Source organism: Hippopotamus amphibius, chromosome 15 (genome assembly GCF_030028045.1).
Source record: "Hippopotamus amphibius kiboko isolate mHipAmp2 chromosome 15, mHipAmp2.hap2, whole genome shotgun sequence".
In the NCBI taxonomy this organism is placed as follows: Eukaryota; Metazoa; Chordata; class Mammalia; order Artiodactyla; family Hippopotamidae; genus Hippopotamus; species Hippopotamus amphibius.
Window position 1 is genome coordinate 36,408,602 of NC_080200.1, and position 128,112 is coordinate 36,536,713.

General features: G+C 36.5%; 2 protein-coding genes and 1 non-coding gene across 5 annotated transcripts; all 3 read right to left on the reverse strand.

Annotated features, from left to right (window-relative positions):
* Positions 1 to 6,221: 6,221 nt before the first annotated feature.
* On the reverse strand, positions 6,222 to 102,314 carry FBXO4 (F-box protein 4). Of its 3 annotated transcripts, XR_009049178.1 has the most exons (9): positions 102,004 to 102,254; positions 100,171 to 100,406; positions 97,823 to 98,043; positions 94,527 to 94,602; positions 94,241 to 94,416; positions 90,283 to 90,458; positions 89,693 to 89,884; positions 59,474 to 59,603; positions 6,222 to 6,236 (listed from the first exon to the last, which is right to left on the reverse strand). XR_009049178.1 is itself a non-coding variant. In XM_057708795.1 (7 exons), the coding sequence occupies exons 1-7, from the start codon at positions 102,190 to 102,192 to the stop codon at positions 89,795 to 89,797; spliced, it is 1,164 nt and encodes a 387-aa protein (XP_057564778.1). In that variant the 5' UTR covers positions 102,193 to 102,314; the 3' UTR covers positions 89,522 to 89,794. The 3 variants fall into 3 exon arrangements, 2 of the variants coding, with proteins under 2 accessions (XP_057564778.1, XP_057564777.1); XM_057708795.1 differs by lacking the exons at positions 6,222 to 6,236; positions 59,474 to 59,603 and having other exon boundaries at positions 89,522 to 89,884; positions 102,004 to 102,314; XM_057708794.1 differs by lacking the exons at positions 6,222 to 6,236; positions 59,474 to 59,603; positions 90,283 to 90,458 and having other exon boundaries at positions 89,522 to 89,884; positions 102,004 to 102,261.
* On the reverse strand, positions 58,197 to 58,326 carry LOC130837616 (small nucleolar RNA SNORA19). Its single transcript, XR_009049381.1, has one exon. It is a non-coding gene; the product is annotated as a small nucleolar RNA SNORA19 (small nucleolar RNA).
* Positions 102,315 to 109,585: 7,271 nt separating the features above from the next.
* On the reverse strand, positions 109,586 to 121,605 carry RIMOC1 (RAB7A interacting MON1-CCZ1 complex subunit 1). Its single transcript, XM_057708796.1, has 6 exons — positions 121,309 to 121,605; positions 117,940 to 118,046; positions 115,950 to 116,093; positions 114,676 to 114,807; positions 113,683 to 113,797; positions 109,586 to 111,471 (listed from the first exon to the last, which is right to left on the reverse strand). Exons 1-6 carry the CDS (start codon positions 121,406 to 121,408, stop codon positions 111,188 to 111,190), a joined length of 882 nt encoding a protein of 293 aa, XP_057564779.1. The 5' UTR covers positions 121,409 to 121,605; the 3' UTR covers positions 109,586 to 111,187.
* Positions 121,606 to 128,112: the final 6,507 nt, after the last annotated feature.

Here is a 128,112-nt window from a genome sequence, read left to right on the forward strand (position 1 = left end):
AAATATATTTGAAAGCAAAAAAAGTAATAATCATTTGGGTGATTGATTTATGATGAAATTGGAAAATGTCTAATGCCTTTCTAGAAAGAATTTCTAACCTAAAGGAAAGAAGTATATTCTGTTGGTGGACTTTTGGGCCTCAGAAACTGAATCATGAGAAGGAAATCCTTTTTCAAAGCATCCTTTAAATTACCTTCATAGAAGAGTGAATGTCCTAAAGGAAATTATACATTTCACCTGACATAGTATCTGAGATTTGGGGCAAGTTTGATGCGGAATTTGTTAATTACTGCCTCTTCCCCATCCTCTCTCATTGGGTGTTCCCATTAACATGTAATATCCTAAAAAGTGTTACGTTATGCTCTGCCTCCCTGCCTTTTTTGTTTGTTTTCAGTCTTGTGCTATATGGTCCATATATTCTTTGATATCTTTTGGCTCCAGTAACTTCGAAGGTAAACACGCTGTTTTACTTGTCTTACAATCAAACCACTAGTCTCTAATTATCAATGTCAAGAATGAAACAGCCTTTATTTGCTCTTTCAATTGGCAAAATAATTACCATATCTGTACCTTCCTTAACACCCATATCCTCTCTTTGGTGTTGTTTTTTGTGTGTATGTGTTTATACTGTGGAATGTTTTTATTACTATCTGGGATTATTTTTGAGTGTTATCAATTTCAAAAAGTATGTTTCATTTTGTAAACATACAACAGTTATTTATACTTTGTATATTGAAATAGTTTCAGCACCCAACATCAGTCCTTTCCTATCAAGATATAGATGATGAGTTTTTATTTAATTGTATCTCTTGTTTGAGTTTGTCTTCAAGTGATACTTATGGTTGGAGTACCTAGAGGAATGGTCCCTGTCTTTCCCTTGCTCATCATTGCCACCAACTAACTCTAATCCCTCCAGAATAGGAAGTCTTAAAGGGGTAGGCCAGCATTTCCTCATTTCCTGCAAAGGCTGTAACACTTCACTACCTTCTTAGGAAGTTTAAGAGTCTTTGGTGGCTTCTTTAATCTGATCTCATCCATCCTCTATCTACTAGAAATCCACCAACATTACATTGATGGCATATCATTGTTACTGTTCCCTACTCATTTTTCAATTATTATTTCAATAAGTTTTGGGAAAAGAGCAGGTTTGGGGAAAGGAAGATTTGATCACATCACTACTTTGTTTCAAATGTCCTAGCTAACTCCTCACCTATGCTGTGACATTCATATTCCAAAAGAGAAAGATCCTTCATTCTCTAGCCCAGCCCACCTGAATCTTATACCTGAGCAAGTGCCCCATTCACCTCACCCTAGTCCTGGCCCTGCTCCTTTGTATAGATAAAAACAGAGCAAGGCTTTTTGTTCTTAAACTGGTTTAGTCGGAGTCCAAAATTAAAGCCATCCCTTATTTTATTTTGGTTTTGGTATTTTATTTAGTGCTAAAAATCTGAATGAAAAATCAACTCAGAGCCAGTAAACACATCAATAGCAAGCAAACATGGAAAGATGTGTAAATAAATACAGAACAATTATCTATGAAATAGCTGTCTTTGCATTTCGACAACTATCAGGGAACAAGCCTCCTAAGCAAAGCCATCTATAGTACGAGCCAACAAACACCTTGGAAAAAATTTACCAGTGCTTTTGGCTACGGCTATTACTCCTCAAATGTTAATAAACATGCAGAACTATCCAAGTCGACCAAGAATATCATTCACTAGCAGTCATCAGGGATCTCTCAGCAACTCCTCAGTCACTCACAACTGTTTGACTATGTTGACTGCCAAGTCAAATATTTTTCTAGCTTGAAAATCTAATGAAGAACATCTTTTTATAATTTATTCTTAAGTCTCCTCTGGATATTGCTTATTACAAACAGTCTCATGAGTTCCTATGACATTTATACATAGAATAACTGTTAAAGCTAAATTAAATTTCTCAAAACATCTTACTGTGTCTAATGAGGTCAAGCTTCTCTGATCTTTGTTAGGCTGTCTTCCAAACTAACTTCACATTACACTCAACCTGCTAGGAACATTCTATCATGAGTTGCTTCACAGCAAACAGTAGATATGTTTATTTGGTCTAATTAACTAGGATAAAAGGATCAGCCTGTAGTACCTTGGGATATTTGCTGTAGACTTCTAAAAATATGTATAGAAATTGCCCTACACACACACACACACACACATACACAAAGCTGTTTGATTGAAGCAATATGCAAGCTTTTTAAAATCTGGACAAATAAATCAAGAAAAATTAAGATAATATTTTCTCTTTTGGGCAATGGTAAATCAAGATAATTTCCATTATCTAGTTTATACTAATCATTTGAAATAGCTCTTATTAGCAGTGAGCTGAATACTTCTGTCTGTAATTAATCTAAGCTTTTGATACTTAGTGCAATAAAATGACTGGATTTGCATTTATACACACCTTAGCCATTTCCATTTAAAAGGCATCTAAATACAAATTATTAGCAACTTTTACCAATAGATGAAATTGAGTTACTACTAATTTTATGTTTCTATTAAGCATAAAGGAAGTGGTCAGCGTACATTTCTAACTAATTTAACACAGTCGTTACATGACAAATGCCTTTTTTTCATTAGAATATGAGAACTAAAAAATACATTAGCTGCCACAGCTGTGCTATTACTAAAATTATTAGAAATTAGATTACGGCTTTAAAAATAAGAAAAGTGGGTTTTTCAGATATAGAACTCTGAAGATAGTATCCCTAGGATAATAATTAACAGATATTTCTAACTTTGATACACTTTTTGAGAGCAAGATTTTCTTTTTTGGCCAGAGTCCCATAATTTCTATTGCCTCCTACAGGGGAGGAGATAACTTTTGTTAGATAGAGTAATTACTGTTTGAAACTCACCAACAGAAGCCAATTTTGACAATGGGAAGAAGAAAGTAACTGTGTGTCCCCTTCACTCAGCGAACCTCTCCCCCATCTCATTGGCTTGTTTTCCACAGTCTCCCCAACCTCCTAGTTTTAAAGCATTTCGGAAGAGCCTCAGACTTCTTTAGCTACAGTGACTCCCTTGGTGATTTCATTCAGGCCTGAGGTTTGATCCACCCTCTCTATGATGATGATGCTCCCAAATTCCAGACTCACATATCCAACTCCTGCTTTGACATCTCTATTTGGATGTCCAATAGCATGCCAAACTCAGCATGTTCAAAACTGAACTCCTCCTCTTCCTCCACAGAGGCCTTTGCTCTAGCTGTTCCTTTTACTAGAAAACCCTTCCCTCCCCCACAGAGCTGTATGGATAACCTCCTCACCCCCTACAGTCTTTGTTTAAATATTGCCATCTTGCAGGCATCCTGCCCTGCCCTGCCCTGACTGCTGTTTAACGTTGCAACCTGATCCCTTCTCTGATCCTAGATACCCTGATCCTCCTTACCCTCCTCTACCTTTTTTGCCCACAGCACTTTAACCTACTATTTGTTTTCCTTATTCATTTTATATTCCCCCACTAAGATAGAAGACCCTTGAGGGCACCATCTTTTCCTCTTTGGTTCATGGTGGAAATACACACATAATAGCGCCTGACACATAGTTGTGGCTCAGTAATTATTTATTGAATGAATTAATGGCAATGAACAAGCATATCCCTGAATCCCCAGTGCATAGGGTTAGTCATGTATGAATTGATAACATATTAAAAAATCTGTCTCATTGCCCCTCCACACTGCACCATCTTTTCCTGTCTGCATACCTCATTCTTTCATTTATTGACTTCTCCCTTCTCCTTTCTTCCCTTCCCTTGTCAAGTCCCAGGGCTCTTTTGCTGCCCCTTGGTTTCTAATCAGGAAACTCTACCAAGAAAAGCAGAATAACAGAGGTGAAGGGCCCTGTTTGAATCTCTGTTTCTCTAATTACTCTTTCTGTGCATTCGCTGTCATTACTATTGTGCAGGAAATTCAGAAAACATCACCTGGATGTTAACTGATATCAGCAAAACTGTATCCCCAACTTGTCCAGACCGAATTGTATTGCTGATGAACACATAAAGAAGCTTGAAAATAAGGGTCGCTCTGTGTGTGTGGGTGTGGGTGTGTGTTATAACACACAATGTTATACAGGAATGACAGATTATTCACTGTGAGGTATATCCTAACAAGTTCTTAGAGTTACAGAAAATGTACTCATTTGGATTTTATAATCCAGGATACTATGATTGTACAATGTTGGATTTCCCAAGTCAGAGTTTGAAAGGTATAAATCCTATGAGTTAAGGTATAACAGAACCAACCGATTTTGTCAGATTAAGAACATTACTGCACAGTATCCTGGATCCAAGGCACCTCTTAAAATAAATGAAACCTCGATGATGGATGATGCCTTGGAGGACTGGGACGGGGAGGGTGGGGGGAGTCAAGGGAGGGAGGGGATATGGGGATGTGTGTATAAATACAGATGATTGACCTTGGTGTACCTCAAAAACTGGTACAAGAGTGTAAAGCAATTATATTCCAATAAAAAAATAAAAATAAAAATAAAATAAATGAAACCTCAACTTGTGCCCCATTTCTTGCTGCTAGCGTGTGAATGAGAGTTTCTGGTTTGCTGTCTCATCCCCCTCCTCAGCCAGGACTAGGAAGATCACAAGTTCAAATGCTATTCTAGATTCATGTTGAATTCAGCTGAAATTACTTGAGTGGTCAAAGCTTTCCCATTATTTCATAAAATCTAAAGGAGGACTGATCAGTCCAGTCAATACCAGACAATATTAGACTTCTTTTGTTTGTTTTCCCTTGTATATCAGCTTTTGATGGTGTGATACCGGTGGGGTGAGAATAGAGTGGAGGTTTGTAAATGTTCCAGTTAGGCATGTCCTCTCAGCCTCATGGCATCTTTAATTGTATTGAGGAATCCACATATAGGAGGGCCGAAGTGGGTATTCTAAAGCATGAGGCCCCAGGTTGCCCTAGGCTGAGGACAATGCTGCCTGTATGACCCTAATATAAAATTAGCACAACCCTGGATTGCTCTGTCACCTTGAACAAGTTTAGTCATTGAGCCATGAAACTGAATAGCAGGTCCAAAAATATTCACTCACTAATTGCTGTATTATGTTTTCCACCTGTTGCCAATATGCATTCATCCGATAGGCCCACTGACTAGAAAAACCTGAAGCCAGGGCAAGAGTTCATCAGCAGAGATCATAACTGTACCTAACATGGTACCTATTTCTACTCTTTCCTCATCTCCCTTCACCACCCATCATCTTAGATCCACACATCATGTATCTTAGATAAATACCTTTGATTAGTTACTGATATCCCCACACACCAATTCTTATGATATTTTCCAGATATGCCTCTTAGAATACCTAAAGGAAAACCAGTCGTTAACTTCTTCATGCATTAAACTTGCTAAAAGCATAAGCAATTAATTTCACATTTGTGTAAGAAATTACTTAACTGTTCATTCTGGGAAAAGCATTAAAAAATTGAAACTGTAGAGTTTATTCACTCATTCTTTTTTCTTTAAAAATTAATTATTCTGTGCATATGTAGTAATTAACCTGACAATCTCATTCTTATGTCCTGTCCTTTGGGAAGTGAGATTATTTGTGAACCTCCATCTTTGAGAAATTGACTGCCATATTTTTCTCCTTTGCTGAGAGGTAAGTTCCTCTTAAGATAGAAGTGGAAGAGATAAAAGTTTTGCTTTGGGAAACTCAGAAATATGGAAGTCAGTTGAATCAAAACAAGAATAAAGAAATCAGAAGAACATTCATTGAACAAATACATATTTTTATTGTGTTCCAGGTTCTCTTCTAAATACCGGCTACAGAACAGTAAACAAAAGAGACTAAAATATCAGCACTTACACTTCAGTGGGAGAAACTGATGATAAAAACACACTCACAGCAAGTTATTTATAATTCAAAATGTGTATAGGTAATGGAGGAAAACAAAGCAGGGATAGAGGACAGAGAGTGTAGTTGGAGTACATTTTATCTTAGGGAGGTATATTAGTGTTCTACTGCTGCATAACAAATTATCACAAACTTAGGAGCTTGAAACAACGTCCATCATCCAGGCACAGCTTAGGAGGGTCCTCTGCTCAGGATCTCACAAAGCTACAGTGAAGGCATTGGCCAGGGTTGAGGTCTCATCTGAGACTCGGGGTCCTCTTTAAGCTCAGAATTCTCCCAGGTTGGCAGAATTCAGTTCCTTGCAGCTGGAGAACTCAGGGTAGGTTGCTTCTTCACAGTCAGCAGAATCAAATGACAATGGAGGTGTGAGATTAACTTTTCTTTATTACCCTCTTCCTCTCAAATATTCCCCAGACCCAAGACGTATCAGACCACCACTCTGGAAAGAAGTTCTTTACTCAAGAATCAGGATACCTCAAAAAGAATTACAATATGGAAAGAAAAACATTCTTGTAACTTTATCTACCTGTGAAAGAAGTAGCTTACTGGCCTGTATTTTAGTTTTCTTGCTTATATTTCTGTCTCCTCTCTATCCCTTCCAGTCCCTTTTTCCTGTTATCCAGTCTAGTATCTCACTTCTATCCTGTGCAAACTTCAACTTTCCCCACCCAAGAAGTTCTGACCCCTCCTTGAGCCCTTTTGTATGTTATAACGTGAGTGCTTCATGTCAGGGTGAGATGCAAATAGAGGCTTCTCAAAGGATGCTGGTGAATGAATACATTTCTATTCATTTTTCCCACAATAAATTATTGTGGCTGATTTTCTCCCTGTTTCAGTTAAGAAGTAAGCACACTTATCTAAGCCAGGAATCAGTGAACCACTGTTCTTTCAAGGGCCAGATGGTAAACATTTTTGTCTGTACAGGCTATATGGTTTCTGCACTGTGTTCCAATAAATTTTATTTACTAAAATAGGTGACAGACAAGTATAGTTTACGGATCCCTCGTCAAAGCATTATTTTTTTCTCCGTAACATAGACTGATCTCATATTCTAATGTCCTCTTTCTCCTGTAGACATAACTTTGCTCTTATCCTTTGCCCCTACATACCCACCAAAAGACAAGCAAAGAAAACATGAGATAGTATCCTTATACCAAAGAGAACTTGGTTATTTCACAGGTCTGGCTCTCGTCCCAAAGCCTCCGTTTAGAGTTATTTGTTATATGGCACTGTTCCACTTTATTCTGCCACACAGACAACAAATATTTGCCAAGTTCTTATGATGTGTCTATCATTATGGAGAACTTTGAGAAAGAAAAAGGTAATATATGTCTCCTCAATAAGCTTATAAATTCATTGGTGAGGCACACACACAAATTATAGTATGAACTGTAATTCAAGAAGTATGATAAGGTGATATTGGATTAAATGTCCATCTAGTGGCACAAAAAATAAGTGCAAAGAGTTTAGATGAAGGCTGTGTAGGCTCTCAGTGAAGACTGAGGGAGAAAGGATTTTACCCCAGATATAAAGAATTAATAGAATTTAGATAAATAGATTGTGGGGTTTTCCAATAAATTTGAGGAAACAGGAAGGTCATAACATAAGCAAAGAATGTATGTACATATTCAAACAACAGTAAGCAAACCCAGTCGAACAAAAGGGTTTGTGCGTGTAGCACAGCAGCTTTTGTCACAATTCTTTTGATTTCAAGGGACACATAACCCAACTCAAATGGGGGACTGATGAATTCTGTTAACTATAAACTCAGTGGTAGAAGTTGCTTCTTTAGGCACTATTTGGAATACAGGCTGGTATTATTATTTCAGGGCTCTCTGTCACTCTCTGTCTCTCCACTTTGCACCTCTCTGTGGTCTGACTTCAATCTGCAAATTGGCTGTCTGTGCCTGATGGCAAAAATGGTCACTGACATTACCATCTTCATATACACTTAGCTTAGAAAGTCCATGGAAAGAAAATACTTCTTTCTCACAGCACCTGAATGTCAATTCAGGGAAGAAGAATGATTTGCTTAATATAGATCATTTACCCAAGTGAACTACTGTAGCCAGAGGAATGAGGCTGTTATAATTTCTTCTGCCCTCAGCATGTGCCCACATCCTGTGATGGTTGTGGGGAAGAGGTGCATAGGAATTGGAGGGGGGTGTTCCTCAAAAGTAACAGAAATGCTATAAAGGCAAAAATAGAAAATTCCCTTATAAAAATTGATCTCAGGGACTTCCTAGGTGGAGCAGTGGTTAAGAATCCACCTGCCAATGCCCTGGTCCGGGAAGATCACACATGCTTTGGAGCAACTAAGCCCATGCGCCACAACTATTGAGCCTGTACTCTAGAGCCCATGAGTCGCAACTACTGAGCCCACGTGCCACAACTACTGAAGCCCGTGCACCTAGAGCCTGTACTCCGCAACAAGAGAAGCCACCAAAATGGAGGAGCCCGTGCACCACAATGAAGAGTAGCCCCCGCTCGCCACAACTAGAGAAAGCCCATGTGCAGCAATGAAGACCCAATGCAGCCAATAAATTAATTTAAAAAAATAAAAATAAAACATTAAAAAAATTTATCTCAACCTTTTCCATGGGTTTATTACAACAAAATATTTGAGCAGTATACTACATCTAATACTATACATCCCATCTATGAACTATGAAACTCAATCCTAATATGACAATTTATAGGAAGATGACTGAAACTCTGAAAAGTTGCTTAAGATATTCAGCTATGTGGTTCTACAAGGTGGGTCCACTCTCTCCTCCTCTCACCACAGCCCCAAATCACAATTATAGGAGAGTAAAGCTGGAAAGACATTCAAATTCAGACAATGGATCTGAAAGTACAGTAAGTCACCTATATACAAACAAGTTTCATTCCGAGAGCATGTTCATAAGTCCAACAAAGTTAGCCTAGGTACCCAACTAATACAATCGGCTGTATAGTACTCTACTGTAATAGGTTTATAATACTTTTGCATAAATAATACATAAAAAACAAACACAGAAAATTAACATTTTTGATCTTCCAGTATAGTACCTTGAAAAGTATAGTAGTACAGCACAACAGCTGGCATAGAGGGGCTGGCATCAAGTGAACAGGCAAGAAGAGTTATGGACTGCAAGAGGGAGAGGAGGTGGGAGATAGAGCTGAAGGATCATCAGCAACAGGAGACAGAGGGCAAGCTGCAATTCCACTCATGACTGACGTTAATGGCCCAGGTTCTGGTTCCTTGCTGAATTCAATTCTATCTACCCTCTTGAAAAACTGATCCAGTGATGTATGGGTAGTAGCTCTTTTTTTCTCATCATAGGTGACACGGTAGCACTGTATTGCATTCTGAACGGCTGCTGCAACCTTCATGTACCATTCTGTGTTTGGGTCCTGTGCCTCAAAAACTAACAGTTTCTCCTCAAAAAAAGAAAATCCTCTGCCATTTCCTGCATTGTGAATCTCTTTGGTTCTTCATTTACTTCTTCCTCTTGTCTTCCTTTGTCCTTTCTCTGGGCTGCTGCTTTTTTCTCATCAGCGCTGCTTTTACACTTGCTTCTGGACATCCTGGGCTTGCAATAAAGATACTGTAATGTGCTCTTATGGCACTGCACAGTAAAGTACACAAAAGCACAACCACCTGTAGAGGATGCAACACACATGACAATGTAGGCCAGACACATGAACTAACTTACGTGATTGGACACGGGAATACACATTTGCATCTTTGAAAGTTCGCAACTCGAAGCTTCCTATGTAGGGGACTTTATAGATAAGAAGATTGAAGTTTATTATATTTATACTTGATATTGGCAGTTACTTGGATGCCACTGTGGAAATTGACATTTATATTTCTTTTTTAAAATCTTGTATTTGTTTTTAATTATCTACTTGCAAAATATTCTAAGTCTTGCTTACTTGCTTATGTTCTTTTCATGGAGAAACTAAAAGTAGAATACCCAAATAACCTGAGTTTCTCTCTCCTCCCTCATCCACACACTCCCATACCTTTCACAATTTAGCTATCCTATACCAATGACCCAAAACGTTCTACGGGTGTTAGAAGACTGTGCGGTTTTATTCCCCAACTACCCCCATGCTCTTCGGTGTGGGTAAAGAGAACAACCTAACCTCACTGAGGGATACTAAAGGATGTGACTAATCATATGTGTAAGATTTGCTGTCAGGGACAACCGTAGGAGGTACTGATGAAGAATTATGAAAAACAGGATGTCAGAGAAAATCTGATAAAGAATTATGAAAAAAACAATGTCAAAGTAAACTGTAGGAGGTACTAATAAAGAATTAAGAAGCACAGGATGTCAGAGTAAACTCAATGCAGCTGCTGATGCAAATTGAATACTAACTGATTATTACTAAAAGTAGGATAATGTATAAAAGCTATAGCTTTAATTCCTTATAAACAGAGTTAAAAAATCCTCTACCGCTTTGTAACTGTTTTCTGGCTACCTGCAATCATTCTATGTATCTGCTTTGCTCAATAATAAAATCAACTAATTCCATATTTATAATGGAGGTATTCCTTCAGATACCAATTTTCTTCTTTACCAAAAGACTACAACCAATTACTTAGAAGTTACAGCGGGTTTTTGGGAGTCACTTTAATAAGATAAAGGAAGGGCATGTAAGGAGAGTGAATTGAGACAGTCTGAAGCATACAGTGGACGCAAGGCCCCCAAAGAATTCATTTAAACACTTTGTGTTACTGAGATCATTTAAAAGCTAAACCAAAATTTCTTGTTCAGAAAGATGCAGCCAAAGAGTTTCCAAAATTAACCCAGACTGTGAAAGAAACCAAATTGCTAATTGTAGGGTACTGAATACTAAAACATCTATGAGTTTTCTTTAACTTTTGTTAAAACCAAGTATTCTAGTTTGTCCTCCTGAAATAACTGGCTCCCACCACCAGCATGACTATTTAGATCAACATAGGAAAAGTGTGAAATGAATACACCAAAACATACATTTTTTCCTGATTTTTGTGTCCCATTTTATTCTTTCTCAATCACTATTCTTTCACATTCTATTTCTTTTAAAAATATATGTATGAAATTAAAATACACACAAAAAATTACACAGTACCAAATAACAAGTTAAAGTGTCCCACCCATCCCACAAACCCCGATCTCTTTTCCTGGATAAAATAATTTTTTACTAATTCTGCTTTTAATTTTGTGGTGGTTATCACCACAATTCTAAGTGGTCTGCTTAATCTGTGGCTTGGAAAACTATCTTTATGTTGATGACTCCAAATTTTTTTACTCTAATTATGACTTCTTGACTGAGCTCTGGTCTCATTAAGGCAGCTTCCAGCTTGCACGTGTAAAGAGCATTACAAACTTAACACCTCTAAAATAGAATTCTAGACTCCTCTCTATTTCCTACCCTAAACTAAATGATGTCACTTAGTCTCTCCAACTTCTGTAAATGGCACCATGATCTACTTGGGTGCTCATATTAAAAATCATCCCTAATTCTTCCTTTTTCATCTTCCTTTCTATTTAGTCAATCAAAAAAGAAAGCTCTCTGGTCAAAACATCTCTTGAATATTGCCTCTTCTATACATCTCTGCTCCTCTTACTCCAAGCCACCATTGTTTCCTAGCTGAACCACTAGAACAGACACTAATTGGTCTCCTTGCTTCAATTCTCGCCCCATTTCAATCCAATTTCTTTATAGCAGCCAGATAAGTCTTTAAAATGTTAAGTCAGATCCTACTACTCTTCTGTTTAAAACTCTCCTACTACATTTAGAATGAAACTGAAATGCTAATTGTGACCTAGAAGCCCCTGTGTGATCTGATTCTTCTCTGCTCTTCTAAACTCACCACCTACCACACTCCAATTCATCCTACACCTCAGTTGCCCTGGTCTCTGTTCCTGTCCTTGGGCACACCTACAGACAACTGCCTGGCTTCCTTCTCATCCTGGAGGTCTGTTTAAATGTCACTTCCTAAACAATCCTGGGCTAACCCATTCCAACTTCCTTTCCCCTCACTTTTTTCATGTAGATGTTGCAAAGATAAAGACTTCATTTCTTAGCCTCCTTGTAGCTAGGGGAGGCCATACTACTCAGTTATGCCAATGAGACATAAACCAGCTCATCTATTTTATTCTTCCTTCCTGGAATGCAGACAGGAAACTAGTTGTGCAGCAATCCCTACTAAGGAAGGCAGAGCAGAGAGAAAGGAGAAGCCTTGTTCCTTAATAGCATTGTTGAGATACCATATCAGCTGTGAACTAAAAATCCAGACTTCTTATTTCATGAGAAAAATAACTTTATTATTTAAGCCACTATTTATGAAGTTTCTGGTAATCACAGATAAACATAATTTCAAAATAAAACATCTATACTGGTTTCTTTCTATCATGTCACCTTCTTAAAATAATTTTATAACATTTATCTGGATCAGAATTTTTTGTTTACCAATTTTACTAGCTTATTATGTGTTTATTTCAGCCAAGAAACAATTGTGAAATGTTAAATAAAGGAATCTCAACTGTCACTTGATTCATATCAGATAATTTCTTTTTACTCCTTGCTATGAAGGATGAAAATTTAGCTTATTAACCCCCAAATACTTATGTTGTTTTATTACATTCAGTTCCTTCTGACAAACTTTTGAATTTGAATAGTATTTAAATGATAATTTTTTAGATACTATCTGTTGTCTCTCCATTATCTGAGATAAGGAAATCAGCAATTCTGCATTCTTCCCCCAATATCTCCAAATTTCATTACTTTTACATTGGCAGGATTTGTAATATTCATAATCTTTCCTATACACAAAATTAAGTCTTTCATACTTTGCCTAGAGCTTGATTCTACAAATCAGCAATCATTTGAAAATTATGATTTTTATAGCCACTATTCATTCTAAAACAGAGTTGCATAGATCAAGTAGTAAAGAAATTTTGTCCTATGTCACTATCCATGTCACTTAATTATTTTTTAACTTTTAACACATGCTTTTTGAACATGCAAAGACTATAGAAATCTATAGAAAATAGTGAAAATATGTATACTCTTTTTATAGAGTTTTAATTATTTACTAGAAATAGGGTTTCATTATATATATCGTTTCATGGCCTTTTTCTTCTTGAGGTACTATGGCCATCTTTCCATCTCTCTGTGTATATCTGTATTTTATTTTCTTTAATTGATGGTTAGCATTCTGTATGTGTTGGAAACAACATTTATTTAATCCTAGTGAAAGACCATTGAGATTGTTTCCTATCATTTGCCATAACATTAGTAAAATAAATACCCAGTATAATTGTAAAGGTACATAAGTAAGTTTTTCTGTAGGATAAAAATTCTCTAGTCAAAATGTAAGTGCATTATACATCTTAAAAGATATAGTAGAAACTCTCCAGCTAAACTTCTGAATCAATGCTCTCCAAAAAAATATAATTACATCCAAATATACAATTTAAAATTTTCTTGTAGCCACATCAAAAAATTAAAAGAAACAGATAAAATTAATTTTTCAGCATCTATTTTATTTACCCCATTATGTCCCAAATATTACCATGTAAGCATGTAACCAACATAAAAATTATTAATGAGATATTTTTGTATTTATGTTTTTATCATACTAAATTTCAAATTTTAGTATGTATTTTACACTTATGGTACATCTCAGTTCAGATGCTAAATTTTTTTATACAATTTTTAAAGGTTACACTCCATTTACAGTTATTACAAAATATTGGCTGTATTCCCTAGGCTGTACAGTACATGTTTATAGCCTATCTTACCCCCAGTAGTTTGTACCACCCACTCCTCCACCTCTCTGTTGCCCCTCCCTCCCCCTCCCTGCTGGGAACCACTAGTTTTTTTTCTATATCTGTGAATCTGCCTATTTTTGTTATATTCACTAGTTTGTTGTATTTTTTAGATTCCATGTGTAAGCGATCTCTGTCTAACTTATTTCACTTAGCATAATAGCTTCCAAGTCCATCCATCTTGCTGCAAATGGCAAAATTTCATTCTTTTTTATGGCTGAGTAGTATTCCATTGTATATATACACACCACATCTTCTTTATCCATTCGTCTGTCTGTGGACATTTAGGTTGCTTCCATGTCTTGACAATTGTAAATAATGCTGTTGTGAACATTAGGGTGCATGTATCTTTTCGAATTAGTGTTTTGAGGGTTTTTTGGATATATACCCAGGAGTGGAATTGCTAGGTCATATGGTAGCTCCATTTTTAGTTTTTTGAGAAACCTCCATACTGTTTTCCACAGTGACTGCACCAGTTTACAGTCACACCATGTATGAGGGCTCTTTTTTCTCCACATCCTTGCCAACATTTGTTATTTGTGTTCTTTTTGATGATAGCCCTTCTAACAGGTGTGAGGTGATATCTTATTGAGGTTTTGCTTTGGATTTCCCTGATGATTGGTGATGTTGAGCATCTTTTCTTGTGCCTGTTGGCCATCTGCATTTCCTCTTTGGAAAAATATCTGTTCAGTTCTTCTGTCCATATTTTAACTAGGTTGTTTGTTTTTTGATATTGAGTTGTATGAGTTGTTTATATACGTTGGATATTAATCCCTTACCAGTCATATCATTTGCAAATGACAACCCAAAACCTACAGATGCAGCAAAAGCATTTCTAAGAGGGAAGTTTATAGCAATACACGTTTACCTCAGGAAATGAAAATCTCAAACAATATAACCCTATACCTAAAGGATCTAGAGAAAGAAGAACAAACAAAACTCTAAGTTAGTAGAAGGAAAGAAATCTTAAAGATCAGAGCAGAAATAAATGAAATAAAGACTAAAAAAATAGAAAAGATCAATGAAATTAAAAGCTGGTTCTTTGAGAAAATAAATAAAATTGATAAACCTTTAGCCACACTCATTAAAAAAATGGGAGAGGGCCCAAATCAATAAAATCAAAAATGAAAAAGGAGAAATTACAACTGATACCACAGAAATACAAAGGATTATAAAAGACTACTACAAACAAGTATAAACCAATAAAATGGACAACCTAGAAGAAATAGACAAATTCTTAGAAAGATACAATCTCCCAAGACTGAACCAGGAAGAAATAGAAAATATGAAAGACTAATTACCAGGAATGAAATTGAATCAGTACTTTAAAAACTCCCAACAAACAAAAGTCTGGGACCAGATAGCTTCACAGGTGAATTCTACCAAATGTTTAGAGAAGACTTAACACCTATCCTTCTGAAACTATTCCAGAAAACTGCAGAGGAAGGAACACTTCTGAACACATTTATGAGGCCAGCATCACCCTGATATCAAAACCAGACAAAGATATTACACACAAAAAAAAATTACAGGCAATATCACTGATGAACATAGATGCAAAAATCCTCAAAAAAAACATTAGCAATTTCTACACTACATTAAAAGGATCATATATCATAATCAATTGGGGATCATGGGATGCAAGGATTTTTCAATATCCACAAATCAATCAAAGTGATATACCACATTAACAAATTGAAGAATAACCATCTCAATAAATGCAGAAAAGTCTTTTGATAAAATTCTACATCCATTTATAATAAAAACTCTTCAGAAAGTGGGAATAAAGGGAACAAACCTCAACATAATAAAGGCCATAAATGATAAACCCTCAGCTAACATCATACTGAATGGTGACAAGCTGAACACATTTCCTCTAAGATCAGGAACAAGGCAAGGATGCCCATTCTCCCCACTTTTATTCAATGTAGTTCTGGAAGTCCTAGCCACAGCAATCAGAGAAGAGAAACAAAAGGTATCCAAACTGCAAAGGAAGAAGTAAAACTGTCACTGTTGGAAGATGACATGGATATTACAGATTGAAAATCCTAAAGATGCTACCAGAAAACTACTAGAGCTCATCAATGAATTTGGTAAATTGCAGGATACAAAATTGCAGGATATGTACAGAAATCTGTTGCATTTCTATACACTGACAACAACGTATCAGAAAGAGAAATTAAGAAATTGGTCCCACTTACCACCACATCAAAAAAAATTAAATATCTAGGAATAAACCTACCTAAGGAGGCAAAAGACCTATACTCCAAAAACTACAAGACATGGATGAAAGATGTTGAAGATGACACAAAGAGATGGAAAGATATACCATACTCTTGGATTGGAAGAATCAATGTGGTCAAAATGACTATACTACCCAAGGCAATCTACAGATTCAGTGCAATCCCTATCAAAATACCAATGGCATTTTTTACAGAACTAGAACAAATCATTTTAAAATTTGTATGGAAACACAGAAGACCCTGAATAGATATTAAATTTGTGTTGAAAATACTTGATCTCTATTTAAAGTTCATATATTTATGGTTGTAAAAGTAGATTGACATATCCAACTTGCTCCAAATATACTTAAAAGTTTTTTAATGATTGAATCAGGTATTACTTTTCGAATATAACTTTATTTATATTAAATTACATAAGAAATTCAGTTCCTCTGTTACACTAACCTCATTTCAAATGCTCTATAGCCACATTTGGCTAAAAGCTTTGGTTTTGGACGTCATAGCTATAAATTAATGAGATTCACCAAAGCTTTCTATTTTCTCTATTCACCATAGTGACTGATAAGTTGAATACAGCTAAAAAGCTACCTTTCAGTAGCAGTAGCAGCATTTTCCCCACCAGTTGAGGCTTATATTTACAAAGATGAAGTTGCATTTTTACAAAACCTGTTTGATCTCTGTTTTTGTTATTGTAATTGGGCAATTCAATCAAGATTACAAAATAATAATGAAAAATAAACATGAAAATGTCCATTGTTTTGGAAAAACTTAAAAAGGAAAATCGCTTTAAAAAAACCTATTGATTTAGAGGTGGGGAAGATGACTATAAATGTTTGGGAAAATACTATTAAAATATAAAAGAATTCTGTACTTCTTTGCCTGGTAAATTTCTTTAAATTCTATTAAGATAATCATACAATTTTCCCCTTTTTAACTGTTAACCTAGTTAATTGCATAGAGAGTTTTACTAATATGTTACTTATATTCCTTTATGTTATTTGTTAATAGAGTTTACTTTGCTAATATCTTACCAGTATTTTCACACTTATTTGTATTTTTATTTTTCTGTGTCACCCATGCTTTGTTTTTAACATCTGATGCCTGTCCTGACCCCATTTGCAGACTTTTAAGAATTGCATGGTCTGAAGTCCTATGCCAGGTGGAAGTATGGTGACAAATGCGTTCTAGGGTGATTGCTTCTACTTCCCTTAGGCATAATGGCACTGCTATTTTCAGTCTCTAGTGGACATAAATAAATTAGAATAAATTAGAATAAACTCTCTCTCTTATTTTCTTTTTTTGTGAATGGAACAATCCTAAATTGTTTTCTTCATGTCTCCCAGTATGAACTAGAGATAAAAGACACATTTCCTGGGACTTCCCTGGTGGCACAGTGGTTAAGAATCCACCTGCCAATGCAGGGGACACAGGTTCAATCCTTGAGCCAGGAAGTTCCCACATGGCACCAAGCAACTAAGCCCGTGCACCACAACTACTGAGCCTGCACTCTAGAACCTGTGAGCCACAACTACTGAGACCCATGCACTGCAACTACTGAAGGCTGCATGCCTAGAGCATGTGCTCCACAACAACAGAAGCCACCGTGCTGAGAAGCCTGCACACCAAAACGAAGAGTAGCCCTCGCTCGCCGCAACTAGAGAAAAGACCTTGCACAGCAATGCAGCCAAAATTAAAAAAAAAAAAAAAAAAAGACACATTTCCTCTTGGTCTTTCTATTGCTTGGAGTGTAGAGCAAAAGAAAAGTACCATTTGAAACACTGTGTAAATATTGCTGCTTAATAAATTTCCTGCTTTGATTTTTTATGTCTTGTTAGCAGTTAGAATACTTTTGGCTGCAAGTGACAAATTATCTAACATTCCTGAAATATAAAGACTTATTTCAGTGAAGAAGGTTGAATAAAAAAGAAAAAGTTTGCACCATTGGTAGATAGAATTTAAAAATGAGTGTTATTATTCAGTAACTAAAGCCAACTGTACAGTTCTTCCATTGTTATCCTTTTGAAATATAACAGCTATTACAACAAAATATTAAAATAATAGGACTGTAAGGCCAGACATTATAAAACTCCTAGAGGGAAACATAGGCAGAACACTCCATAACATACATCAAAGCAAGATCCTTTTTGACATACCTCTTAGAATAATGGAAATAAAATCAAGAATAAACACAGGGGACCTAATGAAACTTAAAAGCTTTTGCACAGCGAAAGAAACCATAAACAAGACTAGAAGACAACCCTCAGAATGGGAGAAAATATTGGCCAACAAAGCAACTGACAAGGGATTAATCTCCAAAATATACAAGCAGCTTAATATCAAAAAAGCAAATAACCCAATCCACAAATGGGTGGAAGAAGATATGCAGATGGCTAACAAACACATGAAAACAGGCTCAACATCATTAATCATCAGAGAAATGCAAGTCAAAGCCACAATGAGGTATCACCTCATACCAGTCAGAATGGCCATCATCAAAAAATCTAGAAACAATAAATGCTGGAGAGGGTGTGGAGAAAAGAGAACCCTCCTGCACGGTTGGTGGGGATGTAAGTTGGTACAGCCACTATGGAAAACAATTTGGAGGTTCCTTAAAAAATTTAAAATGGAACTACCATATGACCCAGCAACCCCATTACTGGGCATATACCCAGAGAAAACCATAATCCAAAAAGACACATGTACCACAGTGTTCACTGCAGCACTGTTTACAATAGCCAGGACGTGGAAGCAACCTAAATGCCCATCAACAGATGAATGGATAAAGAAGATGTGGCACATATATACAATGGAATATTACTCAGCCATAAAAAAGAATGAAATTGAATTATTTATAATGAGGTGGATAGATCTAGAGACTGTCATACAGAGCGAAGTAAGCCAGAAAGAGGAAAACAAATACCCTCTGCTAACTCATATATATGGAATCTAAAAAAAAAAAAAAAAAAAGGTACTGATAAACCCAGTGACAGGGCAAGAATAAGATGCAGATGTAGAGAACGGACTTGAGGACACAGGGGTGGGGGGAGTAGGGGGGCAAAGGGGAAGCTGGGACAAAGTGAGAGAGTAGCATTGACATATATACAACACCAAATGTAAAATAGATAGCTCTTGGGAAGTTCCTGCATAACATAAGGAGATAAACTCAATGATGGGTGACGACTTAGAGGGCCAGGATAGGGAGGATGGGAGGGAGTTGCGGGAAGGTAGGGATATGTGTATAAATACAGCTGATTCAGTTTGGTGTACCTCAAAAATTGGCACAGCAGTGTAAAGCAACTGTATTCCAATAAAGAGCTTTAAAAATAAATAAATAAAATAAAATATTAAGGAAAATATTACATATTGAAGTCATACAGAATCTTCAAATAAAATATTTTAACAATTAAAAAATAAAATAAAATAAATAAAATTAAATAAAATAGGACTTTACAACCAGACCATTAAATTTTTGCATCATAAAATGTTTAAAAGTTTCAAAAAAAGTTGCATGTTCAATTTTTATTTCTTAAAACATTTCATGTTAATAACATTTTAATGTATTAGTGAAAATGTTTCTGTATCACTAATAAACAAAAGAAAATAAAAATATTTTTATCTAAAAATATTTTTTAAAAAGTCCCTATGTAGGTGATAACAATGTTGGTCTGTGGTTTGATTATGCCAAGCAGGATCCAGATTTTTTAGTTTTCTACTCTGCTACCCTTTGATGCTTCAACTATGTCTCTTCTCATGGGTACAAGATGGCTATTGATGTTCTAAGCATCATGCAAACCTATAACAGCATACCAGCGAGAAAGGATAAAGATGAGGGGGGAAATAGAGGTTTCCTCCTAGATCTCTCTCTCTCCTTTCAGCAGAGAGGATTAACTTTTTCAGTACCCCCAACATATTTCTATTTGTATCCCATTACTCAGAACTGGGTTATATGCCACCTTTAGCTGCAAGAAAGGTGAAGAAAGTATCTTTTTTAGCATCTATAGTTGGAGGTGGGCAATGGAAAGGGGATTGGGAATGGCTAATAGATTGGAAACTAACACTTCCCTGGCTCACTGTTCTATATTTATTGTAATTGATTAATGTATTTGCTTTTTTCCATCTTTCCTTTGTGCTCCCAAAGATGACATCAGTTCTTCCTTAAGGGACTTAATATTTCTATCCAAACACAATTTTAATGTTTTTCCTGATTCACTGAGTGCATCCTAGCCATTAACTTTTAACTTGCTTGGCTTTGTTTCATGCCATCACTTTGAGAACAAGTTAGTCTCTGTTTCTAATATAAATACTAGGTGGTCACCACATTCCAAATGGTTTATCACATTTGAGATGTTTTCAGTCACTTGCTTCAAAAGAGAATCTCATGAGATCAGACTCTCCATTCACCTATTATTTCCAAAAACACACTTTAGTCCTATGTTTCCATGGCATACTTTTCCCTCTGGCAATATCAGTTTAGTCATAGTCCTTCTGACCATTAGCCTGCCAGAGTAGAGAGAGTCAAGAACTGAATCTTCTTCCCAGCCTCTGACTGTAGTAGAATTGACATTTGGAGAGCATCATTTTAGCACATTTATGCTGAAATAAGAGATTCAGATAAATATGGGTGTATCTAATAAACTGGGAGCATGATCAGCTGAAGGAATGGGTTAATTTGAGTATGAAGAAGGCAAAGGCTACTTCATTGTAAAATCACTCTCAATATGAACAACTGTAACATCATCTGTATGTCTCAAGGACCAACTCTTCTCTGAATTAACTTCCATGTAGAATACAATTTTTTTTAAAACTGTAATAAAACATGCCAGTTTGAAGTCTACACACACAAAATTAATCTCAACAGTATTCTCAACAATTGTTTAGAACTCAGACTGACAAAAGATTTTTTTCAGAGGAATATTTATTGATGACTGCATCACATTGTTTAGTGTTGCTGTGTATATTGACGATAATAAAAGGAAAACCACTTTTAGGACTTCCTAGGTGGCACAGTGGTTAAGAATCCACCTGCCAATGCAGGGGACACAGGTTCGAGCCCTGCTCTGGGAAGATTCCACGTGCCACGGAGCAAGTAAGCCCGTGTGCCACAACTATTGAGCCCGTGTGCTGCAACTATTGAAGCCCATGCACCTAGAGCCCATGCTCCACAACAAGAGAAGCCACTACAATGAGGAGCCCACACACCAAAATGAAGAGTAGCCCCCGCTCGCAGCAACTAGAGAAAGCCCGTGTGCAGCAATGAAGACCCAACACAGCCAATAAATAAATAAAATTAATTAATTAATTTAAAAAAAAAACATTTTTAGTTGGCTTTATTCCCATTTCTAAATCCTCTACAAATAATACTCCTCGACCTCTTATTGTCTGTACCTGGAGCACATCATGCCTACTGCCCCATCCTTGGTATGCCACTGGGGAAAACTAGGACTTTTTGAAATTTGTATGTTCCCATTGTGCCAAGAATTATCTCAATGCTTTTTACATAACGTATCAGAGGAGATATTTTATTCCTGATTTTTTTTTTGGGGGGGGGTACAGCAAGTTCAATCATCTGTTTTTATACACATATCCCCGTATTCCCTCCCTCCCTCGAGTCCCCCCCCACCCTCCCCATCCCAGTCCTCTAAGGCATCTTCCATTCTCAAGTTGAACTCCCTTTGTTATACAACAACTTCCCACTGGCTATCTATTTTACAGTTGGTAGTATATATATGTCTGTGCTACTCTCTTGCTTTGTCTCAGCTTCCCCTTCACCCCCTACCCCCCCAAACCTCAAGTTCTCCAGTCCATTCTCTGCATCTGCGTCCTTGTTCTTGTCACTGAGTTCATCAGTACCATTTTTAGATTCCATATATGTGAGTTAGCATACAATATTTGTCTTTCTCTTTCTGGCTTACTTCACTCTGTATGACAGTCTCTAGGTCTATCCACCTCACAACATATAGCTCCATCTCATCCCTTTATATAGCTGAGTAATATTCCATTGTATATATATGCCACAACTTCTTTATCCATTCATTTGTTGATGGGCATTTAGGTTGCTTCCATGTCCCGGCTATTGTAAATAGTGCTGCAATAAACATTACGGTACATGTTTCTTTGGGGATTATGGTTTTCTTTGGGTATATGCTCAGTAGCGGGATTGCTGGGTCATATGGTAGTTCCATTTTAAATTTTTTAAGGAACCTCCAAATTGTTTTCCATAGTGGCTGTACCAACTTACATTCCCACCAACAGTGCAGGAGACTTCCCTTTTCTCCACACCCTCTCCAACATTTGTTGTTTCCAGATTTTGTGATGATGGCCATTCTGATTGGTGTGAGGTGATACCTCACTGTGGCTTTGACTTGCATTTCTCTGATGATAAGTGATGTTGAGCATCTTTTCACGTGTTTGTTGGCCATCTGTATGTCTTCTTTGGAGAAATGTCTATTTAGGTCTTCCACCCATTTGTGGATTGGGTTATTTGCTTTTTTGGTATTAAGCTTCATGAGCTGCTTGTATATTTTGGAGGTTAATCCTTTGTCTGTTGTTTCATAGGCAACTATTTTTTCCCATTCTGAGGGTTGCCTTCTAGTCTTGTTTATGGTTTCTTTTGCTGTGCAAAAGCTTTTAAGTTTCATGAGGTCCCATTTGTTTATTCTTGATTTTATTTACATGATTCTAGGAGGTGAGTCAAAAAGGATCTTGCTTTGATGTATGTCATAGAGTGTTCTGCCTATGTTTTCCTCTAGATATTCCTGATTTATTGATGAAAGAACTAAGGCTGAGAAAAGTTAAAGTTAGTGAGGTGATCAGGAAAATCCAGAATTAAACTCAGACCCTTCAGTTTCCAAAACCATGCTCTCTGATGAATACCAACTAGCTTGCAGGGAGTCATGAGATGGGTTCTAGTCCCAAACTTCATTTTCCTCATCTGAAAAAGGACAGGCTTAGATGAACTGATAACTAAGATCCAGTTTAGCTAAAACATGGAACTTTCTTTTTGGGGTGCTCTTTATGTGCTAGGCATTGAGCTAAAGCATTTTACATATGTTATTTGTTTAACAACAACAAAGGAAAAAACCCCTAATGAAGTAGGGGAGAAAACAGATGCAGAGAGGTTAAATAACATGCTGAAGGAACTCTAGAGCTGGCAAATTGTGGAGCTGGGATTTTAATTCAGACCTATTTGAACCTAAAATGCCTACATGCTTTAAAGAAAGTGTTCTCAGTTAGAGATGTACGTCAGAATACACAGAATGAAAGGGTGGACTTTTTTTAAAGCATATTCAACAATATAAAATTATTTTATATTCACATTTCACAAATATACTTGTTTTTATAGGGCAAATTACTGAAAATGATTCTCAAATATTATATCCACAGATAAGGAGAATGTCAGTGTATGCGGGGTCAGAAACTACAGGAAGTAATAAGTTTAGTTTTCACTAGAATGTTAAAAATCACAATGAATAAATCAGAAGTCCTAGACCCTAGCATGGAGAAGTGAGGGTACAGAAGCAGGGTGAGGGTGACGTGGGGAAGTCTCCTCAAGTCTCCTTAACAAAGAAAACACACTTGCCTCAGCCAAGTCAAATATCTGTCTTTCTAAAGACATTGACAGTCTTGCCAATTGCCAATATTTTTGTCTTTCTTGAAATTCCATCTGGTTATCCTATAATGTGAATAGGCTACAGTGGTAAAATAAAAATAGCTATATAGTCTTTCTTCGTGGAGAATATGGTCTTAAGAGGGAAGCTTTTAGACAAATCTCAGATTCTTGCCTTATTTCTGCAGCTGAGTGGGAAGTCATTAGCTAGCATTGAATTCATGGAGAATTTCCTTGCTGATGTGCAGTACTGGCCAGAAGCCACGTCAGCTTTCTTCACCTCTGGGGAAAGGCTGGCAAAGAGTGAGGTGCCAAAGCCAAACTTTACCTACTTCACGTTTTGCCAGGGTACAGCCCTGTTTGCTCCCAACTCAACACAAGCTCATAAAACCTATTTCTGTCCTGTGGCACTTGAGCATATGCAGCTTATTGGGAATCTGTCTGGACTAGTTGGACAAATAAAGGTGGGAATGGAGAGGAAAGGACAGATTCAAGGATCATTATGAAGGAAAAATTGCGAGTGTATGGGGACTGACTGGGTGGATGCCAAGGAGGAAAAAGGACTTAAAGCGAGATCTAGATTTTTTAGCCTGAGTGGTTTGGGAATGCTTATTATTGCCTGAAAGAAATATCAGCCAACAAGACAATTTGAGGAGAAATACTTTAGGAAAACTGATAAGGACACCTACTTGGAAATGGGAAAAGATATGTTCAACCTCACCAAATTAGGGTAAAAAGCAGCATTCACCCTCCTTTTAATATTGGAGTCAAATAACTGCAGAGTCTTCTTTCCCCTCACAATCTTGAATCCATAATAAACCATTCAGTCTCAGGTACAACTCTATAGATACTTACAGAGAAAAGTAAAAAATTTAGTCAGTTCCCAATAGGGCTTCTGTTCTTTGCTTCTCCTACCTAACATCACTGAACCCTGTTTATTATAAGCATCACTGTGAGTCTTTAATGTGTATTAGTGTATATAATCTTCACAACAAACCTATGAGAAGGAGCTGTCATCATACCCATTTTGCTTATGAAGGCAGCAAAGTCCCTAGTCAGAAATTACACCCAACTCACCCAGATTTAGAGACGTTTTCCTTCTTGGTCCCTGGCACCCTGATGCCTCTGTCCTTATGGACAGCTCTGTCAGCTGGTGATGCTGCTGGGAACAAGCAGTGAAGCAACCCACTGCAAATTTTGATCCCTGCTGGAAGTCCAGTGATGACATAAGACGTGCCTGACCCCCAACACAACATTGTAGAAGCCCAACTCAGTCCTGGTTTGCTTTCCAAACTCATAATGACTGGGGCATTCATTGCCACCAAAATCTAGGGGCCAAGAGCCTAGATGAGTCCCAACTCACTGAACAGAGTGCCTAATAAAAGATTCCCCTCTCCACTCTAAGTGGAGAAACATAAGTTTCTCAGAGTATGTCTCTGCATCAAGCCTGGGCATCCAATGTTACAGCTCTTTAGTAACATACATCTTTCAGACACACAGACACATGCGCGCGCGCGCGCACACACACACACACACACACACACACACACATGCATACACTCTCAGTCATGTTACTCAAGAGGCATCTGTAGAGCCAGGGTTTCCAGCTTTCTCCCAGGACAAACTAGTCCCTGGAGTTGTGCCCAGACCACCTTTTAAAGACACAGCCATGAATTCCTTTTGGAGATCCTGGTATCTAATTCTTGACAGTTTCTCTTAGTTAGAGTTCCTGAACCCACCAGAGGCTCTAATCATGTTGAACTTCAAGGAAAAAGCAATCCACTGTCTCTTTACCTGTCCTCCTGAGGCCTATTTGACTCCTATGTAAATTTACTAACTTTCCTGAATTTCTCCCCAGCTTAGTATATTTGAGCTTAGTATATTAAGTCATTTAAGAAAAATGTTAATCTTTTTGTGCTTACTGAACAAAAGTGCTCAATTGTTTCACATCCACTTATGTAAAAGAATTTAAGTGATTCTTCCCAAAACAATGTATACCCATAGGTAAAGGAAGCCATTGGCAAATTTTATATGGTCATATCTTTAATTAACAAATCTTAAAATTTTCCCTTATTTCACACATCCTACCTAGGAATGGAACTTAAGTTAGAGGTGAGAATATGCCAGCAAGTTTATTAGGACATCCTTCCTTAGAGTTAACCCAAATCCATGAATAATATAGTTTCTTATTATAATGAATATCAGCTATAATCATCTAATAATAATTTGACAAATAATTACTTAATAGCTACAAGATCCAGCCACATGAGCCAGATCAGGTGTTAAGTGCTTGAATACAACATAGTCTGCATGTTCTTAGAACTGCACAACACCTGCTCTAAAGCACTGCCCTTCTCATTTATGGTAGAGAGCAGGTTATGCACTGGAAATCTAGCAACAATGATACCTATATGCTTTCAAAACTTGCTCAATCCTCATCCAACCCATAATCTATATTCTACAATAGATTATTCTGTATAGATTATTCTATATATAATAATCTCCCTTTCAGTGGCTCAGGATCTTTGTATCTCCCTAGAAAAAAGGGCAGAGTTCTACACAACTGATAGTGATATGGGAAGGAAAGCCCCTGCCTGACCTAGGACATTATAGGTAGAACTAGTTCAAGATCTCCCATCAATCTGAGACAGTGTTGGAACAGAGGTCAGCTTAGTTCTTTAGTTACTACTACGTGGTTAGAAATCTAAAGTGCTAAGAGCAAAAATGCTGAGTATCACACATTAGAAATTTGAGCAGAAATTCTGTGGCAATTTTTTTAGAGAAAATTTAAGAATACTAATGTTTAATAATGAAATCCATGCTAGGAATTCAAGGCTCTTTTGGACAGTAGGACAAAAAGAGACCCCACCCCACCCCCACCCCCAACAAAGCAATATCACCAGGACCAGCTTATGGTTCCTATGAGACTCTTACTTAGATACATCTATAGACACAAAGCACAGAGTCCCAGGGCATAGAGGATTAGGCATCACAGTCAGGATCAGGAAGGGGAAGGAAGAAATAAGAACAAATTACTGGAACCCAGAGGTCTGGAAAGGGACCCTGACCACGCTGCATTATCAAAACAAATCCCCTGAAAAGATTTTCAATCCATCTACCCAAATTTACTCTTAGTAGCTCTAGTTACAGACTTGCCTATTCTGGGATGAGGGAAAACAAAAAGAAATCAAGCTGGTATGTCTAGTCCCAAAAACTCTAAAAAAGGGTCAGTCATGCATCCTTGATTAGGCCTATGTCAATACTCAGCCCTTCATTAAAAGAGGTCAGCTGAATGTAAGATAATGGAACGCCCATGACCTATTGACTTTGTTGCATCATCAACTGAAATTATCCCTGAGCCAACATGTGACCAATTTCTTCCTTATTATTCACCCATTACCCAGTAGACTCCAGCTTCTTGGAATTCTAAATCTCTTAGCAGTAATTTGACAGTAACACCACAATGTCTCATTGTTTTCTACTTAAGAGTCATCTGCATGTGATTCAAGTCCATTATTTATTCTTTTCTTTCCTTTCAGGCTGTTCTTCCCCTTCTCAATGGCTATTCCCAATTGAGTTTCTCATGGTACTAAATACAGGCAAATGACTAGAAATAAGAAACTGGCTTGAGTGGACCTTGTTTCATGTGTGAATACTAACCAGAGAGAAGCCCTTATCACCACCTAATTCTAGAAATATTTGAGATTAGTCTACTCTGTTTTTTAATTTTTAAAAATTTTTTCAATTTTAATGCAGTTTTTAAAGGTTACACTCCATTTACAGTTATTAAAAAATATTGGTTATATTCCCCATGTCGTACAATACGTTTTTTGAGCCTGTCTTACACCCAATAATTGTGTCTCCCACTCCTCCACCCCTATATTGTCCCTCCCCCTGCTCATCACTGGTAACTGCTAGCCTGTTCTCTATATCTGTGCCTGCTTCTTTTTTGCTTTATTCACTAGTTTGTTGTATTTTTTTAGATTTCACATTTAATTGATAACACACTATTTGTCTTTATCAGTCTGACTTATTTCACTTCGTATAATGCCCTCCAAATACAATCCATCTTGCTGCAAATGGAAAAATTTCATTCTTTTTATGGCTGAATAGTATTCCATTGTGTATATATATACTACATCTTATTTATCCATTCATCTGTTGATGGACACTTAGGTTGTTTCCAAATCTTGGCAACTATAAACAATGCTGCTATGAACATTGGAGTGCATGTATCTTTTTGAATTAGTGTTTTGGGGGGTTTTGGGATATATACCCAGGAGTGGAATTGCTGGGTCATAAGGTAGCTCTATTTTTAGTTTTTTGAGAAACCTCCATACTGTTTTCCACAGTGGCTGCACCAGTTTACATTCCCATCAAGAGTGTATGAGGACTCTTGGACTTCCTGGGTGGTACAGTGGTTAAGAATCTGCCTGCCAGTGCAGCAGACATAGGTTTGAGCCCTGCTCTGGGAAGATTCCACATGCCACGGACCAACTAAGCCCATGCGCCACAACTATTGAGCTTGTGCTCTAGAGCCTGTGAGCCACAACTATTGAGCCCGTGTGCCACAACTATTGAAGCCCACGCTCCTGGAGCCCATGCTCCGCAGCAAGAGAAGCCATTACAATGGGGAGCCCATGCACCACAATGAAGAGTAGCCCCCGCTCTCAGCAACTAGAGAAAGACTGTGTGAAGCAATGAAGATCCAATGCAGCCAATAAATAAATAAAATAAACAAAAAAAAAGAGTGTACGAGGACTCTCTTTTCTCCACATCCTTGCCAACATTTGATATTTGTGTTCTTTTTGATGATAGCCATTCTCACAGGTGTGCAATGATATCTCATTGTGGTTTTGACTTGCATTTCCCTGATGATTAGCAATGTTGAACATCTTCTATTGTGCCTGTTGGCCATCTGCATTTCCCCTTTGGAAAAAATGTCTATTCGGTTCTTCTGCCCATTTTTTAATTGGGTTGTTTGTTTGTTTAATGTTGAGTTTTATGAGCTGTTCATACACGTTGGATATTAATCACTTATCGGTCATATCATTTGCAAATGTTTTTCTCCCATTCAGTATGTTGTCTTTTCATTTTGTCAATGGTTTTCTTTTCTGTGCAAATTTTTTTCAGTTTAATTAGGTCCCATTTTTTATTTTTGCTTTTATTTCCTTTACTTTAAAAAATGGACCCCGAAAAATACTCCTGCAATTTATGTCAAAGAGTGTTTTATGTTTTCCTCTAGGAGTTTTATGGTATATATCTAGTCTTACATTTAGGTCTTCAATCCATTTTTAGTTTACTTTTGTATATGATATTAGAGAGTGTTCTAATTTCAACATATCCAAAACAATTGACAAAATGTCAATAAGAACATACATATCTACAATTACCTTAAATGTAAACAGATTGAATACTCCAACCAAAAAATGTAGAGTGGCTAAATGGATATAGAAATAAGACCCATATATACGCTGCCTGTCAGAGATAGGACATATATACAGACTGAAAGTGAGGGGATGGAAAAAGATATTCCATGCAAATGAAAATCAAAAGAAAGCTGGAGTAGAAATAATTACATAAGACAAAGTAGACTTTAAAATAAAGACTATTATAAAAGACAAAAAAAGGACACTACATAATGATCAAGGGATCAATCCAAGAAGATACAACAATTGTAAATATGTATACACCCAACTAAATATATAAGGCAGCTATTAACAGCCATAAAAGGAGAAACCAATAGTAACAAAATAATAGTAGGGGATTTTAATACCCCCACTCACATCAATGGACAGATCATCCCCAAACAAAATCAATAAGGGAACTTATTGGCCTTAAGTAACATATTAGATTAAATGGGCTTAATTGATATATAGAGAGAGCATTCTAGCCAAAAGAAGCAGAATACACCTTCTTTTTAAGCGCACATGGAACATTCTCCAGGATAGTTCACATGCTAGGTTACACAACAAGCCTCAGTAAATTCAAGAAAACTGGAATCATATCAAGCATCTCTTCCAATCACAACACTATGAGACTAGAAATCAACTACAAGAAAAAAAAACACAAACATGTGGAGGCTAAACAATATGTTACTTAACAAACAAAGGATCACTGAAGAAATTAAAGAGGAAATAAAAAAATACACACAGACAAATGAAAACAAAAACACAACAATCCAAAACCTACAAGACGCAGCAAAAGCAGTTCTAATAGAGAAGTTTATAACAATACACACTTACCTCAGGAAATAAGAAAAAAATTTAATAAACAACCTAAACTTGCACCTAAAGAAAAAGGAGAAAGAAGAATAACAACAAAAAACCCAAAGTAAGTAGAAGGAAGGAAATCATAAAGATCAGAGCAGAGATAAATGAAACAGAGATTAAAAAAAGAAAAAGAAAAAGATCAATGAAACTAAAGCCAATTCTTTGAAAAGATAAAACTGATAAACCTTTAGCCAGACTCATTAAGAAAAGAAGAAAGAGGGCCTAAATCAGTAAAGTCAGAAATGAAAAAGCAATTACAACCAACACCACAGAAATACAAAAGATCATAAGAGACTACTATGAACACACATATGCCAATAAAATGGACAACATAGAAGAAATAATCTATATGTTGATTCCACTCAACCAGTGGAATAGATTTGCTATTTAAGTATGAAAAGACACAATATTACATAATTTCACAATGTTTAAGTATATTATAAGTAAGACTATTAATGCCTACTGAGTTAGACTACCTAAGAGTCATGTTCATTAGCTCTAGGTGAAAATGAATGTTGCATTAAAGCTATTTGTGTTGCCCACCTGTAAAAGCTAAATAGATAAAGAAAATGATTGGGGACTCAATCTAGGTGTATATACAATATATAAATTTCCCCCCAGATATAACACTTATCCATGAATTATATTCAGTTAGTAAATAATTATTGAATGTTTCATTTGAGGAATAGAAATAACAATATAGATTTCTGCTCCTGAGGAGTTTGTAAATTTGTAATCTTAGGGAGTGGATAATAGTTTTAAAATAATTTTAACATAAGTCAGTTGCAGCTCTTTACAACTCACATGATGCTTAAAATCTAAAGTCAGTTCCTGGATTGTGAAAAAAAAAAGTATAGTCAAAATAAATCTTGAAAATCTCTTAAATTGTCCAAAATGTACAGTATACATAGTGTTTCTAAATGACAATGTACACACTAATATATGAAATACAATAAAGAGCAAACAAGCAAAAGATCCTTTTACAGTGATCTGTGGAATTTTTACTGTGAAACTGTTGCTAATTAATTAAACTATGCCCATTAATTTGTGTAAATTAAATGATGCAACAGTAAGAAATTAGTGTCATAAAATAGGTACAAGCTATAAAAATTCAGAGGAAGAAGGACTTACCCCTCAAACCATCTCTCTAGCAAACATTTTCCTAATAGAATACCTGCCTTTTTTTTTTTTTTTTAATGACTAAATGTATTAGTCAGGGTTCTCCAGAGAAACAAAACCAATAGGAAATGTGTGTGTGTGTGTGTGTGTGTGTGTGTGTGTGTGTGTGTGTGTATGTGTGTGTATCAAGAGAAAGAAAGATTTCTGTTAAGGAAATTGGCTCACATGACTGTGTATGTTGGCAACTCCAAAATCTGCAGGGTAGGCTAGCAGGCTGGAGACCCAAGGGAGAGTTAGATTTCAAGTCTGAAGGCAGCCTGATAGAATTTCTCTTCTTGGGAAGGGGAGGGTGGGGCTCAGTGTTTTTTTCTTTTCAGGCCTGCAATTGATTGGATGAGGCCTAATCACAATATGGAGAAAAATCTGCTTCACTAAATGTCTACTGATTTAAATGCTAATCTCATCTAAAAAATATCTTCACAGAAACAGCTAGAATAATGCGTGACCAAATATCAGAGCACCAAGGCCTAGCTAAATTGACACATACAATTAACCACCAAACTTCACAGATTTTTTTTTTACGAAATATAGTCAAACTATAGCCCACAGGTGAAATTCTATCTGCCATCTGTTTTTGTATAACTCACAAGTTAAAAATTTAATGATTTTTATATTTTTAAATGAATAGGGGGAAAGTCATAAGAAGAACACATAAAAATTACATGAAATTCAAATTTCGGAGTCCACAAAGTTTCATTGAAACACAGCCAGGTTCGTTGATTTATGTGTTATCTATGGCTGCTTTCATGCCACAGTGGCAGAACTAAGCAATTGCAGTGGTGACCATATGGCCACAGAGCCTAAAATATTATTGTCTTACCCTTTAGGGAAAAAGTTTACCAACCTCTATTCTAGAAAACATTTGTACTTTCTGTTGTAATAATGTAACACAAACTGGGTGGCTCAAGCAACAGAAACTTCCTGTCTTACAGTTATGGAGGCTAGAAGTCCAAAACTAAGATGATGGGCAGCGTTTTTCCTTCCAAGGACTGTGAAGGAGGGGCTCTCTTTGGCTTGTAGATGGCCATCTTTCCCCTGTGTCTCATCACATCATTTTGCCTTTATGCATATCTCTTTATACAGGTCCAAATTCCTCCTCTTTATAGGGACACCAGTCTTACTGGATTAGGACTCACCCTAATGACCTCACTTTAACTTGATTACGTCTGAAAGACCCTGTCTCCAAATAAGGTCACATTCTGAGGTATGAAGGGTTTAGATTTCAACATATGAATTGGAAGGGAAAGAATTCAACCTATAACAAGCAACATACAAACAAAACAAAACAAAAGAAAACAAACAAAAGAAAAACCTTTATCAACATAAACCTTTAGGAGTATAAGCAAAGCTCCATTATGCAAATGTTTAACCTTAAAGCCTTGATCAACCTTTCATGAAGATTTACCAAAGCATTGCTTTGTGTTTCTTCAGCAAAACCGATATAAATGGGATTCAATTAATTTCTCTGACCTTGAGGGCTTGTATGAAATTTCTCCATCGCTACCCAATTTGTCAGCACTATCACTTTCTACAACCAGTGCTGAACAATGGCTATTACAATCCTTCTTTTCTTCCTTCTCAACTTTCTACAAATGCCATATTTATACATCACTTGGTAAATATCAGCTCACACAGGAAGCTGACTGTTCTTCTGTGTAAGTTTTGTCTGTGCTTTTATAACAAATTTATTTATTACTGTGTGTCATTTGCCCCTCCATATTGTAAAGGTGTTTGGATCATAGTATGCTACACATGTTATTTAATATAAGGTAACTACTATTTGGTTTAAGTGTTTTAAACCTTAATATAGTTTCTTGTTTACACATAAGCATTTATATTATATTATATTTATATTATATTACAGCATTTATATTATATTACAGCAACATTTTAGAAAATTGATTGGGGAATTTGGGCATGATATAAAACACCTTACAATTTTTCTTCTTTAACATAATGAGAAATAAACTCTTGATTAGCATTTCCATGCACAGCTTCTGACTTGGAAATTGTTTACTGGCATTAAGTAGAGATGCCAGTATTTCTCAGTGGAGAAATGATAGAAAAGGACCAATTGAGTTGTGATTTCATGAAAACTCAGGTCAGTGCTTCAGGCCAAGGTAAGACATTGAAGTGAAGAAATACAGAAAGTGCCAAACATTTGGAACATTAGTTACATGACAGCACTTGATAAGCATGGAAGAGTAGAGAAGTAGGGCTTCACCAGGAAGTGTTAGATCACAGGGTGCTCAGTTCCAAGCTAAGGGGTTGAGGATTTACTTAGAGGCACCAGAGCATCATGATATAGATGATATAGATATAGATATAGATATAGATATAGATATAGATATAGATATAGATATAGATATAGATATAGATATAGATATAGATATAGATATATAGATATAGATAGATATAGATATAGATAGATATAGATATATACATATATAGAGATGGATATAGATAGATTAGATGGATAGATGGATGGATAGATAGATAGATAGATAGATAGATAGATATAGTTAATTTTTTTGAATGAGGAATCCAAAGGGGTTAAAACTAAATACAACTTGGCCAATGTGACTTTTTGGAACACAAATGGATTAAAAGGTTTGGTTCAAATCCTCAGGTGCCCCCTACTGGTGAGGAAGAAATGACAACACAGAAAGAATATTTCATCAATTTCTCTGCAGCTGGAATGACTATGGAGTAAATGCTTTTCCTTAAGATACGACAATAAAAACATCCGAAAGCAAAGTTCTCCAACAGTTGAGAGCACTATTCTCTTAAAAGTAGCCAATACTCAATAAAAATTTCCGATGGAGGACTGAGAACAAGAGGAGAGATTTCTTCTCCAGCGGTTAGAGAACATTATCTCAGTGATTCAGTAACTTGTGGAGAAAAGAAAGGTGTAAATCTTCATTCCAAACAGCTTCAAAAATCTGAAAATGAATGTATTTATAATTTTTTCACTCCAATAGGCTTCCAAGATAAGCCAAGTTGGAAGCATTATATGAGAACACAGCTTGAAATATCTCCTAAGAGCTATTTATCTAGCACCATCAGAAAGTATACTTATGAGGTAAATAAAGCTTATAATTTGAATCTTGACCAATGGGCACAGGGTAAGACTATTCTAATTCCTTGGAAAGAGCTTCATTGTTTTATCACATCAAAGGATGAGCACTCTCCAGCAGCCCTCACATTCTCATGCTGTGTCCTTTTCTCCTTAAGTTGCCCTCCTCTTCCTTTCTACGATTTATGTCAGAGAATGTTTTGCCTATGTTCTTTTCTAGGAGTTTTATGGTATCTTGTCTTATATTTAAGTCCTTAAGCCATTTTGAGTTTATTTTTGTGTATGGTGTGAGGGTGTGTTCTAACTGCATTGATTTACATGCAGTTGTCCAACTTCCCCAATACCACTTGCTGAAGAGACTGTCTTTTTCCCATTGCATATTCTTGCTTCCTTTGTCAAAGATTAATTGCATGTGGGTTTATTTCTGGGTTTTCTATTCTGTTCCATTGATCAGTATGTCTGTTTTTGTTTGGATTACTGTAGCTTTGTAACATTGTCTTAAATCTGGGAAGGTTATGCCTCCTGCTTTGTTCTTTTTCCTTAGGATTGCTTTGGCAATTCTGGGTCTTTTATGGTTCCAAATAAATTTTAGGATTATTTGTTCTAGTTCTGTGAAAAATGTCGTGGGTAGTTTGATAGGGATCACATTAAACTTGTAGATCACTTTGGATAATATGGCCATTTTAATGATATTAATTCTTCCAATCCAAGAACATGGGATATCTTTCCGTTTCTTTGAATCATCTTTAATTTCCTTTATTAATGTTTTGTAGTTCTCAGAATATAAGTCTTTCACATCCCTGGTGAGGTTTATTCCTAAATATTTTTATGTGATTCTAAAAGGGATTGTTTGTTTACATTCCCTTTCTGATATTTCATTGTTAGTGTAAAGAAATGCAATGATTTCTGTATGTTAATCTTGTATCCTGCTACCTTGCTGAATTCGTTTATCAGTTCTAGTAGTTTTTGTGTGGAGTCTTTAGGGTTTTCTCTATATAGTATTATATAATCTACATATAATGACAATTTTACTTCTTCTCTACCAATTTGAATACCTTTTATTTCTTTTTCCTGTCTGATTGCTGTAGCTATCGATTCCAATACTATGTTGAAGAGAAGTGGTGAGAGTGGGTATCCTTGTCTTGTTCCAGGTTTCAGCAGGAAGGCTTTCAGCTTTTCACCATTGACTATTATATTGGCTGTGGGTTTGTCATGAATAGCTTTTATTATGTTGAGATATGTTCCCTCTATACGCACTTTGGTAAGAGTTTTTATTATGAATGGATGTAGAATTTTGTCAAATTTTTTTTCTGCATCTATTGAGATGATCATGTGGTTTTTGTCTTTTCTTTTGTTGATGTGTTGTATCATATTGATTGATTTGCATATGTTGAACCATCCTTATGACCCTGGGATGAATCCAACTTGGTCATGGTGTATGATCTTTCTTATGGGTTGTTTTTTGCTAATATTTTGTTGAGAATTTTTGCATCTATAGTCATCAAAGATATTGACCTGTAATTTTCTTTTTTAGTAGTGTCAGTCTGGTTTTGGTATCAGGGTGATGGTGGCTTCATAGAATGTCTTTGGGAGTTTTCTTCCTCTTCAATTATTTGAAAGAGTTTGAGAAGGATCAGTATAAGTTCTTCTTTGTATGTTTGGTAAAATTCACCTGTAAAATCATCTGGTCATGGACTTTTGATTGTAAGGAGTTTTTTAAATTACAGATTCTGTTTCACATCGAGTGATCAGTCTGTTAAAGTTATGTATTTCTTCTTGATTCAGTTTTGGTGAGCTGTATGATTCTAGAAAGTTGTCAATTTCTAGGTTGTCAAATTTGTTGGCATACAAATGTTCAGAGGTTTTTTTTTAATTTCAGTAGTATCAGTTGTGATTTCTCCTCTTTCATTTCTTATTTTGTTTATTTGGGTCTTCTCTCTTTTCTTCTTGGTGAGCATGGCCAGAAGTTTGCCAGTTTTGTTTACCCTTTCAAAGAACCAGCTCTTGGTTTTATTGATTTTTCTATCATTTTTTAAATCTCTCTTTTACTTATTTCATCTCTGATCTTTATTATCTCCTTTTTTCTGTTGAATTTGGGTTTTGTTTATTTTTCTTTTTCTAATTCTTTTAGGTTGTGGGTTCGGTTGCTTGAGATTTTTCTTGTTTCTTAAAGAAGGTCTGTATCACTATGAACTTCCTTCTAAGAACTGCTTTTGCTGCATCCCATAGATTTTATATGGCTGTGTTTTCATTGTCATTTGCCTCAAGGAATTTTTAAATTTCTTCTTTGACTTTATTGTTGACCCATTTGTTTTTTTAGTAGCATGTTGTTTAGCCTCCATGTAATTATTTTTCTCTCATTTCTTTTTCTGTTGTGAATTTCTAGTTTCATGCTGTTGTGGTCAGAAAAGATGCTTGAGATAATTTCTTTACTCTTAAATTTTTTGAGGCTTGTTTTGTGCTGTAGTATGTGGTCAATTCTAGAGAATGTTTCATGTACACTTGAAAAGAATGTGTATTCTGGTTTTTTTGGATGTAATGTCCTGAAAATAACAATTAAGTCTAACAGTTCTACTGTATCATTTAGGATCTTTTTTGCCTTATTGATTCTCTGTCTAGAAGATCTGTCCACCAATGTGAGTGGGGTGATAAAGTCTCCTACTGTTATTGTACTCCTGTAAATTTCTCCTTTTATGTCTGTTAGTATATGTTTCATGTATTTGGGTGCTCCTATATTAAGGGCCTATATGTTGATGAGTGCAAAATTCTCTTCTTGTATTGATACTTTTATCATTATATAGTGTCCTTCTTTATCTTTCTTTATGGGGTTTGCTTTAAAGTCTATTTTCTCTGATATGAGTTTTTCTACCCCTGCTTTCTTGTCATTTTCATTTGCATGAAATATCTTTTTCCATCCCTTCATTTTCAATCTATGTGTACCCTTTGCCCTAATGTGGGTCTCTTGTGAGCAGCATATTGTAGGCTCTTGTTTTTTTATCCAATCTGCCACTCTCTGTCTTTAGATGGGAGCATTTAGTCCATTGACATTTAAGGTAATTATTGATAGATATGTATTTATTGCCATTTTAAACCTTGTTTTCCTGTTGATTTTATATTTCTTCTTTGTCCCTTTTGTTTGTTTGCCTTGTTTTGTTTGTTTTTCCTTTTGTGGTTTGATGACTTTCTTTTGTATTATGCTTATGTTCTCTTCTTTTTGTTTTTTGTGAATCTAATGTATATTTTTTATTTCTGGTTGCCCTGTTTTGCAAGTATGTTAACCCCTTTCTATATCTATTTGCTTTAGACTGGTAGTCATATGGGCTCAAACACATTCTAAAAAAAAATGATGTTTTCTTCCTCTCCTCCTCTATATTTTATGATTTCAACATCCTTTTATACCTTCATGTTCATCCTACTACTGTTCATTGTGGTTATTATCACTGTCACAAAAATTTTTTTATTTGTTTTTAATCTGTGTACTGGCTTAAGTGATTTAGTTTTCTTTCAATTGTGGTTTTCTTCTTTCCTATAGATTCTTACTTCTTTTCTATTTAGAGAAGACCTTTCAATATTTCCTTTAGCATAGGTTTAGTATTGCTGTATTCTTTTCATTTTTGCTTGTCTGAAAAATTCCTTATTTCTCCTTCTATTCTAAATATTAATCTTGCTGAGTAGAATATCCTAGGTTGTAGATTTTTCCCTTTTGGGATTTCATATCTATACATATCTTGCCACTCCCTTCTGGCCTGCAACATTTCCATAGAGAAATCAGCTGATAGCCTTATGGGGGGGTGCCCTTGTAATTAACACTTTATTTTTCTCTTGCTGCCTTTAGAATCCTCTGTCTTTAATATTTGCCATTTTAATTTTAATATGTCTTGGTGTAGGCCTGTTGGGGTTTATCTTGTTTGGGACCCTTTGTGCTTGGCATCCTTTATATTATTCCATTAGTCTCATATTGATTTCATTTTTTTTTAATTTGGGTTTCTGTCTGCTGTTCTAATTGGGTGATTTCCATTATTCTATCTGCTCAATCTTCTGAATTATTCGTTCTGATATTCATTGCTTTTAGTTCAGCTTTTGTCTCTGCAGATGAATTTTCTAATTTTTCTTTGTTCTTTCTTATAGTTTCTAGTTCCTTTTTACAGTAATCTGCATTTCTGTCAATAGCATTTCTTAATTCCTTCAGTATTTTCATTATCTCCTTTTTGAACTCAGTGTCTATTAGACTGAAGAGGTCTGTTTCATTGTTTGTTCTTTCAGGGAAATTCTCTTGATCTTTTAATTGGTAGTAGTTCCTCTGCTTCTTCATTTTACCTTTATTTTTCTCGCTCTATGAATTTAGGAGAAATAATTATCTACTGTGGTCTTGGAGGGCTATTTTTATTTGGAAGTGTCCCTGTGTAGCCTGCGTGGGTTTAGTGTTTTTGGTGTGAGGGCTGTTTTTAGTATGGATGCCTGCCACCTCCTTCCTCAGTGTATGCTGGTCATTATCCCCTTGATAGGGGGTGTGACTTGTATTGTGGTGACCAGAGCCTGCACTAGATATTGAACAGGGCCTCCTCTTTGCTCTGTGGTTGTCACTGCCCTGTGAGGGACAGAGTCTGCTCCCTTGTTGTTGAAGTAGAATCCATTTCTGAGCTGCAGTGTGGGGTAGGCAGGATTGGAAGGAACACTCCCACTGAGTATTCCTCTGCCAGAGCTGTTCACCTTGAGTGTACTCTATTGTGTCACCTTTCACCCTTTGTGCTGGCTCACAAAGTACACTGTTGTTGGCACTGCCCTCAGCCCCATCTCAATTGTGGGAATGCCCCTCAGGCATTGTTTTCTCAAGGCCACTAGTGCAGATCCACTGAAGTCAGGTCCCAGGACCACAGTGGTCATGCACCTGGACCTGCTATGGGAGCTGTGGAGGCAGGTCAGACCCTGGCCTGGCCTGGCCCCCACATGCACACACCCACAAAGCCCACAGCTGCTAAGGCCAGACCTGTCCCAGTCGCAAGAGCACTGGTTGGCCATTCGGATGTCCTGTGGGTGCTGAATTTACAAAGCCGGCAGTGGAGGTGTAAATCTGCGGCTCTTGAAGCCATGGGGAGAGATTTCAGCCCTGCTTCCTAAGTCACACGACCCCTGCGGCTCAGCTGTGGTTTCAGCCCCACCTCTGCAGGTGTGCAACTTGCTGGCATATCCTCCCAGGGCCCACCAAGGCAGTAGTTGGCATGGGAGGCTGAGGTGATGGCAGCTGGAGCATGCAAGCCCACCCAGGTGGGAGTCCGCCCAGGTGGCCAATCCTAATGATTTTTAAATATGTATGTGGTTTTTACAATCTTACGTATTCAAGTATTTCTGCTATTTTTGTTGTTCATTCAATCCAGTATAACACGTACTAGTTTAGAATTTTTAGCTCTCTTAAACAGACTTGGAATTCTCTTTACCTCTCGAAGATCCCAGCCATTGTACTTCTACTCTGTTCACCATTAAAAAAAAATTACCCAATTGTTCTCACACATGTTATTTTGTGTGTTTCTTAACTGAAAAACAACAAATTTACTGGTTGCAAAATTTAAATTTACTGAAGATATTAAAACAAAATTTTTAAGTTAAAAAAGTCTTCATATTTTAGATTCCACATATAACTGGCATTGTTTTCATGATATCATATGGTATTTGTCTTTCTCTTTCTGGCTTACCTCACTTAGTATAATAATCTCTGTTCCATCGATGTCCATGTTGCTGCAAATGGCATTATTTCATTCTTAAAACATTGTAAATCAACTATACTTCAATTTTTTAAAAAAAGGTTTCAGCAAGCATGACTGCTCCAAATCTATAAGAATGTCTTGTATGGTCTATCAGGAACATTAGAGGAAAGGAATGGGTGATAAAATAACCTGGAACTGACCATTTCACTAACAGGTGTTTATAGAAATATAGAAAGCTAAATCACAGGCAACTGTGGTAAAATGCTGGATAGATGTCACAACATTCAGCTATTGTTTTAGCCAACCCAGACTCCAATCCCTCTTCTGAAAACAGAAGCACATTTTCATTTGAAGAATTCTTCCTCTTTCTCTCTTAGTCTATGTAGTTCAAAAGCTCCACAGAGAGCCTAAGTGCCAGGTCCAGACAGTTAAAACATTGTCTCCTTCAGGCCATGGAAGTTGGTACCAGAAGGGGCATGTAACCCAAGTCAAAGTGAAGCATTAAGTCTCCATTCTTGTCTTAACTCTACAACTTGTCTAAATCTATTATCAAGTTCCTTAAAGTTGTGCAGTAATTTTTTTCTCCTTTAAAAGAAAGACTGTGTTACCTGTCCAATCTATCTCATTACATTGTTCTGAGCATAAAATGAGTTAATACACAACTTATGGAGTTGTTTCTAAGCAAGATGCATCACAAAAGCAAATGCAATTGTAATATGTGTAATTCGAATCACAAAATACATATCTTACATGTTTTATGCTATTGTCAAAATAATACGTAAACACACTTTGGAAAGCAAAATGTGATATATAAACACAAGGTGATGGTGATAACATCACAACCAGTTTACTGCTAAGCACCAGGGCATGACCTCAGTGAAACTGGAGATAATTTCATATTATCTGAGCCCAGTCATCCATTTAGTTTTTCAAGGATTTATTGAACACCACTGTGTGCCAGGCACATTCATTCGGGTACACACAAAGCCTACACTGAAGATTTTATACATATAATATGTATTATGTATCAAAAAGGAAAATATGGTTATTTAACACATACAAACATTCTCCCATCACACGTACACAAAAGTAAACAACTAAAGGACTATAGCTATTTCTTCCTTCTAGAGGAAACCGATCATATGAGGGAAAGATATCCTTGAATAAAAATCTGAGTAAACATAAAAGGAAACATGAAAGGGAAAGGAAATCTGAGCAAACATAAAAGGAAATGTTTTCATTTCAAGTTTTCTATCCATGTTTTCTACTACTAAATAATGAAGTCCTCAAGGGAGAGCTCTTTATCAGAACACCTTAATGAGTTTGAGGATATGACAAGCAGGGCCACAGTTTAGATTAAGATTATCATAGTAAGAGCTGCTCTTAAATGATACCCATTATTTGGCAGGCACTGCTCTAAGGCCTGTACTATATTAACTCATTTAATACACACCACATCCCTATGGAAGAGTTACTCCTACCATCCTCACTACAGAGGGTAACCAGAGCATCATCACTACACAGCTTTAAAGTGACAAAGCTGGGGTTTGAACCCAGGCCCCAACATCCTTGCTTTTAACCAGTACATTGGATTGCCTTCCTAGGGGCTAAAGGAAGCAGAATTCTTTTGTTTTATCAAGTCAGGGGGTCTGATTTTTTGAAAGATAGAAAAAAGGAAGGTTAAGAATGGAAACCCATTATTACGACCAGATAGTTGAGCTCCACATGAAAAGATGTCCAGCTAAAATTCCTCAGTGGCAGGTATACTGATGGGCATTTAAAAAAAAACAGTTTTAAAAAAAAAAAAAAAAAAAAAAACAGTTTTATTGAGAATTAATTAATATACCATTCCGTTTTTCCATTTAAAGAGTGCAATTCAGTGATTTTTATTATATTCACAGAGTTGCACAATGATCACCACAATTAATTTCAAAACATTTATAAATAACTCCATTCCAAGGTAGAGTGACATATATTTGCAAACCAAGGATCTAATCTCCATCATGCTTAGGTTATATATAATTACAGTAAATCAGCTTCCATAAGAAGGACAGTAAAATCTTATGATATGCATCATACTTTCAAGTATGCGTTCATACGTATGAGTTCATTAGGTAACCGCAATACAACCCTATGCTGTAATAAGGAGAAAATTGTCCATATTTTATAAATGAGAAAACTAAAACTCGGAAATAGTAAATGATGGCATTAATTCATTGCAGGGAGGAACCTAAAATTCAGGTCTCACAATTCTAAATCATATAAATCCTGTGCCATTTTTATTGTATAATGTTTCATTGATTGTAGTTAAATCAAATATATCTGCAATCCAGTGACTTCAAAAACTCTCCCATGGCTCAAAAAGCAGTCAAATTGCATATTTTTATGTGAATATTTACAATTATTTCCTTTTCTATCACTGTTAATGATACTACACAAATGAAAAACTTTTTCAGCCCTTTTGCCAGTTATTAAGTGTCATTTAAAAAGACTGGTGTTTGTCAGATTATGATTGTTACCATGGTAATGAACTGTAGTATCCAACTCTATTCATAAATCATTCCTAAGTAAAGAAACAAAAGAATGAGACTAAACACCGAGAGTTTCTTTCATTTAAAGCAGAACCCATATTTAATAATAAGAATTCATGAAAAAATTAAATTCAGTACTTACTGCATGCCTACTATATACCAGGCCTTGTGCCAGTTTCTAGTGATACAGAAACAAATACTATCAGTTTAAAGCCATTGACACAAATTACTTTTTTTAGCAGTTTGCTCTTTCAACTAAGATTATGGTTGAGTTTGCTACTATCTTGTTGAGACGTGTAACTAAAAATATAGGATATATATGGGATATATGGGATATAAACAGTCCTTCATCTGATAGGAAGCCAAGAAAGAAAGGGTGCTTGCTTTAATTAAGAAAGAAATAGGAAAATAATTTTAAGTGATAACAACCAGTGGTAAGAGTTTGGGAAGACCTAGCTCTTCTAGAGAGAAATTGGTAATTAATAATTGCCATCAATTAATAATTTCATTTCTAAGAACTTAGCTTCATGAAACAATCATGACATGCATGAAGGTATAATAAAAGGATGTTCAATTTAACATGATTTATAATTTATAATTAAAACAAAAAAGAATCTAATAGACCAAAAAAAGTGATGATTAAGACAGTTACAATACATCTGTATAAAGAAATATCATGTGAGCTTCAAGAATATAAGGAATTTTATCCATTTTGTTCAGTGCCTTATCCTCATCACCCGACACACAGTAGATGTTCAAAAAGTAATTTTGAACAAATTTACAAAGAAGGGAAAATATTAATGTGGCCACTAAAAATAATGCTATTAAATAATACTTAAATCCATTAAAAATTTTTCACAATGTGTTTTTATATTAAAAAAACAAGTTACAAAGTAGTTTTATACCGTGACACAATTTTCTTCTATCAATTTTCTTGTGTTCTTCACTTAAAAGTTCAACAATTCACAGTTGAAGAATGCATTTGTTTTTTAAAAATAAACATAATAAACATTTAGTAGCTGGTAGTATTATATAACTGGAAGTCTTCAAATCTGGCAGTAGAAAGAGTGGGGCACCCTACTTGTTGAAAAGACTTCACCTTGAGTAGTTTTCCAATCTAGAAACCACTTATTTTATGAAGACTCTTCAAAAGTTCCAGTTAATTAAAAACAAATAAAAAAGAAAGAAAAAACAACTCCAAAACATTTTCAGTTCAAATCTGAAAACATTCCCCCAATGAATCAACTTGCCGTTGTAAAGAATTTCTTCACGTAGATTTTTTTTTTAATTTATTTTTGGCTGTGTTGGGTGTTTGCTGCTGCGTGCAGGCTTTCTCTAATTGTGGCAAGTGCCAGCTTCCTAGTGCAGTGGCTTCTCTTGTTGAGGAGCACGGTCTCCAGGCACTAGTGCTTTAGTAGTTGTGGCACCCAGTCTCTGCAGCTGTGGCACCCAGGCTCCGTAGTTGTGGTTCCTGGGCTCTACAGCACAGGCTCAGTAGTTGTGGCGCACAGGGCTTAGTTGCTCCGTGGTATGTGGGATCTTCCCAAACCAGGGATCGAACCCATATCCCCTGTATTGGCAGGTGGATTCTTAACCACTGTGCCACCAGGGAAGTCCCATTTTTTTTCACGTAAACTTTTTTTAATAACTTATTTATTTATTTATTGACTGCATTCAGTCTTCGATGCTGCACACGGCCTTTCTCTAGTTGCGGCAAGCAGGGGCTACTCTTTGTTGTGGTGTGCAGGCTCCTCATTGTGGTGGCTTCTGTTGTTGCAGAGCATGGGCTCTAGGCACCCAGGCTTCAGTAGTTGCTCCGTGGCAAGTGGGATCTTCCTGGATCAGGGATCAAACCTGTGTCCCCTGCACTGGCAAGTGGATTCTTAACCACTGCGCCACCTAGGAAGTCCTCATGTAAACTTTTGATTGACTATACTAAGTGTTTTCCCAGAGACCAAGGCTGGCTCCAAACATCTCCACCAATGCCTCCCTTTCATAATAATAGAGCTGAGAAATGTTTCCTCCAGGATCACAGTATTGAGTAGGAGACCCCACTCTGCCTCTTCTGCTCTCCTCAAGTTTCCTTTTCAGCGGTGGAAGGTAACAGCAAAAGATAGTATAGGTTCATCAAGAGTCCAAAATAGCCATAGCAGAACCTTGAGCTCTCAGATCCACTAAAAGTTTGTAAATCATCATTACTCATGTGCTCCAAATAAAGAAAAACTATACTTTTCATTTCACAAGTAGGGGCTGAATTGACTGCTAAACCTAATATTAGTTTAAATAAAAGAACTGTGTACTGAGTTCCAACAATACATAAAGAGCTAGAGAAAAATCTAAATAGAACAGTGTGTATATTTATTATATGAGAAGGGATATTTCTTTTTAAAAGGAATGGACAATGAAGGTATGTAGGATATTTTTTTAATTGAGAAAAATAAAACAATGCATGTTCTTAAATATTCTATGAATTAGGAGATAGTTACCTGCTGAGAGTGAGAAGGCAGGGCTGAAGTTGAGGTTAAGGATTTCAGGAGAGAGCAAAAAGGTTGAGAACAACTAGAAATATATCAGAGTCCAAAGGGAATTAATACAGGAATTATCAAGTAGCAATGAAGATCCATTTGAGTTTGAATAGCAGAAATCTGGAGAGACCAATTAGCATAGTTTACTAATTTCTCAGCCAATGTTCAGGAGCCCAGAAGAGCAAACAATTACATATTTTGGGTGAGTTAATAAGGTCTAAGCTTTTGCAAGGAGCTCTCAGAATACTGTCAAACAGGGAAAAAAGTAGGAAGTTCTGGGAGATAACATCAACCTAATCCTAGGCTAGGAGTAGACTAAAGTTTTAACAAAAGGCAGCTAGGTAATTAGGAGGACATAAAGGGGTAGAAACTAAACTTCCACTTCTGTAGGAGTAAAGGAGTTGGTGGACAGTAAGTAGGTTGTAGTCAGAGTTATAATAAAGTTTATAGTTTAACTGTAAGAGAGTTTCAGTGATGCTAAGCTCTAGGGTGTCATCTTGGGAGGCTTATGTAGAACCGAAGGTCAGTGGTTTAACAGTGGTTGAGGAATTCTAACATGACTATTGACTCATCCAGGATGGTGATGAGGCAGAGAGCTACACTCTGAGAAACCTATTTAATTCATCTAAAATTGGGGTTTTGTGCTGGAGATGAGGTAGAATACAGCTCATGATGATGGAAATGAGAAAAGGCAATATAAGTGTAGACTTCAAAAGGGAAGGATATTCAGTGGGAGCAGAAAATATGTGTTCCTTGGTGGCTGATCCCTATTCCTTCCACAAAAGGTTAGAGAAATTTGCCTGGCCTAATATTAAAACTAATACGTCCAAAAGCCAAGAAAATGAAGAGTACTCATTCATATACTTTCTTTATTTTCTCCCTGTGCTTCTCTTTCCATGGTCCAATAAAGATACTATTAAAATAATGTTATTTCTCAACTAAGAATAATCATAGAAAAGAGAAAACATTGTAAAATGCATGTTCAAAATAATAACTAAAACTGAAGCCATCAGAATATTAAGTAATTGGTACTATCCCTGGAGAATTAGTCAGATATTGAGGGGGTTCCCTGGTTAGAGCCTACTTTTCAGAACTAGTTCAAACATTACTTTCTCAGAGCAGACTTTTCTGAACCTCCCACCACCAAGACTTCTTCATAGTAGTCATCATATTGCGCTTTCACATTTATTTGAACTTTGAGGAATGTCCCCACCCCGCATTGTACTGTAAAGTTTCATAAAGCAGTAAATTTGAAATCTTTTATTCTGAATATTCCCAATGTCTGTCAGATTTCCCATCACACTGAAATTTTTTTTAGTGAATGGTATGTGTCAAAATTCCCTTAGGACAGTGTTCCAGGTTTTAACATTCCAAACCAGGTTTTAATATTTGAAACCAGGCAACATGCCAAAGTTTAAACATCTAGATTTTGTATCTCAGGCACACAGAATCTGAAACATGCAGTCACAGAAGGAGTGGGAAGGTCAAGGGAGGATCGCTGAAATTAGCCACTTAACTGTGTAATATTTAAAAACTAGTAATATCTTAAAGTTTTAAGTGCACTTTTATGATGATGGCACCATTGAACCAAGTAAAGGAAGGAATCATGATGCTAGCCCAGATCTAAATCCCACTTTAGACATACCTACTGTAACCTGGTAGGTCCCTCTGGAGCTAGTGTGCACCTACCAGACAGATACATTCTGTCCCTGCCATGTTTCCTCTCCCCTAGTCTTTTTTTTTTTTTTTGGCTGTGTTGGGTCTTAGTTATGGCATGTGGGATCTTTTGTTGTGGTGTGTGGGCTCTCCATTGCAGTGCTCTAGTTGTGGTACTCGGGCTCTCTAGTCGTGGCACAAGGGCTTGGTAGTTGCAGCTTGCGGGCTTAGTTGCCCTGCAACACGTGGGATCTTAGCTCCCTGACCAGGGATCAAACCAGCGTCCCCTGAATTGCAAGACTGATTCCCAACCACTGGACCACCAGGGAAGTTCCCCTCTCCCCTAAAGCCTAGATTGCCAAGACTGGGGAGTCATGTAGCTAATAAATAAGCTTCCTGGGCATGTGTATTTTTATAGTAATCTTTAGTCTGAATCAAAGGTGGAATGTTTAAGCTAGGATGAATGAAGAGCAGGTGCTGACAACGGAGGTAACAGGGAGATATTTTGGAGAGATGCACCTAGGATTAGTAAATCAGCACCGAGTAGATATCTCTGACTTGAGCAATTCAATAAATATAATAAAGAAAGAACACAGGGCACACAAAGCACCTGACTCCTGCTGTTGTTTTAATTGGTTGTGATCTTCAAATTGTTTAATTGGGTGGGGTTGCAATAAGCCCCTAAGGTAAATATATTTTTATGTACACAAAGGGATCGTTGAAGAAAATTATCTAAATTTCAGTAATCACCTAGCAACCTAATGTCTTCCCATTTGTCTCTAGAGCAACTTACTAAATAAGGTCTTAAGGGAATTTAGCACGCAGGGTTCTGAGCTAAATTCTGAATTAATAGTTACTTTGGCTTTAAAATACCACTCCAAATTTAATTACATTAATCATATCTAATGTGTTTATTTACACAGAAATCAGTCAGCCTCTTAAGCTATTTCTTCACTGCTGACATTTGAATCTACCTTTTCATAAGTACATCTTATTAAGGATAGCCAATGATAATATCTAATTAAGTCACAAGCCCTGATAATGCAAACTGAAAATTCTTCAGCGTGAATGAGATTGATCAGGTTCACTAGTATTGTGCTCAATGTTGGCATTGTAGTGGCTTCATTGTTTTCCTTTTTTAATCATTTAACTTAATTCCACTGTGGCCAGGGAATACAATGAAAGATTTCAATGCTTTGAAATTTGTTCAATTTAATTTATGATGCATCATATGGTCTATTTTGCTAAACATTCATGTGCATTAGATGGAAGATAAATTCTGTCATGGTGCTTCAGTGTTCTATATAGCTCTGTTAAATCAAGCAGTTAATTCTGTCGTTCATATATTCTATACCTTTTTTTTTAATCTGTTGGAAAAATATATTTTAAAACTAGAACCAATTGATTTCTAAGAAATCAGTAGTGGAGGTGAGATAAAGAGAGTACACAAGGTTGTTTCCAAGATTTTTGGCCTGAGCAATAGGATAAGTGGTAATTAAATGAGGAGAAAGAAAGGAGAAAGAGTTATCGCATATGACTTACATCCTCCTGCACATCAGCTGTCACTGTCTTTTCCTCAACCCCCACCCTTCCTCCCCACACCCTGAAGGTCTTGATGCCAAATGAACATGCAGAGACAGTATTTAGCTATGTTATATGATAAGCTAACACACAAGAAATTCCCTAATTTCCCTTTTGCCCTTCTCACAGTGCTTTCCCATGATGCGGCCTATCAAAGAAGCTAGTCTTCTATCAGACCCAGAAGTGAGAGGGAGTTGCACTATGACTCATGAAAATCTTCTGACAGAAACATGATTCATTTTTTACATGGAGATGGTAAAATTGCACATAAGCAAATATTTCATCAGTTTATCTGAATATTGCATATACCATACTTTCAAACCATGGATGCTGCAAAAGATAGCATAATGAAATATCACTCAGGCTTGCATAAATGTCAAAAAGGTTCAAGGTCATTTCTCTACAACAATAGCTCCCGTAAAGAGCTTATGTATAGTTTTTTCACTTCTATACTATTTCAGTGCCTAAACTGGACTCAGAAATATGGGGACCCTCCAACAAAAAAAAAAAATGAATATATGTAAGCACGCATAGACAGATATTTGATAAAATCCTTTGAAAAAGTTACTCGACTCCCCAGGTCAGGAGAGGCCAGAATATTATTGGTAATTCGAGGAATTTGTGATGTGCCACAAACAAAGTGAGGTTGAGAGAAGAAATGGTTGCTTTGTTTTGAGATGGAGCTGATATTTACGATTTCCATTTTAATTTTAAAAAAGTTTTCTAAACTAACACGATGTACTTATCTCTAATAAAAACTAGCCTAATTGCTTCCCTTTTAGATTGCAATCATAAAGGTCTGTTTTTCCTATAAAAACACTGCTCATTCTTAGATTACAGTGTATTCATAAACAAACTCCTGTGTATTGTTTCATTTATTTTTAGTTAGAGAGAATATAGCATTTACTTGCATGAAACTAAACTCAGGCATTAAAGCTAAATGGATTTAAACTGGGAGACTTTTTGTTCTCTATAAACAGCAGGAAGTCTGTAGCATTTCCATATTAAGGCAAAGAGCAATGAAAATAAAAAATAAATCAAAACAATTTACATAAATATTAGAATTTTATTATTTTGTCCACCCCAAAGCTATATTATTCTCTTGCTTGAGAAAATAACAGGAGTATTTAAGAACTCAAAAACCTCCAGCTTGTATTTAGAATGTTCTCATTTTTTGTAGTGTTATGCCTTCTGAGAGCTAATAACAGCATCATAATTTGGAGTCTGTGGGTTATCTTGCCGAGGGTTAACACTTGAGTAAAAGAGTAGAGTTCAGAAAGCTGACATAGACATCCCAAACACACACAGTTCTAAGAAGGGGAACATTCCACTGTGACACCCTATGAATTTAATACATGAATACAAGTGGTAGCATCACATTTTGTTCCCTGGACCTCAGCTCATCAAAGTTCAATTTTATTACAGGATGAAAGAAAATGAATAGTAGGCTATATTTGTCCTTAAAATAACTCAAGTAAGTTCCCTGAAAACGACTGTCCTTCCTTGTTTTTATACCTTCCTTTTTCTCCCCCACCCCCACTCCATATACACTTCCCCTAAATGAAAACAATCTTACAGCCAATGGCTTTTTTATGCTCTTAGTCAAAAACAGTAAACCTTGCTTTGGGCGATTATGCCAAACAATGGAGCCAAGAGGTAAAAGAGTTTGACACTAGGGCAAAAAAATCATTTCAAGTTAAATTAGGGCTTTTAAATCACAACTTAACCTGAACATGCTCTAAAATTTTCTCTAAATTTTCTCAAGGATTGGGGACTGCTATCATCCAACCTTATGCAATGCCTTCTAAATTTACTCCCCCCAAAAGTTATAATTTCAAGGATTATTACTACCATAACTGAAAGCTGAATTTGAAATATATGTTATAAATCAAATGTGTAGCCTTTTAAAGAAAAAGAGAAGAGTCAGAAATTTTACATAGAACATTTGAAATAATTGAGTAGGGGATGAAGGAAACAAGAGTTCCAGTAAGAATCAGGTGGCAACATTTATTTTTCCTATTTGTATTTTAATAGTAGGACTTTTCCTGTAAACTAGGGAGCAGCTAATGACAGCTTATGTCATCTAACTCTGTTATACCTAGTTAGCAAAAGGCTCTACTTTCTCTTTTTAGATAAATATGGTTAATAATAATAATAACGATAGCTAAATTTCATTAAAAGCTTACTTTGTCCAGTTCTTTACTTGAATCAAAGTTCTCTCAACAAGCTTATAAGGAATATACTAGTATTATCCATTTGGCCAAAGAAACCAAATCACAAAGAAGTCAGGTAATCCTCCCAAGAAAAGCCAGAATTACAATCCAGGCTGACTTCCTCAAGAGCACTCTTAAACTCTCTCCTGCATAGCTCATAACATTAAGCCTATTTCCTTTGCAATACCCATCAAGCCTAGAATTTTTCTCTCCTCATTCTTCAAATTTTATTTTAAATATGTATCATCCCTTAGTTATTGTAGAAACTCCAATAAATAAACTGAAGGGTAGTTTTTGATGTCTTGCTTTTCTATTACTAGCTTTGCTTGCTTTTGCCTTCCAGGACTATTTCTTTCAATGCTACACCCATCATCATCATTGGCAACAACCACAAAGATTTATTCCTACTAACTCTAAACTTTCATGTATCAAATATAATCTTGTAAGCTCTGTTAAATAAATTACTAAATAAATACAAAGATGTGTTAGTACTAGATTGTGAAGGAAATTACGTCTTGCCAAACTATCTCTTTGAAGGCAATTGGAGGTATTTGGAATATTTAGTAGGGTAATGACATACTCTGATTTGATGATAAAAAAAAATCACAAAGGTGGAAGTTTGGGGAAGAGTGAGACTGCATGCATGGAAATCAACTGAGAGAATTCTGCTGTTCAATCTAGGCAGGAAATTATGAAGATTGATCTATAATCATGGTAAGAGGAATTGAGAAGATGGGTAGATAGAGAATCTACTGAAGAGAATACAACCTGGAGAAAATTAGACTGAAGTCACATGTTGATAGTGAAGAGGAAAAATGCAAAATACATCTTTAGAACAGAATTCTTTCCATACAGCTTAAGAACATTTCCCACTTGGGGTTTTCATGCCTGGAAGAAAGCTGGACAAGAAAGATGAAGTGAGTGCAGTCACCCAGAGTTAATTTTTCCTATCATGAACCAAAATTTAGCAGATTATAAGATAAAATCCATCTGTTTGGATTTTGAAATTATAGAAAAGGGAACTGTATTGATGGCATATTTGAAACATCCTTGCATTATGAAGCATCCGATATGATTCAGCAAATGGAAATAATAGAGTCAAAATATTTTATACGATAGGAAAAGGCTCTTTTATATATTATTGGTGGAAATGTGAGTATTTAAAACTGTATGTATAGTATAATTCCAATTTTTTAAAAATGTGCATAAAAATATATAGTTGAAACTATGATATTAACAGTTTCTCTCTGAGTGTTGGGTTTATGGTTGATTTTTCTGTTTTATTTATAAGTATTATCTACATTTTCCAATTTTTAAAATAATGAGCTTGTATTCCTTTTATCTTAGAAAAAAATACAATTTAAAAGAAACAAACAAAAAACAACATCGAAGTAGCTATAGTATAACAAAACAGTTCTCATGTATTTAAAGTGTTATTATTAGGATAAATCCAAGTAAATATTCTTTAATTCATAGAAAAAGAAAAGCATACATGTGGGGGGAAATCTGAATTTCTTGGCTATAAAGGTGATTAATAGCAATAGTAGTTCACGAAGTAATGATTTGGGATCACTATCCCAAGGGAAATTTAAATGATTTAGAACTCCTTCCTATACGCTTTCATTTATCATAAAAATGTGTTTTATGTTCCAGCTTCCTTTTTTAGAAGAATGTTGATATACTGGTGATGGTGTACTGTGAGGAAATTAAAGAAAAGGGAGTAAGAAATGAGAAATTAGATTCAAGATTCTTTCAACCCTTCTTTACTATTTTCATCCTGGAATGTGGAGAAATGGTATCATAAGAAAGTATTAACCTATACGCTTGTGCAGTAAAATTCACAATTATTCAAAATGTTTTCCTGAATATATACTGTAGTCTCTTTATGACCCTTTCCAGTCTCTTAGCATTTGAGTTCTCAGTCAAAAGTGTTGAGCTTCTGCAATTTTTCTATTCAATACATAATCCCTCTCCCCAAAAATCTTTATTTTAATATTACCATGAGTGGCTCAGACTCTCCCTTCTATAAAGACACTGGAATTGAAATACTCTTAAGACTGTCTCATAGCAGACTCTTCCAGGAGATTCCAAATGTTCAACTTTTGTTCCATTTCCCCAGTTCTGTTGTAAATAAGATCTTATCTTGTTAGGCCATAGTCACCACTTGACTCATACTGGGAGAGTCAGCAGTTGGTTATGAATGAGCACCAAAACAGCTATTTTTAAGCCTTCAAAACACAGACCTTCGTGCTAACCTATATTAATCTAATGATTCACAATCTCTTGGTAAGAAAACATGCAAATCTGCTCTTTAACCCTCCCAGATCCTTTCCGCAAATTAAGTCTGCTGTAAGCCCCAACACCAGGGCAGCCAACTCCTGGATAGCTGGCACAAAAAAACTTTCAACTACAGAATGGCTTGATGCATCTCCTTGTTTTGTTTTGTCTTGAGATTGATTTAAGACATAGTTAATACAAATAGGTATATGGGAGTCACTTGTGAGTATTTCTGAAGGTAGAAAGGGGATATGATCATTTTTAATGAACCTGAAATCTTTAGTAATATGAGAAGATAAACTTATAAGAGGATGAAACATCGTAGTTGCAGACTCCTTGGATATTGGAATTTAAATTTGTAGGTCTGAGATTTTAAAGTTTTAGGCCCTAGAAATATAAATAGTAACCACAAAACAAGGACATGCCTTAGCAACACCAGGGGACCTTATGGGCTCAGAAGTGTGTACTGGAGCCAGCTTGCACTGGCTAAGTGCAATGATTGTCTCATTTCTTCCTAATTCCACTTCAACGATGTCACAATATTAGCTAGTAATAGGCCATGGTTGGAGAGGTTAAATCACAGAAATTATCAAACACTACAAATTAGGACTTTTTTTTCCCTGATAGGCAGTTGTTGAGCATTTGCTAGACATAGACTAAGGAGTATAGATTTCAGAAGTTTTAATAATGTAATTAGTGGTAAGCATGATCACACACTCTTTCAAAGTCAGTGCCACATAATGAAAAAAACAAACTGTATACATGAAGCAGAATTTTATATGAGGCAGAGTGATTAATTGAAGATATACATAGTAAACCCTAGGGCAACAACTAAAAAAAATTTTTAAGTATAAATAATAAGTTAATAGTGAAGATAAAATGGAATCATAAGAAAAATGTTCAATTAAACAAAAAGAAGGCAGAAAAAGAGGATAAAAGAAATGAAGAACAGCTGGAACAAAGAGAAAGCAAGATTGTAGAATTCAATCCAACCATATCAATATGGATAAAATGTGAATGATCTAAAGGTGTCAATTAAAAATAGAGATTGTCAGGCTGGAGTTTGAAAAAGTATATGCTATTTATAAGAAATCTCCCTAATATAAAAGCATACAGAGGTTAAAAGTAAAATGATGGAAAAAAGATACACCATGCAAATGGACGGAAGACCTAAATAGACATTTCTCCAAAGAAAATATACAGATGGCCAACACACACATGAAAAGATGCTCAACATCACTAATTATTAGAGAAATGCAAATAAAAACTACAATGAGGTATCACCTCACACCTGTCAAAATGGGCATCATCAAAAAATCTACAGACAATAAATGCTGGAGAGGGTGTGGAGAAAAGGGAACCCTCTTGTGCTGTTGGTGGGAATGTAAATTGATACAGTTACTGTGGAGAACAGTATGGGGATTGCTTTAAAAAACTAAAAGTAGAATTACCATATGACCTAGCAACCCCACTACTGGGCACATACCCAAAGAAAACCATAATTCAAAAAGACACATGTACCCCATTGTTCATTGCAGCACTATTTACAATAGCCAGGACATGGAAGCAACCTAAATGCCCATCAACAAAGGAATGGATAAAGAAGATGTGGTACATATATACAATGGAATATTACTCAGCCATAAAAAGGAACGAAATTGGGACATTTGTAGAGACATGGATGGACACAGAGACTGTCATACAGAGTGGAGTAAGTCAGAAAGAGAAAAACAAATACCATATATTAATGCATATATGTGGAATCTGAAAAAATTGCTATAGACAATCTTATTTGCAAAGCAGAAATAGAGACATAGACGTAGAGAACAAACGTATGGATACAAAGAGGGAAAGAGGGGGATGGGATGAATTGGGAGATTGAGATTGATAAATATACACTGTTGATACTATGTATAAAATAGATAACTAATGAGAACCAACTGTATAGCACAGGGAACTCTACTCCGTCCTCTATAGTAATCTAAATGAGAAGGAAATCCAAAAAAGAGGGGATATATGTACACATATAACTGATTCACTTTGTTGTTCAGTATAAGCTAACACAATATTGTAAAGCAACTATACCCCAATAAGTAAGTAAGTAAATAAATAAATAAATAAATAAATTTTTTAGAAAATATATACCATGCAAACACCAACGAAAGAAAGCTTGGGTGGCTAGAATAATATCACACAATGTTACTCAGAACAAGGATTATTATCAATGCTTAAAAGAAAAATTAGATAATAATAAATGGGTCAATTCTCCAAGAAGACCTAAGAATTCTATATGTATACATCCCTAATAACAAAACCTCAAAATACACAAAACAAAAACTGATAGTGCTGAAAAGAGAAATAGATAAATCCATAATTACAGCTCGGCACTTCAACATTTCTCTCTCAGTAATTGCTAGAACAAAGACAAGAAATCATTAAAGATATAGGAGATATAAGCAACATTATCAACCAATCCGTAACTAGAATATCATATTATTTACATTTATGGAACACGCCATTCAACATCTGAATAAGCATTTCTTTCAAGTACATGTGGAACATTCAACAAGATAGTATTCTCGACCATAAAACAAACTGCCAAATTTAAAAGAACAGAAATTATTGAAAGTATGTCTTTAGATCATAATAGAATTAAACTAGAAATCAATTTTAAAAATCTGGAAAATTCCCACATATTTGGAAGTTAAAGCTGCAATGAATATTCTCACATATTTATCATTGCAACTGAGTTCTATTAATTTCTTAAATACATAATCTTTAAAATATGATGACCCTTATGGTGCAAATGAATTACTATTGGCATATGTAGTCTTTTTTGTTGTTATTTTCTAGGACTAAGTATACCACTTCTCAAAATGACCCTTGGCAGAATTACAAACCTCAATCTGAAACAGAAATTTGAGAACTTTTCCAGCACCATCCCCCATATACTTATGTCCACATGACAACCTCCTAATCATCTTTTAGACATAGCTCAAACATCCCCGAGAAGCCTTCTCTGACAGTTGTTTATGCATGGCCACTCCTCATCATTTCCCCAAGTTAGACTTTCCTTCCTGCATGTTCCCATAGCACTCTTCACATATCCCTGGTGACACATCTGGTGTCCTCAGCCTGGTTACCTCTACTTGGCCTTCAAACTTCAGCTCCAGGCTCTGTGGAAGCATTCTATGTCCTTCTCTCCTACTTACCTTTACCTTAGACACTTCTCTTACAGAAACCAAAAACACTCAGTGATTATTGTAAGATTTCTCAAAAGCAGTACTACTGACACTTTTGGCCTAATAACTCTGCTGTGCAGGGCTGTCCTGTGCATTGTAGGATGGTTAGTAGTATCCTTGGCCTCTACCTAACAGGTGCCAGTAGCACACACACGCCAGATGTGACAATCAAAGATGTCTCCAGACTTTGCCAAGTGTTCTCTGGGGGACAAAATACTCCCTATTGGAGAACCACTGATTAAGTGCTACTAATCATATGATTGTGATTAGTCTGTTTATCTATTAGACTACTGACAACTCAAAGGGAGAAACTATATATTTTCTTTCTGAAGCCTAGTTTCTAGCACAGAACCTGGAGCTTAATAAATACTTACAAATATTTGCCGAAGAAAATGAATGAAATTCTATTGCTTTGGAAGTTATTTTGTTTATAGATCTATATAGCACCTTTCTTCTTTCTCTCCCTTCTGGATTGGGATCTTCTTGAGGACAAAGAATTTTATTTATTCACTTTTACATTCTCTGACTCCCCCACTAAAATTGTCTGATCATTGTTTTATGCTCATATCAATCAATAAAAGAATTTATCATGTAGATAAAAAAGTACTAAAATTGACAGATTGTAATCCAGGCAGTGGGAGAAAGAAGAGGTACATTTTTCAAAATATATATATGTAAAATGCAGTAAATGGGAGCATAAAGCTCTTCATAATTATAGACAACTACCTGCAAAGTCTTCATAATTTATTTTAATCAATTTATTTCTGCTTTAATAAACTAAATATAATATTACAGGGATGAAAATGATGGAACCAAAACTATAAATTGCTAGAAGAATAGAGAAAGACTTGTTCTACCCACTATAAGATCCATGTTAAAATGCACATGATCAAGAGGGAAGATAGTAGATGACTTAAGAGCCTTTGGAGTGGTCTTTTTAATAACAATCAAGGTAATCATTATTTCCAAGAAGATTATCTAGTTTTTATGCCTATTGTTATTAGGCAGAAAATAATTATCTTTTATATCTTAACTTTTACCAGGAAATTACACTCCATTAATCAGTTTAAAAAAAAACTAATCTGTTACACTGAGTAACTCTTCATTATCTAGTTTGTGTTTTTCAAAAATTATTATTACAGGTGTAGTGATGGATGGTAACTGGGCTTATTGTGGTGATTATTTCATAACGTATAAAAATACTGAATCACTAGGTTGTATGCCTGAAACTAATATAACATTGCATGTTAAATATAACTTAATTAAAAATTATTACAAAAGCAGCACATGTGCATTGTAGAAAATTAGAAAAGCAGGCCTAAATCAATCCTTCACCACCAGAGACCATCACTACTAATTATCCTAATGCCTATATTTCCAGGTCTTTACACACACACACACACACACACACCTTTGTAGTTATACATCAATATAAAATCCTATTGTACATACTCTTCCTCAACCTACTTTTTTCAGTAAGTAATCTCTACTTTCTCTTTCAGAACCTTTTCTCTCTTCTAATAATATATTCAAAATTCCCCATTTGATCTAAAAATACCACATACAGGCAATCTGTCCATTTAAATATCAAATGTAGGATCAAACTTTCAACTGGTTTTTATGTCCCTTAAGTTTCTTGTAATAGATCATAATCTCTTTTTCATGATCATGACTTTTTTTTTTTAGTAATAATAGCTATCATTTATTCAGCAATTTTTTTAAATGTACTTTTTTTTAATAAATTTATTTATTTGTTTATTTTTTTTATTGGTTGTGTTGGGTCTTCCTTGCTGCACATGGGCTTTCTCTAGTTGCGGCAAGCGGGGGCTACTCTTCGTTGAGGTGCATGGGCTCTTCATTATGGTGGCTTCTCTTGTTGCAGAGCACAGGCTCTAGGCACATGGGCTTCAGTAGTTGTGGCACATGGGCTCAATAGTTGTGGCTCATGGGCTCTAGAGCGCAGGCTCAATAGTTGTGGCACACGGGCTTAGTTGCTCTGTGGCATGTTGTATCCTCCTGGGGCAGAGATCAAACCCATGTCCCCTGCATTGGCAGGTGGATTCTTAACCACTGCGCCACCTAGCAAGTTCTATTCAGCAATTTTTATGTGGAGTCTCATGACTACCATGGAAAGTAGAACTTTAGCCTGTTTTTCAAAGAAAAGAAACTGAAGCTCAGAGTATGTTAACAATACATTGCTGGAGTTGGAATTACAATCCAAGGCTTATTTGAAAGGATTATATTTTGCACCATCATATAATCCTTTCAAATCCTAGTTTCATAAAAAGAAACCAAAAAAAAAAAAAAATCCTAAATGGTCACATATTAGAGACCTGCTACTTACCTAATTCATCTGAACATTTAATAAAGTTGTTTATTTGTCTATAGGAGACTGGCAGCATTATTATTTACTTATACCGCTAATTAACCTTCAATTATTTGTATAGCACATAAGAAATAGCACTGCTCACATATAGGAGAGAAAGCAGGTCAGTGAAATGTGCACATGATCATGACTTGTAAAAGAACCACCTCAATTATCTATTGCAGAATATCCCTGGATTTTTCTGGTTTCTTTGCTGTGCTACCATTTAACTTGTCAGTCTATATCCTGCATTTCTTATAAATTGCACATTATATTAGAGGCTTAATAAACCCAATTTAAATATTTTTGCCTAGAATAATTCATATGCCTTGGTATGTACTTCATGTGGCTTTACATCTAGCACACAATATCTGATTAATAACCACTGATGGCACTATGACTGACTGATTCCTATACTAAGTTATTTTGTTTTCCCCTTCACCAAACAGATAAAATTTTCCCTTTGTGATTAAAAACTAATGTGTGAGGTTTTCTTTTAGCAATTAACCAACGGCCAGTTTTCCATAAACCATTTACTTAATGATCTTGATACTGATTAATAATCCTTCCCTTAATCTAATGATATAATTTCTGTGAAATTATTTTTTTCTAATTCCACAGTCCCTTCTATGTCTTATAATGCATTTTTTGTAACACAGCACGTTTCCTCAAAAATTGGGATATTTGGTTACCTTGTTGGTGGGGATGTAAGCAACAGAATTACCATAGACACCTGGTGGGAATATTCACACTTCACTTTTGGAAAACAATTTGGCATTATCTAACCAAGTTGAAGATATACACAATCTACGCCCCAGCATTTCCATTTTAGGTATAGCATTTCCCACTTTAGGTATTCCCCACTAAGATCAGAAATTTATTTTTGTCAATTAGACACTTTGAAAATAAATGCTAATTGAGAGTCTTTCTCAATATTTTAAAGAAAATTACATTTTTATATCAACCTAACACCTCAAACAATTTCCTAAAACATAACTAATTCAGAGTACAATGCATGTGTGTATGTGTATATATATATATATATATATATATATATACACACACACATACAGCAAGCTGTCATGTTAAGGTATAAAATGACTAATGTATTCATTAAATGACTAATATGGTTACTTCAAATAGTTTTTTTGTATGTAGAACATGCTGTATTAGTCTAGGTTCTCCAGAGAAGTAAAACCAATTGCAGAGACGTAAAACCAATTGCAGGAGTAAAATATCCAATGGATGTAATATATCATATATGATTTGTTATAAGGAGTTGGCTCACGTGTTTATGGAGCCTGAGAAGTTCCAAGATCTGCAGTTGAACTCAGAAATCTGGTGAAGACCCAGGAAGGCCAATATTGTAGTTCCTGTCCAAGTCCAAGTCTGAAGGCAGGAGAAGGCCAATGTTGCAGCTAGAAGATAGGCAGAGAGAGCAAATTCTCCTTTATTCAGCCTTTTGTTCTATTTTGGGCCTTCAATGAAATGGATGAGGCTCACCCACATTGAAAAGGGCCATCTGTTTAACTTAGTCTGTCCATTCAAATGTTAATCTCATCCAGAAACTCCCTCACAGATACATTCCGAATAATGTTTAACCAAACATCTGGGAGACCCCTCCAGTCAAGCTGACACATAAAATTCACCATTACATATGCCCTTCCCAGAGTCTAGCTGCTCCTTCCGAAACATTAACACTCAACAATTCCATTTGGAATATAACCCAGACTTCCCCTCCCACACACATTGTTTTGTGTAAAATGTAGTATAGGGTTTGTGAGACATAAATACAAATTTTTTATATAAATCAGCTGACAAGTATATTGCAAAGACACCTACATTCAAAAGTTTGGATATCACAGTCCAAGAGGTGTTTCACCAGGGAAATGGTAAAGTATGCTGTACTACCCTAAAAACATGTAAACATATTACTAGCATACATGTGTAAGAATATTTGTAACAGTGTTATTTATGGTAACCAAAAACTGCAAACACCTGAACAGTCCACTTACAATAGCATGAATGAGTTGTGAAATATGTATACAATGGAACAGTATATGACTAATAAAATGGTATAGCCAAATGCTATAGTATGGATGACCTTGCAAACACAACATTGAACAAAAGAAGAAAGATAAAAATAATTCCAACAGTAGGAGTCCATTCATATTAAGTTCAAAGCAAGTTAAACCAGACCATTGTTTAGGGATTCACATATAGGTTGTAAAAGCATAAAGGAAAAGAAAGGTATGATTATCACAAAGCCAGAACAGTGAATACTTCCAGAGTGGAGGGACAGAATTATAATTAGGAAGGAAGCCACAAACAAGGTGGGTGTTCTTGGATGTTGCCAAAGTTGTTTTTGACTTGGGTTATACCAGTGTTTGTTTTATAAGTATTAATTACACAGTACAGATATATTTTATAAACTCTTCTGTAAGTATATATATTTCATAATAAAAGAACATGAGGTGAATGGGAAAAGTTAGATTTGGCATTATATAGGAGATACAATTGCAGGATGCTGCTGGCAGGCACCAACCTCTGCTTGCTGTATCTGATCGTGTGTCAACACATAATTGAATAGCAGAAGATAAAAATAAGGATGACTAAAATAAGCCAGAGACAAAAGCATTTGCAAAGGAGCTTCCACTTAGAAAATGCTCGAAAAAAAAACCCCACATTTCTTGGGCTGGAACTTGATGAATGGAAAAAAAAAAAAAACTCCCATATAAATAAAAGGCTTTAAAAAAGGTCTAGAAGATTAAAAACAAAAACAAAAACTGAACACCTTCATGGGAACATAACAGGCATTTGCAAAATCATAAACTGTAAGAATACTGTGAACATGGCTTTGTGCAATGAATCCTGCAATTTTCAAGACATGAGGATGCCGATGAAATTGAAAAGTAATTTTCAGTAATTAAAAGGAATTGCATCTTACACAGAAAGCAGTAAATACACATCATAATTATTACATGTGCTTGAATTTTGGTATTGACAGAAAAAAAATACCAAATAAATAAGCAACTAGCCAGAATATTCAGCCTCAAAAGAAAGTGTTGAATCATTTTATGATTGGTTAAAATAAATGTTTCTCAATGCTTTGTCCAGGCTCTGGCACATGAGGCAAAAGTTCAGAAGCATTCTCCTATGACTTCCGATTTCCCAGAGAGTGCTGCCCTCTGCGGGGAGAGCTGGATCACACCTGATCCCACTTTTCGGTGGTACTCAATTTTTGTAAAACTTTTCACTTTCGTTGTCATGAATGAAATGTATCTATATTCCTCCTAAAACACTTCATTTGAAATTACAGTTAGTTGTAAACGAGGTAAAGATGGCTATGACATGTTTTCAATTAAATTAAGAAAAAAAACCTATTTTTGCATTTACAAAGAAAATCATAAAATGGAGAAAACATATTATCAATTGTATTGCATCATTCAATATAAGGAGAACTAAAATCTGAAATATTTTAAAGTAATTTTAAAAACAGGTATTCAAGAGCAATGAAGATGGATTTTTTTAAAAATATTGGAGTATAGTTGATTAACAATGTTGTGTTAGTTTCAGGTGTACAGCAGAGTGATTCAGTTATACATATACATGTATCTATTCTTTTTCAAATTCTTTTCCCATTTAGGTTATTGCAGAGTATAGAGCAGAGTTCCCTGTGCTATACAGTAGGACCTTGTTGGTTATCTATTTTAAATACAGTAGTGAGTACATTTCAGTCCCAAACTACCAATCTATCCCTCTTCCCCACACATCCTCCCTGATAACCATAAGTTCCTTCTCTAAGTCTGTGTGTGTGTTTCTGTTTTGTAAAGAAGTTACTGTATCAATTTTTTTAGTGATCTCATATGATATTTGTCTTTGTTTACTTACTTCACTTAGTATGATAATCTCCAGGTCCATCCATGTTGCTGCAAATGGCATTATTTCATTCTTTCTAATGGCTGAGTAATATTCCACTGTATATATGCACCACATCTTCTTTATCCATTCATCTGTCCATGGACATTTAGGTTGCTTCCATGTCTTGGCTATTGTAAACAGTGCTGCAATGAACACTGGGGTGCATGTATCCTTTTGAACCATGTTTTTCTCTGGATTTATTCCCAGGAGTGGGATTGCTGGATTTTTTTATGGCAACTCTATTTTTAGTTTCTTAGGAACCTCCATACTATTCTCCATAGTCGCTGTACCAGTTTACATTCCCACCAACAGTGTAGGAGGGTTCTCTTTTCTCCATACCCTCTCCAGCATTTATGGTTTGTAGACTTCTTGATGACAGCCATTCTAACCAGTGCGAGGTAATATCTCATGAGCAATGAAAATGGATTTTTAAATTTTATCTTAAGTATCTGGCTTAGGGACTTCCCTGGTGGTCCAGGGGGTAAGACTCCACACTCCCAATGCAGGGAGCTCAGGTTCAATTCCTGCTGCGGAACTAGATCCTGCATGCATGCCACAACTAAGCATCTGCATGCCACAACTAAGATCCCACGTGTCACAACTAAGACCTGGCGCAGCCAAAATAAGTAAATAAATATTTTTTTAAATATTTGGCTTAAATTGCTATTCTATAATTAAATAGCCATCATAAGAAAGAGCTTTCCTCCAAAGAAGACATACAGATGGCCAACAAACACATGAAAAGATGCTCAACATCACTAATCATCAGAGAAATGCAAGTCAAAGCCACAATGAGGTATCACCTCACACCAGTCAGAATGGCCATCATCACAAAGTCTGGAAACCACAAATGTTGGAGAGGGTGTGGAGAAAAGGGAACTCTCCTGCACTGTTGGTGGGACTGTAAGTTGGTACAGCCACTATGGAAAACAATTTGGAGGTTCCTTAAAAAACTACAAATAGAACTACCATATGATCCAGTCATCCCACTCCTGGGCATATACCCAAAGAAAACCATAATCCCAAAAGAAACTTGTACCATAATGTTTATTGCAGCACTCTTTACAATAGCCAGGACATGGAAGCAACCTAAATGCCCATCAACAAATGAATGGATACAGAAGATGTGGCATATATACACAATGGAATATTACTCAGCTATAAAAAGAGATGAGATGGAGCTATATGTAATGAGGTGGATAGAACTACAGTCTGTCATACATAGTGAAGTAAGTCAGAAAGAGAAGGACAAATATTGTATGCTAACTCACATATACGGAATCTAAAAATGGTACTGATGAACTCAGTGACAAGAACAAGGATGCAGATACAGAGAATGGACTGGAGAACTTGAGGTATGGGAGGGGGCGGGGGGTGAAGGGGAAACTGAGACAAAGCGAGAGAGTAGCACAGACATATATATACTACCAACTGTAAAATAGTCAGTGGGAAGTTGTTGTATAACAAAGGGAGTCCAACTTGAGGATGGAAGATGCCTTAGAGGACTGGGGCAGGGAGGGTGGGGGGACTCGAGGGGGGGGAGTCAAGGAAGGGAGGGAATACGGGGATATGTGTATAAAAACAGATGATTGAACATTGTGTACCCCCCAAAAAAATAAAAAAATAAAAAATAAATTAAAAAAAATAAAAAAAAAAAAGAAAGAAAGAGCCTTCTTATTTCAGTGATGCTGCCATCACTCAAAACCAGTTTTGAACTATTTACATAAAATTGCCTTCAAAAGATCTTTAAAAGAAACATAAGAAAATCAGCCTAATTATTTTATAATTTTTTTTGCTAATAACATTACCAAATTTTATTACCAGCATGACATAGAAACAATTTTTGAATGCCATTCTTATTTTAGAGCAGACATGACTTTTCGAACTAAAGATTTTCCACCACCAAGGGTATTTGAAAGAATATGATGAATGATTCTAAGAAATTTTGAAAAAGGAATTCCAAAACATATATATGTTGGAAGGGAAAATAATCATTTACATGTAAAGTGTCAGGTGTCGGTTTCTGCCTGGAAAATAGAAAGCTGCGAGAGAATGTCATTCCTACCCTAACAATAATAACAAGCCAGATAACCCAAAAACCATAATTTACTAAAAAGTCATCAGAGAGATAAGAATGGAGAAAAAATGTCTAATGAATTAAAACCTAGAAAGTTACAAACCTCTCTCTGGAGTGAAGCAACCCAACAGCTTCTTTCATCCTTGGTGAAGCAGTGGAAAAGGAGAAAGCTGTCAGAGCAAGAAGAAAGGTGAGAAGAAAACTGGGGTAACTTAAGAAGAAAACTGCTGAAATTCTAAGAAATTTTTGTACACTAAGTGTGAGCTGGCATGATGGTTTAGAATCCTTAGAACACAGAGTTCTAAGGATTCTTGTACCAACACTTCATAGCTGTCACAGAGTAGTCATGAGAAATACTGGGGCTAGAGTAGGAATGCAGGAAGGAACATTCAGGCACTCAGGCTTTACACTGACACAAGGCAGCAGGCACCTAACTTTGGTAAAGAGGGGCAGGAATACTGAGAGACCTGCTCTACCAAGGTACAGTGTGCAGGACCTCACGAACTCTGAGGGCAGGACAGGAGGACTGAGACAAGCTCTGTAAGTTCTCCGGGCTATACGATGAGTAACAGCAATGACAATCTATGACTGAGAGGGGCAGGGAAGCTGAAAGAGATTCTTCCCTCAGGTGTAAGCATAGGGGGTTTCTTGAACTCTAAAGGCAGCATAGGAAAAACTGAACTGAACTCTTTAGGTACATGAGGTCTTCAATGGGTACGAAGGCAATGACTGATTTTGACAGGGGCAGAGGCAAGAGAGCTCAAAGATATCCTTCTGAGATGTAGACAAGCAGGGCCTGAGGAAGGCTGTGGGCAAAGCAGGAGAGTGGAAACACATCCTCCAGGTACTCAGGCCCCACGTTTGTCTAAAAAGAAAATTCTGATCCTTTGCACTATTTGAAGTCTGTGGTGAAATAAATCTAATTAAAGAAACAACTAAGCCCAGATCAAATTTGATCATGGACTAGATTAACTCATCTCCTCACATTACTGGCCTGACAGGAGGAATGTGCCCCTTTCTGGGTGTAAACATTATTTGCTTCAGTTTCTATTGTTCCATTATTGATATCCAACTATCAATCAAAAATTTGTGATATAAAAAATGGGGGAAAAATGTGACTTACTCCCAAGAGAGAAAACAGTCCATTAAAATCTGATCCAAACATGGTCCAAGTGTTAGAATTATCAGAGGGGCTTTAAAATAATGATAAATATATTATGGAATCTCATGGAAAAGATGGATTGCATGTGTAAACAGATGGGGAATTTGTTCCCCATACAGAAGAAAACTATAAAAAGAAGCCAGATGGTAATCTTAAAAATGAAAAATAAAATATAAGACAAAGAATTATTTTGGTGGGCCCATTAGCATTCTGAAAACATCAGATAAAAGAATCAGTGAATTTGAAGACAACAAAAATTATCTAAATTAAAACACAGAGAGAAAACATTTAAAGAAGAGGGGGATCAAAATATCCAATAACTGTGAAACAAAATCAAAATGAAAATTTGTGTAGCTGGAGACCCAAAACAAGAAAAAAGAACAAAGCAGAAGAAATATTGGAAGAGATGACTGATAATTTTCCAAAACTGAGGAAAGACATCAATCCACAAACCTAAGAAGTTTAGCGAAACCCAAGAACAGTAAGTACAAGGAAACTTACACCTAGGCATATCATGGTTGTACTGCTGAAATCAAAAGCATAAAGATAAAATCTTGAAATGAAAAAAGATATACTACATGCAGTGAACAATGATGAGAATGATGGTTGACTTATCAGAAAAAACAACGAAGGGCACAAGCAATTAAATGACATCTTTAAAGTACTTATGGAAAAATTGTTAATCTATAATCTTTTATCCAGTAAAAATATCCTTTTAACATGAAGTCAAAATAAAGCCATTTGGAAGCAGGCAAAAACTGAAAGGATTCATCTCATCTCTGGCAGACCTGCACTGTAACAAATATTGAATATTCACTAACGCTCTGTGGGATTTTTTCAGTCATTTTAATGTGCTTCATTTGTATAGTTTCAAATACTATGTCTTCAAGTTCAATAATCATTTCTTCTCCAATATCTAATTCATCATTAATCCCACCCGGTATGTTTTTCATCTCACACAGTGCAGTTTTCATCCCTGGAAGTCCAATTTGAGTCTTTTTTTTTAACATTTTCTGTCTTAACAAGTGCAATATTTACTCCAGCTTCTTAAACTTAGGGAATATAGTTATAGTAATTGTTTACTGTTCTCATTTACTAATTCTATCTTCTGTGTCCCATCTGGATTTGTTTTATTTTTCTCCTTATGGATCATTAATATCTTGCTTCTTTGAATGCTGATCTTTTTTTGGACATTGCTAATTTTATCTTGTTGAATGCTATATATTTTTGAATTCCTATAAATATTATTGAGCTTTATTCTGTGATGTTGTTGTTATTTAGGAACAGTTTGAGCCATTCAGATCTTGCTTATAAGCACTGGTAGGAGGAACCACAGCAGCATTTATTTTAGGAATGATTTTGCTACTGAGGCAAAACACTTCTGAGTACTCTATCCAACATTTCATAAATCATTAGGTTTTCCATTTTGGCTGGTGCCCTCTGTAAACACTGGGTATTATTCCCTCTAATCCCTTCTGTATCGAGCAGTTTCCTCACCCTCATGCAGTGACCAGTATTCAGCTGAAGACTTATGGAGGACCCTGCAGATCTCCAGAGATCTCTCTCCCTCTCTCTGAACAGCTCTTTCCTCTGTTACACTCTTGCCTTTGCACTCTCGATTCCTTGGTCTCCCTAGACTTCCAGCTTTGTCTTCTCCACTTAGGGAGACCACAATGCTTTGTCTGGGATCTCTCTCCCTTGTGGCCTGGGAAATCTGCAGGCAATGAGCTGGAGCAATTACCGGTCTCGTCTTATTTGTTCATATAGTGAAGGGAATCACTACCCTTTATTACCTAATGTTGTTGCATATATTTTATCCAGTTTTCTGTTGTTTAGGCAGGAAAATAAATTATATTCCTCTGAATTTACTCTCCATCTTGATTGGAAATAGAAATCTTTGTATCATGCTTTTTAAAAGTATTTTAAACCTATATGGTCTGCACATATGACTGAAATGCTGATTTTTCCTTTCAGACTCACTCAAGTAGGAATCCTCTAGGTCCTGTATGATATCAAATTTAGAATATAAAATAAATAGTAAGTATGGACTTTGAAGTGAGCAAAGCTACCCATAAGCAGGAACACACACACACACACACACACACACACACACACACACACAAAGAAAAGGCATGTGAAAGGACAATGACCCTATGATATTTACCCCTATTTACCTACTTTCTCCTCCTTTTTAAAATTCTTCTCTGACACTACTCACCGTTAGGACCAGATGTTCCTGTATTCCCTGTGATTATTTTCTGCTCTGGAGAGAGAGTAACATAGGATGTCTAAGAAGACTTTTAGTTGCCAAAAATTTTGCAAATTTGCAAACTCTTGTTTTGTCTAGGTAATGTTGCCTTGCTCATTTTCTCTAGAATTTCTCTAGAAGTGAAGAAACATAAACATATGCAACTCACACCACACATTTATCAATTTTATACTGTTAGAGTCTATGTTCTAGCTTTCATCCAGAAATGTAGTTTAAGAATTTAATTAATTGAGATTAATCTCCGATGTTTCTTTTTTGGATATCTCTTGGATTTCAGACAAACATATTTGTCACAATCAATGATTACAGAGTGATTAAAATAAAAAGTAACATCCTGTCTTCCTAAGTACACTGAAAAAAGGCAACATGAGTAGTTTATAAATGCTTCTATTTGCAGTATTTAGAACAGACCAACAGCTGGTGTTCAAATAACTAAATCCTTTTACTGAAAATTCAGAATAGAGGGATTGGCTAGATGTGGATAATGCATCATGATTATATGATTCAGTGCTTTGCTCAGGGACTGATGCTTTAAGGAGAGTTGTTATACAGCCCAAATTTCTAAGCATCTTAATTTGAAATTCATATATGAGAGAGAAGAGGGAGAGAGAGGTGAATAGAGGAGGGAGAAGGGGGTGGGAGGAGAAGAAAACAGAGAGTGAGGGGGAGAGGGATAGAAAGACAACTTATGAACATGTGTAACAAAGGATTCAGGTAGCATAGTACCTTTATCCTGCTTGAACCCTATCCTAGGCATATTAACCTACCTCATTCCTTTCCCTTGCTCCTTGCTGTATATTTTCAATTGATTCAACTAACTGCATGATTAAATTATCTTGATTTGGTCTGGGACAGCCTGCCTACTAGAGTATTTGGAGACTACCATACATCAAGTTATTTCTTACCATGATGATGATTTACTTTAAAACAAATTTGATAAGATTCAAGTTTAATCCCATAATAAGGTTGCTTTATTTCACTTGCCTCTCAATATTTCCAAAGAGAAAGAGAAACAGAATTACAGAGGGCAAGTCCAGATAATGCAAATGCCTTGTGTTAAGCATGAGAACATCATCCTTCCTGTGTCAAAGCTGAACAAAAGTTGAACACCTCTGAACTAGAAAACTAGCACTCCAGGTGCAAAGCCCCCATATCCTCTAGACTTAAACTGATATTTCTTTCTGTACCCAAATCCTCAGGTTTATTTCTTTGCTCTTTAATAAAGATATGAGATTACATCAGAAGTAGAAGTAGGGAAGTCACATAGGGAAAATGCATCATTTAGCTTCATTCAGTTCCATTTTCGGTGTCAACAATAGCTGCTCCCGAAACTGGTAAGAAAATCCTATGCTCACTTTACCTTCTCAACTCCCGCTGCCCCATCCAATTTCCCCGCATTCTCTTATCACCTTCCTATTTGAGCCCTCTAAAAGTATACTGTGCTCTGTATTGAAATTTTTTAGCAACCTAGGATCTGCTAGCATCATTACATAAAAAGCATAACTGCCAGGGCTACATAAATTGAGAACAAGCAAAGCAGTGCTCTTTTACTTCATTAGCATTCAGTTTGCAGCACTAGACTCCTGATTAAGAGATTCATAAGTATTCATATTCATTCAGGCTATTCTACTTTTTATTTGCTACATTTGGTTAGAAACATTTAGACACATTAACTGTTCTTCCAGTCAAAACAAATACTTGCTGTGTTTGTGAATAAGCCAATTGATGTTTGTCCTTTGTTGAAAGCAAAATATAAAAACATGGTTTTTTTCCCATTTTCAATTTTCCTTTATTGTTTTACATAAATCATTACATTTAGAGAAAGGAAAGCAATTGTTCTAAGAGTGAACTTTTGAATTGCTATTGTTAGCTTCTTCCAATAGTAATAATGTCCTCAAGTTTTGCTGGTAAATACAGTATAGGAAACAATGAACCTGAGAAGTTAGTATCTTTGATAAAGAGAGTGATGAGATGGAGGGAGGGGTGACTTGAAGTTTTACCACCTAAGTAGTGGTTGAAGGATGAATGGATGGTTATTCCAGAGAAAAGATTTTATGGGCTGCAAAACAGTTTTTTTAGAACATAAGAGAGAAATATGACTTATTCTATATTGCCTCAGAAACACAACTAGAATTGATATATAAAAATTATAAGGAGGAAATTGCACCTCAAAAAAAGACCTCCTTAACAATTACATTTTAATGTGATCTGATTTTAGAATCCCACAGGATAATGGGGTCACCTAAATTAGAATCTCCATATACCTGAATATCACACAAATCAGAGAGAATAAATAAAACCACAATAACCTATGTCTACAGCATGAATAAAACAGAGTAATACTTCAATTTAAAAGAAACTAGGGAAATAAACAGTTAGAAGCCAGCACAGCCACCACTAGAGCCCAGTGTAGAGCAGCAAGTGGCACTTGAGGTTTGGAATACAGATATAATTGTTTTGCAAAAGGTAAAGTCCCACCCTTAGAGCATAAGTGCTGAGAATAAATCTGATACCCAGATATTCAGCATTCTGGCTATGTGGAACTGAGAGGGAGAGCCTTGAAACTGATTGTAAACAGAAGTGGGAGAGGTACCCCTTCTTGAAAAGAGTGGGAAAGACTTGGAAAGGGAATAGCTCTGAAGGTGAAGGATTCACGTGGATTTGTGGGTGAGGGGGAAGAAGGAAATAAGCGGTAAAAATTAAAAGTTCTATACAAACATAAAATCGAAACATCAGAAGACTTCATCATCCTCTCTCCTTTGCCACCCAAAGAATGTAGACATTAACGAAAGAACCTGAACTTCATGCCAACAGAAGAGGGCACTCGTGAGCTAAGAAATCTAATACACCACCAAACTCATCCTTTTCTACACACAACTGTTAATGCTGGCCTAGAAAAATGTAAGATGTTCCTAAAATTAACAGAAGATAGAAGACAAAATCTATACTAAAACTATTGTAATAGAAAACAAACAAAAAATGAAAATCAAAATATTTCAGGTGATGAAAATTATTCCTCCAAAACCACCACAAAGCAGAGAAAAATAAGATATGCCTAATTGTACACTCTAAATATATACAGTTTATTGTATGTTAACTGTATCTCAATAAAAGTTCTTAAAAAAATTTTAAAAAAAGATATGCCTAACAAAATTAAATATCTTTAAACAAGCATTTGAAGATCAGAAAAATAACTCAAAGAATACAGTTAAAACTTCAAAATAGAAATAAACATAAAAACAGGAAGATGTAAAATGAGAGTTAAAAACTCAGGGAGAAAAATGAAGATAAAGAAAAAATCATCCTCCCTTGCATGATAATCAAGGAAGAACACCTTAGACTGAGATTATAATGAGGGACATAAGCAAAATGTGAAAACAGATAAAACAGTGAAAATGAAATCAAGAGAGAGGTAAAAAGGGTCAGTAAAAAAGTGACAGGGAAGGTAGAGGGAAAAAATCTAAGTAAGGAAATGGGCATTGACAAAGGTATTAGTACAAAGATAATCACTGGAACAAAAATGAAAATATAGAACATAAAATACATAATATTTTATATATGACAGGTAATATTACAAATACTTAGAGAACATATCAAAATACATGAAAAGGAAATACACAAAGAGATCACAAAAAAAGAAACTAGTTTCAAATTTTCAATATCCACAAATAAATCAATGATATACCATATTAACAAATTGAAGAAAAAAAGTCATATGATCATCTCAATAGATGCAGAAAAAGCTTTTGACAAAATTCAACATTCATTTATGATAAAAACTTTACAGAAAGTGGGAATAGAAGGAACATACCTCAACATAATAAAGGCCATAGATGACAAACCCAGAGCTAACAACATACTCAATGGGGGAAAGATGAAAGTATTCCCTCTAAGGTCAGGCACAAGAGAAGGATGCCCAGTTTTGACATTTTTATTCAACACAGTCTTGGAAGTCTTAGCCACAACAATCAGACAAGAAAAAGAAATAAAAGGAAACCAAATTGGAAAGGAAGAAGTAAAATTGTCATTGTTTGCAGATGACATGATACAATAGACAGAAAATCCTAAAGACATTACCAAAAAACTACTAAACTCATCAACTAATTCAGTAAATTGCAAGATTCAAAATTAACATACAGAAATCTGTTGCATTTCTATACACTAACAACAAACTATCAGAAAGAGAAATTAAGGAAACAATCCCATTCATCATCACATCAAAAAGAATAAAACATCTAGGAACAAACCTACCTAAGGAGGTAAAAGACCTATACTCAAAAAACTGTAAGTTGCTGATGAAAGAAATCAAAGATGACACAAACAGATGAAAAGATATACTGTGTTCTTGGATTGGAAGAATTAATATTGTTAAAATGACCATAATACCCAAGGCAATATATAGATTCAATGCAATTCCTATCAAAATACCAAGGGCATTTTTCACAGAACTAGAACAAACAATTTTTAAATTTGTATGGAAACACAAAAGACCCCAAATAGCCAAACAATCTTGAGAAAGAAAAATGGAGCTGGAGGAATCACACTCCCTGACTTCAGACTATATTATGAAGCTACAATAATCAAAAACAGTATGGTACTGGCACAAAAACAGACACATAGATCAATGGAACAGAACAGACAGCCCAGAAGTAAACCCACACACTTATGGTCTATTAGTCTATGACAAAGGAAGCAAGAATATACAATGGAGAAAAGACAGTCTCTTCAATAAGTGCTGCTGGGAAAAGAATGAAATTAGAACATTCTCTAATGCCATACACAAAAATAAACTCAACATGGATTAAAGACCTAAATGTAAGACCAGAAACCATAAAACTTCTAGAGGAAAACACAGGCAGAACACTCTGTGACATACGTTGTAGCAATATTTTTTGATCTCTCTCCTAAAGCAAAGCATAAAAGCAAAAAAAGAAAAACAAAAACAAAATGCATGGGGCTTAATTAAACTTAGAAGCTTTTGCACAGAAAAGGAAACCATAAACAAAATGAAAAGACAACTTACTAAATGGGAGAAAATAGCAAACAATATGACTGAGATGTTAATAGCCTATATATAAACAGCTCATACAACTCACCATCAAAAAAAGAAACCCAATTAAAAAAATGAGCAGAAAAACTAAATAGACATTTTTCCAAAGAGGAAATGCAGATGGCCAACAGACACAAGAAAAGATGCTCAAAATGCCTAATCCTTAGGGAAATGCAAGTCAAAGCTACAATGAGATATCATCTCTCACCTGTGAGAATGGCTATTATCAAAAACAAAAAAAACACAAATAACAACTGTTGGCAAGGATGTGGAGAAAAGGGAAGCCTCATACAATGTTGGTAGGAATGTAGATTGGTGCAGCTACTGTGGAAAAAAGTATGGAGGTTTCTCAAAAGACTAAAAATAGAACTACCATATGACCCAGCAATTCCACTACTGAGTATATATCCAAAAAACCCCCAAAACCCTAATTTGAAAAGATATATACACCGCAATGCTCATGGCAGCATTATTTACAATTGCCGAGATATGGAAGCAACCTAAGTGTCCATCAACAGATGAATGGATAAAAAAGATGTGGTATATATATACAATGGAATACTATGCAGTCATAAAAAGGAATGAAATTTTGCCATTTGCAGCAACATGGATGGACTTGGAGGGTATTATCCTAAGTGAAATAAGACAGAGAAAGACAAATACTATATGTTATCACTTATATGTAGAATCTAAAAAGATGACAAACTAGTGAATATAACAAAAAAGAAGCAGACTCACAGATAAAGAGAACAAACTACTGGTTACCACTGGGGAGAGGGAAGGAGGAGGGGAAAAATAGGGGTAGGGGATTAAGAGGTACAAACTACTATGCATAAAATAAGCCACAGGGACATACTGAACAACATAGGGAATACAGTCAATATTTTATAATAACTATAAATGGAGTATAACCTTTAAAAATTGTGAAGCACTACATTATACACCTATAACATATAATATTGTACATCAACTATACTTCAAAAAACATCAATTTTAAAAAAATCAATTTTAAAAAAGAAATACAATAAATATAATACATAGTAAATATTATTAAGATAATATGTAATAATCATATCAATCAATAAAAATGGATTTAACAGACATATTAAATAAAAACACATTTTCTAATTGGCTCATGCAGCAAAACCCAACTGCTAAACAAACCCAACTATTAAATAAACAGACCCACTTAAAACAAACTGACTCAGAAAAGCTGGGCCAGGTAAATATAAGTAAATTTAAAAATCCTCATATTCCACAAGGGAGACTTTAGGCTTAAAAATATTAATTAAGACAAAGAGTTTACTAGATAATACTAAAGGATCCAATTCACAGTAAAGAAATAATGGTTATGAAAGCAATCTTGAGAAGGAAACACAGAGTTAGTGGAATTAGGCTTCTTGACTTCACACTATACTACAAGGCCATAGTGATCAAGACAGTATGGTACTGGCACAAAAATAGAAAGGAAGATCAATGGAATAGAATAGAGAACCCAGAGGTAAACCCAAGCACATATGGGCAGCTTATCTTTGACAAAGGAGGCAAGAATATACAATGGACAAAAGGCAGCCTCTTCAACAAGTGGTGCTGTGAAAATTGGACAGCAATATGTGAAAGAATGAAATTAGAACACTTCCTAACACCATACACAAAAATAAACTCCAAATGGATTAAAGACCTAAATGGAAGGCCAGACACTATAAAACTCCTAGAGGAAAATATAGGCAGAACACTCTATGACATATACCAAAGCAAGATCCTTTTTGACCCACCTCCTAGAATCATGGAAATAAAATCAAGAATAAACACATGGGACCTAATGAAACTTAAAAGCTTTTGCACAGTGAAAGAAATCATAAACAAGACAAGAAGATGACCCTCAGAATGGGAGAAAATACTTGGCAATGAAGCAACAGACAAAGGATTAATCTCCAAAATATACAAGCAGCTCATGAAGCTTAATACCAAAAAAGCAAATAACCCAATCCACAAATGGGTGGAAGACCTAAATAGACATTTCTCTAAAGAAGACATACAGATGGCTAACAAACACATGAAAAGAGGCTCAACATCATTAATCATTAGAGACATGCAAGTCAAAGCCACAACTGAGGTATCACCTCACACCGGTTAGAATAGCCATCAAAAAATCTAGAAACAAGAAATGTTGGAGAGGGTGTGGAGAAAAGGGAACTCTCCTGCACTGTTGGTGAGAATGTAAGGTGGTACAGCCACTATGGAAAACAATTTGGAGGTTCCTTAAAAAACTACAAATAGAACTACCATATGATCCAGTAATCCCACTGCTGGGCATATACCCAGAGCAAACCATAATCCCAAAAGAAACATGTACCATAATGTTCACTGCAGCACTATTTACAATAGCCAGGACATGGGAGCAACTTAAATGCCCATCAACAAATGAATGGATAAAGAACATATGGCACATATATACAACGGAATATTATTCAGCAATAAAAAGGAATGAAATTGAACTACATGTAATGAGGTGGATAGACCTAGAGACTGTCATACAGAGCGAAGTAAGCCATAAAAAGAAAAACAAATACCGTATGCTAACTCATATATACAGAATCTTAAAAAATGGTACTGATGAACCCAGTGACAGGGCAAGAACAAGGATGCAGATGCAGAGAATGGACTGGAGGACATGGGGTTGGCGGGGCTGGGGGTGGGGTGAAGGGGAAGCTGGGACGAAGTGAGAGAGTAGCATAGACATATATACAGTACCAACTGTAAAACAGATAGCTAGTGGGAAGTTGCTGTATAACAAAGGGAGATCCACTTGATGATGGGTGATGCCTTAGAGGGTCAGGACAGGGAGGGTGGGAAAGAGTCACAGAAGGGAGGGGATATGGGGATATATGTATAAATACAGCTGATTCACTTTGGTGTAGCTCAAACCTGGTACAAGAGTGTAAAGCAATTATATTCCAATAAAGAGCTAAAAGAAAAAAATGAGAAAAAAAGAAATAATGGCTATGAATACACAGGCACCAAATAATGCAGTAACTTCCTTAATAAAGCATGAATTACAGAAAACACAAGCAGAAATAGAGTAATAACAGGTGACTCCAATACTTTACTCTCAATCAAAAACAAATCAAAAGAACAAAAATATTAAGTAGATATATACAACCTAAATAATGTAATCAATAAGGTAGCTCTTATTGACACCTATCAAAAATAACATACCTCCTTCTCAAGTGTACATTTGTACATGAAACATTCAGTAAATGTGACCATCTATAAGGTCATCACAAAACCTCTGTAAGTTTCACAAAGTAAAATTAATACTATACTCTGATTATAAAACAATTAGAAAGTAATTAAAACAGAAAAGAAAAAGACTCATCAATAACAATTTTAAAACTTTTTATTAAACAATTTTTTGGAAAAGGAAGTAAAAATAAAAAATTTAGAATTTCTAAAGAATCATGATATAAAAACACCACATTAAAGAATCTATGCCCCAGAAAAAGATGGCGGCGAAGTAGAGGACGTGGAATGCATGCATCTCCACAGATGCACTGGGAATGCACCGAAGGACGCAATAATTCCCACAGAGAACCAGCTGAACACCAGCAGACGGCCTCGGACACCAGAAAGGACCGCAAAGATCCTGACATAACCGGTAGGGAGGCATCTACGAGGGCTCAAAGAGGGTGAAGCGGCGGAGCTGTGGCAGATGGGAGGGAGTGAGAAATACACGGAGGGTCCGTACCACAGCTCAGCGTTCCCGGACCCAGACGTCGATTCACAGCTGAACAGAGGGTCCGGGAGCAGGAGCGTGGGAACCGGAGAGCTGGTTCAGGGTGAGAAACATTGTTGCCAGTAAGGTGACGGACCAAGAGGACAGGAGAGAAGAGGTCCGCGGCGAGGAGTGCCCATCCCTGAGAGCTGCCCGGCCATGATGGCGGCTGCAGGCTGCAGGCTCACGGGCGGGGGGGAGGAGCTGCAGGCATAACCTTTCCCTCTCTTTCGGCGCCTCTGCAACAGGCAGTGGAGAGACGCCTGTGGGCCACCTAAGGCGCTCAGGGATAACAAGCACCCTCAGGCACTCGGGCGGGGCTAGATTAAAACCCCTTGGAACTCCGGCAGCAGGGAGGCTGCCGAGGGGGAAAAAAAAAAAAACCTGAGAGAGGCCCAACTCTAAGACTTTCTGTTTACACCTGAGCCACCAGCGTCCCTATGCAACAGGCACCTCCAAGCCCAACTGAAACAACAGTGTGCCACTGCTCACTCACTCCCAGGAGAAGGAGCCACTATTGTACCCTCTCCCTCCCCACACACCAATGCTTACAGACGAACAATAAAGGAACATCTGCTGGTCACAGAATAATGCAAAAAAACCCAAGGCGAGGAGAAGGACACTTACAGCTGAGACTCTAAGGAAACACAAATATTAGTATCAATCCTATTGAACTGGTCCATTCTGGGATCAGTTCTGGATTTTTTTTTTCTCTTTTTTTTTCCTTTACTAATTACGATCTTAGTCCTAAGGGATCTACAAGTTTTATAACATAATTTTTTAATGATATTTTTTATTCTATTTTTATTTTTTTGCCTTTTTATATACTTCTATATCTAGCTAAGTTTTTGGTAGTACAGACAATATATCTCTCATACTTTCCTTTCATCCCTATCTTTTATACATTTCTATTCCTTTCTTTTTATTTGCATATTTCCAATCACACTACGCTCTTCTGTTCCCCTTTCTTCCATCCATTTTTAGTTTATTTTATCTTAACATACTTATAAGCAACACTATCAATCTGCTCAGACTCCTTGCTCTATTCTCCAGATGACACACCACCTTGGTATTTAATATTAGGTTTTTGTCTTTATCTTAGTTCTTAGTACAATTGTCTAATTTCATTCTGAGAATTTCCATTCTGTCTGGTGGTACTCTAGCTCTTTTCTATATTTGATCCTAGCTTACAAAATCTCCCTGGATTAGTGTTTGTATGTGTAAGGTGTTATTTGTTTGTTTGTTTGCTTTTGCTTTTCTCTCTGATTTGTTCTGTTTCAGTTGTCAATTTCTGTTGGGTTTCGCTTTGAATATCTGATAGCACACTGGGGTTCTGTCAGGTCTTTCCAGAGCCTTATGTCCTAATGGATTCAGTAATTGTGTATCTTATACATGTATGTGTTTCCTAGACTTAGCATTTGTGTAACCCAACACTTGGACATTAGTCTGAGGCTTGGGCAGTCTTCCATAAACACCTCTATCACCAGGACAAGCAATCCCAAAAGTTTGGACGACCATGAGGAAACAAAGAAACACCATGCAGGTAAAGGAGCAAGAAAAAAACCCACAAGACCAAATAAATGAGGAGGAAATAGGAAAAATGCCTGAAAAAGAATTCAGAGTAATGATAGTAAAAATGATACAAAATCTCGATAACAAAATAGAGAAAGTACAAGAAACAGTTCATAAGAACTCAGAAAAACAAACAGCAATGGATAACAAAATAACTGAAATTAAAAATACTCTAGATGCTATAACCAGCAGAATGACTGAGGCAGAAGAACGAATAAGTGAGTTGGAAGACAGAATGGGGGAAATAAACGCCACAGAGCAGGAAAAAGAAAAAAGAATAAAAAGACTAGAAGACAGTCTCAGAGACCTCAGTGATAACATTAAGCATACCAACATTCGAATTATAGGCATCCCAGAAGAAGAAGAAAAAAAGAAAGGGTCTGAGAAAATATTTGAAGAGGTTCTAGTGGAAAACTTCCCCAACATGGGAAAGGAAATAATTAACCAAGTCCAAGAAGCACAGAGAGTCAAATACAGAATAAACCCAAGGAGAAATACACCAAGGCACATATTAATCAAACTAACGTCAATAAAACACAAAGAAAAAATATTAAAAGCAGCAAGAGAAAAGCAACAAATAACATATAAAGGAAAACCCACAAGGATAACAGCTGACCTTTCTAGAGAAACTCTACAGGCCAGAAGGGAATGGCAGGATATACTGAAAGTCCTGAAAGAGAGAAACCTACAGCCAAGAATACTCTACCCAGCAAGAATCTCATTCAGATTTGAGGGAGAAATCAAAAGCTTTCCAGACAAGCAAAAGTTAAGAGAATTCAGCACCACCAAACCAGCCTTACAACAAGTGCTAAAGGAACTTCTCTAAGTAGGAAACACAAGAAAAGGAAAACACCTACAAATACAAACCCAAAACAATTAAGAAAATGGTAATTGGAACACATATGTCAATAATCACCTTAAATGTAAATGGATTAAATGCTCCAACCAAAAGACACAGACTGACTGAATGGATACAAAAACAAAACCCTTCTATATGCTGCCTACAAGAAATGCACTTCAGACCAAGGGATACATATAGACTGAAAGTAAAGGGATGGAAAAAGATATTCCATGCAAATGGAAGTCAAAAGAAAGCCGGAGTACCAATACTCATATCAGACAAATTAGACTTTAAAGTAAAGACTATTAAAAGAGACAAGGAAGGACACTACATAATGATCAAGGGATCCATTCAAGAAGAACATATCACAATGGTAAATATCTATGCCCCCAACATAGGAGCACCTCAATACATAAGGCAAATGCTAACAGCTATAAAAGGGGACATCGCAACCTAAATGCCCATCAACAAATGAGTGGATACAGAAGATGTGGCATATATATACAATGGAATATTACTCAGCTATAAAAAGGGATGAGATGGAGCTATATGTAATGAGGTGGATAGAACTACAATCTGTCATACAGAGTGAAGTAAGTCAGAAAGAGAAGGACAAATATTGTATGCTAACTCACATATACGGAATCTAAAAATGGTACTGGTGAACTCAGTGACAAGAACAAGGATGCAGATATAGAGAATGGACTGGAGAACTCAAGGTATGGGAGGGGGTGGGGGTGAAGGGGAAACTGAGAGGAAGCGAGAGAGTAGCACAGACATATATATACTACCAACTGTAAAATAGTCAGTGGGAAGTTGTTGTATAACAAAGGGAGTCCAACTCGAGGATGGAAGATGCCTTAGAGGACTGGGGCAGGGAGGGTGGGGGGGACTCGAGGTGGGGGGGAGTCAAGGAAGCGAGGGAATACGGGGATATGTGTATAAAAACAGATGACTGAACCTGGTGTACCCCCCAAAAATAATAAAATAAAAAAAAAGGGGGACATTGACAGCAACACAATAATAGTGGGAGACTTGAACACCCCACTTACATCAATGGACAGATCATCCAAACAGAAAATAAATAAAGACACACAAGCTTTAAATGACACATTAGACCATCTCAACTTAACGGATATTTATAGGACATTCCATCCAAAAACAACAGAATACACCTTCTTCTCAAGTGCACACGGAACATTTTCCAGGATAGATCACATCTTGGGTCACAAATCAAACCTCAGCAAATTCAAGAAAATTGAAATCATATCAAGCATCTTCTCAGACCACAACGCCATGAGACTAGATATCAATTACAGGAAAAAAACTGCAAAAAATACACACACATGGAGGCTAAACAATTCACTCTTAAACAACCAAGAAGTCACTAAAGAAATCAAAGAGGAAATCAAAAAATATCTAGAAACAAACGACAATGAAATCACAACAACCCAAAACCTATGGGATGCAGCAAAAGCAGTACTAAGAGGGAAGTTTATAGCAATACAGTCCTACCTTAAGAAACAAGAAAATTATCGAATAAACAACCTAAACTTACACCTCAAACAATTAGAAAAAGAAGAACAAAGAAACTCCAAAGTGAGCAGAAGGAAAGAAATCATAAAGATCAGAGCAGAAATAAATGAAAAAGAAAGGAAGGAAGCAATAGCAAAAAATTAATAAAACTAAAAGCTGGTTCTTTGAGAAGATTAACAAAATTGATACACCATTAGCCAGACTCTTCAAGAAAAAAAGGGAGAAGATGCAAATCAACAGAATTAGAAATGAAAAAGGAGAAGTAACAACAGACACCTCAGAAATACAATAAATCATGAGAGACTACTACAAGCAACTATATGCCAATAAATTGGATAACCTAGAAGAAATGGATACATTCTTAGAAAAATACAATCTTCCAAGACTGAACCAGGAAGAAATAGAAACTATGAACAGACCAATCACGAGTACAGAAATTGAGGCAGTGATTAAAAATCTCCCAACACACAAAAGCCCAGGACCAGATGGATTCACAGGAGGATTCTATCAAACATTTAGAGATGAGCTAACACCTTTCCTTCTCAAACTCTTCCAAAACATCGCAGAAGGAGGAACACTCCCAAACTCATTCTACAAGGCCACCACCACCCTGATACCAAAACTGGGCAAAGATGTCACAAAAAAAGAAAATTACAGGCCAATATCACTGATGAATATAGATGCAAAAATCCTCAACAAAATACTAGCTAACAGAATCCAACAGCACATTAAAAAAATCATACACCATGATCAAGTGGGGTTTATCCCTGGGATGCAAGGATTCTTCAATATACGCAAATCAATCAATGTGATATATCATATCAACAAATTGAAGGATAAAAACCATATGATCATCTCAATAGATGCAGGAAAAGCTTTTGACAAAGTTCAACATCCATTTATGAGAAAAGCTCTCCAGAAAATGGGCATAGAAGGAAATTACCTCAACATAATAAAAGCCATATACGAGAAACCAAAAGCCAACATCGTTCTCAATGGGGAAAAAATGAAAGAATTCCCTCTAAGAACAGGAACAAGACAAGGGTGTCCACTCTCACCATTATTATTCAACATAGTTTTGGAAGTTTTAGCCACAGCAATCAGAGAAGAAAAAGAAATCAAAGGAATCCAAATTGGAAAAGAAGTAAAATTGTCACTCTTTGCAGATGACATGATATTATATATAGAAAACCCTAAAGACTCTACCAGAAAACTGCTAGCACTAATTGATGAGTTTAGTAAAGTAGCAGGATACAAAATTAATGCACAGAAATCTCTTGCATTCCTATACACTAACAACGGAAGAGCAGAAAGAGAAATTAAGGAAACTCTCCCATTCACCATTGCAACAAAAAGAAGAAAATACCTAGGAATAAACCTGCCTAAGGAGGCAAAAGATCTGTATGCAGAAAACTTTAAGACATTGCTGAAAGAAATCAAAGACGACACAAACAGATGGAGGGACATACCATGTTCCTGGATTGGAAGAATCAACATAGTGAAAATGACTGTACTACCCAAAGCAATTTACAGATTCAATGCAATCCCGATCAAATTACCAATGGCATTTTTCACAGAACTAGAGCAAGAAATCTTACGATTTGTATGGAAATGCAAAAGACCCCGAATAGCCAAAGCAATCTTGAGAAGGAAAAATGGAGTTGGTGGAATCAGGCTTCCTGACTTCACACTATACTACAAGGCCATAGTGATCAAGACACTGTGGTACTGGCACAAAAATAGAAAGGACGATCAATGGAATAGAATAGAGAACTCAGAGGTAAGCCCAAACACATATGGGCACCTTATCTTTGACAAAGGAGGCACGAATGTACAATGGAAAAAAGATAGCCTCTTCAATAAGTGGTGCTGGGAAAATTGGACAGCAAGATGTAAAAGAATGAAATTAGAACACTTCCTAACACCATACACAAAAATGAACTCCAAATGGATTAAAGACCTACATGTAAGGCCAGACATTATAAAACTCCTAGAGGAAAACATAGGCAGAACACTATATGACATCCATCAAAGCAAGATCCTTTTTGCCTCACCTCCTAGAATAATAGAAATAAAATCAAGAATAAACAAATGGGACCTCATGAAACTTAAAAGCTTTTGCACAGCGAAAGAAACCATAAACAAGACTAGAAGGCAACCCTCAGAATGGGAGAAAATAGTTGCCTATGAAACAACGGACAAAGGATTAACCTCCAAAATATACAAGCAGCTCATGCAGCTTCATACCAAAAAAGCAAATAACCCAATCCACAAACGGGCAGAAGACCTAAACAGACATTTCTCCAAAGAAGACATACAGATGGCCAACAAACACATGAAAAGATGCTCAACATAACCCATCATCAGAGAAATGCAAGTCAAAGCCACAATGAGGTATCACCTCACACCGATCAGAATGGCCATCATCACAAAATCTGGAAACAACAAATGTTGGAGAGGGTGTGGAGAAAAGGGAAGTCTCCTGCACTGTTGGTGGGAATGTAAGTTGGTACAGCCACTATGGAAAACAATTTGGAGTTTCCTTAAAAAACTACAAATAGAACTACCATATGATCCAGTAATCCCATTACTGGGCATATACCCAAAGAAAACCATAATCCCAAAAGAAACATGTACCATAATGTTTACTGCAGCACTATTTACAACAGCCAGGACATGGAAGCAACCTAAATGCCCATCAACAAATGAATGGATAAAGAAGATGTGGCATATATATACAATGAAATATTATTCAGCCATAAAAAGGGATAAGATGGAGCTATATGTAATGAGGTGGATAGACCTAGAGTCTGTCATACAGAGTGAAGTAAGTCAGAAAGAGAAAGACAAATATTGTATGTTAGCTCACATATACGGAATCTAAAAATGGTACTGATGAACTCAGTGACAAGAACAAGGACGCCGATGCAGAGAATGGACTGCAGAACTCAAGGTTTGGGGGGGGCGGAGGGTGAAGGGGAAGCTGAGATGAAGCGAGAGAGTAGCACAGACATATATATAATACCAACTGTAAAATAGATAGCCAGTGGGAAGTTGTTGTATAACAAAGGGAGTCCAACTCGAACACGGAAGATGCCTTAGAGGACTAGGACGGGGAGGGTGGTGGGGATTCGAGGGAAGGTGGGGGGGAGTTGAGGGAGGGGGGAATATGGGGATATGTGTACAAAAACAGATGATTGAACTTGCTGTACCCCCCAAAAAAATAATAAAGAAGAAAAAAAAAATCTATGGAATACAACAGAAGCAGTGATAAAAATAATCAAATTCCTAACTAAGAAAGACAGAAGGGAAAAATAACAGCAGATATTAATGAAGTATAGAGCAGAACAAAGTACAAAATAAATCAAAACTCTAGTTCTTGAAAACTAAGCAATAATATAGACAAAGCACCAGCTTACCTAGTCAAGAAAGAAAAAAGGAGACAGCACACAAATGCAAAATAAATCATCAAGAGGAATTTATCACTGAAACAGGATTTATTTAAAAATCATATGTAGGGGCTTCCTAGGTGGCGCAGTGGTTGAGTATTCGCCTGCCAATGCAGGGGACACGGGTTCGATCCCTTCTCCAGGAAGATCCCACGTGCCACGGAGCAACTAAGCCTGTGCGCCACAACTATTGATCGTGCGCTTTAGAGCCCGTGAGCCACAACTATTGAGCCCACGTGCTGCAACTACTGAAGCCCACACGCCTAGAGCCTGTGCTCCGCAACAAGAGAAGCCACGGCAATGAGGAGCCTGCGCACCACAATGAAGAGTAGCCCCCACTCACCACAACTAAAAAGAAAACCCGCGCACAGCAAAAAAGACCCAACACAGCCAATAAAATTAATAAATAAATTAATTAATTAAAAATCATATGTAGTTTCCAAATACTATGCAAACTGGAAAACCTACATGCAATAAATAATTTTTTAGGAAAAATTGGTCCCTACAGAGATAGATTAAATAGAGCAATTTCTATAGAATAGAGAAAGTCATCAAAGAACTATCCTGTAATAAAGGAATCAGAACCAGAGGTTTTCATAGAATAATTGCTGCCAAAATTTTAAAAACCACGTTTCCAATATTACCTGTTTCAGAGAATGGAAAAAAGGAAAACTTTATAATCATTTTTATGAAGCAAGTATAACACTAACACATCAACCCAATAAATATATCATACTTTTGAAAATTCTTATGAATTCACTTATGTTCATACTAAATTTTTTAAACAAATATTAGCAAAAGATTTTAACACGACATGAAAATAATACAACATGAGGCAAGGGAGATTTATCCCAGAGTGTAAGAATGTTTCACTATTAGTCTAGCATATTTCACCCTATTAATAATTTAAGGAGAAATACCATGATTATCACCATTAGGTGCTAAAAAGACCGCTGATGAAATTTGACACCCATTCTTCATTTTTAAAAAGCACTTAATAAAATAGTATTTAATACATATACTTACTTAACATGATCACTAAACATCACACCTGAAGCCAATATGTTACATAGTGGGAATCCTCTGAATAGAGAGGCATGTTCACCAGGATGAGGAACAAGGCAAGGAGGGAGGTTCATTGTCTCACTACTCTTTAACATACTGTAGATATTAGCAAAGCAAAATCACATAGAAGGTTATAAACACCGTAAAATAAGAAGTAAAAACTCCCTATTTACAGATGGTGACTTTATATCTAGAAAATCAAAGGAATCATAAAAAAACTAAATGAAACAGTAAAGTAGAATGGTATAAATTTAATATACAGAAATCAATAACTTTCATGTATGCAAATAACTAGAATATATAATGTTAAGGGAAGACTCCATTTATAATAGCAACAAAGATAAAATTCTTGAAAATAAACAACAAGAAATGCGCAAAATATATGTATATAAGGAAAACTTGAAAACACTTCTGTTTTGAATAAAAGGAAGCACATCCATTGTCCTGGGTGGGACGACTCAACACCCTAACTATGTAATTTCTCTCCAACTTATTATATATATGTGTAGTATATTTATGCATGCATATACATAACATTTCCATTAAAAGATACAAATTTTTAAATAAGTTGATATTACAGGTCATACTGAAAAATAAATATTTATGAATATCTTAGAAAACCTTTCAAAAAAGAATGATGGAGGACAAGCTCTATCAGATATTCAAAAATGTTAAAACCCCTCTCTCTGTAAGTGTAACAGTGTGGCATTAGCATGAACAGAGAAACAGACCAAAGAAAAAACAGAAAAGCAAGTCTAGACTTGATTACATAAACAAATTTAGTGTGTAATAAGATGGTATCTCAAAACACTGGGGGGAAACGATCACTTTTAATAAATTATGGTTGACACTTGAACAACACAGATTGGAACTGTATGGCCACTTATATGCAGATTTTTTTCAATAGTATATACTACTACTACATGGAATTGGAATCGTGGATACCAGAGGAATAGTGTATACAGAGAGCCGACTAAATAACACATGAATTTCGACTGCATGGATGGTCAGCACCCCATTCCCCATGTTGTTCAAGGGTCAACTGTATGGTGAAACAATCGAATATTCATTTGGAGAAAGAAAAAATTGAATTCACACTTCACAATATACCTGAATACACTCCAAATGGATACAAGATTTATGTTTAATGTATGAAACCACACAAATATATACAAGTAGGAACATGGGTAAATTCTTTTATAACCTGGGTGTTGGTGAGGAATTTTTAACTATGACTCAAATATAGATATAACAAAAGAAAATGTTAATAAATTAGATACATTGTTTAAAAACTCTGAACAACCAAAATACAATAAAGTCAGAGGACAAAAGATAAACTGGGAAAGAAATACTTTCAACATACATCATAGACAAAGATTTGTCTCCCTGATACACACAGCCCTTTAAATTTTGAGGGGAAAAAAGAACAATTCAATACAAAAATGGGCAAAAGGCATGAACAGAAAGCTCAAAGAAGAAAAAATCCAAATGGTTCTTGGATATAAAGTTGATAAAAGTAACCTCGAAAAATCAGGCTGAAGTAATACTAGTCTATACAATGTAGCAAATGATTTATTACCAGTGACTACTTTCTATTTCATTTAGTAAATTAGTCTAGGTTTCTGACTTAATAGTATATTATTTTAAAAAGAAGCAGACTCAGATATAGAGAACAAACTATATCTGGATGGGGGGAGGGGCATATAGGGGTAGCAACTTAAGAAGGGTTTAAGAGATACAAACTATTAGGTGTAAAATAGAAATTTTAGTTAAAACAGAAATCTGGCAAAGGAATATTTCATTTATTTAAAACTTTTAAGAACCTTATGAGGTAAGTATTACTATTATTTATCTTCATTTTAAATCAGGGAAACTCAGGCACACAGAAGATAAGAATCTTGTCCAAGATCACAAAGCAATAAAGTTAAGATCTGAACCCAGACCAATCTGGTTTTAGGGTCTTTGCACATAATAACTTAGTTATGCTACCTCTAACAACTTCTTATACAGATGTGTTGAAAGAATAAGCAGCTAGAAATTTTTAAATATAGGAAATTTAATTTGATGAGACTGGTAGCAAGAATCAAATCTCTACTGTTATGCAAATTTACTTAGGACTTATTCCAAGGATCAAAGAATATGAAGGTAAACACAACTCCAACAAAAAACAAAAAATACAGTAAAAAGTCATCATAGTATATAGTAAAAATAAAAATAAAATGATGAAAATCATGAGGAAAATGAGACTATGTGAGAACTTTTCACAATATATAATAATAATCAATAGGTAAGTATAGTTCAGATAATGAGTATGGATGTAACACTAAAAAGGTTTTAATAAATGAACATTGTAATCTAGGAGATCATAGATGGTAAGGTGTTTAAAAGACAATGTAAAAACCACTAAAAGTTTTGTTTTCAGATAGAATGCAGAAGGTCACAAAAGACTGTTGTTGCAACAAAGGATAAAAGGAAAATTACACTTTAAACCATCAAAGAGTAGAAGATACAAAGTAATCTAAATAAACTAAATTCAAAAGAGAATCAGGCTGTTTTAGTGATCAAACAGCTACACCGCTTTTATGGGACCAACTACCTGTTCTGGGTATCTGTGGATGGAATAGCAGCTCTGTCATAGGAAGAGGAAAAGAGATTTTGCTTGGGATGAGAAAAATACAACTGAAGCTTTTAATGACAAAATGACTGGCACAACATATTGTAAATGAAAGAACTCCAAATGTGAAAACAAGTTGTTGAGCCCACCAATTTACCCCCACAGGAATTTTGACAAGAGACAAAGAGGGCAGGAAAATGTCTCACATTTTGTTTGCCTGAGGAAAAACAGGCAATCAGTTGAATATTTTAATGCTTTCTATTAGTAACTGATAAAACAACTATACAAAAATCAATATAGCCATATACAATATCTGGACATCATCAACTACCTTGACCTAATAGACAGATACCAAATACTATACCAAAAAAACTATAAAATATAAACTCTTTTCAAGTGCATGTGGTGCATTCACCAGAACAGACCATAAGCAGTTCTATTCATGGTTTATGAGACCATAAAGTAAGTCTCAATAAATTTAAAGAGACTGAAATTTTACAGAGTATGTTCTCTGATAAAAAGATAATTGAATTAGAGATCAATAACAATAAATTATCTACAAAACAGAGATTAAACAACACTAAAACAATAATACTAAATAACCACTGGATTGAAAAAGGAACCACAAGGGATCAGAAAATATTTTCACTGAATGATATTAACATATACACTATAACAAAACCTGTGGATGCAGCTAAAGAGGGCTTGGGGAAATCTATAGCTTTAATTTAATTTTATATTTTTTTTAAGAATGAGAATCAATGACCTTAATAATCTGAAAAAGAGAAAATGAAATTTTAATTTTTTTTTAAATTTAAGAAGCAGAAAAATAGAGATCACAGCATAAATCAACGAAACAGAATATAGAATAAATCAATAAAACCAAAAGCTGGTTCTTTGAGAATAATAAAATCAATAAAACTCTAGCCAGACTGATATGAAGAAAAGATAAAAGACAAACTACCAACATCAGGAATGAATGAGGTAACATAACTACACACAATTTAAAAACGGGGGGGACCTACTTTGGGCATAACAGCATGAAGAGTTCCACGTAATGGCTCCCTAGAGAAACTGGAGAACATTAATTTAAAAAAATCATTAAAATCTCTGTAAATGATCCTAAGAGCATACAACAAATGAAGAAACATTTATTCAAAAAATACATACATACATACATACATACTAAAACTCACTAAGAACAGTAAGAGTCTGTGGGATTTGAACCAAGACCCATTCCCCTCCTTCCCTCCTCCAGCTCAGAAAGATAGAAACTGCATTCTAGACTGAGGCAGCCAAGGAAACAGCACTCTCTCTCCAAGTCAGAAGGCTACTTTCCTAGGAGGAGCAGGATGTCAGCATTTCTCACTCTGCCCCCAACTATACAAGTGCTGAAGCTAAGTTATGGATAAGTGCACCCAAGATGTGAGAGCTCCTTTCTTTGAAGGGCACCCACTTGCAAGATGGAGGCTGTATCTTGGGTGCAGCACCACTAAAAATACTATGCTATTTTTATTATAATTTAAAAATTCCTCAATTCCAGTGAGACAGGAGGACTGTAATGTTTCCTCTGCAAAGTGAAAGCAATCAATGAGTAGGAGGTCATAAGATCATGAGCAGCGTCTCTGGAATATTTTCTCTATGAGTAAGGAATAAAATTTGGCTTTAGTACCTCATGAGCTTTCAAAGCTATTTGAAAATAGCAAGAATTTCCAGTTATTTTCACTGAATTAGTATTGAATACAATATAAAGTTAATTCCTACTGTTTCAGAAAAGAAACAGAAGTTGTATGGCCATAACAGTAAATGAAATTCCCAGTGAATATTCCAGTCTTTAAGCAGTATATTTATTAAAAATAGATAAAAACTTATTTTCTGATAACCAGTTAAGGACCCTTGAAAAGAACCTATTGAAAGCTTAGCAAATTTGCTATTCCCCACTATGGCAATCTGAACCAAAAAGAAGAGAAACCACAAAGAATGAGAGAGGCACAAACTTGTTTTTTTCCAGAATTTAATATTAAAAAAAAAAGATAAAAGTTATTTAAAAATCTTAAAAGGTTCATTTGGGGGCCAAACGCTAGCACTGAAACTTTCTTCTTGTAATTGATTGAAGGTAAAAAGTAAAAATTATATAAAAAATTGAGTAGCTACAGCTGTCCAACATAAAGCCTACCTGCAAAAAGGCAGGGCAGGATGGGCTGACTTGAGCAAATATCCACATCACGACCTTAGTAACGTTTCAAATGCTTTCACTTCCCAAGGTCTAAAAGGAGGATCATCTTGCATGCTTAGATTCTACTTCTTCAAGAATCCACTGAATGCCATTCAGAAAACCAGTTAAAGTTTCAGCCTCTGTATCCTGGACCTATGAGCAAATAAAAGAGACCACTGTCAATAAGAAACTGAGTGCAAAATATTACAGTTAAGTGGGACATTTTTCTGGACACTCAAAAAAGAATAGGACTAAAAAGATCCCAATAAACTTTGGGTGAGTCACTCAAGTTTTGTCTTCAAGAGAGCTTATTTAGATTAAAAAATATCATCTCTTCCGTCTTATAATCACTACCAACATGAAGTTTATTACTTATCTCAGAGCTCAGCTTTGAGACCAAATATCTCCAACCGATTAAGCTACTAAAACTGACTTTTAGAACGCTATTTTATTAGAAAATGATAGGAAAGATTTTAAAAAATAAAAATCAATTAGAAAGTAGAGTGAAAAATAAAATGAGATTTTTCTCACCAGAGAAAACAGGACCTTACCATCCATGGGTGACTTAGATGATTCAGACGCAGCTCATGGGCCAAATAAAAACAGGGCATTCTTTTTACATTAGCTTGAGAAATACAAGATAAAACCAGCATTGGTCTTCCTGAAGATCCAAAAGCTGGATCTGTCATTGCCATAATACGAGAAAATTCATCTTGCCATTCATGTCCTAAGGAATGTAGTCAAAACCCTTAATTTGCATTACTCGTAATGACTTAAAAAATAATAAAACAAAATTAAAAGCTAACAAAACAAGGAAAGCAAAAAATTACCAGGATCCAAACATAACAAACTGCCTCTATAGCTGTGTTCATTTACTGATCTTTCATAAAACTACATTAATCAGCCTTGCAAGAATAGGAATTTAGGTCAAATCAGAGAGAACAAAAACAGTACCACTCAGATGTCTCTATGGTTTAAAAGCAAAAATACTTTGATATAGATATTTTCCTCTCACAAATTCTATAGCTGTCACTACCCTTTCTTTCAAAGGCCATAGTTTCCAAAAGTTAAACATATAATTGAGTCTAGCTTTTTTATCCAACCTGAAAATCTCTGCCTTTCACTGGAGTGTAAATCACTGACATTCTGTGGTAGGCAGAATTCTAAAATGACCCCAATGACTCACACCCTTCTATAATCCCTTCGCTGAGTGTGGGAGGAATCTGTAAATATGATGAGATATCACTGACATGATTAGGCTATAAGACAGTTGACTTCAAGAAAAGGAGATTATACTCAATGAGACTAAACTAATCAGATGAGTCCTTAAAACAGATGAGGTTCTTCCTAGTGAGTGAGATTCTCCATTGCTGGATGTGAAGACAGAGGGAGTCACATGGCAAGGAATGACGATGGCCCCATGCAGCTGAGAGCTGCCTGCAGCCGACAGCCAGCAAGGAAACAGGGACCTCAGTCCTACCACAGTAAGAAGCTGAGCTCAGCCAACAACTTGAGTGAATTAGAAAGATTTTTCCCCAGAGCCTGCAGAAGGGGATGTAACCCATCTGACACTAATTTCAGCCTGTGAGACCCTAGGCTGAGAACCCAGCCACGCCATACTCAGACATAGAGAACTCTGAGCTAATGAACAGATGTTGTTTTAAGCCACTAGGTTGCAAGTAATTTGTTATATATTAATAGAAAACAAACATTTAATGTAATTATCAACACAGTACATTTAAATCTATCATACACCTCTTGAATTTTGACTTGTCCCATCTATTCTTCATTCCTTTCCCCCTCTTTTCCTGCCTTCTTTTGAACTTTTTTAATGATTCCATTTTATCTTCACTGCTGGCTTAATTATACCTGTTACAATTTTCTTTAATGGTTGCTCAAGGATTTACAATGTGTATTTTAAACTTATCAGTCTACCTTTAAAAAAGTATTATATAACTGCACATAACCTTATAATACTACATTTCCATTTCTGCCTTTCCATGCTGTGTAATATTGTTACAGTATATTTTATTTTAAAAATATCATAAGCCCAAAATATATTATTACTGTTTTTCCTTCACATAATGATAAAGAAATTAAAATAAGAGAAAAAAATCTATGTATAGCTATATTGTTTATATCCCAAGACTCTTCATTTCTTTTTGTAGATGCAGTTTTCCACCTGGTATATTCTTCGGCCTGAAGAGTTTCCTTTAATATTTCATAATACAAACACGCTGATTAAATTTTCTCAGAGTTTATCTGAAAAAAATCTTGATTTTCCCTTCATTTTTGAAAGATACCGTTGATGGATATTAGATTTTCCCCTCTTTGCAATACTATAAAGATTTCCCTTTATGACCTTCTAGCTTACAGCAAAATTCTCTCTGGAAGTCTGTCCTTATCTTTGGCCCTCTATTTGTCTGTTTTGCTTTGCTCTGGCTACCTTCCAGATATTCTCTTTATCTTTGGTTTTCATCAGTTTGGCTACGATGTATCTGATTTTTTTATTTATCAGGTTTGGAGAATCTTTGATCTGTGGTTTATTGTCTTTCAGTAATTTTGAAATAGTTTTGGTCACTATTTGTTCAGAAATTTCTTTTTCCCTGTTCTTACTCCCTTCATGTTTTGGGACTTCAATCACATATAAATTGAATCAGGGGTCAATATACCAAACTCCACAGATCTGGGTTTTTTTTTGGAGGGGGGTGGATTTATTTTATTATTTATTTATTTATGTATTGGCCGCATTGGGTCTTCATTGCTGCACTCAGCTTTCTCTAGTTGTGGTGAGTGGGGGCTACTCTTCGTTGTGGTGCACAGGCTTCTCATTGCAGTGGCCTCTCTTGTTGCAGAGCACAGGCTCTAGGCGCATGGGCTTCAGTAGTTGCGGCACATGTGCTCAATAGTTGTGGCTCATGGCCTCTAGAGTGCAGGCTCAGTGGTTGTGGCACACGGGCTTAGCTGCTCCACAACATGTGGGATCTTCCTGGCCCAGGGATTGAACCTGTATCTCCTGCATTGGCAGGCAGATTCTTAACCACTGCACCACCAGGAAAGTCCCCTGCAGATCTGTTTTTATAAATATATATATATTTTGGTAAAACAGCCATGCCCATTCATTAGCAAACTATGGCTACTTTTGCACTATAGTAGCAGAGGTTAGTAACTATGAGATACTGTATGGCTCACGTTCCTAAAATATTTACTATCTGGACCTTTAAGAAAATGCCAACCCCTGAGTTAGATCACTTAATAGGTTCCCCCGGCTCTTGAATGTTCTGTCCTCCACTCCAACTCTTTTTTTCTCTTTGTGCTTTCATTCGGATAATTTCCATTGATATATCTTCACATTCACAAAAGGTTTCCTTTGTTAATATGTCCACTGGAGGAACTATTCACCTGTTATAATCTTCATACTTAGCATTCCCATTTTACTTTTTCATAGCTTCCTTCTCTCTGCTGAAAATCCCTATTTGTTCACATATATTGTCCACCTTTTCCACTAGATTCTTTAACATATTAATCATAGTTCTTTTAATGTCCTTTTCTGAGAATGCCAACATCCAGGCCATCTCTAGGTCTAGTTCCACTGACTGCTTTATCGCTTGACAATGAGTCATTTCATTTTGACTTTTTTTATCTTATAATTTTTAATTTAATGCTAGATGTTTTATGTGGAAGAACAGAAGAGCCTGAGGTAAAGAGGACTTAATTCTAGAAATGGACACATTTCTTCTGTTAGGCCATTAATGCAGTGGGATGAGTCCAATCAGTCAGTAGTTGAGCTTTTGTTTGCTTTTGTTGCTATAGTTAATTTCAGTGCACCATAAACTGTAAATTATTTCAGCAATGGGCTGCTGCTACCTTGTTCCGAGTGAGAATAACATATTGTATATTTATGCCCTACCTTGTTCACAAAGGATTTGGGAAAGAAATTACAATACTGGCTTGTGGCCCAATAATATTCTATTTTCATGCTATTTATCACTGTGAATGGCAATTATATTCAGAATATATGGAGAGTGTTCTTAACTAATCTACTTAATTAAACTCCACCCCACACATCTCTCTACTATCTGGATACTTAAAGGTAAAATTTTTCATTTACCTGTATAAATTATTTGAGTAGGGCCAAAAGCAGACAAAACATCAATAACAAAAAGTGCAGAAGCATACAACAAAAAAACACTACATAGTTATAATATCAAACTTTGGTGTGCAACAGAATTCTGTAAAGCTTGTTAAAAAAAGAGATGCCCAAGACACAACCCAAATCTATGAGTCATAATCCACCAGGGTAGGAATCAGGCAGCTGCATTTTTAACAAGATCCCCAGGTGATCCTAATGTACATCAAGGTTTGAGAATCCAATATTAACAGTAATAACAGAATCACACTGATAAAACTCGCCATGATATTCTTAACAAGCCACAATAAAGCCTAAAAACATACTATTTGTTTTGCAAAAAAAGTGCTTTTAAAAAAAGAAAATAAGATAATGCTTACTTTTATGAGCTTCAGCATTTGCAACGTAGATGAATCCATCAACAACTTCACACACCTTCTGAATCTGTGGAATTACACTGTACCGGCTTCCTTGCTGATCATCCCCTTCATTCTGTATACTGAACATCTTGTTAACTGCACTTGTATGTTCTTCTCTTGCTCTATCTCTTTCCTTTCTATAAGGAAAATGTAAATATAGAACATAAACAGACACTAAACAGGCTTCACCCCCCTAAAATACTCCATTACTGATATCTCAGGTAGGCTGCCAAGTAGGTAGCCTTACCTTGTAGTCGAATATAATATTAGGATGTTAAATTTATGTTGGTTGCTCAACTGAAAACTGACTCCTGATCCAATACCTAAAGGAGAAAATTACAGTTATCAAAACAAGTTATTAATAAAGACAGCATAAGATGAGAATGAAAAAAATTACTTGGTATAAGCAAAAGAGCAAACAAAAAAACTATGACCAGTTATATACAGCTTTGGAATAAAATGAAATGTTTGTGTTGAAGAAAAGAAGCTGTATGCAATTTTCATTCACATAGTAATAAACTACGGATATAGAACAAAAAACTGCTAGGCTTTAACATTCCTTTCTATACCATCATCAACTTTATCATCATCCTATCAGTAGCAGCTGCATCATAACAGCTACTACTATTTATTCTCAAGACTAAGACTTAGTTTCACTTTTTTTATGTTTCTCATCACTCTTATACTCTACGTACACATTCAACCAAATGGCTTTTTTTCACCACTCTGAAAAGGTGTTTTTAAATTCATGGCACCTTAGAAAATTGAGAAAATATGACAGACACTGAAATTTGGAATTAGACTTGGGCTAGAATCCTGTTATTTGCCACATTACCCATGTTTCTGTGAGCCTGTTTTGAAACCAAAATATAGAAATAATACACACTTTTTAGGGTTATTGCAAGCATTAAATGAAATTACATATGTAAGACTCCTATAGAGTGACTGGTAAGTAGCAAGTGCTAAACACTAGCTTCTTACTGTTTTATATCTAAACCATTCAACATTGTTATTTGTTCTTTCTTAACTCCTTCCCTTCTTTGGCTGTATTAACACTCAGCGGCTGATTCTTCTCTTGCCTCCTGGAAAGATCCTTCTCCTCTTCCTTGACTACGTCTTTTTGCTACATAAATGTCCTCTTAGATCTGTCTACTTCTTTCCATCCTCACCCCTCCCCCGCCCCTTTTAGTCTAAATTATCATCTCTCACCTGGGCTTCTGTAATCATTTCTAACTAGTCTCCTAAATCCATTTCTGCCCTCTATTATCCATTCTCCTCACACAGCTGGAGAGATTGCTTTAAAATGCCTTTAATTATGTCTCTTCCCTTCAAAGCCACTGCTCTTCAGCTAAACAAAACTTTAATATAATCTGGCCTCTACTTACCTCATTAGGACAACTCCATCTTTCATACCTTTAATCCCTGCATTATAACCAATCTAGGTGTTTAAAGAAGCCATGCCATGCCATCTTATGTGACCATTTCAGGCAACACACATATAGAGATCTTGGTGGCTGGGACTGCAAGCATCCCAGGCAAAGTGGCCCTAGTCCTCCCGACACCAGGGGCTCCTCAAGTAGATCAAAGAAACAAATTGTACCATATCTCTGATCTTTGTTTTCATCAGTTTAACTTCAAGAAATTATCCTCTCAACACATCTAACCTCAGCCCAATATGATTTCCATGCTGTTTTGCCCCACCTTGCCAATGACTCACCCCCTACTCTTCCCTGACCTTGCAGGTCTGAGGCCCAATTAGATTGGCAATTTCAAACAATCAATCCAGCTGCTGTCTGGAGAATGAAAGTGCCATTTCACAATCAGCAAATTTCCCCATACCCCCAACCTCTTCCTGAAGGGTTCCCTCCACCTCATGGCTCTACCTGAAACTGGCCTGTCCCTAGATGCCTCTTCTCTTGCAGTGGACTCTCAAGTAACAATGTTGCTTATTCTCTCCCATCTTGGGGTAAAGAGATGAGGCGAATATTCTCTTTACTCCTCAATGCCATGTCTTAACCATGACTCACTAACTCTCTTGAAAAAACTCTGTCTTTGAGACACACACACCATTTAACTGTAATACCATCTTTAACCTCGTCATTTATGAATCTCCTTTTGATAATCCCTTCCACCAAACACTCACTGAAGATCTCAGCACCTGGCTCACACTCTTCCTCTCTATCCTCAGAAACTTCCAAGTCCACGTGGACTCATATGATTCCCAAATCTTCATTTCTAGCCCAGATCTTTCTCTTGAGATATGGATGCATAAAGTAATCCATAAAGTCATTTGTTCACTCATTTATCAAATATGTAATGAATGCCTACTATGTGTCTGGCCCCACAGATACAGCTAAGAATAAAGCTGACAGGATTTCTGCCCTAATGGAGCTTCCATTCAAGTGGCTAGCTTATAGCAGACATCTCTACTTGTACCAGAAGTTTCTCTTCCTTCTCCTGTGTTTCCTTAACCTAGTGAATGGTACCATCATCCAATATGAAACTCAGACCAAAAACCAGGAATTATCCTTATTACTGCTAATACACATTGAGTCAATTCTATATCCTTTATATTTTTATCACAATATTATAGTGGTTTCTTAACCCTTCTAATCAGTTCTCCACCCAGAAGCCATAGTGATCTACCTAAAATGCCATCTTGATCATCTTACTTCTCTGCTTAAAATTCGACATACAAGCGTCTTCTCACCTGGCCCCACTCTAGACACACAGAGCTACTTCAAGTGTGTCATGCACACCCAGAACTTAGTGATTTTAGAAATGTAGTTCTCACTGCTTAGAATACTTTACCCTGTCTTTTTTTGATGGCCTACCCCTCCCTACTTATCCTTATCTCATGTAAGGCATCATGTTCAACAGAGCCTTCCCTGACCCTTACCTTTCTACACAGGAGCTAATTACACCATATTCTAATCACCTGTATACATGTCTCTGCCCTCACCTAGACTAAGTACTTTTCAGGGCAAACAGGAGATTTTTGATGTTGTTTGTTTTAAATCTCTGCATCTTTAGCATCTAATAGGTACTCTCAACAAATGAATAAGTAAAGCAGAAGCTAGATTACACTGTTACACGTTTATTATATATCCTGCTTACAAAACTAACTACATGGTTGTTGGTACTGTTGTTTTTCACAGAAATAAAAGTAAGGTGATAATTTAGCTTTTCTGAAATTCCAATATATATCAAAGTACTTTGCATATAGTAGATGTCGAATTGTTGTTGCTGTTAACATTCTTTTAAAATATGGTAAATATTGTACAAATACAACATTTTGACAACAAACAATTTGCTTTCACATAATCTCATATTCTGGACTGAGAAGGTAAGAGAAAGTTTACCTCTTATAAAAAGTAAATTAATTCTTTCAGTCCATAGAGATCTGAGGGCTACCATGCACCAAATTAGTATATTTCATTACAAGAGTTAATTAATTAAAAAACTAATTTCTTTCTATTTAACATTAGGGTCAAGCTCAAAGTGTTTGAATCATTATGTACTGTAGATTAACATGAAAATTACCATCAATCTGCCTCTGAGGCAAACCAGCAGTTGGGCAAAGTTCCTCAGAAGACATCAAGCTCAACACCAAAGATGTATTTAGTTCTTCCAAACCTGGTCCAAACATCGCAAATCGTGGTTCATTCTGAATGATCAATGAGTGTAAAAATGAGGTGACAGCTCCATACACAGGACGGCTAGATTTTGAGGATCTTCTTGTGTTTGGACAGCACATTTTATAGCTGTATAAAATTGTCACAATTAGAAAATTACACACTTACTTAGCCAGTTATTCTTTCAACGATATATAATGTATTGAGAACTTGCTAGACAAGAGGGATACAATGATTATACAGTCCCAATCCTCACTGAGGGCAGTGGAGAACAGACATCATTATATGCCAAGTGCCATGACAGAAAAAAAGCACAAGGTTCTATGGGAGTAGCAGTGGTCTAGTAGCTGAGGAAGTCTTCCCCAGGAATAGGTTACTTACTTTCTAATTTTTCATTTAGATTCTCTCATGAAACACTTGGTCTAACAAATGTTTCAATGGTTAAAATTCACTACATAGAGCAGTGATTTTCAACCCAGGGAGATTTTGCAACCCCACCAAACATTTCCTAATGTCTGGAGACATTTTTGTCATTACAACTGCAGGGGGCAGGGCGGGGGACTGGGGTGTACTACTGACACCTAGTGGATAGGGTCCAGGGATGCTGTTAAACATCCTACAATGCACACACAAGACACCTGGTCCAAAATGTCAACAGTGCCAAGACTGAGAAACCCTGCACTAAAGATAAACTACATAGATAGTTAGCATAAATGTCCCTAAAGGTAAAAAAGAAAAAAAATTACTAAAGCTACCATAAAACCAAATTTCTTAGGGTACTTCTATTAACAGTAACAGTTCAGTAAGTATTATTTACAGGGAGGCTCAAATGTTCCTTACAGGTAACCTAGCAAACTAAGAATCATGTGAAAGAAACAACTCACCTTTTTCAATAGCTATAAATTTCTAAACTAGCAACTCAACATGTTATCAAAAATTAAAACAAAGTTACTCAAAATGAAACCTAAAGCCCTTTAAATCAAGCCAGTTAAGACAATCACTAACGTTACAAGGCAATCATCTTTACTTAGGAAACTGGTAATTCTAGAAGGAAAAAAAATCAACTTTGCAGCTAGGTAGATTTGGCCAGGCCTCACCACTTTAATTAGTCATATAAGCCACTTACAGTCTGAACTTCAGTTTTTTCATTTGCATTATTTGAGCAATAACAATCAACCCAGGGTCATAGGGAGCAGAAATAATTTACATGATCACAAATGGTCGTTATTACAATTATTACTATCCCTAGGAAAACGCGGTTCCATAGCCCACAGAAACACTTGATGTCATGGTGGGCTGTGGGACAATGCAGAGGTAACACCCAGCAAGTGAGAGTACAGTAGCATTTCTTAAAATTATATACATGTACATTTTAATCAAGTACTCTCACAAGATGATGTAATGAAATCTGTATTAGAATAAGGAAAGGTTCTAAATAACTTAAAATATGAAAAATAAATCCCATATGTAGCTATTAAATCTAGCACAGGAAAACAATTCTTAACTAAAGCACAAATATTCTTTAAATTTTACTTACAATGCCTTAAATCTGGAGCTCTTAATAAAGCAGGTTATATCCAGAACCAACCAAATACATTTTTGAGGTAGCATGATGGGGTTCCAATCTGAACAGTCCCTTACAAATTATATGACCTTAGGCAAATCCATAACCACACAGAACCTCAATTCTACATCCATAACACAAGGAAAATACCTTCTTATTGTGTGAGGATTAAATAAGTAAACATACATAAAACATCCATCATAGAATCCAATACACCATAGTTGCTCAATGAAATTAATTCTCTCAAATACATATTTGAAAATGTCAATGTGTTTGGGTGATAACAAAATCTTATTTCTCAGAACCTTAAGAACGGTTTTACTCCCTACAAAAGAACTTCTGTCTGAACTCTGGCCTTTCCTTCTCTAGATATGGAAAAGTATTTATTTTAACAAAATGACAAGTATTCTAAACATAATGAAAATTTTAAGAACTGTTTTACTTCTTGCCACATAAACTACCTGTAATTATTCAAATACTCTAGTCAGGTACTACAAGGAAATAAAATGTGAACAATGAAAGGGTTCTATGAAGGATGTTATTTAACCCAACCTCCAGTTTTTACAAAAGTACACTTAGACCCAAAATTAATGCAATAAATTAGTAGGAGGGCCAAGACTAACTTAGACTATTGACTTGTAATATAGTCAAATTTAATATTTTCTTTTTAATTTGTAAAACTAGATACTTACACTGCCATATAGTCAAAAAATGCACCGTCAGTAACTTCAGACATAGGCTTTTTTAAGATTTCTAGATCTGGAAGAGACTTCCAGTCAACAGAAGACCAAGAAGGAAGATCCCGCAACAGAAAATATCTCCACAGAATTGGATCTCGTACAGTTTCATTCCAATAATGACTTGTACTTCCCAACTGACATAGATCGTGAGGTGAAAGAAATGACAAAATATATAGCTGTACGTCAATCTGAAACAGAGGGAAGCAGCAAGTAGGTTAAGGGATGAATAATTTATCTTGGCAAAAATATTTTTAAATAATAAATTACAAAGTAAATAATTATACTAGGAAGCCAAAGGTCAACTGAACAGTCTATAGTTTTAATAATTAAATCTATCATGATAAGTTACAAAATTAACAATTTTTATACTAAATAGCAAAAGATCAACCTAACAGTCTTTTTTCCTTTTTTTTTTGCTGCGCTGCATGGCATGTGGAACTTCCCCAATCAGGGATGGAACTTGTGCCCCCCCTGCAGTGGAACCACAGTCTTAACCACTGGACCATCAGGGAAGTCAACAGTCATTATTTTTAATAATGGAATCTATCACACTGAAGTTAATTTCCTGCCTCAGGACAGAATCATAAAGAACACTTCATTTTTGACACATTCCTGAAAAACCACCTATTGTTCTGTTATTTTTCAAGCAAAATAACCAGCTCATTTAATTTCTCCTCATGGCTATCCTGCCACACCATTTATTTGAATGAATTACTTAATGAAATAATTTATTCTTCAAACTAAAATCTGTATCAAAAGGACAAACTCCTGATTTTATCATTAGATCAAAGAGTAAATTTGTCACCTGCGTTCTTCTGTAAAATCTATTATTTAAAAGAACCTCTGCAAAGAGCACCATGGAAGCAATCTAAGCCTGTAAATTTCCGATGGCCCTCAGAGGGAGGTGTCAATAGTCCAGCTGAGATACAGAATTTTAATAATTTCTAAGACGTTCTCCTCTCCATTTTCCTAGCTACCCAAAAAGTTTAACAATGAACGATGTGTGTAATTCTTGCAGCCTGCTGTAACTTGAGGCCCTTATAACTTAGCCATTTACTTTCTCGCATTTTTTTAAGATTGTTTTGATGTGGACCATTTTTAAATTCTTTATTGACTTTGTTACAATATCGCTTCTGTTTTATGTCTTAGTTTTTTGACCCTGAGGCATGTGGGATCTTAGCTCCCCAACCAGGGATTGATTGACTGGCATCCCCACCTCACCCCACAATGGAAGGAGGAGTCTTAACCACTGGACCCCCAGGGAATCCGTAGTCATTTACTTGCAATTGTCGGTTTTGTTACTTGAAATAGTAAGATAATAGCCCCCAAATCCTCAGGGAGTGTGTGTTTTTCCGGACCCTCAGGTGTTTTGGTACAGGAGTCTGGGATGAAAGATGCTGAGAACACAGAAACTGGATGGTCGCCATGTTTTCCAAAACGTCTGGACGCCTCTCGCATTTTTTTAACCTGATGTTCACGGTGTCCCAGTCCCAAGACCTGTTGGGGGGGGCAGAAAACCCGAGGGTGATCGCGCTGGTTGCCACGGCACCACCTGCAGGTGACTTCAGCGGCCACCTCGGCCAGAGTGCGGGACGCCAGGGGTCAGCGCCACAGCGCTTCTGCTCCGCTGCTGCCCCCAGGGGACGACACTGCCCGGAACTACTGCAGGGACGGAGCCAGACACAGGCCGGGCCCAGGGAGGCCCCCGCGCCCCCAGAGGCCGCGCCGGCGAGCGCCCCTTCCGGCCGGGCCCTCAGTCCTCCGCGGGCGGCGGCCGACGCTCACCGGCAGCCGCGTCAGCGAACTGGTCTCCTCCTCCGCCTCCTCCGGGGAGGCCCTCGGAGCCGCCCTCTCCTTGCCCACCGACTGCCAGAAGTTCCTCCAGCCGCTGAGGATGGCCGCCTCCAGGCGGCCCCAGTCGCTGTGGTGAGGCTGAGGAGAGCCGCCTCGGCTGCGCGGCTCACTTCCCGCCATGGCTGCCGGCGCCGCACTTGACGCGCGGCAGGATGACGCCAGCACGCCCGCGCCCTTGCACTCCCCGCCCCCGCGGAGAAGCCTCCAGAACCGCGGAGGAGCCGAGAGATTGAGCCTGGTTCCCAGTGGAGCTTGAGGCTGCCGCCGGCAATCACTGCGCCTCGCACTTCAGACCTCAACCTCAGGCGCGCTGACTTCACCCGCTGGTATAAAGTCTCTCGCCCTTTGGCCCTTTATAACTTCGTTACTTCACCCAAGGTGGTCCCGTGGTGTCTGGAACCCATGTCCACTTTGCCTGGGCGACACTTACTTGTGCAATAGATGGCCCTCTTCCACTATCTGAGGCTTAGTATCTCTACATAATCGGGTTTAAACTGTCAACTAGCAGTTGCTTGTAATTTCCAGGACAAGCAGCTATCCATTCTCTTCTTCAAACTATTCAAATAGGGAAATGTCTAAATTTTGGAATCAGCCTCTGTCCACCACTGTCTTATGTCAATTGTCAAAACATTCTCTCGCATTACCCCACTCACCCATTTACAAAAATTAATTCATTTTTTGTTGTTGCAACTTTTTTTTAAGTATATTTGATTTACAATGTTGTGTTAATTTCTGCTGTACAGCAAAGTGATTCAGTTATACATATATACTTTTTTTATATTCTTTTCTATTATGGTTTATCACAGGCTATTGAATATAGTTCCCTGTGCTATTTATTTGCTAGGACCTTGTTGTTAATCCATTCTAAACATAATAGTTTGCATCTGCTAACCCAGAACTTCCATTCCATCCCTCCCCCACCGGCCTTGGCCACAAGTCTGTTCTGTTTCTGTTTTGCAGATATGTTCATTTGTGTCATATTTTAGATTCTACATATAAGTGCTATCTTATGGTATTTGATTTACTTAGTATGATAATCTCTAGGTCCATCCATGTTGCTGCAAATGGCTTTATTCATTTTTATGGTTGAATAATATTCCATTGTATATATATACCACATCTTTCTCTATTCATCTGCCCGTGGACATTTAGGTTGTTTCCATGTCTTGGCTATTATGATGAATAGTGTTGCTATGAACATGCGGGTGCATGTCTTTTTTGAATTATATGTATGATTAGATATGTTAAGATGTATGCCCAAGAGTAGGAAGTTTATCCCACTTTTTTAGTCTTCAAAATAGAAGACAGGATCAGCAACCTCATAAAACCATTCAAGTCTTTAAGGATCATGATAGGCTACAGGGAACATATACATAAGTTGTGTGTATTTATACAAATATTTAAATACATACATATATTTAACATAATATATAGTCACCTCTGTCTGTCTCTGTCTCTCTCCCTATCTGTATATGTATCCACATTTATATCTAGAGTCCACATAGCAGAGCACTGTAATGCTTAATAATGGACACAGTGCTTATCGGCCTGTATTTACACTTCAAAAGTAAATATCTGGGGATCTAAATGTCAAATAACAGGAACCCAAAAAAGCCCAATAACTGAGGTTCTGTGAGACCTGAATTTAGTCTCATTATTTATCTTGCATGCTATTGCCAAGGGCCAATAATCAACCCAATTGTAGATTTCGTTCTGCAAGGCTGTCCAAACAAGAAAAAGAACCATGAATTAATCGGCATTTCTCCTACCTCTCTAGGAACAAGAAAGAACACAAGAAAAAAAAAAATCAGTTTAAGTATGAAGTACTGAAATTGTTCTCAGCTCTCTCAGAAAGTGACATTTGTAAGTGAACGTGATCAAATAATTTTTTTATTATGGAAAAACCTGAATCAGCCTTACCTCCAAGGAGCCCTAGTTCATTTTTAATGGGAAATGGTATTTTGACATTATTTAGTGGTCTTCATACTGTTATTTCCCATTCAAATTTATAGAATTTTTACTTACCGTATTCAATTTCATGTCTCTTTTCTCTTACACTAAAAATCCTCATTTCTAATTAGATACATTTCTAATTTTCATAGTTATTAACAATGTAAGTACTGAGGAGTTTGATTTCTTTCTAGTTCCTTTTGCCCTTGGGGATATCCCACTAGGTAGGGGTGTGCAAATTTCTGTGCTTTAAAGACAACTGAAACATTCCTGTGTATTGAAACCACCAACTTGCTACACAATTACAGCTCATTTGTTTCATTCCGCCTTGGATTTTTAGGGGTTTTCTTTAATTTTGATGTTAAAAATACAAAATACAAAGTATATTTAGAGAAGTCTAGTTTCCATACTGATCCCCTCCAACTGATTCCTCTCCCCAAATCTTGCACTTTCACCATAGGTAACCTTTTTTTTAAGCTTTTTTTTTAAATGTAAGCAAACAAGATTATACACACTCGTTTATATTCTTTCTTAAATAGTACTATACACCTTCTCCACCTTGTTTTTCACTTAATAAGACCACTCCAGAAAGACAAATATTGTATGCTAACTCATATATACGGAATCTAAAAATGGTACTGATGAACTCAGTGACAAGACAAGAACAAGGACGCAGATGCAGAGAATGGACTGGAGAACTCGAGGTTTGGGGGGGCTGGGGGTGAAGGGGAAGCTGAGACAAAGTGAGAGAGTAGCATAGACATATATATACTACTAACTGTAAAATAGATAGCCAGTGGGAAGTTGCTGTATAACAAAGGGAGATCAACTCGAGGATGGATGATGCCTTAGAGGACTGGGACAGGGAGGGTGGAGGGGAGTCAAGGGAGGGAGGGAATACGGGAATATGTGTATAAATACAGATGATTGAACTTGGTGTACCTCAAAAAAAATAAAATGATTAAAAAAAGACCACTCCATAGCATTTTACAGAAATATTCCTCTTCTTAAAGCTACATGCTACTCAATCATGTGGATTTACCACAGTTTAATCTATGTTTAAATAGGGTATGCATATTTAATAACTAACATTAATTAAATGTATCTGACTTGTGAGTTAAGAGTGAGACCAAAAGGTAAAAGTGAGACCAGAAGCCAAGTCAATCAAGCTGATTGGTAAATGTGGAAGTTGGTATACAGCAGGTATATATATGTATATTTGGAAGCTGGGGCTGAAAAACTTCTGAAAATTAATTATAGGTTTTCTTCTAGCCGTACTTATTACAAACATTTAAGATACCTATAGAGCCAGTGATTTCTTCTTTGAAAACTGCTTCCCATTTAGAATAGCCAGCACCACTTCAACTGAGCAAAGCACAGTGAGTGCTTACCATCCAGAACAAAAGTTTGTCACTCAATTATTCTGGTTGATGAGTATTATGGTATTTTTCAGCATGATGAATGAGGTGTGCCATTACACAGAACTGGCCATTAGGGAAAATAATAATAGTAGTAACTAATGCTTTTGAGCACTTACCATATGCTAGACATTGAACTAAGCACTTTGAACATTAACTCATTTATTCAATAACCCATGAAGTAGGTGCTATTATTATTCCCGTGTTAAACAATAGAATAGCAAGGCACAGAAAGGTTAAATAATTTATATGGAGTCACACAGCTAGAAAACAACAGAGCCAGGATTTAATCAGGCCTCTGGCTCTGGAGCCCATATTCCCAACCTCTAAAACACCCTGACTAGAAGTTATCAGGACCAGAAGAAATAATATTGTCAATATGTTACCAAACCAAACTTAGGTCCATTTGCCCATATGCGGGAAAGCCAATCTACTGACACCAGGTTGTGGTGAAGGAAAGCGCAGCGCCTACTGCAGGCACCAAACAAGAAGCATGTGCGGCTAATGCTCAAAAGACCCACATTCCCTGATGACTTCCAGAGAAAAGTTTTTAAAGACAGGGTGAGGGAGAGGGTTGTAAGGTGCATGGTCAGCTTATGGACACTCCTCTGTTTGGTTGGTGGTGAGGTAATCAGGGGTCAACATCAACCTTCTGGATCCAACCAGTCTGGGGTCTGTGTGCTTGTGGGCAGCATACACACAACTTCTTCCGCCTGGTGGGAGTTTCGGTATCTGCAAAACAGCTCAAAGGATATGGCTCAGAATATTATCTATAGCCCTTGAGGAGGAACGAAAGGTCCCTGACTTTAATGACTAAACTATTATTATTTTGTCTTGTTTGACTGTTTTCCTTTTTTTCTGCATTTTCTCACTTCTTTGATTAAATTTATTTTTGGAACTTGGGGAAGGCCGAGGATGCTAGGTTTTCTATAAACAAGAGGCAAGGGGAGGACAAGGGGGTGGGGGAGGGGTTATCTGTCCCAGAAAGGCCCCACAGGGTCCTGCTTGATTACTAATCATAAACTAAGATGATAAAAGTTTTCATTCTGACACAACACCCAGATATAAAACAAAACAAAGAATAAGATACACATATGGGATTATGGTTTTATTTTTTTTTAAAAATTTTATATGCTCCAAAACATTTTACTTGGAAATTTTCACTAGAAGTAGGAAAACAAAAAACAGTAAGGAACAGCAGCAGGAATACATAATGCATGCTTTAATTGTGGCTACATTAAATGTATGTTAATGTAATACTTCCATAACATGATAGCTCATATTGTGTTAAAAAAAATAATACAAGGAAGTGATACTTGAGAACTATGGAATCTTGTATTCTGTGGCAGAAGGAGTATCCTTATGGGAGTCAGAAAAGGAGCCCTGGAAGGTGGAGAGAGAAAAGTGACAAGCAATCTAAAACCAGCGTATCAGCCACCTGTGGGCTTTTAAAAAATGGCATTAAAATGAATCTGAAAATGCCTTTAGAGACAGTTCTCATTTTAATGAACATCCGAAAATTCCCAGTGGGATTGTAAAGGCGGAAATGTGAATTTTATTGTGAGGTTTTAGCCATGACTCTCACCTCACTCTACTGTATGCAAAGAAATAAGGGAAAGTCTTCACTCATGATCTGTACCTTAATCAGCATCAAACAATTCACAGTAGCCAGAAACCCTATAAATGTGGCAAAGCAGACATGCCTTTCTCATATGAACTCAAAGCCTAGTTAACATGAGAAAATTCATACTGGAGAAGAACCATACAAATTTAAGGATTATAAAAAATCCTTTAACAGTTTAAGTTTTAGAGCTCAAAATGGAGAGAAACTCCAAGTGTAACAAATGCTACAAAGCCTTTAGGTTATCACTTACCCATTAGTAAAGCCCACACTAGAGAGAAACCCTTTAAATGTGATCAAAAAAATGAGAAGTTCTTAGGTAGTGATTCATTCTTTAATTCAGCATCAACAACTTCCATAAGAAAAAGAAACTTTATGAATATACTGAATGTGCAATGGCACTTTTAATGGTATTTAACCAGAGGGGTACACCCAAATGCTGAAGTAGATGGGTGCTTGGATGTGCCTTCTCAACCAAATAAAACAGCACCCCTCTCAAGAGGTCAGCCCCATGCCCTGCTTTCTTCTTCATAGCACTCATCACTCACCAAGCTACACATTTATTTCTTAAAATGCATCAACCTCCACTAGAATACAAACTCTGGTGTTTCACAAAGCTGTATACTCAGTGCCTAGGATAAAACCTAGCATGTAGTCAGCACACAATAGTTGTTGATGTGTGAATTATAGTACTTTGTTGATCAGTGAATTATAGTACTTTCCTTATGTGAAGTATTTGGTAGGTATCTTGAAGTTAATTCATTCTAAATGAAACAATTTACATAGCAGGCTTTACACATACAAAAAATGTACTGTTCATTGTTTTGTACTACATCACAGTAAAAAGCATTATAACTGTTATGGTCTACAAATTATTCTCCAATTGGGTGGGGGATGAAAAAGTTGTACAAAAAGCACCCAACAGTACCCTCATTAGTGCATCAACCAGTGAGAGACCCAAGTGGTTCACAAGGGTCATGAAGACAAAATGGAGTTCCCAGCTTCTGAAGAGAAAGCTCTCTAGTTTTCTCTGGTTCTAAATCTAAATACTTCACTCCTCTCAAGAGTAATTCCCTCTTGGCCTTGTCAACCACTGGTACAGAGGGCATGGCAGTCTGGAATCCAAGAGGAGTAACCCTTTTGTGGCAGAGTTCAGCACTTAAGAATTATGTCTCTTATTAATTCAAAAAACATTACTAAGGGCCTACCATTCATTAAGCACTACGCATAAAGATAAATTTTTAAAATATGGAGTTTGCCAACTCATAAGAAAAATGACTATAAAGCAATGTGGTAAGTGTGATAACATGGGAGGGAAAGACTCAGGGAGCAGAAGCAAAGGAACTTTGACTGAAAAGGGCTGGGAAAAGCCTTATGGATACAATATCACTGGAGCTGAGTCCTACAGGATAAATAGGTATTTACTTGGCCACAAAGAAGGGCAAAGCATTCCAGCCAGAATGAGGGTATCGAGGGAAAAAAACACACGCACACTGGGGAAGGAACTGGTACACTTGTGATTGATCATGATGCTCCAAAAAGGGTGGGGCAAGGGTGGGCGGCCTGTGATTTAAAACCTTTATACTTAGAAAGCACAAAGGAATTTTCATAGCAAAACTTGTAAAAGCTAGGTTAAATAAAAATCTTCTTAGCTGTGTAAGGATAAACAAGGAGACAAAGGCAGAGATAGGGAGAGACTCTCCTTGTCACAAGAAGCTCTATCAGAATGTTTATGAAAAAGGAGCCTAAGGAACACTGGATGAGAACACAATCACACAGGAAGAGCTGCAGACATGAGGTTCGCAACGTAGGCAGAAAAAAGTAGGTTACGGCATTTTGTGTTGCCCTGCTTTGTGGAAGATTGAAAAAAGAGAAAACATGAACAAGAAAAGATTTTAAATGAAAATAAGGATTAGTTGTTTGAATATACTGAATTTAAAATTACTATAGGATATCTAAGTGAAGATAATTAATAGGCAGTTAGAAGGTTTAGAGAGCAGAAGCTGGGATTCAAGCTTTAGGTTTGGGAGTCAAACTAACATTACAGGTGATAGAAGCCGTGGCTATGAATAACATCACATAAAAGTACAATTGATCCTTGAACAATAAGGGGGTTACGGGTGCAATCCTCCTCGCAGCCAAAAATCTGAGTATAACTTATAGTCGGCCCTCCGTATCTGCGATTCCTCTGTATCCGCGATGCAACCAGCTGCTGATTGTGTAATATGGTAGTATTTACTACTGAAAAAACCCCAGGTATAAGTAGACCCACGTAGTTCAAACCTGTGTTGTTCAAGAGTCATCTGTATTTAGAGTACGTAAAAAAGAAAAAAAGGGAGAAAGGAAGAAAGGAAGGAAAAAGAGGAGAAGAGGGAGGAAAAAACAGAAAAAGGATAGTATTCTGGGAAAGAGCAATACCTACAGGGTACTGGCAGAGAAAAGAGAAGCCCCCAGGGAAATGAGGGAGCCAGCAGAGAGGAAACCTGGAGACTAGTCTTTAACATGAAGAAGGATATCTCTTTTCCTCTAAAAAAAGGGGGAAATGAGTAGGGCAAAGTGGGTAAAACTGACACTGACCTCTTCATAGTCTCTATTTTTTGCAAGACAGGACCAAGAGCCATGTCCTAGGGGAGGGGGCAAAGGGCCAGAGGAAAGTGATGAGGCAAGTTAGAGTCTGGATTAACCACAGTGGGAAAGGGACAGGGGCCACACTAGTAACAGATGAAAGGCTTACGCTGAGGGATCTTCTAAAGCTGAAGGTGAGATACTTAGAGTGATTCCACTTTGAAGGAGCTGCAGGAACTTCACATGGAACTCAGAATCCCAGAAAAGAAGGTGGAAGTGATAGGATTAATTCAATGTGGAGGGCCTGCAGAATGATTAGGCTGAAGGACAAGAGGAAGATGGATTTGAAGGGACTGTGGGGAGCACTTCATATGGTGCGCCATAAGCCCGAGGCTAGACATGGAAGGAGAAAAATCTGAAAGAGGCTGACTGTGAGGAGAAAAGGGAGCAGCAAGAGGCGGCGGCTATGAAGAAGCTAAAGAGATAGAAAAGGAATAGAGAAAAATCAACAAAAATGAGGAAGTAAAAAGCTGGAAAGATGAAAATGTCACTAGCTATTGAAATTTAACATTTCAGAAAGAGAAACTCAGGATGGTGATGTTCATGGTGTAGCCATGGGAGTTAAGTTCCTGGAATGTGAGGAAGTCAATATCCAGATGATCTGTCTGATACTGGCAAGGTATCAGACAGATCATCCCAAGACAACAGGAACTGAGACAGACAAAAAGACTGTCAGCAAGATACCACGTTAGGCTCTTGGCCTTTAACACTCGCCCCTACAATAAAAGACAAAAAATACTAAAATTTCAAAATATATGAAAAGATGTGCCCTAAAGACATATGACTAATGGCGGACTAACCTAACTTGCTTTTATCTTCATTGCTCATTTAATAAACCATGTATATTCTTTCAAACAAAACAGGAAAATCATTTTTAAATTTTTATAAAATACCTAATAGACTAAAAATTTTTAATGCCATTAGTAGTATGTGGTGAAACAAACAGAAATTATTTTGTGGAGTCTTTTGTTATTTATCTTATTCTGGAAATGGTACATGGATATTAGTCACAACTTTTCATTTTGTCAATTTTTATATCTATAGCATATTTCCAAAGCAAAGAGGTGACTTGATTTTAATCTTTGAAGCATAGCAAACTTCAAGATAGGGAGATTAAAAAATAATCTAAAAACAGTTAAAATGTTCAATTTTATGTTATGTATATTGTACCACAATAAAAAAAAATCTAAAGTAATAGAAAAAAAAAATCTTTATAGAGATAGATTGGATTTCTCCTTAGTATTAGTTACAGGATATCTGTAGTTCAGGCTGAGTTAGAATAACATAAATGCCATTTTAGAAATTAAAGAATCATTCCTTCACAGATTTAAGAATATACAGTGAAAGATGGTGATGGCATTTTAAAAAGGGTAACCGTGCTGGCTATCTTTATGTACTGTAATGTTCTTAAATTTAGTATCAGTATGTCTTCTCTTCTGGAACTTCCATTTCCTGAGTCTTTTTGTTTCTTTTTCTGTTTGAAAAGGACTAGATGAACTTACTAGTTAGTGTGATGCTGAAAGAAGTTTAAAATTTGTTTTGCATTTGTTGTATTCCATTCTTGTGCTTTCAGGGGTCCTTCACACACAGATACATACTTTCTCAAAATTTTTTCTCCTACTTCTCGGAAATCCAAGGGTTCTTTGTGTGTAGTGTAGCTTGCTCCAGAAACACCAGTATCCATTTCATGATTTTCTGGCTGTTGATCTGCACAATGCTTCAATCCCCAATAACACATTTCTCCACTGTACATCATAGCCAGCAAATGAATGTCACTAAATATTCCTGGGAAAGTCATTTAAGTTGAGAGATTAGAATTTAAAAATTTAAAAAGAAATCCTGGTGATTACGACTCTCATAAAATCCTTTTACATCATTAAGTATTTTCCCTTCTCATTTAACAGCTATACTTAGAAAAGCCAAATATCACTAATACAGTCCTCATCTCATTGGCACCTCTACCTCTATTTTACTTACAAAAGAGGCCCAGTCCCAACCCCCAAAAAAGAATTATTTTTAAAGAACCATTTAGGTCAGCGTGTTAACCTTTCTGGGGTTCTCTTTACGATTTCTTTGAGAATCTAATCTAAATCGATGGAAGCTTTCCCAGAAGGTACATCTCATATTCCGCATACAATTTCAGAGTACTCAGAGACTCCCTCAATCCCATCCATGAATACAGCTTTTATTTAGGCGTATACTCGAGGATCAGTAATATAGTTCCTATATTTCTATACGAGTGTATAAAGATGATCCTGCATAATCATGACCCTGAGAGGCCATACAATTCTAAATTACTGAAGATGTTAAATTGTATCCAAGATGCTTTATGTTCCCAGGAAAAAAGGAATACACCACAGGATTTCCATCAAAAGTTGAAAGCATACTTATTATGGAAGAAGGTGATTATATAATTAACCATTTATGACATACAAAGTATATTAATTTGATATAAAAACAAATAGACCTAGAATTATAAAGATGTGGGGATACATTATCAACTTTGTACAACTCACTAAAGCTCTTTAATCCTCAGTTTGCAAAAATCAGGATTCCACATGCCCTTCTTAACTTCATAGAGTTTTCTTAAGGAATAGCTTTAGTTTGTCTTTCCAAATTAATGATTTTCACTGCAGAATTATATTTCATATTGGACAGGGCATTTCATCAAATGCATATTCTTTTTCATTTTTGTGATCCTACACCCTAATTATTCTTAAAAAGACTGGTAGACGGGAGTAAGGAGATAGAACCAAAACGAAGGGAAGGTTAACTTTTAAGCAGACTATAGAGCCTTAGGAGGAGGAGCTGAAGTAAGTCCCACAAAGTGAAGCCGCTAGGGAAAGATGAGAAGTGTTTGCCTGAGGAAGATCTGGCATCCAATTTGTGCCCAACTCTAAGTTAGCCTCATCCTTTATATTAACAAGGAATGATGGCTAAACAAGGTACGCAGATATCCTATGGAGAGGTGTTTCTGAGGAGAGGAAACAAGCTATATGCTAAAGAGTGGTTCTCAAACTTTAGCCTGCATTAGAATTACCTGGAGGACATGCTGACTCCTGGGCCCTTACCTCCAAAACTTTCAGATTTCAAGTATTGGACTGGGTCTATGAATCTGCATTTTAAACAAAATCCTAGGACCTAGGGTGAGGCTGCTGTTCCACAAACTATGCTAAACTACTGCACTGCATTAAAATACCAAAGGAAGAGATGAACCATGTAAAAATTTACACATTCTCCCTCTCTACTCCCCAAGGAATCCATTACTCTGTAACTAGTCTTTTTGCTGCTATAAATTTTCCTTGATATTTTTTTTCTGCTAATGCTCAGCATGGTTTTCAATAAAATATTTCACTTTGCACTGTTCATACCCTTGGTGAACACATATGTGAGAGTGCAGGGTGGGAGAGGGTGAATAACCCATGAAGTAAGAGTCATGGCAGAAAGATGACTTTCACAGGAAAAAAAAAAAAAAAAAAAAAAAAGGTGGCAAGACTGGCATTCTCTAGATGCAGTGATGTCTAAATCTGACTGCATCATAATTACAGGAGATTATAAAAATAGATTCCTGGACTCCACATATTAAATCAGAACCTGCAGGTGACACACAGAAATCTGTATTTTTAACAAGCTACCCAGGCAATTAGTGATGTCAATTCAGAGCTGCTCCTTTAAGAGATCTGAAATCCAGGTTCCCAGCTAAGCAATGAGCCAAAGGCTGCTGGGAAGGGGGACTCTTCAGTGGCATAAAAAGGGCATAAATCAAGGATGCAGGCAACATGATGTATTACTCTCCCTAAATTACGAAGCAGAGATTAGCAGTATTTTTCTATCATTATATGAGATTTTTGAATTTTTTAAAAAACCCCTTTTATTATTTTTTTGTCTATAATGTAACTTGAAATTTATTTAAGTCAGAGTTAAATCTAATAAACTTCTTAAAATTTTAAAAGGCTTTAAACCACTTAGAAAACTGCAAAAAAAACATCACATTACCTTCACTCAGTAATTTAGCTGTGTCTAGGTCTTGGAAAGAAACTCCTTCATTTAACTGGATGGGACACCGAAAATTCAGCATCTGTAGCAAGTAACTGATTCCATCAACAAGGTACTAAATCAAAGTCAAAGACAAAGAATCCTAGTATTAGATGCAGAGCTGTAGAAACTTCGAATGTTAATATTTTTACCCAACAAAATATTGGCTAATATATAGATATATCTCATGGTTATTACATTACAATATAAGGACCTACTACCCCAAAACTTTTATAGGTATAAGCCTCCAATTAGTAAGAGTATGGGGAAAAAAATCATTAATCAAGAATACATGATTCAGTAATATACTTGTCAAAAATGTCATCAGAGGAAAAGATAAAGATAATAAAAATGTGTTCAACAACTTGTTAAAAATATGGATGTGCTTATTATAATTTAGAAATATTATGATCAAACTTTTACATCTGAAAGTTTGACCTCTCATTTGCAGGCCCACATAAACCATGTGTACAATCAACCCAAGCTAGGAAGGATCCTTAGTGATACAAATATTAAGACAGGATCTTTGGATTTACTGATTTGGTCAGAAGAATAAGGAAAAATCAGAGGGCCACAATTTTCTAGGAGCAGGGTCATGTGGGATCTTCAGGAGTGATCTGCTGATAGAGAGAAGCTCACAACCAAGTTTGCTTTCTTCAGGCCAAAAAATATGCTTAGAAATTAATATAGATTATCTATCTTGTATTATAAAAAATAAAAATCCAGAACTTAAAAAAAAAAAAAAGTAAAACTTCCCAGTTTACAAAGGGCTTTCACATGTTATTTAATCTTCACAGTAATTCCAACTTATTTAAGATTACATAGCTGGTAAGTACAGGCCTGGAATGCAAACCCAGGTCCTTTGAGTCCTCTATTCTTAATCCTGTACTAAAGACAGTTTTTGGAAACCTACAAATGTCAATAATCAAAAATGTATGAGGAATGCTTTTTCACCTTTTTAAGCAAGCTAGATTTTCTGGTGAGCCATTCTCTCCTTTTGGTCAGAGAATGACAATACATGTAGAGTAGGGCTCCTCGTCTCCAAGAGAGACATTCCAGGAGTTCATCCCCAAGCAAATCGCAGTGCTGGAATACAACAAAGACATAGCTAAAAAGAGAAACTTCATGTCTGAAAAAATCAAAATTAAATTTCAAAATAGGGCAATTAAAAACACTCATTTTACAAAATTTGCTCTTTACTTACCATCTACACAGGAATGCCTTACTTTAAATCAATTAGGCATAGAGAAATCTATTGCTACATGAAAATTAAAATACTCCAATTTACAAATATTTCTAGGAAACTGATGTTCAAGTATTTTAGTAGTCAATTCTCTAATATATTTGAAATATAAGTATTCCATAATCTGATTGAAAAAATAAGTTTTCAGAAATATGTTACTTGAAACAATTTCTACTACTGTTAAATAATGAAAAGACATACACAAAAACAATTTTAACAAATCAAACCTAGTTACTTTGTGGTATCATTTAAAACTTGGGGTTGTTTCCATAGTTAGCATTCCCTGATAAGCACAAAGAGCAACAAAGATATCTAGGCAGAGATAACCAGCAGACAGTTCAAGATGAGAAATTATCTGCTTCAAAGAGTAGCCAGGGCTAGAGACAAAAGTCTTGGAATCATCTAAACAGCAGTAAAAAGCATGTGGACAAGTTGTCAAGCAAAGACAAAATAGAGACTATCAGAGGATTAAGGCGATATCCTTGGGGAGTGCCTAAGTTTCCAGATGGGAGAGAGGGGAGATGCTTGGAAAAGAGCAAGAGCAAGGCTTCTCAGAGATGAAGAGGAGGATGCAGGCCCTCCGAGGGATGGGGTGATCATTGGTAAAAAAGGCAGCAAATGTCCAGGAGGAAGAGGACTGTGAAAGGACGAGAGATGTGGTATTAGATTACTAGGGACCGTCAGGAAAACACAGCATCTGCAAAAGTAAAGGGAGCAGAAATAGCAAATGTGTGTGTTTAGAAAATGAGTAGGCACTATAGTTACAATATAATTCCATCATATAAACATTCTGAAACATATTTATAAAAATGACACTTCAGCTGTGACATCAGTCTGAAATGTTCAACTCTCATATGTTCCTCCTTCAATCTTAATTTAAAACAGAGACAAAAATACATTTAAGAAAAAAAAATACAGATTCTAAAGGGTAGTACAGCAGGGGTTAGCAGCATTCCACCATAATTCATAGCTGTGCAAAACTTACTTTTGGATGCATATTATTTTCTTTAACCAAAATTTCTGGTTCTGAAAGAAAACTGATCAACTCTTTTACTTTTTGTGAAGAATCTTCAGGAAAATCTTCATCTACTAGCTTGTTCTCCTCAAAATATGTCATGTCCAAAATAGCCTGAAGTAAAAGAGAAAAAAAAAGTATAAGTGATTTAAACTTGAATGAACAACTCTTACAGCTTAATCTTACACATACAGATGCTTTACCAGATATTTAAATCTTCTAGCACAGTATTTAAATCTAAGTAGTCAAAATATCTAGCTATATAATCTAAGACGAACTTTATAGTAAACTTCCTAGTATTTTACTGAAATCCTAAATTAAGATAATCTAGCTTCCCTCAAAAAATAAAATGGATATTTTTTTAGTTCAGATAAGCTAATCATATACAATATAATTATAAAAAGTTTAATTATTATATTCTTTGCTATTTGTACATATATACCTCCTGAACATTTTCTAAATGCCTGCCATATCAAGATAAGGTCCCTACCTCTAGTTTTGTATATTGAATCTTCAAAGGAAGAGCCAGCACTTTAAAACTACCTAATCCTTTTTCTTTGTTTTATCTCCTGGACTAAGACTAAGGAAGGTGAGTTCTGATATCAGTTCTACCTAACTAACCAAAGACAAGTCATATTTTACCATCATTTTAGAGTCTCAGTTTCTTCACTGACAAAATGAAGGGCCTTTCAAAGTCCCTTGCTTTGAGGGTAAAATGAATTAACATATGTAAACACTTAGAACACTACCTAGCACACAGCACTACTCAGTTGTTCTAAGTGCTCCTGTGTAGAAGGCCTAAGCCAGGAAGGGAGAGATCACCATCCTAAGGAAAATGACCTGTTGATTCAGAACCATAAATAAGATCCAAAGGGGCCTGGGGAATTTTAATCTACAGCTCTAATTCTTCTGCCTTATTCTTCGAAATAAGTTAAAATGTTTAGAAGTCTCCCATGCAAAAGAAAAGAGACAAGCTGGGAGCCTTCTGAAAAAATAAAGTCAGGTAAATTTCTCACAAGTTGCTGCAGCTCTCTGGGGTTTGTGGGTAGTTGTTACAGGCTCATTCAACCACATCCATGTGCCTCCTAACAGAAAGCAGAGTGTCAGGCACCTAAGTGCTATGAATGTGCATTTTGGAAATGTGACTAAGTTTAGTCTAATTCCTATAACCACTTCATGTTTATTATCCTTGGCAACCAAGTAAGGGCATATGAAGCACTCTGTCAACTAAAAAGTGCTATATAAATGTTAGTTACTATAATAAAATTATGGGGTTTTTTGTTGGTTTGTTTTGTTTTGTTTTGACACACTGCGCAGCATGCAGGATCTTAGTTTCCTGACCAGGGATGGAACCCATGCCCCTTGCAGTGGAGGCGTGGAGTCTCGGAGTCTCAACCACTGGACCATCGAGGAAGTCCCTCAAAATTATCTTTCTTAATGTTGACTTGCCTCAGCAGTGTTTGAGAAAACCATGAACACAAATCTTGTAGAGAAGTCTGAATTTGAAAGGAAAGTAAAAGGGGGGAACAGAAAAATCTTATGGACTTACATAACAAAAGCACAGGTAGTCAAGTTGAGAATCCAAAGGAAAGGTGCATTTCAGGGGAAAGAAAGTAATCAGAGCCCTTACAGAAACCTTCATTCCCTCTGACTAACCTTTAGAGCTTGGAAATTGCACATACAAGTGTTTTGCTTAATTATGTATAAAGGGAAGCAATACCATTATCTGCAAGATTTTTTTCCCTGACTTTTTTAATCAACACATCCAACAAACTTTACTTCTTTGCATAGTGCCTCACAGTTTCAAGTCTATATGCTTTATACATACAGTTTTTTGAACAAAATTAAACACTTTAAATAGAGAATAAATTGATTTCATTACACCAAAATTTTGGAGTCAACCCTCTTAAATAAGCAATCTGCCCCAATGACATGTCAGAAGCCACATCTGTTTCAGTACCTGTGTGTAAAGTTCTAGAAGATTTGATGGATTTGAACATTCTTTGTCTTCTCCACATAGAAGCTTTAATTTTTCTAGAGCTGCAGAGGCCCGAATTAAAAAGTGATCTGTAAGAGATAAAAACATGATTACTTCACATAGTTTCAGTGTCATTTAAATGAAAAAGTTACATACCTAAAAACATGAAACACATCATAATGTCTAATCCTACTTAAATTTATCATGGAAATTTATTCTTGAAAGCTGGACTGAAAACTTTCTAGGCTGAGTTGCCATTTCTTAAGCACAATCTATATTTTCATAATGCTTCTTTTATGATGTTGATATACTCAAAATGTTTAAGCAACAAATTTAAAACTTTTACTGGAATAGTACAAATGATATACATAAATCTACAGAAAGGACTTCCATTAAAAACATAATTTCATAAATAAAATTCTCCAAAAAATAACGATTGGACTTCCCAGGTGGTGCACTGGTTAAGAATCTGCCTGCCAATGCAGGGTACGCGGGTTCAATCCCTGGTCCAGGAAGATTCCACATGCTGTGGAGCAACTAAGCCCGCGTGCCTAGAGCCCGCGCTCCACAACAAGAGAAGTCACCGCAATAAAGAGTAGCCCCCGCTAGCAGCAACTAGAGGAAACCTGCACGCAGCAACAAAGACCCAATGCAGCCAAAAATGTAAATAAATAAATAAATTTATTAAAGAAATAATAATATAATTAAATCAAATGTCTCATAAAATGTAAGCACTCTGAGCAATAACTTTATAATTGTGTTTATGTACTTTATGCAAATAGCTGTTACAATTAAAATTACACAATATACTTGAATATCTTATTCATTAAAAAACCTAGACATGGGAGAAATTACCTAATTCCTTCAAAATCTGGACAAAATTAAACTAAACACCCTTTAAAAACAACTCCCCCTCACCTGCCCTCTACTTTGTCTAATTTCTTCCTTTTCTCTCATGTCATATTCCCTTTGCACCTATGTTTTTACTTTTTTTTATGGATTTTTCCTCCCTAAGCTACAAAATGTCCATACCAAGGTCCCATCCACCCTTCTGCATCATCTCATGTGGTCAAATTTAAATATGCCCACCATCAAGACGCTTAAGTCCCTGAGTGTGCCCCTCTGTAGCTTCCTCATAAAATATATACCCTTTCCCCCTCACTGGCAAATGTACAGAAAATGTAGCACTTGGTGAGGGTCTATCTGATCCAGCCTCACCACCAAATAGGTAGGTAAGCTGCTCAGTGTTGAAACAAAAGCACCACCAGCTTAAGTTGCATCTGCTGGAAATAATACTATCACCTTAAGTTTTCCCTGGTAAGGCCTAACCTGTGTCTAAACCAGTTTCTGAACACTGTGAGGTCCACTATTCACCAAAATTGAAAACTACTTCTTTTGCACTGCCCTCCTATCTCTCCTCAGCTCAGACATATCATCCACACAGCTAAGAAAAAAAGATTCTATTGTTAAGTTAAATTATATGGAACACAACACTCCTTAGGTACTTCTTTAAACACTGAGTTGATATTTTCTTCTTAATTTGCAGGATTATTTTAAATGTAAACATTTGCACTGAATTCACTGAACCATTGCCTGAAGGAGTATCTCACATGAATTCATGACATAATTACAGAGGTGGAGGGATAATGGCTCACATTTTAGAAAATTTCTATCAAATGTAGTATTTTTCCTAACCATTCAAAGTAACTGACAAGGCAAAGACAAGTGATTCTTACACAGTCCCTGGAAAAAGTCCCTTTCTCATGGTATATTTCCATACAGTAAACACACTACGCTTGTACAATGAGAAATAAATGAACAAAAATTGACCAGAAGTAAAAAGGAGAGTATTCTTAGATTCACTAGTGTCTGGCTGCATGTGATCTAATTTAAAGACAAGAAGAACTATCAATCCCTATAAGCTAATATAAATATCATTAAAGGACAAATTTTGAGTGCATATTTTTTTAACTTTTATTTATTTTTATTTATTATTTATTTATTAGTGTGTATATTATTTTTGTTGTATGGGAACATACAAGTTCAATTCAAATACATGCAACCATGTTTTAATTACACTGCATAAAATAAGAAAATCTTGCTAGTAACACTGATGAATAGCTCATAACGTGGACAACTATTATTTTAACTAGTACATTTCAGAACTTTAAAGCCTCCAAACAAGAATATATACCACTTTACTTTTAATTTCAGTCCTCATTCTAAACTAAAGAACTATCCCAATGGAAAATGAGAATGGCTTTTGGATTCAGTGGTAAGTGAATAACACACATTCTTTGAGGCTGGTTCTAATGGAGCTGGGAGTGGGGTGGAGATCACTAAATAGCTTATTTAGAAGTAACTTAGATACACTTCCAGGGAATAGCTACTGCTGTCCATGAACTAACTATTCATGTGATTCACTTACCACAAACCAAAAAAGGAAATAGCTTCAGGGTAGTCTGTGGGTTTCTAAGAACAGACCCCTTAGAAAAGAAAATCCAGCAAATATCTTCACTGGAACTAGAGCCATTTTATCATGGATCCTATTCAATAAATTCACCAACTATTCAATCGCTTGGGAAAACGTTCCACTATTTTCCTATGAGTTCGATGACAATGAGACAGTCCACAAGAATTTTTAAAACTGTCTTTCTGTAGTAAAGGTACAAAACTCAAAAAGAAATAATGTGGAAACCTACAGGCTGCTGAAAAGTAATAAAAGAGAACAAAAGTCGAGGTAATCCTCTCTGTCAGTTTTTCCTAAAGAAACCGCTTAGACATTTCCAAAAAAGTACTGTAGTACTGACAGGGCCCTCTCGAGACCTGAGGCGATGAATGTGAGAGAATCTTCTAAATTAGAATGCAGACAATTGTTCTGCATTTTTCACAGTTCAATTTAGAACCCAAAACATAACACAGACATTCACAACGCCGCAAGGAAAAAGGTCATACACGCCTGGCTATCTTCACTTACACGCAAAACCACCACAGCTGATTTGCGTACTATCATCCAACTTCAACCACTCAATTAAACTTCCAAGGGTACTTTCATCCAGATCTTGCCCTTTTCCCAGTCGCTACAGAGACACGTAAAGACAAGCAGCACTGATCTGACTGAGATTTCAGCGGTTTTCACGGGTTATGAAAAATGGGGTCTCGAAGCTCACGCCTTGGCTTAAGGCGATGTGCGTTCCTGGAGGTGGGCCAGCGACCCCGCGGCGCAACACCTTCTGCAGTTCTGGCCTGGGATCCACGGACAACAGGCCGCAGCCTCAGCCCCGACGGCCGGCGAGCGCCAGCTCTGAACAACCGTCCGCCCGCCCGCCTCCCTCCCCTCGACTCCCTCACCATCTTCGCCGGCGGCTTCGCTAAGTTGTTGTATGTGGGCCTGAGCCAGGTCCCCGAGCTCCTCCACTCGCCTCACCACACTGGAGCTTGAGGCCGCCATGGCCACAACGGGCGGGCGCGCCCAGCCACGTGACTGCGCCGGCCCGCGGTCACCTGATCCTCTGGCGCGGGCGGGGCGTGGGGGCGGGGCTCTCCCGGTAGGTGGGAGGGGGTCCCCAGCTCCGAAAGAGGGCAGGCTCAGGCCCGCGAAGGTTGTTCTGGGTTATTTTCTTCCCCTGGGACTTCTCTCTCCACCTCCCAGAGTAGCAGGTCGACTTTTGGGGCGAGCGTGACGTCATGACACGCCTTCCCCTAAACCAATCGAAAGCCGCCCATGTCCGTACGTTGATCCAATGAGAAGCCAGCTCTCTCCGCGGGGCTCTGGCTAGAGAGCTCAGCAGTGGCTGGCCGGTCTCTCCTCTGTATCCAGCGCAGCAGCTGCGGTCGGTAGAGCTGACAGGAAAGCCCGGACAAAGGACTGTCTGGTTTTGGTTGCCTCAAATATGGAAAACATGACTGGCTCTCATGGAGTACATCCAGATCTCTAAGAGGTTACTGCGCGTCTAGGTGGGCGCCTCCAAACACTGGTGTAAATTCCCAGTCTACGTGGTTGAGTGTCACTTTTCTAAAGTTTAATTTTAGCAGCTGGGTTTGTTTTATTTCTGGTCTGCTTTGTGTAGCTCACATTTAACACACTCATCTCGAGTCCAATAGTACAAAAGTTTTGCATTTACAACAATTTGTATTGCCATACTTCTCAAGACCCTACCTTAAAGCGCTTCGTGTGCAAAGTTCATCCCCTCAACTGAGTTTGACTTTGCATTCCCTATTTTCTTGCCTCTGGTGAAACAAATCTTTAACTGGTTTTTTTGTTTGTTTTTCAGTTTGACACAGTGTATTGAATAACCTCCATTCTATCTTCTTTCTTATGGAAGGTATTTTTTGATTTAATACGACGAAATACTGAAAACAGGTGCCAACTAAAAATCATCGCTTGTCATCTGTTGCCATTCTTTAAGAATGAAGTGACTAGCCACCGTAGTCACCAACTTTGAACACATCCTGAAAGGAGTTCAGGGCAGAGATCAGAAATGAGGCACAATGTGCTCTGGGAAAAACTGCAAAGAGGCCTTCAGATAGATATTTTCAGAAGAAGATTTTGTGAGCCAATTTCTTGTATCTTCTCACTTCTAGAAAACCACTACAGTCATTAACAGAGACATCTGCCTCTCATGACTGGCAGCAAACTTCTGCAAAAATGTGTGCTTGACTGCACATACCTCCACCAAAATCATGTGTATACTGACAGGTCCTCAGAGCTATCCACAGTCCAGGCTATAGTCCTCATTTGGCCCCAAATAAAACTTAACTCACAACCCTCATAGTGTGCACTTGTTTTTCAGTTGACATAAGGAAATAGTGTTGTGATTTGTAAGTGATTGACCACAATGGCTTTCTAGCTGACCTTTGTCACATCAGTTTCTTCCTTCTTCAATTTGCTCTAAACATAGGGGGCAGGAATCAGGTGTTAATTTTGTATCCTCAGTGATTCCTGCAGTGCCTGATACATAAAAATTCTCAGGAAAAATGTATTAATTAAACAAAAACTTCATGCTCTCTTGTCAATATATTACTCTCTAGTCAGGAAGCTGAAGACCAGGAAGGTTGCATTATGTGATCAATGTGGCTAAAGAATCAAAACTCTAATAAGCACTTGATGTCTAAAAATGCCAAACCTCACTAAGTATATACATTATATAAAATTTACATTTCCAGCAATTCATTAAATAACCATGGACTTTCAGCAGGAAACATACCTGAGACTGGGAATTATAGCTCAACCGATAGTAAGCGAGTGCATGTCTTCAGAGAGAACTGGAAGCGATCTGAGAGCATATAGTACAGCCCCTCATCTCCAGGTGAAGAAACTGGACAGAATTCAACTATTAACTGCTCCAAATCCTAGCGTACGTGATTCTGAGATTTGTCCAAAATCATACCAAAGTGAGAATGTGTAGAAGACTCTCACGATAGATATCAACAGATAACAGCCAGCCCTTACCAATGCACACTGAAGAAAGGGCTTAAAGCCAGAGACCCACTCCTAGAAAAAAGGAAATATGAGTAATTTCTCCAATTTTATAGTTAATTATTTCTACTTTAGGAAACCTACAATGCATAGAACAAATACAAATATAATGCTAGATGTTAAAAACTCAATGAAATTAATAACTCATTATGACTCTACCAAAAAGTATCTTCTAAAATAAATAATTGATCTCATTTGGACCATTTTCCTCCCCATTGATATATAATGGATAACATCCAATTAGCTAAGAAGAAATGAATTTCTAGGGAATGTTTATAAAAAATATATTTTTAAAAATAAAATTCTTGATTGCCTCTGAATTACTAGTACTTACAACTTGTACCATTCTTTTGAAACCTTCCCTACTGCTTTACATTTTTTGTGTGTGTCTTATTCTTTCATATAAATTTGTCACAATCTCCTGTGAACAAGGATTGAGTTCTATTTTTCTTTTTTTTTTCAGTTGCCACCAGTGACTTGAATGTAATAGGACCTCAATAAAGATTTACTCTCTTTTCATTTAATGACCTATTATTGGGTTAGTCACTATAATAGGCACTGGATTTATAGCCGTAGACAAAATAAACATGATCACTGCCCTCCTGGAGCCATTAACTAGTGGGAGAAGACAGAGACATAATAATCACACAATGAATGCATAATTTTAAAACTACGGAAGATGTTATAAAGGAAAAGCAAAGGGGTAACTTGGTTTGAGATATCAGAGAAGGCTTCTCTGAGGAAATATCACCTAAGGATATATAAAATTAAAAAAAATAAAATGCAATAGCAATTTAAAATCTAATACCATCCTCGGTCTACCATGAAAGCATTTATTGTACATGTGTTATGCGGAATGATCTTTATAAAGAAAAGTAAAAAATAAATAAAATTAGACAAGTGAAGAATAGGGGTGTGTAACAGTCTGCGTCCAATCAAGAGAAAAAAACTACATGGTCATTTGAACAGGGAAAGTTTTATATAAAGAATTATTAACAGGGACTTCCCTGGAGGTCCGGTGGTTAAGATTGCACTACTTCCACTGCAGGGGGCATGGGTTTGATTCTGGCAGAGGAACTAAGATCCTGCATGCCAAGCCTCCTCCTCCTCCAAAAAAAGGAAATATTAACAAGGGACTGAAGTCACAATGGATTGGCTAATGAGAAGTAAGAATAGAGGAACAGCAGAGATAAGGGGCAGTCATTACTCCTGGGATAGAGATCTAGACCTTGTCTGAGAATTCCTGGCTGTGGGTAGCTGGCTAGCAGGGAAATCACTGTAGTTCACACCAGTGGAAATTGCTGGAACTCCAACCTCTGGGACTTGCCAGAAATCTGCCCTCCAAGGTGCTGGGAAAGCTGCTCATGGCGAAGTATCTCACAGGAGGCACTCTGCTACAAAACTGCCCAAGATGAGTGCCAGAAGAATCTGCTAGCCATGCTGCAGGAGCCTGCCTAGAAAGTACTGGAGAACCAGGAAGGAAGACCTTCTGTCTCCTGCAATGTCTCTCTAGCTCCCTCTACTGACAAAGTTTAATATTATATCAGCCGACAGAAAAATTATTTAAAGGGCCCACCTATTTTTTAACAAAACAGGCAGAAAAGATAAATTTATAGCTGAGAGGCAATAAATCTATAACCAGCACAGTGGAGAAGACATATCTGGCACAGAGAATAGCATATGCAAAGACTCTGAGTTAGGAAAGATCTTAGCAGTTTCAAGGGCTGAAAGAAGGCCAAAGGCTCCTGGTGCGAGGAGAAAAGTGGAGCAAGGTGAGGCTGAAGAGCACATGTAGAGGTTATCTCCTGAGGTAGATAGCTCACCCGCAACCTTGCAAACGGACTCCACACCCCAGAGTGAGCCCCCAACAGCTGTGTCTGTATTAATTGCCTCTGTCTTCTGGCCATGGCCAATTCCTTTATTCAATTAGGTGCACATGAATTAGTTCAATATTTAATGAGCCCCTACTCTATGCAAGGCACAAGTAATATGGCAATAAACAAGAGAGACCTGCCTTTGTGGAGATAGATTCAAGGATAGATAGATCCAAGGGTAAAAGTCTGACAGTAGCCAAGCCAATTGGATTCTTTCTCCTGATCATTTGAGACATTTAAGAGAGAAAAGTAATCATATCAATGTCAGCATTCCAGTGAGACAAATCCACCTGCTGCTGCAGAAGTTCCTGGGGGAGGGCTTGGTTTCTTTACCTCCCTGAGTCTTGGTTGCTCACATTTTTCTTGATATTCTCTTGTATCTGTATCCTGAAACTAATTAGAGTCAGTTTCTGTTGCATGCAATAAAAAAACAAAAACAGGGCTTCCTAGGTGGTGCAGTGGTTAAGAATCAGCCTGCCAATGCAGGGGACGTGGGTTCAATTCCTGCTCCAGGAAGATCCCACATGCCACGAAGCAACTAAGCCCGTGCACCACAACTATTGAACCCATGTGCCGCAACTAGTGAAGCCCACGCACCTAGAGCCCGTGCTCCGCAACAAGAGAAGCCACAGCAATGAGGAGCCCACACACCACGATGAAGAGTAGTCCCTGCTCACTGCAACTAGAGAAAGCCCATGTGCAGCAACAAAGACCCAACACAGCCAATCAATCAATCGATCAATCAATAAACAAATAAACAAACAAAAACATAATACAGCATGCATATAGGACAGCAGAGGCAGATCAGGCAGGGCTTCTGATACAAAGTTAAAGATTGTAGACTTGATCATAAATGGGAAAAAAGCTATTGAAGTATTTTAGGCAAGGGATTGATATGGTCAGACTGTATCTCAACGACTCACTCTGGCTGCTGAGGAGAATGGAATAACAGAATTGCACAGTATAGTTGGGAGACTAGTTCTTTGGATGAAAATAAAGTAATTACTATCAGAATGAGCATAGCGAAAATAGAGAGGATTACGTTTGGCACACTATAGAAGTTGAATCAACAGGACTTGGTGATGGAATTGATGTGAGAGGACAGGAGAAAGAGGTATCAAGGATGTCTTCCAGGTTCCTGCCAAGAGCTACTTGGCCAAAGGCAGTGACATTTGCCGGCTCAGATGAACCTGGAGAAGGAACAGATTGGTGAGGAAAAGCAAGAATCAATTCAGTCATTGATTTCTAGAGTTTGTTTTTTTAATTTAAGTATTCTTTTTAAAAAATTTTTATTTATTTTTTGGCTGCGTTGGGTCTTCGTTGCTGCAAGGGCTTTCTCTAATTGTGGCAACAGGGGGCTACTCTTTGTTGAGGTGCACAGGCTTCTCATTGTGGTCGCTTCTCTTGTTGTGGAGCATGGGCTCTAGGTGCTGGGGTTTCAATAGTTGTGGTACATGGGCTCAGTAGTTGTCACTCGCAGGCTCTAGAGCATAGGCTCAGTAGCTGTGGAGCATGGGTTTAGTTGCTCTTCGGCATGTAGGATTCCCATATTCTTGGCAGGCGGATTCTTAACCACTGCACCACCAGGGAAGTCCTAGAATTCTTTATGCAAACCCAAGCTGAATAAAACTTTTATCTAAATTTTTACATACTTCTAAAAAAGCAATAGACAATTAATTTTTGAAGCTAACATTGGGGAGAGAGAGAGAGAGAAAAAGAGAGAGGGGTCCCCTATAGGCATACTAGTAATTAAGAGCTGCTGTGTGAACGGATTTGAAATATTAAAGTCATGATAATTAAAGGGATCTTGAATAATAAGAACTTAAGTATATAATTTAAGCTCTAGAACAGAGCAGAAAGACTGCTGTGCCATTTGGGTTTTCTATGTCTCATTTTATGTTACAAGAAATTGTTTTTTCTCCTCCACTCAGGTAGTTAATCATTTTCCCTATTCTGTGGGCAGCCCTATTTTGCTGTTTCCTTTAGCACTTTTAATGATATCCATATCACCTGCAAGATATATCTGCCAGATAATTCTAATTCTAATAAGTGTGCATTATTGCTACAAGATCAAATAATTTCATGTTCCATGCTTTGTTGGTGACATAACATTTAAAGATTGGGTACAATACTATAAGTCCACTAGAATCTTAATCTTTTTTTAAAAAAAATGTATCTATTTATTTATGTATGTATTTATTTGGGTGCACCAGGTCTGCATTGCAGCACGTGGGATCTTTATTGCCACATGTAGGATCTGTAGAGGCAGCATTCGGGCTCTTAGTTGTGGCATGCAGGGTCTAGTTCCCTGACCAGGGATCAAACCTGGGCCCCCTGCATTAGGAGCTCAGAGTCTTAACCACCAGACCACCAGGGAAGTCCTTAAGAATCTTAATACTTCTAAAACAAATTAATAGAACACATTGGAACCTTACAAATAACTGTTATTTTGTAGCAGGAATTGGCAACGGCAGACAGGACACCAAGGCTATAAGCAGGAAGCAATGTTTATTGTACTGGCGCAGGCTCAGTGGATTCATATCCAAAGGCTGAGCCCCGAACACAGTGGGGCATCACCTTATATACCTTGGTTAAACTCTTATACATTGGAATTTTTTGTCTCCCAAATAAGGTAACAAGCAAAGGAAAATATAACCTGATTGGGTACTTCGCCTTCTATGGCCTCTGGGCCCTTGCTAAGTTACAGAGTTAGGCAGGAGTTACATAGTAACAGAGCTATGCAGGAACCATGGAAAGGAGCTTCAGAGTTAATGAGCGCATAAAGATAACGGGCTTTCCTTT

Coding starts and splice junctions, on each gene's coding strand:
- RIMOC1 (XM_057708796.1), bottom strand. CDS start 121,408: ATGGCGGCCTCAAGCTCCAGTGTGGTGAGGCGAGTGGAGGAGCTCGGG. Junction 118,047..121,308: donor CGAAGCCGCCGGCGAAGATG/GTGAGGGAGTCG, acceptor TATCTCTTACAG/ATCACTTTTTAATTCGGGCC. Junction 111,472..113,682: donor AGCTAAATTACTGAGTGAAG/GTAATGTGATGT, acceptor TGACTTTCCCAG/GAATATTTAGTGACATTCAT.
- FBXO4 (XM_057708795.1), bottom strand. CDS start 102,192: ATGGCGGGAAGTGAGCCGCGCAGCCGAGGCGGCTCTCCTCAGCCTCAC. Junction 98,044..100,170: donor TTTTTTGACTATATGGCAGT/GTAAGTATCTAG, acceptor AATTTTATACAG/CTATAAAATGTGCTGTCCAA. Junction 94,603..97,822: donor GCCTCAGAGGCAGATTGATG/GTAATTTTCATG, acceptor TTTCTCCTTTAG/GTATTGGATCAGGAGTCAGT.